The 143427-nt window shown below is 47.8% G+C and overlaps 1 protein-coding gene across 2 annotated transcripts; it reads left to right on the top strand.

Moving 5' to 3' along the window:
• Window positions 1-40230: 40230 nt before the first annotated feature.
• WDR11 (WD repeat domain 11) lies at window positions 40231-92718 on the top strand. Of its 2 annotated transcripts, none has more exons than XM_037059630.1 (29): window positions 40231-40369; window positions 41364-41475; window positions 45436-45589; window positions 46764-46937; window positions 48377-48563; window positions 50703-50868; window positions 51293-51407; window positions 52244-52439; window positions 52610-52710; window positions 54885-55061; window positions 57609-57693; window positions 63393-63499; window positions 64991-65066; window positions 70456-70564; window positions 72470-72594; window positions 73461-73608; window positions 77674-77780; window positions 78125-78239; window positions 78577-78748; window positions 84586-84694; window positions 85580-85642; window positions 86818-86883; window positions 87599-87776; window positions 88952-89047; window positions 89560-89725; window positions 90201-90298; window positions 90732-90877; window positions 91569-91648; window positions 91796-92718. In XM_037059630.1, exons 1-29 carry the CDS (start codon window positions 40284-40286, stop codon window positions 91951-91953), a joined length of 3672 nt encoding a protein of 1223 aa, XP_036915525.1. In that variant the 5' UTR covers window positions 40231-40283; the 3' UTR covers window positions 91954-92718. The 2 variants fall into 2 exon arrangements, with proteins under 2 accessions (XP_036915525.1, XP_036915524.1); XM_037059629.1 differs by having other exon boundaries at window positions 52607-52710.
• Window positions 92719-143427: the final 50709 nt, after the last annotated feature.

The following is a 143427-nucleotide window of genomic DNA, read 5'->3' as shown; positions in this document are numbered from 1 at the left end:
CGTTGCTCACTAGATGTCACTATCAAGAGAGGGCTGTACATAGGCTTATGGCCCCGAAGGCCGTCTCTCGGCCCCAGCATGGCTCCTGGGTGGCCTCGTCTCAGGCCTCTCTCTGCACACCAGGACGCCCAGGACCTGCCGCGTCCCTCTGTCTGGGCGCCAGCTGCCAGGTTATCGGATCTGTGACGCTTGTCAGGCCAGGAGTTCAAAACACGGACTCTCGGGATCGATCGTGTTTTGTGACCCAGAGAGTGGACTTTATCATCTGTGAGGAGGGCACTTCTGTGGCTGAGGATACTTTGCCAGATGGAGTTCAGCCAGACACTCCTGAGGATAAACCAGGGTTGACATGTTACGCTGTAGGCACAGAAATACACATCAGTCCCCTTCCACATACATGCCAGACATCCACACTGGATGGACTTCCACTGGTTTAAGGTCTGTGCGCTTTTATAATGCTTGTTTATTTGTGCACGGCACCAGGATTTCAGGCTGGGTTGGAATGTCGAGTATGAGGGAGGTTGTGCATTGCAATGTCACAAAACACGGAAGAGACAAAAAGAGAAAATGATTTCTGAAGTAAAAAGGGGGGCTTTGTTCTAACACAGGCATAAGAACACAACTCATTCACTCATTCATTTATTCACTTGCATCAGCAAAGGTTCACAGGCTTCTACATTGCATCGGGCTCTGTGTGATACATGAGGATGGATGGATGAGCAAGATGGGGTCCCTGCACTCGGAGTAGGGATGGTTGATCAGAGATTGTGCTTGACCTCCGGTGGGTACCACCTCCTGGTCCTGGACTTGCTTTCAACCCTGGCTGGATGGAATGGGGGCCTACCCCCAGGGCTGGTAGTTATGCATCCCTGGGAGCTGGTGAGGCAGTTGAGACCTTCCTGGGAGTAGACTGTCTCCCCAGCTCCTGAAGTTCTGCAACGCTCCCTCCCAGCTCCTCCTCGCTGACAGATGCTCTGGAAAGTTGCGAGACCAGCCACTCCCAGAAATTCACATTCTCATCCCTATTCTCTCTCTCTTTCTTTCTCCTCTCCCACTAAAGAATGGCTGATATATCCCATAGGTACATAGAATTACAGAAAGAAAATTCAACCTAATATATTCTCGCTCTGTTATGTTTGTACTTATTTACTCTCTGTGCTCATTGCTCGCTATTAGCACTCATTCATTACAGCTTATTCCATGAAGAAGGGGGAGAAACACGAGTTGCTGTTGATAAGGGAAACACGGCTCTTTTACTTAGTTTGAAACAAGATCACGTAATGAGCATTCATCGTGCGCCTGCTCTGAGCTCCCACCCAGTGCCGTGAAGGACGCAGATCGAAGTCGGCCCTGAGCTCTGGTCTTGGCTGGCCCAGCACCCAGCCAGCAGCCCCAGGCTGAGAGATAAGCTAGCCTTCAGTCAGAGCAGGTCCCCAGTGGGCTCTGCACCCACCCTTTCTGTCCAGATCAATGCCCTCCCCATCTCAGCTGCACTTTCTCATCAGTCCAAAAGCAGAGCCCTGTAACACAGCCACGTGGGGTGGCTATTTTGCCTTGGGGTGTGTTTATGACATAGTTGTATCAGTGACTGCGTGAAAATGGAAAGTGATTGCTGTGCATTCCCAAGTATTATGCACAGCACACATTTCCAGTCTTTATTTCTTGTCCATTCCCCGCCCCCTTCTGCTTCATCCTCCTTTGTCAGGAGGACAGTTTTGTTTTTTTCCTTTTCTATACTGTCGAAACTGCTTTGGAAGGATGCTCTTTTATGGAGTGGTGTTTTCTACCAATCTATTAGAATGGAGTTTGTCTCTACAGATATGTTCTCTGCTTCAGGAGTGTCATTATAAAGTAGGTTAATGCTATTCAACGTGATTTATGTTCTGCGCACTACAGGCTACTGGGAGAAAGGCTGGAAACTCATCTTAGGCGTCCCTCTGCTGCTGGAGAGGAGAGGAGGCCGGGCTACTGAGACGGCGAGCTGTTCGGTCTGGGGGGTGCGGGGAGTGGTTTTTATTTTAGGCGGTCTGAGTTCGTAGGATGGCAGAAATTTCCAGCACTTACTGAGGTGTGGCCCTAACTTCTCTGAGCCTCGGTTTTCTTGTCTGTAGACTGGGCATGGCCATTCTTGCTGTAGCCAGGAGACCTTAGCAGAAAATGGGCAGGACACCAAGGTCTGTTTAAACCTGAGTGAGAAAAGCCTAAAAAGAAATTGGACTGAACTGGGCTCAGTCTCCTTTCTCCTGGGTGAATGCTGTCCCACCAGGGTGTCACTTGAGGCTGAATGACTGAGACGGGAGCATGCGTACTGTGGGAACATTGTCTTCGAGTCTCCAGGAGGCCAGAAGATCAGCCTGCACCCCTGCGGGTGGGGCTGAGTTTCCCGCTGTCGGTCATTTTGAAAAGAGGCCGGTCAAGGTTGGTCCAGGAAATGAACACTCAGGAGAGGAGGCTTAGACACAGCTAAAGGAAGGAAGGAAACCCCAGCTTTTCATCTCCATCCACCCAGGACCCACTTTGGCACATCGGGGAGCTTCCAGGTTGTCAGAGGGTTGGGGTTACCATGGAGAGGCAGACTGATGGGAGTTATTCTCTGTGCTGTAACCAGACCCCCTCCCCACCTCGCCATTGCCCACAAGCCTCCCCTGCGTCTCTTGCCTGGTGCAAATGAGGAGTGTAATTGCGGGGAACCACAGGGAAGAGTGTTCTCCAACTACTGTCCCCCTGAGCCTCATTGAGCGCCCCCTTCCTTGTTAATTGTCAGCCACTTTCTTTTCTTTTTTTAACTCATGGTTATCATGTAATCCACTCTTGGAAGGTAGTTTCCATCCCTTTCATTTAAACTGCCTCTCCCACCCACTTGTGAAGTTCAGTCTCATGCTCCCATGAGAACACTACAAGCTGCTGGAGCAGAAGGAGGGAGGACTCATGGATTTCTTACTTGTGCATGACACTCCCCCCTGCCCTAGTGTGGGGGTGGGGTGGGCGTGAGGGGTATTCAGGACACTGGAGGACAGACAACCCCCTAAGTGACTGCCCCCTAAGGAGGCTCACTCCTTCCCTTAGTCATTTCTGCTGATTTTGCTTGTGTCTCTTACCCCTGAATATTTTCATGCACATTTCCTCAGAACTAAGACATCCCCTTACCTGGCCAAAATGCAGTGATCCAACTCAAGATATTTAACAGGGATCCAATGTCATTACCAAACTAGAGTCAATGTTCAGATTTCACCTGTTGTTTCCACACCGTCTTTTCTCCTTCCGTCTACAACTGCCCTTCAGCTTCATGTGCCACTGGCCATTGACATTTTTGAAGAATACAGGCCAACTATTTTGTAGAATGTCCCTCGTGATTAGATTCAGGTGAAGGGTTTTCAGCAGGTTGCCACAGAAGTGCCCCTGGCTGCTCAGCACATACCTGCAGCTACTTGTAAATATTGTCTATATGAAGTTGGCCAAATGCTCTAAGAGTATATCAGCAGTAAGTCTTTCAAAAATATTTCCAGACTTCAGATTGACCCCAACACACATTCTGAGCGTGAACCTTAGATGCCAAGGAGAAGTTACAGCTATAAATGCAGAGTGTAACAATCATCGTGATAATGGTCACTTTGATTTTTGTTGTTTGTCTAAGGCAAGCATTTTCATTCAGTCTGGTCATCCGAGAGATTAGAATGTTTGCACTGGTGACAGGAAAAGAGTGCGGGAACGTAATGTCATTTGAGTGCTAAAGGCTGTTTCATTTCAAGGCGCCTGTCGTCTGGAGTGGAGGAAGTGCTGTGCTCTTCATCCTCTGTCTTTTCATCTCAGTTCCGAGAGTGAGTGTCTCCATGAGCGTCTCCGAGCTGCTACCAGCCGACCCTCCGAGAGGCAGAGGGGTTGTTCAGAGTTAGCAGCAAACCGTTACAATCTCTTTCAGTGAAATGATGTCCCTACTGCAAGATGTGACACCGGCAACCCAGACTGTCTCTGCCATTCTCCGGTTTCTCTTGTTGAAGGAACAGCTGTCAACAAAGGTCTGGGGCAGCTGAGCAACTGACGAATTGTGAGAGACTATACTTCTAATCAATCACTTGCCTCAAGTCATGAAAGCTATTATTTGGTTTATAGTTACCCAGACATAATACCATTTAGGAACCTGCTTTCATCATAGGCATCTAGTAATGTCTATGTTTTTCCTTCTCACGTAGAGTAAAAAAAAGTCTAAAAACGATGCACTTTACACATGGAGATCCAGACAGGCTTAAAGAAAAAGGATAGAAAAAGATCATCAGGCAAAGCATGAGCCTAAGAAAGCAGGTGTGGCTGCATTAATACCAGTCAAAATAAATTTCCAGGGAAAGCCTATAAGCAGAGATAAAAATCATAATAAAGGAGCATTTTATAGTGATAAAAGTATCGATTGATAAACGTGTCAGTTGATCTGGATGGATAACAACACAAAATGTATATGGTCTTCAAAATCAAATCAAAATATATAGAGAACTTCAAAGTTTATGAAGAAAAAAAGTAAGTGTTAAAGAGAGAACTACCTATCTGTTGAAGATTTTGAACACCTTTCTCTCAGTAATTGACAGAAAAGTAGGCCAGAAATAGCATGAGGATGTTGACGATCTGACTAACATTCTCCACAAACTTGACCTTCTTGGCATTTACTGGACAATGGCAGACTACATATCCACTTTTCAAGAACACACGGAGCAGTCACTAAGAGAGACAATATGCTAAGCCACAAAGTATATCAATACATTTCAAAATATTAAAATCTTTAAAAATGTGTTATTGAATCACAGTGAGGTTAACTTGGAACAATAAGGTATCTAGGAAGTCTCCAAATGTTTGGAAACCAAACAACAGACTTATTTTTTTTAATCCTCACCTAAGGATATATTTATCAGTTTTTAGATCGAGAGGAAGGGGGAGGGGAGAGATCGAGAAGAGAGGAACATCAGTGTGAGAGAGAAACATCAATTGGTTGTCTCCCGTACACACCCAGACAGCAGATTGAACTCGAAACCTACGTATGTTCCCTGACTGGGATCAAACCCGCTTTTTTTTGGTGTATAGGACAATGCTCTCACCAACTGAGCTACCAGCCAGGGCAACAACATGGTTCTAAATGATGTATAAGTCAGAGAAGAAATCATAAGTGATAAGAAAACATTTGCACAGAAAACTAGCAATAAAAACAAAGCGTCGACAAGCAAAATTTATTGCTGTAAATCTCAGATTGTTGATTTAAAATCTCCTTGTTGAACACAAGTTTCTACACTACGAGACTAGAAAAATGCGGGTAAGTTAAAGCCAAAATATGTAGAAAAGAGGAAAGAAATCAAGATCAGAGCCCGAATCGAAGAACTAGAAAGTGGATGGATAATGAGTAAGATGAACAAGGCAAAAGCCAATTCTTCAAAGAAATTGGTAACACTGATAATCCCTTAGCAAGACCGACTTTATCAGCTGAGGGTCGATCAGAGAATCCGAGCCAATATGAGTGATATAGAATACGGGGTACAGAAACTTGACCTCATGCAACTGGGGGGTTTGGTGAAACAGTCCACATGAAGCAGTTGCTTCAGTGACAGGACTTCGGTTGGGAGTGACCAGGACAAACAGACCAGGAGGCACAAGAAGGACCGGCCGTAACACAGGGGACTGCTCCGGAACGTGTGTGGGTCTTTCTCCATCGCCAAGCAGCCAGCCTCAGCGTCTCCAAGTTACACGCTGCTGCACTTGCCAAGGAACCGCATAAACACCTGGGCCTGCAGGCCTGGCCCCTGCCCACTCCCGTAAGGGCAGCCCGCAGAGCACGAGCATGCAGCCCTCAACAGCTCGTTCCACGTGCAAGCTGGGCACCGCTTCCCTTCTGCCGTCTAGCTCACGCGTTCATTCCTGTTGGGCCCAACCAACAGAGAAGGAACTTCTGGGACATGGAGTTTTGCTTGGGCAGGAAGATACAGTACATATCCTCAGTCACCGAGAAAACAAAGAGAGAAGACACAAATTACCAGTACCAGGGTTGAAGGAGGGGCTTTCGCTACAGATTTGATTGGCGTTTTTTGAACAGCCCAGGTTTCTTTGTTGCTTACCCTCACATTTCTTGGTTGTGTGTGCTCCCAGGAAAAAGAGTTATGTTAGAAAAGAAAAAAAAAGGCATAGAATTATTCACCCTTCTCAGTTCCGTGCTGAGTGAAATATTTCAAAGTATTAAAGCAAAAAGGTATTCTCTAGATCAATTAAAGCATCAGGATTTACCTTGCAGAAGAATTATTCAGGCAGCAGGACATGGACTTGTTTCCTGGAAGATCATTTCATTGACAAGTTCAAGGACAAGCATGAAGCAAGTGGAAATCATTAGCTGCTACGCCTTAAGATGGGTGAGAAGTGGAGAGAAATTTTCTGAAAGGAAAACTGACAAGCAGAGCTGGGCGTAACTGTAAGACCTATTTGTCGCCCAAAGTGGGCATCTTTGTATGTGTTCCAGCTCCTTGGTTTCCGATCATACTGTTTCTAGGCTTTTCATGGCCAGGACTGTACGACAGGACGTTATTCACTATGCAGCTGTTTGCGGATAGTAATGGTGGGACGGGGCCGTGACTTGGGTTTCTGCTTCCTCTGCCCACACAGGGAGGACAGAGCCCGCAGAGCTTGGCTCTCCCCGAAGCAGAGGAGAGCCCAGAGGGACACTGTTTGCCTACAGCTCAGCGCGTGCTGGAAGGCCGTGAGGAGAAGGGCGAGCAAAGGCTCGATGCAGGTCCTGCTGCCTCTGCCTCTGCGGCAGGTGAGAAAATGCATCTGATCAATCAATTCACACTGGGATAAGGAGGCGCCTGCTCCGAGTCCTTACCTTTCAAAAAAGATACCTGGGTTTGCAAGGAAATTCCATACTGTTCTCCACGGTGGCTGCACCAGCCTGCATTCCCACCAACAGTGCACTAGGGTTCCCTTTTCTCCACAACCTCATCAGCACTTATTGTTTGTTGATTTGCTTGTTGATATTTTTATGATGGCTATTCTGCCCAGTGAGAAGTGGTATCTCATTGGGGTTTTAATTGGCATCTCTCTGATGGCTAGGGATGCTGAAGACAGGGTGGGTGGATCTGGATAGCATTATGGTAAGTGAAGTAAGCTAGGCGGTGAAAGACAAATACCATATAATCTCTCCTATGAGGGGAACCTAATCAATAAAACAAACAAGCAAGCAAAATATAATCAGAGGCATTGAAATAAAGAACAAATTGACAGTAACCAGAAGGGAGGTGGGAGAGGATTGTGGGGAGAAAGGGGAAAAGGTCATCAAGGAACATGAATAAAGGACACATGGACAAAGCCAAAGGGGGGTTGAGGGTGGGAGGTGGGGTTGTCTGTGGCAGTGGGGAAATGGAGACAACTGTAGTTGAACCACAATAACAGAAAAGAGAAAGAAAATACAAGACAATAAAATAAAATAAATAATTTGTGATAATTGCAACAAAAAAAATAGAAAAGATACCTGGAGAAATCAACTACAGTACAAATTTGTAATGGGGAGATTTCAGCCCCCGGGGAGGCTGGGCACCATGGAGAGATTTTTCAGACTAAATCCTTACTGTCTCCCTCCAGATTTGTGGAGTGAGTCTACTGAGTGCCAACTCTCTGGTGAGCAGGCGGGTTAACTCCTATCGTGACTAGAAGCTTGGTAGCATTAGCTTCCTGGTCATCAGTTGTTTTTTTTTTTTTATAATTTCCAACAAAAGCCACGGCTGCTGAGCCCAGATAGACCCGGGATGCTGGTCGCCAGCCCTACACCATCTGCTGGCACACCTCCCGGCCTCGCGCAGGACTTGTGGGAGGGCGTTGTTCAAACGGAGAGCTCTGAAGATGTCTCCCAGGGAAGGAGCTTCCCTGCGGTCACTGCAGCCTTCTTCACCCTGAGAAGAGTTTATCACAGACCAAAGACACCGGAGAGGGTCCCCCGAAGGACAGGCAAGGAGAGACGGGCAAGGGTGCGAACACTACTGAGAACCCAGCAGACAAGACCTGCAATTTTAAAGCCCGGAGGCTTGATTTTTCTATTGAGACTTTATTCAGTGAAATCTACATTTGGGGGGTTTTACTTCATGTCGTTCCACTAACCGGTTTCAGTATCTACTTGTGCCAATTGCTACCACTATATTGTTAAAAAAAAAAAAAGCTATTCTACTAAAAGGATTTTATAATGTAAATATTTCTTATCTCATATTGTCTCTTCATTTCTTCTGAGGAGATGGGCACCAGAAAAGAGGGAGATGCAACTAGTCAATGAAACCCAGCGATGCCCAGGCCGGAAGCGAATCTGAGCGGTGAGCCGGGGAGCATTACAAGCTGGGGTCGCCTGGGGCCCTGTGTTTATTCTCACGCAGCCACTGCTCGGCTCAGCAGGCACCAAGCACCGCCCCTTCTAGACTTTCCACAGTCTAGGCAGGATCTGCCGAGCGTCGGGGGGGGGGGGGGGGGGGCAGCCCCGGCTTCCCAGAGACAGTGGAGCCGTCACTCCCACCCGAAACTCTGTGCTGCTGCCGCTTTTCCCAGACTGTTACAGTCATGACAACCTCGGGTGAACCGTTATTTCCTGAAGTTCTTTCAGTAAGTGCTGGTGACTATTATCACCTCCTCCACAGCATTCTATTCTGAAAATAATGGTCACAGGAAAGCATCAGATGCAAAATAAAGCAAAAACTGTTTTGATTAAATGTGATGAAAAGACTTGAGCGAAGAGCAAAGACTGTGTGTGCTCAGGTGGTTCTGCAGACCGAGCTGGCCGGGAGGTGCCTCCTATTGCCGTGCACTGGGGCGAGTCCACCGTGTGCAAGCAAGGGCTGTTAAAGCAAGAAAGGGATTTGAAATGGCTGTGCCCACTGGTCACCATCTGGATTTCGGGCCTCCAGGCCACTAGGTGGGGCTGTGTTGGGGAGGTTCAGCAGGTGGGCAGACCCCAGAGCTCCAGTTCCCCACCCTGACTTCAAATAGATGGGGCTTCTCTCTCATTTGTGCCAAGGATCTGCACCCCCTGGGGAATTCTGTATGTGGAAAGGACTCCGTAACTTTGAAAGTCATTGAGAACCCCTTGCCCATCCCCACTTCAGCGTGCTGGGGAGCCTGGCTGATGAAGTCTTTTCTTTGGGGACAAAATAATCTGAAATAGCAAACATTGTGATGAATAGCAAAGTAAGACCTGGGTTGTGAACAACACTATTATTTTATGTTGGTTCCTTCTTTTTAAAATCTTCACCTGAGGATGTTTATTGATGAGAGAGAGAGAGGGGGAGAGACAGGCAGACAGACAGACAGACATTGATCTGAGACGAGACACAGCGTTGGGCCATCTCCCATACACACCTCAACCAGGGATTGGACCCACAACCTAGGTATGTGCCTGGAGTGGGGATCTTACCCGCACACTTTGGTGTAAGGGATGATGCTCCAACCACCTGAGCCACCCGGTCAGGGCTACGTGGGTTTCCTTTGTTCTAGTACCTGGTGCAGCTTCTCAGCCCCAGAGGGTTGTGCAGAGGCAAAGGCCCCAACAATAGGGGGAGGGCATTTCCTCCTTGCCTGTGATGCCTCACCTTCTCCCACCCAATACCACGTGCTGTGGAAGCTGAGCCAGCGCCACCCAGCCTGGCGATACTTTCAGACACTCACGTCCACATTTCTACGCAGGGCAGTAAGCTTAGCTCTGAAAAATAGACGCTCCTCTGGTTGGGTAGCACACTGCTGTTATTGCTGCTGTAAACCAGGATTCAGTGGATGGAGCCTCTTAACAATTTTGTTTCTCATTCTTTTTCTCCATTCATGAAACAGTAAAGAATGGTTTAGGGAAAGGTTAGTAAGAATATGCATTGAATGGATATTGAGAAATATTTCCTTTATGAACAGATAAGGCCATTTTGGAGCCGATTCCATAAAGCCGGAATTCCTGGGTGTCCACCAAGATGGGGTGATGCCCAGAATCGAGAGATGAAGCTGCCCAACCCCCCAGAAGACGCCGGGGCCTCCACAGAAATTAAGAACAAGCTGCCATTTACTGAATATTTAGCCAAAGACGGGGCTTCTGTAAATGGCATCTCTAATTCTCAAAAGAATCTTTTAAGTTAAGTATTCTCATTTTACACACAGGAGGCTGAGGCTCAGTGAAGTTAATTTCCAAGCCCCTAAGCTTTCGAATCCAGATCTGCCCAACCTGTTCTTTGTCTGCTTCCCGTACAGCTCTGTTTGCACACCTCCCATAACAGGGAACTCACTGCCTCCCTTCAACACAGCTGTGCGCTGGGCAGCTCAGACAAATAAGAAACACTTGTTAAGCTGTTTTGCCCTTCCTTTTCTATTTATGCCTCTTTACCCGGAGCCTTACCTCCCTATTTTTCTACCATAAATGATTGCTTTATTTCAAAGTATATAAAAGAAAACTAGTAGAACGATCCAAGTTTCAGAGTAATCAAGTTGATGTATACCCAACACGTTTATTATGTAACCAAAGATGCCAGCCCTGGTTTGTCTTCTCACTTCCCAGTTCTCAGACCTGTCAGAAAAAGTCTCTGGAAGTAAACATGTTTTATAGCTGAGATGGTTGCCACTGTGGCTGGTATTGATTTTCAAAAGGCAGCCAGTTAAAAGCATCTTTAATTACCTGGCCCCAGGAGTCACGTTTGAATTAACTAGGGTTTTGGTTTCTCTCCCGGGACACGGTCTCCACTGATTTCTATGGATGATACGAGACTCACTAGACAAATGTGCTTCTAAGTAATTACCAACGGGTCTTTAGTGTAGAGGGTTCGATCAGAAGATCGTGGCCTGCTGTACCGTTGACAGCGGTGGTTTCCAGAAAGGATGGCTGTGTCCCAGGGGACATTTGGCAATGTCTGGAGGCGTTTTTGGACATTTTCGGCTGTCACAATTGGGAAGGTGAGGCGCTCTTGGCATCTGACGGGTAGAGGCCAGGGATGATGTTGAACGGCCGTAGTTCTCCGAAGAGGCCCCTGCATAGAAACGTCTGCCTCGATACGTGCGTAATACTGAGGTTGGAAACCCCCAACCTATAGCAATATCCCCCAAGCCCTGGCTGGTGTAGCTCAGTGGATTGAGAGCGGGCCTGCGAACCACACGATCGCAGTTTGATTCCCAGTCAGGGCACATGCCTGGGCTGCAGGCCAGTTCCCAACAGGGGACTCAAGAGAGGCAACCATACATTGATATTTCTCTCCCTCTCTCCTTTCCTTCCCCTCTAAAGATAAATAAATAAATAATCTAAAGAAAAATGAAAAAATAAAAAAGAATTCACTTGTTTAAAAAAAAAAAACAATACCCCCCAAAATGCAAACAGTAAGAGGAAAAATGGTTATTGCTTTCACAATACAGAAAATAATTTATAGTAATTTCACATTGGTGCCCACCGTCGTATCAAGAATCACTTGAAATGAATGGGTCATAACTTAGTCAAAACCCACAACTTCAACAGAATAGTTAGTGCTCACTGGAAACGTGTCCCGCCCTCCTTTTTCTGTAGAAATTACTGAACAACAACCCACTGTTGCCGTGTGTCTAGGAGGCAGAGAGCTTAATTCTCAGATTTCTCAAAGGCAAGTGGAAGAACAAATTCAGGGGTAACATAGTTTGTGTCTCCTTGGCATTCTCATCACAACAGTGGAAGGAGACTTGACCTCTGACCCTGAAGCCCAGTGGCGCCACCCTCGGCGGGCAAGCTCTGGGCAGGGCATTCAAGCCTCAGGCTCCAGCTTCCATGGCTCCAGCCTTCAAGTGAAAACAATGCTAAAGCATCTGAGCCATTACGGTGAGTATATCAAATACAACGTGCCAGCCCCTGTTAAGTATAAAACGCTATCCTGCTCGAGGGTTTTACCAGGAGATTCACTATTATAAGCGAAAACAGACACCTCAAACAGACCTAAGAAAGTGCCCAATAATATTTAAACCCTTAATAACCAGTCCTAAAATAGTTATGCCCCAGTCAATCCAACCCCAGATTTAGTCATTCTTTTCTAATCAAACACAATTATGTGAATTAAGCGCTCTTAATAATATCCGCAAATTAGATTGCGGTATTGCACCTGGGGCTTTCTCTGTTACGGGCAGAACAGCAACTCTGAGAAGCCGAATCGTCGGGTGAGTTCGGAAATGAGACCAGAGGGAAGGAGAACAGGGATGGAGGGAAGAAAACTGGATGAAACAGTCTCCCATGAACTAGAACCGAGTGGGAGAAAAGAGACACACAGACCAAAATCTGGGGTGGGGTACCCCTCCCTTCGGTTGTGACAGGAGACGACCTTTTCAGCGCCCAAAGGACAGCAAGGTGACCTTACTAAAAACGAACCTCTGTTGAATAATTAAAGATAGGAGGGCAAGTGATTTTTTTAAAGATAGGCACAATATCCCCAAGAATTTCTCTGATAAATAATTAGGTTTATTTTTCTGAGTTACATGGAAGCAAGATTAGCTAGAACTCCACCCCTCTGTAAAACTAAGTTAAAAATTACACTCACACACGCACACACACACGTTCCAGGAGCAAAGGACCTCTCTGAATTTACAGTGTAAGGAGATGCACTTTAAGAACTTAATACAATGCGGGTCCAAGAATGACTTTCCACATTGAATAAAATGAAATTCAAGGGGAAATCACACCACAAATTAATCTTCTTAGAGCATACATCTGATTTACTCCCTTCCTGCATCACAACGAATTCAAAAGCCAGCATAGCCTCCCCGAGAAGCAAAGGTCCACCCTCTCATCCCACTCTGCCTGTCGCCCCCCCACCTCTTGTCCGCTGGCCTGTAGGTGCTCTCCTATGAAACTCAGTCCCTGAACTGTGGCCACGCTCACTCTGGTCCTGTGCTTTCCTCTCTTGATAGATGCTCTCGAGGTTCTTCCATCTAGATGTCCAGGAAGGCCAGCTGCTTCGAGCACCCCTAAAACACCACCCGAGGCCACTGGGTAAACCCAGGCTGGACAACAGTCCCCAGAGCACCTGAGTCCCCTTGCAGAAATGGACTCTCTCACACTGAGCCCAGGCCCTGGGCCACCCACACGCTGCCATCCAGTGTCTTCCACCAAAAGGAAACAGGTACCAGCTTGCTACACGTCTGGCCTCTAAACTCTCTCGGAAATGAAACATTGCAGAGACAGCTAAGTCCCACAGGCGCCTCTTGTTTCTTTCCTCCCCACCCTTCCTTAAAGGGACCCACTGGTCAGAAGTCAGGAAGAAATATCTAGAAATTGGTTTTCCCTCGCTTACCCTCGGCTTTAATTTCTCCCTCTTTCTGGGCTCTTCGTGGATAGTGGCAGTAGACCCTATTGGCAGAGACTTCATAGCAAAATACCCAAATCCACAGAGACAGAAAGTGGGTTAACAGTTTCCAGGGATCGGGGGAAGGCGATAGCACAGAGTGACTGCTAATGGGGACAGAGCTTCTTCTGGGAGGATGACAATGTCCTGGAATTAGTGGCGATGCTTGCACATCTCTATAAATACACCCAAACCCACTGAACTGTATGCTTTAAAGAGCTGAATCTGGCCCTGGCTGGTGTAGCTCAGTGGATTGAGCGCGGGCCTGCGAACCAGAGGATCGAGGTTCGATTCCCAGTCAGGGCACATGCCTGGGTTGCAGGCCGGTTCCCTGCAGGCCAACTCCCAGCAGGGGATGCACAAAAGGCAACCATACATTGATGTTTCTCTCCCTCTCCTTCCCCTCTAAAGATAAATAAATAAATAAATAAAATCTTTAAAAAAAAAAGAGCTGAATCTATGGCATGAAAATTATTTGTTAATAAAAATAGAAGATGGATATAGATGGTAGGTAGGTAGATACAGAGATAGACAGAGAATAGGTAGGTAGGCAGGTAGACAGATGATGATAGATAGATAGATAGATAGATAGATAGACAGACAGACAGACAGATGAAAAGCCTAATGCCCAAGTGGCTTTGTGTGATGCAGCAGAACCAGAGAGTAATGTGATGCCTCCAAGTCGACTGTGTTCCTTCTCCCATGGTGGCTCTTAGCCATCTCTGCTCCTGGCCCTCCTCAGGGTTCCCTCGGTGACTATCTCCTTCATGCAGGAGAGAAAAGTGAACATGTGAGGCAGGGAGGGATGTGTCACTGGAGAACTCAGCGAGGTGGCGGTGTTTCCGCTGGGTTGGCTTCCAACAGCGGGTGGTCACTGATGGGAGAGAAAAGCACGTGGTGGTGGTTTTGAAACCGGAGAATGCAAAGGCAGACATTTGTTAATAATCACTCATCACGTACAGCTGGTACAGGGTGATGTCTCGGAGGACTCACGCCATGGGGTGAAAGTGAAGGACCCACAGAAAATGTCCAATGGGACACCCCTTTAAGTGTCAACAGAAAGATGTGGCCGCAGTCCCCAGACCTCAGAAGCTGAGTTCAGAGGTGACTTCACGTCTGTCTGGTTCTCTAATCCCACCTCCACAGGGCACTACAGACCTCAGTTCTTCCACTCATACAGCAGGTTGCTTGGCTGCCACAGGCCATTTCTGATGTTTTCATTAAAACCAGAGAGACTGTCACTAAGGACTGAGCTGGAATTGCCCACCAGTCGAGCTGGTGGGAGCTCAGAGCTGACTACAGTCGATTTAGAAAAACAAAACCACTGTGGTGCCTCTTACATGCCCGCATGCAGGGTCACATTCATATCCATGACACATCCTTTGATTCAAACAGAACGTGCTTTCGGCTCCTGCCAGCTGAGGTCTGCCGGGCTGATGTCCCAGCCCCTTCCCTCCTCATCCTCCTTGACGCGGCCAACCAGCAGGTCCTGTGGGGAGGTCCATAAACCAAGCACTGGTCACTTTGGAGGATGCCTGCAGTGTTACAGGTATGCTCCAAATCAGAGGGGCAGGGTCGCCTGGGGCAGGGGACAGAGGTGAAAAGGCGACAGAGTCGCCCCAAGAATGGGCCACAAGAGGAAGAAAGCTGCCAAGCACACCGGCCCTCCAGAGTCCTCCATCTCTCTCGCACTCCGGGAGGCCAGCTCAACTCCATGGTTTCCATGTCTGCCCCAGCGGTTTCTGGCTGCACCACAGACCAGGGTGCCCATCAGATGGGTTTATAGCCCGCAGCTCACTGCACTGTCACTCCTGCCATCCACGAACAGAAGGCAAAGTACTTTAGCCGGGGAGAGGGAGAACTCAGCGTCTGTGGCGGGAGAGATGGAAGGCAGTGGAGGAGAAAACTCCATTACAAACGGTCTGAGGAGCCGGGCTCATCCATCTTCCTCTTCTGGCTGCCCATGAGCGACACAGGCTCACGGCTTCCGCCTTCTGTGAAGGCAAAGCAAACACAGGGCACAGATTTCCTTCTTTCCATCACAGAAGTAAGGGGGGGCGGGGATAAAATGCTACATCAAGCTCACAACCTAACTTTCACTGTATCAGTGTGGTTCCCTCCGGGTGGGGGCTGGGGACGGCACAATCTCCCCCGCCCCGCCCCCCCACCCCCCGCCCCAAGGCCTCGGCCCTGGTTGTAGCCCCTGCACCTCTCACGAACATGTTCAATCGCCCCGGCCATCCTTCCATCATCAGCCTACACACGGCCAGACACTTTAGCACTTTGGACTTCTCCGCCGCCCAAATGTCAGCCATTGTCCTCCTAAAACCCACATGCTTTAAGTAGGGGATTTGATTTTGAGGTCAAAAGGGAAGGCAAGAAACACAATCCCAAGATAAGAATGAAGCCGGTGACAGTGTCTGGTTTTACTGCTGGCCGTTTGTGTTTATTTCCCCCGAGAGGGAGCGCTGTGCGGGGACCCCCTTAAGCACGCTGCCCCGTCCACTGGTGAGCCACGGTAGATTGTGAGATGGGTCACAGGCAATTACTCCCACTAATTAAAGTCTGTGAGTAAATCTCTCTTCTATTAAAATAGGATGTATCCAAGGCACACTTATAAGGAAATTCCTTTTCCTCGCTCACATTCTGACACGCTGTCTTGAGTGGAAGAAAAAGAGGGTGAAGACCAGACAGACAGGGCTCCCAGGACCCGCCAACCACCTCGACCCCATCTCTGCCCGGAGCACACCTGGACAGGTGCCCTGCTCAGCATTACAACAGTTAGATACAGTTGTAGTAAAGAAGTTCTGTAGGGTTTCCTGGAAATCTGGTTATACCCACTGGGCTGTATTTAGAATGTGATACCACCTGTCTCCTGTCTTAGGGACGGAAAGAGTCGGGCTCTGATTTCCTAGAGAGGCAGATTCCAGGTCTCCCAACTTGCTTTGCTCCCCAGAGGCACCAGCCTCTCTGTGTCTCAGTTTACACCCCCCAAATGACAGGACACATGGCCTCCCTCACCGGGTGCTCGCCAAAATGAAATGAACTACAGGAGAGCCTCAGCTTGCCCAAGTTCAGATGATGGACCTTCAAAACCAGCCTGAAATCCGGCCACAGAGTAGGTTTTCATCTCCGCTTCACACCAACAGATGGCGCTAGGTGTCACTGACATGGAGGACAGAGGGTCCGGGAACAGCCTTTGGTAACGTAAATTTTGGAGCTCTTGGAGGAAAGTGCCCCTTGCCTGGGGAGAGTTCAAAGCCACGGCCGATATACATGCAGCAGCCTGTCACCTGCACGGCCGCGCTGGCTGCTGGTGTGAGCACGTTTTTGCCAGGGAACTCAGTAGCAGGGTGCTGTTCATCCAAGGTTTGTGCTTGTCGGGGAATAATTGTCTCCTATCCCAGGGTCTTGGTTTGTAGAAAAAAATGTCTGGTCACCCTACTCAGTGGGACACTGGAGAAGCCATTCATCCCGGAGTCAGCATGTGATGGCTGGTGCCAGGACTGCACTTTGCATTCTTGGCTAATGCCATGCTGTGTCCGAAGGGAACAAAACAGCACGATTACTTTATCCTGACTTAGAATCTGAGTGGCAGTTTATGTAGTGCTGGGGATCTCAGGCTCAGCACTGTCCACATCCAGGGCTGGGTAGTTCTTTGTCGGGTAAGATGCTCAGCAGCACCCCTGGCCTCCATGTCCTAGATTCCCACAGCAATCTCCCCCTGCCCCTCTGCCTGATGTATGACAGCCAAAAATATCTCCCGAGATTGTCAAGCGTCTTTGGGAGGTAAAATCGCTTCTGTTTGAGAGCCACCAATGTGGTACTTCTTGCAGAAGGATCTGGTGTACAAATATAGACAGATTCCGCCCCTGGCAATCAGGGTACCTGAAATCACATAGGAAATCAAGGGGTGAGAAACGTACCTTCAGGGTTTGGAAGAACATGGTGTTGGTCATGAATTCAAAATTTAGAGTCAGAAAGATTTGGATTTGCACGTGGCTCTGTCACTTATTTGCATACCCTTGTGCACATTGCTCAACCTTTCTGAGCCTCAGTTTTCTCATCTGTAAAATGGGTAAACATTTATTCCTACCTCCCAAGGCATTTATGCGCATTGAGACAAGACATAGAAAGCATTTTAATGTGGTTGGAGTTGCAACAGGCGCCCGGTAATAGTGTAACAATGATGATGGTGGTTGATGGTGTCGCTGCGAGTTGTTAGACTTTGAGCAGAACCACGTGGTGGCTGAACGGGCTGCTATGTTTCAAAAGTTACTCTGGGCAAGTCAAGTTGCTCCAGAACAGGCCTCTTAAAAAATCAAGGTGCATTGCCTACAAATATTGGGAGCCATCCTACAGTTCTGCTGGAAGCCTGCCTCCCCGGTATCTGATTTGGTACACAGTGGGCACGTGTTGACTGCATCACAGATCCCTGAGACCCATGGTGGCGGCAGTTTTTATGGTACCAGAGTGCCTGGCCTCTGTGGCACCACCCACCTCTCCTAACGTCTAACCTGAGCTCCACCCGGGGGATAGATAGTTGCTGCCTGGCTCAGAAGCCCAGGACTAAAATGTGTCCATATGTTGTCACACGTGATGCTGACCCATGCTCCAACTGACGGTCCCTGGGTGTCCAAGTCTCCTCCAGACTGAAATGCCAAGGGGACATGAGCCATCATGGCCCTGGGCTGTTCCCCAAAACTCGGTCTATAAGGACCAAGCAAGAGCTACACTTTCCTTCCAGAGGAGCTGGAATTAGCCTGTTGGGGCTGTGGGGGGAGGAGCCAGGAGGCGGAGATGTGGAAAGGGAAAAGGGCCAGAGAGGGGAGTAGGGGCGAGGGCAGGGAGAGAAGTCAGTGAGGGGGCTGGGGGCTGGGGGCTGGGGGCTGGGGGCTGGGGAGTGAAGGAGGAGCCAGAGGACAGCCCCTGGGGGTGGGTGACCGCTTTAGGGAAGCTTGATGTCAATTTTCGAGTTACCTTCCTTGTCACCCCCTGACTTTATCAGTCAAGTGGATTCTTAGTAAATGCTGTGCAAATGGAGTTCAAGTGTTAAAAATAAAGTAAAATGGGAACTGCTGTGTTCCAAACAGACACAAGTGGGAAGATCAGTGTGCTGTCAGCAGGAGCCCATCAGTGATTCTCAGTAATCGTGGGAAAGTCTGGGGACTCAGTGATGATCTCATCTAAACCACAAGGGGTGGCAAGGTCCCACCTGCCATCAGAGTCACATGTCACAGCCACCCTGTCACCCTACATCTCTTTACAGTCACTTTCGCATAGACTCTCTAATCCCTTTGTTTACCTTAACAGAGAAGGAGCCCAGGGTGTGAATTATCTTCAGGGGATACCCTCCATGATCCTTCCGAAGTCCAGCCGTCTCCCAGAGCAGAAGGGGGCCAGAGGCCGGGGGGCAGGGGGGGCGGACACACTGAAGCCTGAGTGGGCGGTGATTTGTCTCAGGTCGGTGGGAACTGCAGCAGTGATGTGTGGTTGCATGGAGCTTCTGGGAGAGGGGAGATTGGGGAGAGACTAACGAGTTTGGGGGGAAGAGGGGCAGTGACATTCTTCTGGAAAGAGAAGATCTTTTTTTTCTTAACAATGCACGGGAGTTTTCAGCTTGACTGTGTCTGTGGCCACACTGGAACCTGGCACTACGGCCAGGAGGTGGAGTATGTTGACTAGCCGAGGCCTGAGTCACATACCCACCCACTCCAGTCACTCTGGGGGGGATACAGGCAGAGGGGGCTGGCCACCTCAGGCAAAACGCAGCAGTGAGATTGGGAGGGGAGTGGGTTGTGGGAGTTCCTGAGGAGAAGTAAGAAGCTGGAATGGGTATCAACCAAGCATAAACAACATTGGTTGGGTTAACTAGCTTGAGTAAGTCTCTGTGCCTTGGTTTCATCATCTATAAAATGAGCATGATACTCATACACATTTTCATCTTCTGTGGTTTCAGTTACTTGCAATCACCTATGGTCAGAAAATAGTAAATGGAAAATTCCAGAAAGAAACAGTTCATAACTTTTAAATTGCACGCTGTTCTTTCCGAGTAGCGTGACAGAATCGTGTGCGGTCCAGCTCCATCCTGCCTGGGACGTGAACGGCCCCTGTGACCAGCATCTCTGGGCTGTGCACACTCCCTGCTGTTAGTCACTTAGTAGCGGGTTCACGCTGCCTGCATTCAAACAACCCTTCTGTTACTTAATAACGCCCCGAAGCAGGAATGCTGATGCTGGCAATTCAGATACACCAAAGAGAAGCCGTAAAGTGCTTTCTTTAAGTGGAAAGGTGTCTATATCTAGGAAATGACACAGTATATGTAGGGTTTGGTACTCTCTGCCATTGCAGGCACCCACTGAGGGTCTGGGAACACACCCTTCATAGATGAGGGGCACTACCCCTGCCTTCCCAGGTGGTCCCAAGGATTACATGAGTTACATGATATAAACCACTTAGAACCTAGCGAGCACAGTGCAGTGTGGACTACCATCATCATTATTTGTAACAGCATCTGTTCTTAGATTTCTATAATTAGCTTCTTTGGTTACTCACTTCCTCACCAGAGTGAGTCCTTAACTGGCAGCGATTTTTGAACGCACTCTAGCAGCAGCTGGTCAGCTCTTGCTTTTCTGCCTGCCCTGATGGTAAAGCGATTTGTAAACTTCTACAAAAGGTTAAAGCAGTAATAACAGCAGCCCTAGTAATTGCTAAAAGGTTGCTAGGATGGAGCGATACCCCCTGCCAGGCTTTCTTTTCCGTTTAAATTCCAGGCGTTCTGCTGTTAAAGGCTTCTGGCCACCAGAATCCAGAACCACACGGGAGGGGGTGTTTCTGATCCGGCGTCAAAGGGCCTGGATGATGAGAATGCACCATCTGGCTGGCCCTGCTGTCTCCTGGAGATTCATACTGTCCCTGAGAACAGGGATCGTTGGCGGTTCTCTCAGGTACCAAAGCCCCTTCTCCCCAGTGGGTGCTTGTACCAGAGAAAAAAGGCAGAACTCCAAGTCTATACATGTCACATTGTATTAGTGCTCATTTCTAGAGACAAATGGCTGTTAAATACCCAGAAAGCCTTCTGATACCTAGACAGCCAGCTGAAAACATGTAAATTGAATTTCACATTCATAGCACAAATCCGTCTTTATAATACGGTCCCAAAGAAACCCAAACGATTTTGTGTGGATAGTCTCTGATCTACAATTATGATCGCTTTGGCGGAAGGGGCAATGGAGAGGATGGTTTTATTAGCTTTGTCAGCTTTAGCACAGGTGAGGTTATGACGGGAATTAGCAACCCTGTGGACTATTAAGGAAATAAGTAAATATTGTAATATAATATGGAAGACCTTTCAGTAAGACCCAGCATGAATAATCCACTACTTTTATTATGATGTGCTTATGGCTGAAAGTCAAATCTCTGAAAAAAAATAGCCCTACATATTATGAAGAGAGAAAAACCTGTGTATCAAATTTCCAAAGTCTGGTGTGTACAGGTGCGGCTAACCTCAAGACCCAGGGAGTGTGATGGGCTTAGTTAGAGCCTTCTCAGGCAGATTCTGGGGCCTGGGGCAGAAGTGGCTTCCAGTTCCCTAGGTAACAAAAGAGGAAGCCCCAGTCCTTACCCTCTGCCCAGATCTGCCGTCTCTCCTTTTGGTGCAAGGAGGACAGGAGGCGAGGAACTCCCAATCTGTCGATGCCCTTGTAGATTTGTCAGGAAGCTATGGCAGGGTTGGCAGAGAGGAGCATGTTCCCACCACATCAGGGCAGAGCCGGGTTCTCAGCCCGCTGCCTCCATCACCCCTTAAATACGGGGGAGGGCGTCTCTAACCTGCTGCCAACTAGCAAGCTCCATCCCTCACTTCCTGGGGGACGTTGGGCAAGTTATGTTATTTTAACATAACGACTGAGACTCGGTTGCCTGTTCTGTAAAACTGGGATGCCTGCTCGTAATGTGCGGTGAGGATTAAATGACATGACAGACTTGAGCACTGAGTACAGACCTAGCTCATGAGAATTGCTCCCACCCCTCTCCTTCCTTCTCACTTAGAAGAGATTCTCAATTCCTCTTTGAAGAGGAAAACCTACGAATTCTATTTGTTGTGGGATTTATAAGATGTGAGAAGAACAATTCATTTAAAGAGAACCACACTCAATTTCCCTTACCTCTGGCTTTCTGTGCGACCTTCGATAAGTCTCTCAGCTGGTCTGATTCCTGGTTATCTGGACAAGTTGGTCCCCACAGTGGCTTCCAACTCTGTGGTTTGCTGAGTGATTTTCCCACACAACCGAGGCTATGGGGAGTGGACATTTCAGGGATTGCCTGCCTGAACCCCTTCTTTTTTCCAGAAATATCTCTGATGCAGACACCACGTCTTTATGGATGAAATGAGACATTCACAGGGACAATCGAGTCCGGTGGAGGAAAAGGGACAGCGTGGCTTTTCCCTCAAGGGGAGCAAAAGCCTTGGTCTTCGCCATGACCAGCCTTTATTGGGTTTCTGGGCACATTACAAGATGGTCCTCATTCATTAGGCACAGGTTGCCTTAGGTGGTTCCCTTTTACAGAAAACAAAGGAGCCAATGCCGCTAATCACACCACAGAAGAGGGATATTTGCAAATGAAAAGGCAAAAGTGGTTGAATGGTATACTGTCCTTGGAAGGTTTAGCATGGATTTTAGGAAGTTAATTTGCAGTAATTTTTGCCACAAATCTGGGTGAGGGAGTTTTTAGTAAAAAGCAGACTCAAAGCTGCCTAGGCATTTTGTGTTGGGAACAGGAGAAACAGTCTCAGCCCCAAGGAGCTTGTGTCCCTAGCAAACATCCTGTGAGTTGATTGCCATCTGTTTGGTTTCAAAGTTTTCCTTTTGGTTGGGTCAGACCCCACCCTGTTCCCGCGTGCGTGCTCTGTGAGCCAATAGCTGACCACCACATCTGCTTCTGTGCAACACTTGCTTGCTTGCCTCTATATAAGGACTTAGCTGTAAGCACTGCACGCGACTCTCATTTGCAGCCCCTGCGGGCACTGTGTCTCCGGACACTTTGAGAGTTCGCCCCTGCGCTGGTTAAACTTGGCCAATAAAGTAACATCTTTGAAACCCTGAAAGTCTCCTACATGTTCTCGCGGTTGGTGGATGCAACATTTTGCAGGCCTGATTCCCCATGGGAGAACCTAGCCATGGGCGTGGGTCTGTGCATCTCCGAGTGGGAGCTGGGCCCATGCCACACAAAACCATCTCCTACACGTCTCCCCTACCCACGTTATTACCCAGCCTGGCTACCACTGGCCAGAGGCAACTTTTCCAGGTGCTTGACCTAAACGACTGAGTCAGAGTTTTTCTCCATGAGTTGCTTTGGAATTGGGAGAGGACGGTGAAAAGCTCTCAAAAGCTTCTGGCAGATATCTTGCCAGCCATTGGGTGGAAGACAGACTCTGAGGAGAGAGAGAAAGCCAACACACAGGGAGAAGCAGAGAACAAAGATTCAGGGAGGGTCCGGAGTCTAGTCCGTGCTTCACTTTCTCGTATCAGTTGTTTCCGGTGCCCACCTGCCCCCGTCTCCCCCCTGCCGCTTGGATGTCTCATCCCTTGGATTCCGTGAGCCAACAAATTCTCTTTTTGCCAAAGCTCCTTTGAGTTGTGTTTCTGTCACTTGCAACCAAAAATCTTGACTTGGTGTACGATTTTCATTTGGTCCAAACATCCCTCAGAATGACATGGCTGTCTTTTTTTTATTATTATTGTAAGAACATTTAGCATGCTACCTGTCCTCTGAACAAATTTTAAGTACACAATGCGGTTAACTATAGGCAGAATGTCGTGCAACTGATCTCTAGAACTTATCTTGCATGACTAAAACTTCACGCAAGTCCCCATTTTCCTCAACTCCCAGTCCCTGACAATCAACATTCCACTGTTCGATTCTAGGAGTCTGACTATGTTGGATTCCTCATAAAAGTAGAGTCAGGCAGTGTGTGTCCTTCTGTGACTCTAGTAAAGTTGCAGGATACAAAATTAACTCACAAAAATCAGTTGCGTTTCTATACACTAACAACAAACTGTCTGAAAAGACAATTAGAAAAGAAATTGCATTTATAATTGCACCCAAAGGAAGGAAATCCTGAGGAATAAATTAAACTAAGGATGTGAAAGTTTAGGTACACTGAAAACTATAAAATATTGATTAAAAAATGAAAGAAGACACAAACAGATGGGAAGACATCCCATATTCATGGATTAGAAGAATTAATACAGCTGAAATGGCCATACGACTTAAAGTGATCTACAGAGTCAATGCAATTCCTATTAAAATCTTAATAGCATTTTTTTACAGAAATAGAAAAAAAATCCAAAATTCATATGGAACCATAAAGGATCCTGAATAGCCAAATCAATCCTGAGAAAGAACAAAAATGGATCATCACACTTCCTGATTTCAAAATATGTTGCAAAGCTACGGTAATTATAACAGTACAGCACAGGAATAAAGACCTAGTCAGACAAGTAGAACAGAATAGAGGGGCCCAGAAATAAACCCACCCATCGTATACAGTCAACTGATCTTTGACAGGTTTGCCAAGAATGGGCAATGGGCAGTCTCCTTGACAAGTGCTGTTGGGAAAACTGGACATCCACACGCAAAACAATGACATTGTACTCTTGTCTTATACCCTACATAAACATTAATTCAAAATAGATGACAGATGTAAGGCCCGAAGAGAGATGAAAGGCTCAAAAGTATAAAAATCTTAGAAGAGAAGAAGGGAGAAACCTTCAAAACATTGGTTTTGGCAATTATTTTATGGATATGATACCAAAGCTTAGGTAACAAAAGCTGAAATAGCCAAGCAGAACTATGTCAAACTAAAAATCTTCTGCACAGCAAAAGAAGCAAACAACAGAGTGCAAAAAAACACCTATGGAATGGGAGAAAATATTTGAAAACTGTATATCTAATCAAGGGTTAAGTTCCAAAATATATAAGGATGTCCTATAACCCAATAACAAAAATATTAATAGCCTGATTTCAAAAATGCGCTGAAGACTCAACTAGATATTTCACCAAAGAAGGCATACGGATGGCCAAGCTGTGTATGGAAAGATGGCCAACATTATTAATCATTGCAAATCAAAACCACAACAAGATATCTCACACACAGTGGGATGACTATTGCTGAAAAAAAAAAAGACAGCCAACGTTGCTGGAGGGTGTGCAGAAATTGGAGTCCTCGGAAAGCCTCGTACACTGTTGGTGGGATGGCATGGTTTTGAATATTTTATTGAACATATTATTTTTCTACCCTTGAAATTCAGCTCCGTTGCAACATGCTACTACCTCAGGGGAAAACTAGGAGTTCCTCGATAGTACGTAATCTGGAAATTTCAGGCCCAGTAGACATTTTTTCCACGAGGGTCTGAAAGAGAAGAGCACATTAGAGAGCAAGTCATCACCAGCACAGCAGGGTGGCAAGACGGACTGCCTGGAGTCTCCCGGAACCTGCTGTTTTCTGTTATTGTCCCTGAGGGTTTATCAGAGGGCAGAGTAAGAAGTCAGTGCTGACTTTGGGCTCTGGAGTTCTGTACTGTGGCACGGCCAGGAGGGTGGCTCAGCCCTGAGATGAAAACTGAGTGTTTTGGGAGGCGTGGAAGACTCGACATCTCTCTCTCAAAAAAAAAAAAAAAAAAAAAAAGTACCAAGAGGAATCTTGTTTCCCAGGCAACAGCTTTTAAATTGCTGTCTTCCAGCTGGCTCCTCACAAATTAACCGTGAATATAAATAAATGAAAGTGCTTCTCCAGCTAAGTGTGGCTGTGGCTGTCCTGTTCTGCCCATTGGGACCGCAGTGGAGAAATCAAAACCAGAATTTGTTCTTAAGAAAGTCAATGGCACGACTCAATGCTAAGTGCCCGGACGACGGCGGACTGGTGGTCGTTCTGGTCAAGACGGAGACTGCCACACTGGCTCCGCAGAAACACAACCCACCTACTCGGGAGCCCGGTGCTTTCTGATAGGAGGCAGTGCGTGGCTCCCGCACTGAATGGGGACCTGGACCACAGCCTGCACTGTTCACCGGCTCTTAACAAAGAACAGCTTCAGGTACCGCTTGCAACAATATTTGTCATACTTTTGAAGTGTGATTACATTCAGTGTTGAAGCAAGTCAATTTGCATGCTTTAGGCTGCAGTAATAGAAAACCAACTCAAATTGGATGAAACTAGAAACCCATTGCTCACAAAAGCACAAGTCCAATGGCAGGGGTGGGCTTTGGCTTGGTTGAGGTCATCGGGCTCTTGATATCACGGAGGTCCAGGCTTTTTCTGTGACTCTGCCCTGCTGTTCAGAGTCAACTGCATTCTCAAGCTGGTTTTCCTCCTGGCCGTGGGGTGGCTTCTAGCAGCAATCAGGGCTGTATTCCCCTTCGTTCCCATTCAGCAGGGAAAAGGGAGAGTTACTTCTGGAGGCCTTGCAGAGCAAGGGAAGACATTCCCAGAAATTTTCAGCAAAACGCTTCTCGTGTTTCATTAGCCAGAAGTGTATCTCATGTCAGTTCCTGAACCAGCCCCTCGCGAAGAGGAAAGGACCTCACCTGGACCGATTAAGGTCAGGCCTAGAGCCAAGGGTGGTAAAGACAGAGACAACTTCTGCTGAGGTCTAAGAATCTCAGTAAGAGGAAGATAGCAGAGTCAAGTCTGAGCTATTAGAGGAGACACAGGGAAATCCATGGCTAAGCAGACAAGTATGTAGCTGATGTTAACCAGCTAAAAGTTTGAATAGTCCCCTTTCCTTTCAGGATTGCATTTACAGCACTAATACTCTTTATAATTCAATTCTTCAACGTTCACATCTCTAACTACTATGGATGGCGTATTTGTGTCCCCTCAAAATTCATATGTGAAATCCTAACCCCCAGTTGGTTGGTATTAGAAGGTCAAGCCTTTGGGATATGATTGGGTCCTGACTGGGTCCTGAGGGTGGAGCCCTCACAAATGGGATTAGTGCCCGTATGAGAAGAGACACACGAGAGCTTGCCCACTGTCTGCTTTCAGCCCTGTGAGCACAATCCAGGACTTCTTCTCTGTAGAGATGACCTTGGCACTGCCCTTGCTGACTGCACAATTTGATAGTAGCAGCAATCGAATCTAAAACCCCCATAAGGGTCTAACAGTCTGACATTCGGTTGACTACACCATACTCTTCCCAGCATGGAAGGGCAGAGAGTTTTCCTTCCAGGTTTGGACTTGCACTCCCTGCCTGTCCTGCTTCTGTCCACACCAGCTTGCATGACTGGCCAGATGCATCGGCGTGGCCCCCAGAGCATTGCTTTTGTTCCAGGAGCTTCCTTCTTGGTGAAGTAAGTGTCCCTTGGAGACATGGCTCTTAGGAACCCGTCATCCCATTACAACCCAGGGTTCCACTAGTTTAGAGAGATTGTAACTGAGAATGATAACAGGCTGAAACATAAGACAATTATGATAGCCAGCCATTTTTGACCTACCTAAATGGCAATTTCACATGGTTCGACCCAGCCACTGGTGGGCTTTTGGTAGCCTTTTCTACAAGTGTGCAGTACTGCCCTTTGAGTCATGAGAGGGACTAGAAGTGTGAGGCAGGAGCTGTTTGTTTTATGTGGAAGCAGGAGCACCCAGAGAACAGATCGTAGTAGATGGTCACCACTGTTTACTGTCTAGCATCCAAACACGCTTTGTGTCAGGAATACCAAGCTCACAACCAAGGACAGCCAAGCAGATGTTTCTGCCTGGGACTTTGAACCTCCGAAGAGTTAGACATTCAGAGAATTTTTTCATGGTGGTGGTTGGGGGCCCACGGGTGAGTCCAGAGCAGGGACCAGGATGTCCAGAGGTGGCGGTGGGGCCAGAAGCAAGGAGGGTCAGCTGGGAGCAGTGCAGTGCTGAGCAGGTTCCTGGCATCGTCCTGGCTAAGCTTCACCTCCCTTTCATTCCCGTTCACACATGGCTTCCCATTCTTCCCACTGAGTGTACGTTTCCAAACACTATTAGAGCAAATGCCTTTTCTGGTTAAGTTAACCAGGGTAGGTTCTGTTGTTTGCAACTCCAGGTGTTAGTGGGGACGCTGTCTTTGGCCAAAGGCCTTACAGTGGTTTCTACATAATAGTATTTGTCAGGTTCAGGGCTTTTTTATTTTTATTTGTTTGGACAATAAAAGACTTCACTTGTAAAATAGTCATCAGCAGTGGGCAGGAGGGTAGAGAGGGCACATATATTTCTTTGACTTAGTCCTCCTTTGTTATTTGTGTTTTTAGATTGTTTTTAAATGTACTGTAGTATCAATTTATATTTTTCAGAAAAAAAACCCATTTCATTTAGCTTTTCAAATTTATAATCTACAAATATGTAGGATACTTTAATTTTTTAAAAATATTTTATTGTCATAACTCCATGTTTCTAATATTGTGGGTTTAGAAAATATTTTTTAAGCCCTGGCTGGTGTAGCTCAGTGGATTGAGCACGGGCCTGCGAACCAGAGAATCGCAGTTCGATTCCCAGTCAGGGCACATGCCTGGGTTGCAGGCCAGTTCCCTGCAGGCCAACTCCCAACAGGGGACGCACGAAAGGCAACCATACATTGATGTTTCTCTCCCTCTCTCCTTCCCTTCCCCTGTAAAGATAAATAAATAAAATCTTTAAAAAATATATTTTTTAAAAAAAGATTTACCAGGGGCATAATCCCTATTGTAGTTTTGTAAAGAGCAGTGCTTTGATTCATTAACTGCACTCTTGTTTTCTGCTATTTTTCTTCTGCCTTCATTACATCCCTTTATTCAGTGGGATGAATTTATGTTTCTTTTCTAATGCCCTAAACAAAATGCTTGATTTGGTCCTTTTTCTTTTTTTTGTGTCAATAAAAGCTTTTAAGGGAATTAATCTGGTTCAGTTCAGTGAACACGTGTTCAGGGCCTGCTGGGTGATGAACAGGGTGACAGGCAGGGTGACAGGCAGAAGAGGGCACAAGGTGTGTGAGACATGGTTCCATGTTCCCACAAAGTCTGGAGAAGCAAATGGGCACAGTTAAAGATGCTTTTAAGCAATATAAATGTCGTAGTTATCTTCAGATGAAACTTAATACTGATTTTTTGTCTCATACATTTCTGTATCTGCAATATTTCAATGACATACGCTCAATTTTACCCACAAACACGTTACTTATATAATCAGAACACAGAAAATAAATGTTTTTTTAAAGAAAAAACATGACATAATACAAGTAGTGCTTATTTAGCCTTGAATCTGGAGTTTTTAGAAAGACCTCCCAGAGCGGACACCGGATCTGAGTTTGAATGAAGAGGAAGAGCCAGCCAAAGAAAGAAAGGAAAAAAAAAATCCAGGTAGAGGAAACAGCGTAAACAAAGGCCCGGCAGTGGGAGGAGAGAGGCATTACCCCCACTGACTGACTCATGGCTGTAGCCCCAGAAATCCCCCGGGCAGGTGGGCTCCAGCGGAAGCCCCGGCACTAGCCTAACCGGTGCTCTGTGAACATGTGTGACATTGAATGAGGATGAAGTAAGGGTCGAGGAGAAGGGCAGTCGTCAGGGGAGAGCACCACTGCCTGGAAGACAGACTGAACCAGGTGGCCATTGGCAGCCCCTTTGGTTTTAAAAGCATAAGGGAAATTTTCACTGCACCTGACATGCTCTGTGCTAGAAAAATAGGAACTGTTCAGGGACAGACAATTTCCCTACAGTTTAAAAATTGATGTGTTATTATCACTTTCTTAAATCACTGACATTTGTAGTGCGGTACCTACTATTATCTCCTGTTGTAGATTAATGGGCCCTAGTGCAAATTCTCCAGTACCAGTGAAGCCCTGACACGAACACATTGCCACACGAAGACTGTTCGTATGGACTAAATGAAGCAGAGAAACAATGGACCCCGCAGTCACAGACACCACAAAGGTCTTTGATAGTGGCAGCTCCACCTGCCCCCTCTGCCCTGGCTTTTGCAGCGACACAGCCTCTACTTCCCGAGCCCCAGTGAGTGCCCAGCCAGGACACAGAAGATGCAAAACAGGGGCCTTTTAACATCGCTGCCGTTGTACTGGATGGCACGTTATGGTAGGAACTAAAGTACTTTCTACATATATTGTTTATTTGTGATTTTATATATTTATATACACACATAAGTCATACCCATTGTATATGTGATCAGAAATATGAATTTCCATTGATTGTACTGTTTCGCAATAAACAGCTTTGTTATTCGGCTCACCAAGTTTTATAGAATGCTCCTTTCTACAACTCTGCAAGGATCCAAGTTTCCCTTTTAAAAATATCTGATTCCTTCAGGGAATTAACTTTATAACCATTATGTTCTGACGTGAGGAAGACTAATGACTGTTTTCTTTCTCTACTTTCTATGGCAATCCTTCATGCAAATGAGACAGATGTGAGGAACTTGGCACATAGCAAAGTCAGGTATGACTTTCTTAATTAATTTGGCTGGAAACCCCTGGGCATTTACTTCACCCTTCACAGAGCATCCTTCAGAGGGAGGAGCCAGCTTCCCAGGAATCAACTTATTTGGCAACTACAGACTAGACCTGGCTTGAATAGAGGCGTGAGTCTGCTTGCAGTCCCTGGCCACCCAGAACAGCTTCCCAGGTGTGGGACTAATGAATTGTCATGGACCAGACAAGGGGGAGGCTGGGAAGCCCAGGCTCCTGGCAGGGGCCATGTGAGTACGGATTTTGTGAGACAGCTCTTGCTGCAGCCCAGGCCCCCATGGGAATGGGGGTAGGCCAGTGAGAAAAGGAGAAGGTTCAGAGGAAGGGGGGCACGATGCCTCCCAGGCCTGGCACCTGGCTCAGCTTCAGGTTTGGAATTAGCTGGGGATTTCAGAAAGGGCTCCTTTTCTTCAGCTGCTGTGGCTGACACCTGGCCTAGAGTCAGATGTGATTTGACTAGTACAGGACATCATGATGTTGAATGGTGTTCTGGCAGGCAAGTGATGAAAGATGCTTTCACTGTACGAAAAGGGAATAGAGGGGGCAGTGCTTTTTAGTCCATTAAAAATGTTAAATTTCTGTACTTCCAAAAAATTCACAAAGTAAAGGGGAGATGAAATTAAGAAAATATTTGCAAATGCTTACATCTGGTTACTGAGTGGGGAAGAGGAGAGTAAAAATACTTCTTATAGTATGACTTCAGTTCATAAAAAAAATGAAACAGATACATTTTTAAGAGGAAGACAGTCATTTGGAAGATGGTGGAGGAGTAAATGGAAGCTACACTAACGCCCTCCCAGGACCAAACTGGAATTACAACTAAACTGTAGGGAAGTCATCCTGGATAACCAACTGAGTGGTGCTTAAACTGGCTGCTGATCACAGACTGAGGCTATATTACTGCTTAATTCAACAACTGAGGCAGAAAATGCAAAGAAGCCACCAAACTGGGAGGACAAAGGAACAGACCTCAAATGAAAGAACAAGAGAATTCTCCGGAAGAAGAAATAGATGAATAGATGCAAGCAACTCACCAGATAGAGGGTTTAGAGTAATGACTCTAAGGATACTCAGCAGCATGAGAAAAGACATAGAAACCACAGAAAAGAACAAGTCAGAAATAAAGAATGCGACACCTGAAGTAAATAACACACTGAAAAAACACACAGTAGGTTAGATGAGGCAGAGGTGATTTGAATGAGTGATGTGGAAGACAAGGTAGAAAAAAAAAAAAACAAACACCCTGGCAGGGCAGCAAAAAGAAAACAAGAATTTTAAAAAATAAGGAGAGCTTAAGAAATGTTTTGGACAATGTGAAGTGTAACAACATCTGCCTCATGGGAATACCAGAAGGAGAAAAGAGGGAGCAAGGAACTGAGACTCTATTTGAAGAAATAATGACCCGAAACTTCCCTAATCTGGTGAAGTCAAAAGATACACAACTCCAGGAAGCACAGAGAGTCCCAAACAAGTTGGACCCAAACAGGCACACACTGAGACACATCATAATTAAAATGACAAGACTTGCCCTGGCTGGTGTAGCTCAGTGGATCGAGTGTGGGCTGTGAACCAAAGGGTTGTTGGTTCAGTTCCAGTCAGGGCACATGCCTGGGTTGTGGGCCAGGTCCCCAGTGGGGGAGACGTGAGGGGTAACCACACATTGATGTTTCTCTCCCTCTTTCTCCCTCTCCTCCCCTCTCTCTAAAAATAAATAAATAAAACCTTTTTAAAAGTGACAAGACTTAATGACAAGGAGAGAATATAAAAGCTACAAGAGAAAAGCAGGCAGTTAACCTACAAGGGAGCACCAGTTAGACTGGCATCTGATTACTCAATAGAAACATTTCAGGCTAGAATGTTGTGGCCTGAAATATTCAAGGTGACGAAAAGCAAGGACCTACGACCAAGGCTACTTTACCCAACAAGGCTATCATTTAAAATCACAGGAGAGATAAGAAGCTTCCCAGACACGAAAAACCTAAAGGAGTTTGTTAACGCCAAACCAGTACTGGGACAAGTGTTAAAGGACTTGCTTTAAGCAAAAGCAGAAAAAGAAAGAAAGAAACAACAGAGGAAAATAGTCTTAAGAATAAAAGGTCACTAAATATGTATCTATCAATAATCACCTTAAGTGTGAATGGCTTCAATGCTCCAAACAAGAGACACAGGGCGGCTGAATGGATAAGGAAACAAGACGCATATACGTGCTTCCCCCAAGAGACCCATCTCAGATAAAACGAAACACACAGACTAAAAGTAAAGGGATGGAAAAAGGTATTTCATGCAAATGGAAAGGAAAGAAAGGTTGGGGTAGCAGTATTTATATTTGACAAAATATACTTTAAACCAAGGCTATAGTAAGAGACAAAGAAGGACACTACATAATGATAAAGGCAGTGATCCAAGAAGAAGATATAACGCTAGTAAACATTTGTGCACCCAACATAGGAGCGCCTAAATACGTGAAGCAAATCTTGATGGACATAAAGGGAGAGATCAACAGAAATACAATCATAGTTGGGGATTTTAACACCCATTGACTTCAATGGATAGACCTTCCAGACAGAAAATCAACAAGGAGACAGTGGCCTTAACCGACACACTAGATCAAATGGATTTAACTGATGCCTTCAGAGCATTTGATCCCAAAGCAGCAGAACATACGTACTTTTCAAGGGTGTGTGAAACATTTTATAGGAGAGACCATATGTTAGGACATGAAACAAATCTCAATAAATTTAAGAAGATTGAAATCATATCAAACATCTTCTCTGACCACAATGCTATGAAACTAGAAGTCAGTCACCAGGCAAACACTGGAAAACATGCAAAGACATGGAAGCTAAATAACATGTTATTAAACAATGAATGGGTCAACAAGAAGAAAGAAATAGAAGAAGATACAAGTGAGTGGAAGCACATACCGTGTTCATAGGTAGGAAGAATTAACATCATTAAAGTGTCCATGCTACCCAAAGCAATCTATAGATTCAATGCAATTCCTACCAAGATTCCAATGATGTATTTCACAGAACTAGAACAAATATTTCAAAAATTTATGTGGAACCACAAAAGGCCCTGCATAGCAACAGCAATCTTGAGAGACAAAATTGGAGGAATCATGCTAATATCAAATTATCCCATAATAATCAAAACAGCATGTTACTGGCATAAAAGCAGACACATAGATCAATGTAACAGAATATACAACCCCAAAATAAACCCACACCTTTATAGTCAATTAATATTTGATAGAGGAAGCAAGCACATACAATGGGCTAAAGAGAGTTTATTCAATAAATGGTGTTGGGAAAATTGGACAGATATGTGCAGACAAATGAAACTACACTTTCTTATACCACACACAAGGATAAATTCAAAATGGATCAAAGACTTAAATGTTAGACCCAAAGCCATAGAAATCATAGGAGAAAACATAGGCAGCAAAATCTTGGACATTGCTCGTAGCAATTTTCTAATCAGATATATTTCCCCAGGCAGGGAAACAAAAATAAATAAATACATAAATGGTACTACATCAAACTAAAAAGGGTTTTGTGTATTGTGGAGCATGTAAATCATCAACAAAATAAAAAGACAGCCCACAGAATGGAAGAACATATTCACTGGTACATCTGATAAGGGGTTAATATCCAAAATTTATAAGGAACTTACAAAACTCAGCACCAAAGCACCAAACCACCCACATGAAAAATGGGCGAAGGACTGAATAGACACTTCTCCAAAGAGGACATACAGAGGCCCCGTAGACATATGAAAAGATGCTCAACATCACTAATCATCAGAGAAATGCAAATTAAAACCACAATGAGATATCCTCTCACACCTGCTGGAATGGCTACCATAAATAAATCAACAAATGACAAGTGCTGATGAGGATGTGGAGAAAGGGGAATATGTTTGCACTGTTGGTGGAATGCAGACTGGTGCAGCCACTGTGGAAAGCAGTGTGGAGATACCTCAAAAAGTTAAAAATGGATCTGCCTTGTGACCCAGCGATCCCATTTCAGGGAATATATCCAAAGGAACCCAAAATACTAATTCAAAAGAACATAAGCATCCCTGTGTTCATTGCAGCATCGTTTACAATCACCAAGATATGGAAACAGCCCGGATGTTTATCAGTAGACAAGTGGGTAAAACAACTATGGGGCATTTACACAATGGAATACTACTTGGCCATAAAAAATAAAAAACTTTACCTGTTGTGACCTGGAGAACATTATACTAAGCGAAATGGGCTGGTCAGAGAAAGACAAGTACCATATAATTTCACTCATATGTGGAATCTAAGGAACAAACTGACCTAACAATTAAAATGAGGACAGACTCATACACAGAGAGCAGAATGACAGCTGGGAGGAGGGAAGGGGTGGAGGGATTGAGCAAAAAGGAAAAAGGGCTCAGGGGCCTGGACAACAGGGTGGTGATTGTGGTGGGGAAGCGGTCAGAGGGGGACTCAATGTTAATAGGAAAAACTACAATAAAGGTTATATTTTAAAGAATAAAAGGGAGACAGTCATTTAAAAGAAGCCAATTTTACTCGTCATCATGTAATTACATTTTTTATATTCATGCTTTTCTGAAACCTCTGTATTTTCTGCAATAAGCATTCATTTATTCTGTAATTTAAAAATTAATAAAAAGAGTTATACTCCTGAAAATTATTTTTAACAAATAACTTAATGGAATTAAAATCAACCATAAGCACAAGGATATGTACTATAGCTTTGTCTTTGTTATTTAAAAAATTGAAATTAGCTTAAATATCAGGCAATAGTGGAATAGCTAAGTAACACATATATTCCCTCTACCAAATATTATGAAGTCATTCAAATGATAATTATGAAGATTATATAAATATTATAAATGTGATTATGATAGAATGTTCAAAGACAAGATGAACAAGATGTATGTGTGTTTTGCAGCTATGTAAAATGTATCTTCATTTGGTAAGAACTGGGAGAAATGTGTAACTATAAAAATAATTACATCAGCAAATGAAGAGTATGGATAGATTTTTTAAATTCTTGTATTATTCTTCATATTTATTTTTTTAAGTTTTTTATTTTTTAATCCCCACCCAAAATTTTTCTTGATTTGGGGGAGAGAGAAACATCAATGTGAGGGAGAAACACTGATTGGTTCCCTCACATATGTGCCCTGACTAGGCATTGAACCCAAAACCTAGGTTTGTGCCCTGACCGGGAATCAAACCAGCAACCTTTTAGTGTATAGGACGATGCTCCAACCAACTGAGCCACCAGGCTGAGCTCTTCATATTTCAAAAAAGTCAAATGAGATGGTTCTGAGCATGCACTCAGAGCATAGGTCAAGGGCACTGTGAGCTCCCTGCTGAGTCTTGTGCTGGTGTCTGGGCCTCTGGAGTCAGTCTGCCCACACTCAAGCCTTGTTGTAGGGCAGGTCTGAATTACAAGCCCGTAATCTTGAATTATGCCTTAAAGTATGAGTTAGTCATCTACCCTGGGTAGAAACACAAGTATGGCACTCAGACATTCAAAGTAACAGTGGAGAACTGGCATTTATTTTAATCACCACCACTGGTGGATCCTGTGAAAAACCAGACAGTGGAATCCTTTAACCTGTTAGAGGGTCTCACAGTCTATTTCCACCAAAGTCTAAGCTTGTGAGGAAAGAGAAATCAGTAGAATCATTTCTTCCCTAAGACATCATGATCGCGCACCAGGTATGACCTGGTTAGGTTCATCTAATTTATGAAGTGCTGTCCATGCGTACGACATGATGACACTGTTTATTTGGATGAATAAAATTCTGAGGAAGAAACCAGAGAAGAAGGTCCTCTGGTTTATTCCTTCTTGAGAAAACAGTAATTGGAAAAGTACATGCTGACAGAAGCTGAGTGGCCCCAGGAGTGAGGTATGCTGGCAGGCCAATTATGGGGGCCATCTGGAAAGAGAGAAAGGACCAGAATGGGTGACTGAGCAGTGAGGGGCTGAGCTGACTCCTCATCCTCAACACCCAGGACAACAACTGCATTGGAGAGTCTCACATGCCACATTTTTGTCCCCTAAATTTGTCCGAAGTCACAGAGTTCGGGTGGCAGAGCCAGAGCTGGACTCTTGCCTGCCTGTCCAACGGCAACGCCCTCACCATTTCTAGCAGCACCTCCCTGTCTCTCTGCGCACAGAGGGTGTAAGTGGGGCACGTCCTTCACTCGCCCTGCTCTGGAGAAATCCACTTAATCATGGCTACTTTTCTCAGAGACGTCTTTTAGCCTAATAGACCTCAATGACCGTGTCCTAACATGCAGTGACTGAACCATTCCAATATCATAATTACCTAAGATAAGGAGAGACATAGGAGTAGCCAATAATAACTCCAGCTGATGATTATCTACAAGGAATAAGGTGTGGGTGGAAGGTATTTAAGGACAAATCCACGGAAAGTTAAGTAGATGCAAGTCTAGGTTGTACAGCCAGGATTCCTTCAGTGGTCACCCCCTGCACTGCCAGCTTCACCTGACACATTTCTGGGTGCATTTCCTTTGAAATGTTTTGGCTCCATGAAGCGTGCATCCCGATCCCCACTTCATCCTCTGTGGGACTTCCCCAAGCACTCCTCAGTCTCACGTGAGAGAAGCCTTGTGTTCTGGACAGAGCCCTGGCTTTGGCATGAGAAAAGGCACTGGAGGTTCCTCTCTGTCACTGCCTAGAAGTGTGATCTTGGCTAAGTCACCCACCCTTCTGAGGTTGAATTCCTTCACCTAGAACATGGGTTTGGCGGCGCCCCTCCCCCCACTGACAAAAAGAGGGTTGGTTTGGACTTCAAATGCTTCCGTTTACATCATCGAGGATTGACTAATTTAAAATACTGAGGTTATAAGGAAGCTAATCTAACAAGTGAGGCAAATACCTTGGTACATATCGATACTGGAGGGGTGGGAGGCTGACCAATCAACATCAGGACAAGGTTTTGGGTGAAGACGCAGCCTGAGAAGCAAGGCTCAGGGACCCAAGCCTGGGAGCAGCAGGAGACCACACCATCCTGAAAGGTGCACACACAGCAGCCCCTGTCCTTGGAACACTGGCTGTGCAGCCCCAGAGGTGACCCCACACAGCTTCTGCTGAAATAAGCAGGATGCGACCGGGAGGGTGGCGGAGCCTGCCCATAGCTCCTGGGGGAGCACAGGTTGGGGCCTGCCTGGTTGGTAGTCAAACAGTCCATGCTTTGGGCTGTGTGAGAACAGCCCAACTTAAAAAAATTTTTTTCTTGCTCATTGCATAGTTAAAACAGATATGTAAGCATATAGATTGTGATACAGTTATTTTACACTAACAAAATAGCAAGTCTCAGGAATAAAATAATAACATCACTTCTATTCAGATGATAGGCTTTTACTGTCACATCAAACCAAGCAGGCAAGTTCAGTCTCATCACAGTTAGTTCATCGTCTGTTCACACTGGAAGATTCCTGTCTAGTAAAGGCACATCCCTCTGGCCACATAAGTCCTCTCATGTTTCCTATTTTCTGTCAGAATCACAACAAAGGTGGGTCAATGCACGGTCTCTCCACCTGGTTGGAGAGACTTTGTTTCACAGTAGAGAAGGGGAACGCTACAGCCGCTTCCTGGCTGGCTGCAGGAAAACTGGTTATTTCTGGCACTATTGGTAGCTCTAAGTTGCAGTAAAATGCAGATAATTTCTCTAGGTCAAGCATTTTAGTTTTGGAGAAATAAATTCCATGGTTATTCTTTTAAAATTATAGTTGACATGGGACGCTATGTCAGCTTCAGGTGTGCAACATAGTGACTCAACATTGATATTATGATGTGAGCCCCACTGTAATTCCAGTAACATCTGTCACCATACAAAGGGATTATGATACTGTCGACTATTTCCTTAGGCTGTCCATCACATCCCTGTAAAGTGAAGGGGAATAAGAGGTATAAACCTCCAGTTACTTAAAAAAAGAAAAGTCGGCCTGACTTTTTAGAAAGAGCTGAGTTAACCTCTCCAGGACAAGCTCAGCACGGTGGGCCCAGAACTGTGACTCCCCAACCCTGCCTGCCTGGTGCCCCTCGTTGTGGCCCCTAACTTAAGCCTTTGTCTTAAAGCTGGTGCTTCAGTTCTAGTGTCCTGGTGAAGGATGCAGCAAATTCAACTCCACTGTTACCCAAATCCACACCACTTCTTCTCTTGTAGGCCATGCCTTAAAGAGGGAAGATCCTTCTTCCTGTTCCAGATGGGACAGCTTAGAGAGGCCAGTGCTGTGTGTGAAAACAGGAGGTCTAGATTTATGCCTCAGCTCTGCTGATGAATAAAAAGGCGTTGTAACGCAGGAGCTCCAAACCAGGAAGCTGCGTAAGTGTTCATGATACTCCAAAAAAACTGGTCCACCTGGTGGACTAGGTGATGTGGACATGCTATCTATTATTCACATTGCAAAGAGAGTGCACCCATGGGGGCAAGGTGGGTTGGTGTGAGAGAGAGAGAGAGAGAGCAGCTGCATCTCCGTCAGTCTGAGGACCTTATAAGGGGGCCCCAGCAAAGGGGGCAAGTATCCTATATGTGACTCTAAACTACGTTACTTCAGCATGTATGCGCAGCAAGAAGCAGTCACAGGAGAAGAAGCTGCTCCCAAAAAGGAGATAAGAAGAGAGTTAAATCCATTTCCAAAACAATACATGTTCCTTCCACATGGCCAGTGGCCATGTGCATTGACCCCACAGGTGTTTAGGAATCTGAGTGCTGTGTTATGCTCTGCCTATATATTGTCTAATGTAATGCATTTAATCGTCCAGACTGCTGTCCCAACCCCTGCTAGTCATCCATCTTTGCCTTGAGTATTAAACATCCACGTCCTCAAGGTAGCTTGCAGATTTACACTAATTAATCCTTCTTCCTCCAAGGGGGTTAGATTCTGCCCTTCTGCTTCCGTGAGCTTCTGTGCTGACTCTTCATTGTCACCTTATGCCTGAGTGACCTCATTCTTATGGCCATTTAAAACTCCTACGCCATCAATCATTTATTGAGGACCAGAAGGGGTGCTAGATGTTGGGAAGAAAGGAAGATTGGCTTTTTTTTTTCCTGACATGAGTTCTAAGCCTCCTACAGTATTTATTCTCCTATATCACAGCTGCCTAAAAATGTGTTAGTTTCCCCTGCTAGACAGGCATTTCTTCAAATAGCATAATAGCTGAACATAACAGATGCTAATGTAGGGTATAAATAGCAAAATAGCACGGAACAGCACAAGGGAATGATTTCCCAGAAGTTACTACATCACACTTCCACTTACATCTCATTGGTCAGCATTTAGTCTCATGGCCTGATCTAATTGCTAGAGAAACTGGGATATTTTTTTATTTAATGATGTGACAATGTACCCAGATACAAATTGTGGTTATGAATGAAGAAGGGGAGGATGAATTTTGGGAGCCAATTAACAATCGTTGTCAAAAGAGACATCCAAGATTTTTAATAAGCGAGTGATACATTTAGACCTGTGGATATGCGCATCTCTAGTGGCCCAGAAAGCAACAGTTGGGAGGGATATGGTGCAGGGAAGGTGGCACTGTGGGGGGTGGGGGGAGGAACAGTGTGAGGTTGCCAGAGAGCAAGTAAGGGCCAAAACATGCCCTTTGCCTTTAACAATTAAGTGGATATTGCAGGCGATCTTTGAGAAAGCTGTTTCATAAGAGTGATAAGGTGGACACAAAGACCTGGGGTGACACTTTTGTTGATCAAGGAACTAAATGTATTAGAAGTGAAACACACTTGCAGAAATCATTGTTAGAAGGCACGGGGAGGGAGGGATTGAGTCTTACTAAGCAGAGCCTCAGAGCAGAAACTGCAAAAGAAAACGATCCCAATAGGCAAACGGGCCCTTGGCCTTGGGAATAACACTATTTTTTTTCCCAAGTGTTTTCAAAACCGGGTATGGAGTGTACTCATACTGGAAAATCTTTATAGTCGAGCCATTAATCTCATTCGTTTTCTCCATTTCATCCAAGTAATCCCGATTATTTATTTACTCTATGAAGCGAATGAGGGCAGAGATTGGTGTCTTCATCGCGACACCCCCAAGCCTTCAAGGGTGTCTGGCGTTGGTAGTTGCCCTAAGTTAATTGACTAAAGGGAGAAGGGCTAATAAAGACTTTTCAGCACTTATTTTCAGGATTTCCAGCAAGGTACACAGGCCTGCGCAGTCTCAGTCTGAAAGAAGCAGACGTGACTGGAGGGGAGCACGGGCCTGTATACACCACGGCGCAGCCACCGGCGCGGCGGAACCCTGAAGAGGGCGGTACCGTGAGTGGCGAAACAGGGTTAGGGAAATCCACGAGCGGTGGAACCTTGGATGCAGCGGAACCAAACAGCGGTGCGCACGGAGCCACCCGGACTGCGTTTGGAAAGGAAGTGCAGTGGCCGCCTCTTCCGGGTTGCCCGTCGGCTTAAAGGGTCGGGTTTAGCCGCAGCGATGTTGCCATTCCCGGTGAATTTCAAGGTGTCGGCCCGCACCCTCACCGGGGCCCTCAACGCCCACAACAAGGCGGCGGTGGACTGGTGAGGGCGCCGGGCTGTGAGGCCGCCAGGCTCGGCCAGGAGTGTGTGAGGGGAAGGGGGAACAAGAGGTTTCACCCCCTGATTAGTGTGGCCTCGTCAAGACTGGGTGCCGCCCTCACATTATAGAGATGTTCTTTTAAATACCGGGTTTTTGTTTCTGCTATAAAAGTAGTAAATACCTCGTGTGGGAACGTGCCGTGTGCCAGTATATTGCCCTCTTTCTCGCATCTTTGTTTCTCTTTGCTGTTTTCCCCACACCTTCCTCAAACATCCTATTTCGTTCTCTGCCTCTCCAGGCTTCTCTCCCTCCGCCGGCAGGGCCCGTGACCGCTCTGTCTCCCCCTTACGCCTTTCTCTTCACCCTTACCTTTGTCCCTTACCTTGACTCCTTCGACAGTGTGCCATCCTGGGCTAGGCACCTGGTCTCTCACCTTCATTTCACTTTTATCTCTTTACTGTAAACTAATACTGCAGCTTTGGAAACCAATAATTAGATTGATGGAGAGCAGACATCTATAGCTGTGGCTGCTGGGGATTTTGGCCAGCGGACTGGTGCCTCCTGGCCAGTGTTTGACTTGCTACCTGGTTGGAAGGACCAGGGCTGATGGTAGACGTTCTGCAACACGATTCCAGGCACTTAGTGGATGCTCAGGAGTCGAAGTTGAGCGATTCAAGGAGTAGGCCCTCAAAGACAAGGAGAGGACAGGAGATGTTCTATACTTTCTCATGGCTCTATGTGCGCATTTCTTACAACCTTTTTTGACCCAAATGAAAAATGAATTTCAACAAGCATTTTTTAAGCTTACCTACACCCTTTATGAAATGAAATAATTAAAATGCTGATCTTTGGGCATAAGAATAATTTTACTAAGCTTAAGAATAACTTTACGAATGGTAGTACATATTAGGTAGATTTGTCATTTATTTAGGATGCCCCTTGGCAAGAGGCCTCTTGCTTTGTTTTACTTAAATTTTAACATTGCTGTTTTGTTAGGGGCTGGCAAGGTTTAATTGCTTATGGATGTCATTCGCTCGTGGTAGTGATTGATTCCAGTACTGCCCAAACGCTTCAAGTTTTAGAAAAGCATAAAGCTGATGTTGTCAAGGTAAGTCAGATTCCACTTTGGCTCGATGATATATTGTCTGTTCTAAAGTAGCACTAGAACCTCATTAAGTTGTGTATAAATGTTGGGTAGCTTATAAATATAACAGTGTCTCTTTGGGGTTGACCTAGTATTTCCATGCACACAACTTAACATAGATCAGGGATGAGTTATTAAGTGTTAGTTCTTAGGTTATTTTAAAGCTGAAAGAGGGAACACCAATTCGATACTATTTGCTGGACCATTCATTCATTGTTAGTTTTGAGCACTTAGCATGTTCTGAGGAGAAAGAGTTGAAAGCCATCAAGCAATTCATTGTCTAGTGAGGAAGAATGGAAACACAAATACAGTGTGATAAGTGAGACGTACATAATGTGCTGTGGGAAGACAAAGGGGCTACCTATTGCCTCGTTGTAGGGATCTGGGGAGGATCACAGAAGTTTTTGTTTTAGGAACCGGTAGATTGTAGGTAGCTAAATGAAAGATTGGGGGGCAGGCAGCGCAGGAACAGGGAAGAATGCACACAAAGGTAAGCAGTGCGCATCAGGTGGTTAAAAGACAGGATACACCTGCAGGGCTGATAAAGGAGGAGGCAGCCAGAGACATTCACCTGCCCTGAAAGTTTTATAAAATTAGGAAAAAGTGGGTTTTTAACTAGGAGATGGATATGATCATATTTGCATTTTAGAAAAACTAGCAGCAGTGGAGGATCTGTTGGAGAAAGGCAGTTCTAGGCAGTGAGAACCTGCAACAGATGTTTGCGGTAGTTTTGGCAGGAAATTCTAAGGGCCCAAAATAAAGGTGAGGCATGAAGGAGTCTTATTTAGGAGCTGCTTAAAGAGGTAAACTTGGTAGCTTTATAGTAATCACTTTTAAGGGGAAGTCAGAGAATAGAATGATTCTGAAGTTTCTGAGTTAACAGTGATAAGCTGAATGTGTGTAAAGTCAGTGAATTTAAGTTTTTAACACAACGTATGAGCTGTTTCAGGCAACTGAATTATAGTGATCTGAAATTTTAGGAGAGTGGAAACAGAGCTTTGGGGTCTTTATTTATTTTTGATGACAGCTTTTACATATTCCTATCATAAAATTAACTCATTTAAAGGGTAGAATTCCATGGTATTTAGCATAGTAACACTCCACAAAGAAACCTGTGCCCATTAACAGTCATCGCCTGTCCCCCACCATCCAGCCTTTCCCTGTCCCCTTCATCCTTAGGCAACCACCAATCTACTTTCTGTCCTACAGACTCACCTATTCTGCACACTTCACATAGATAAAGTCATGCAGTATGCCCAGCCCCTCCACCTGGCATAACGTTCTCAGGGTTCAGCCATGTCATGTGTCAGTACTTTGTTACTTCGTATTGTTGAACAATGTTCCACTTTGTGGGTAAACCATGTTTCTGTGTTGATGGACTTTTTAGGCATTATGAATAGTGCTGTTTTGAACATTTCTGTACTTTTTTGTGTGTGAACCTGTGCTTTCATTTTTCTTGGGTGCAGAATTGCTCACTCATGTGGTAACTATGTCTGACTTTTGAGGAACTGCTAGACTGTTTCCAGAGAGGCCTCACCAGTTTACATTCCTGTTCTCTGGGTACGGAGATTCCAGTTTGTCCGTACCTTCACCAGCACTTGCCATGATCTGCCCGGTTGGTTCTAGCCATTCCAGTGGCTATGGAGTGGTTCTCACTGTGCTCTGGTTTGCGTGTTCCTGGAGGCTAATGATGTGGAGTATCTTTTCATGTGCTTATTGGCCATTTGTATATCTTCTTTGAGAAATGTCTTGTCAGTCCTTTGCCTACTTCTGAATTGCATTGTCTTTTTTATTATTGAGTTGTGAGGGTTCTTATGTATTCTAGATACAAGTTTCTTATCAGATATGTGGTTAATAAATATTTTCTTTCATTCTGTGAGTTGTCTTTCACTTTTTTGAAGATGTCCTATGAAACACAAAAGCTTTTAATTTTGATATACTTCATGGTATCTATTTTTTGCTATATTCAAGAAACCATTGCTTTTTGCAATGTTAGGAAGATTTATACCTTTGTTTTCTTCTAAGAATTTTATAGTTTTAGTGTCTACATTTCGGTTCCTGATCCATCTTGAGGATGCACACACACACACACACACACACACACATAAGGAACTATTGCTTTTTGTATATTGACCTGTATCCTGTAATCTTGCTAAACTGATTAGATCTAGTAGTCTGGGGAGAAATTTTTATGTATACAGTCATGTGATCATCAGGTAACAGTTCATTTTTTTCATTGATAATCTGTGTCTTCTATTTTTTTTCTTGCCATAGTGCATTGTCTAGGACCTCTACTGCAGTGACTAGGTGTGATGAAAGGATATTCGTGTCCTAGTCCGGAGCCTAGGAGGAAAACATTCAGTCTTTTCCTATTAAGTCTGATGGTAGGCTTAGGTTTTTTGGGTTTTGTTTTTGTTTTTGTTTTTGTTTTGAAAAATATCATATATTCTCTCTCTGGCTCCCTTCCTCCCTCCTCTATGTCTTTTTGGCATTTCTGGAGTTTTTATTTGTGTAGATCCAAGGTTCAGTCTGGTATTACATTCCCTTTCCTTGAAAAATATCCTTAAAGTTCTTGAGGTATATATCTAATATTGATTGATTCTCTAAGCTTTTATGTGCCTGAAAATGTATTTCACTAGTTGTTTTCTGTGTGGTACTTTAAAAAGTTGTTTTCTGTGTGGTACTCTGCTGTCTTCAAGTTTTCATAATTTGTGATGAGGGATTTTTTTCTATGTTTCTCTGTATGTAGTGTATCTGTACTCATCTGCTGCCTTTCGGATTTTCTCCTGATTTTTGGTTTTCAGCAGTTTGGTTATGATGTGTCTAGATGATTGTTTAAAAAATATATACACGGCTTTGAGTTTAGCACTATTCAAGCACTATATGATTATATACATATGTAAATATGTATATACAAAGGTGTAACATTGAAGAAGGCAGTGATTTCTTAAATACAGGAAAAAAAGAAAAAGAAAGAATAGATAAATTACATCAAAATGTAAAACTTCTGTGCTTCATAGGACACCAGAAAAGTGAGATATTGGGCACTGAAATGTGCACAAGGCCTGCATGATCCTGCCCTGTGGAGCTTATGATCCATGGGTTGGCGATGGGTCAACACAAAGTAAATAAAATCATTACAGATTGTTGTGTGGTAAATGCTTTGAACAAACAAGCAGGATGCTGAGCAGGGGAGAATGGAGGTTGTGGCCAGGGAAGGCCTTGGTTCAGGGTGTCCTGTTCTTGACAGTGTTTTATTCCTGACTCTGTATTTGACGCTTAGGATTAACCTCATTTGCACTGAAATTTTTACATTTTTTATTTTGAAGATTCTGTTCTTATGATGTTGCTGAAGGTATAAAGTGTACTTTTTTAAGAGAAAAATAACATTGTTTCCAATTTTATGAAAGAGGGACAGCCAGAGTTTTTTGTTTGATTTTGTTTTTTCCTGCTTTTCTCTCTGCAAGGTTTTTACAGCTCTTAGTTATCTCCTTTTAATTTAGAGAATAGAATACAGAAAACACTCCACTTAGCAATTTGGGACTTTAGATGTTCTGTCGTAATTACATTTCATTACTGTAACATTGGAATGATCAAGTGTTACAGCGATGATCATTACCATTTCATGATATGGTGCTCTGGGGGTTTACCAGAATTTACCAGAATATTAAGGCTGTGCATCATTTTTCATATTTTAAAAGCAGGAACATGGTGATATTTTAAGTATTTTCATTGCAACTTTAAAATCATAAATAATAAAAATGTCAAACTTTCAAGATGGAAACCATTTTCCTGGTTTTTAAAAAATATTTGTGTAATGTAAATATAGAATGTAGTATGGGTTCGGGTTGATGTTTTATGAAAATTATGTTCAATTTCATTCAGTACAAGTATTAACCTGATTTGATTTCTTCTTGTTATTAGGTTAAGTGGGCCAGAGAAAATTACCACCATAACCTTGGCTCACCATATTCCTTGCGCCTAGCTTCTGCTGATGTCAATGGCAAAATCATTGTTTGGGATGTAGCAGCAGGAGTCGCTCAGTGTGAGATCCAGGAACATGCCAAGCCTATTCAGGGTGAGGACTGTCTGTGCTTTGCTGTTTATATGAATACACTTACTCTCAGAGTAGGTTTTTTTCCTCTATTCACTTAATTTCATTGCTTCCCAGTTAACTCTTGATTCTGTTTAGCCTGTTCTACTGATCTGAATCTAGTTTTGTTTTCGTTTTTTAAATCCTTATTAATATACTTCTGGACATATTTCCTCATTTCTCAGCTGACTTAAGTTTTGGTAAAATGCATTAATTTCAACATCAGCCTTGGTAAAGTTTGATGAGAAAAATTAAGCTGTTATAAACAATCTTGTAAATTAAGCTAAAATATAAGTAAACTTGGCCAAACTGCTATTTTGTATTGGCTCTCAGTGCTTACTTTCCATTAATTGAGATGATCAAAATTTTATTCTCATTTTTATATTGATCATTTGTTTACATGTTTATTGACCTAAAACCAATGCAATATTTTTGGACGCAAGGCTTTGACTGAGTGTCTATTTTGAGTCAGCGAAGATTTAAAATGACTGTTTAAAGAATACTTACTGAGTGTTTACTATGCACTAGGCACTGAACTAGATCTTTATCCTGTTTATTGTTGTGAAATAAAATGAAATTACAAAGTCCCATTAGGTAATTCCACAAAAACACTGGGACCGTCTTTGACATAAAATTTTAAGTATTGATTACTGCAAATAGCCTTGTGTTTTCTTTTCTTTTTTTTAAAAATTTATCTTAAGAGAGGGGGGAGGGAAGGAGAGAGGAAGAGAAATATCCATGTGTGGTTGCCTCTCAAGTGCCCCCTGCTAAGGACCTGGCTCACAACCCAGGCATGTGCCCTGACTGGGAATCGAACCCGTGACTCTTTGGTTTGCAGGCCCACACTCAATCCACTGAGCCGCACCAGCCAGTGTGCCTTGTATTTCCTTTGAAGTAATATTTTAGATTTCTTGCAAATTTCGACCTTGAGATTCTCATGTCCACAGAGCTCATTTTTATATAAAATTAACTTCCTCTGCAATCGTGACACATATGCAACTTTGAGGGGAGAGGAACAGACTTTAAGGATCATGTGAAAAAAAAAGAAAGAGAGAGAGGAAAAGAAAACCCCCCCAAACAACTAAAGACCAAGGACGTGTTATCCAAGCCCCTCTGGCATGGATGGTCTCTGAATTCTGTTGGTCCCTGCTCTTGACAGACGTCCAGTGGTTGTGGAGTCAGGATGCTTCCCGGGACCTGCTGCTCGCCATCCACCCGCCAAATTACATCGTGCTCTGGAACGCAGACACGGGCACCAAGCTGTGGAAGAAGAGCTACGCAGACAACATCCTGTCATTCTCTTTCGACCCTTTTGATCCTTCACATCTAACTTGTGAGTAATGGTTTCTGGTGGGACATGAGTTGAGGTATTTATAATATAGTTAACGCTGTATACATAAGTTACACATACATCATGTATCTATAATGTTAAAACAACTGAGCAGAGTGGAGAGGCACATCTTGAAGCTCCTAATTCAGCTCCTGCAGCTCGTAATACAGATAATAAATCATAGCCCATAGTGTTGGCAAGTATTCTGATACTTAGAAATTTGAATCAGCAAGGTGGACCTTCCCTGTGTTGAATTGGTGAGTAGAATTGGATTAGCTAGGGAGAGAGAGTTGCTGTGCTGTTCTAACTCAAAGTTAATTAAATTTGGCTTTCTGGAACTCTCAGACAACCTAAGTTAAGGGTTTCATTTAATCTGGCCAAATTCAGTTTTTTCTTTTTAAAAGAAAATGTTCTAATTCATGCCATTTGCTTTGAGTGCCACGACCGGATGCGTGTGAGGGGCAGAGGAAGCCCAAGGGAACTTTTTCCTTGCAGAGGCTGTTTCTGCCAGTGTGCTTTTTTGATGCTTTACTGAGCTATTCATCTGAAAATTAGCTTTGTTTTTAGGCAGATGTTTTTATGACTACATTGTGTAGAAAATATTTGTATTCAGTCATCCAACAGATGCTTCTTGAACTATTACTGTATGTCAGGCGTGTTTGGGGACCGAGACTCGATCAGTGAAATAGGACAAGGATCCCTCCCTCATCCCGTGTGCATTCCCGCGACAGGGAGGCAGGCCCTGCTCAGAGCACGATGAATGATAAGTTGTAGAATAGGAAGGTGTCGTGAGTGGTATTAGGAAGGTAAAACAGTAAAGAAACAGGAGAACGGCGCATGGGAGAGCGGGCAGGTGGCTGTGTTAGCAGGCCGCTGCAGGCTCTCCAGTGTATTGTAGATGGGGAAAAGCCTGGGCGTCCTAGGGTTCGAGCTGATGCTCAGGAAGAAAAAGGGAATACGTGTCGACTGAGCAGCTCTCGATAATCTTAAAAAATTCGTATCATCAAATCAAATATTTGAACTTAGCTAAGTGTGATATGCAGAGCTTATATACATATGGGATTTCTTCTGTGAATTTCATATTCGGTAAAGTATTTAGATTTTGAAGTTATGGGATATGATGAAGGAAGGTTTTTTCATGACAGTCCATGCACTGAATTATTTGGAAGAGCAAACATTTGTTCTTTCTGCCAGTGACCTTCTGGTGTCTTTTTAATGTTAAACATTAATTTAGAATGCTGAGCTTGAAGGCCTCTGATGAATCACAGTGGACCACCTGTTTCACTTCAGTTTGGAGAACGTTCCCATTCTGTTATTACTGCACAACACTGCCAGTTTTATATTATCATTAAAGTTATCATTACCTTGCTGTCAAAATTGTACCTGAAAAAACTGCTAAACTCGATTGAACTTTCATTAGCGGTCTGCTTCTCTCCGTGTAGTACTCACCAGCGAGGGCATTGTGTTCATCTCAGACTTCTCCCCATCCAAGCCTCCCTCGGGCCCGGGGAAGAAAGTCTACATATCCAGCCCACACTCGAGCCCAGCTCACAACAAGCTGGCCGCAGCCACGGGGGCGAAGAAGGCCCTTAATAAAGTCCGAGTCTTGATCACTCAGGAGAAGCCTAGGTAAGTACAAGTGTAAAGGTAGCAACATTCAACTGTGTATCATCTGTTCTTGGGAAAAAAATCAGTTTTGAACCTGTGTTGACATTGCTTTTCTTCTTCTCACGCTTTCTCATTTCTACTTTCAAATTTCTGGGAGGAAAACTACCCCTTCTGTTGCCTCCTGCAGTGGGACACGCAGCATTGAGTGTGGCTTCTTCGTGTCCACTGGTTGTGCCAAGCTGCTCCCACTGACTTTTTACAGATTAAAACTTTAGATTTTGGATTTTTACTTTTGAAAATATGAGATGAACATTCTAATATTGCGGCTACTGAATATATTCAGAATTTGATGATAACATCTAGATTTTCGTTTTAAGTATGTATATTTTCCTGACTTGGGTGCTGTATAGTCCCTTTAGCTGTAAAATATGGGTATTTTTCTTATGCATGTAGAGATGTTTCTCCTACTGGTAAGGGCAAGGGCTGCAGGGATTCAGAAATTCTGTGCTCTGGCTCAGATTTTACTCTCCCAGTCTCTAAAGTGGTGTGTGGAGGGATCTCAGAGGGCTGCTGTAGCGTACGTACTTACCGCGGTTGCTGGTGCTCAGTCAGCGTTCATTTTGTGATGCTGTTGTTCACATCAGAAGTTGCAACTTAAAATTTTATTAAAGGAATTTTATGCATTAGAAATAGATGTCTGTCTTTATTCCTAGAGACATGATTATTCTTAAATTTTTATGGCTTTGGCAGATTTTTGGCATTTATTTTGCAAGAGCCATTGCTTTTAATATGCTAAGTTTATTTTATCTAGACTTTGTGAGTAATTACCTGAAAAATATATGGTAAAATATAAATTGTCCTACAAATACATTTTGAATTTATATATTAGTATCGTTGTTATGTATTAACCATAGGCTAGTTAAGTTCACTAATTTACTCCCCACCCTGTGCCAAAATAATTTTAAGATTTCTCCTTAAATATCTTTTTTCCTTTCTTTTTTTGTTTATTTTTAAATTTTTTAAAAATGTAATCTTTATTGTATTTTTTTTGCATTACCATGCTCCTTAAATATCTTAAGAGGACTATCTATTTATTTTTCATTGATTCTCTCATAAAAAATCATTTTGTGGTCTGGAGAGTTGTATACGTTGTGATTTACATATGTTACATTTTCTCTCATGTGAATTGTGTGTTCACCTTGAGTTTGGGGGCAGTGAGTTGCTAATCCCTCCGAATAGAACTGCGCCGGGAGTGTTCACAGGCATCGTTACAGTCATCATGCCACAGTCCTGTTTTGTGAACGAGGAAACTGCCGCACGTTGTTTCAAATATCACCCAGCTCACCCAGGCAGGAGATGGCAGGGGCAGGCTTTCAGTGCCGTCCTCATCCCTCTCTCTTGTCCTCTGATGTGACTGTACTTTAAATTTCAAAACCTTTTCATAATATTATTATGTAAAAAATAGAACACAGTTGTATGTCCATTCCTATTGAAATACATTATACAGAGGTTGTGACTAAGTATTTGTAATAATCACAAATTACTGAAATGATTTTTGAGATTCTAATAGTCTTTTTCAGTCCTCATAGTTTTATATATTTTACTTACACAGAAGAAGATACTATGCTAAGTAGTAAAATACCCTGCTTTGTTTGAAAGGTGGTGTCAGAGCTCGAAGGGGAAGGAAAGCAGCAGGGGAAGTGCCTTCTGCAGGGCCGCATGGCCGGCCCTGTGGTTCCCGTCCCGGGCCCCACGCACCCTGAACGCTTTGTTTTAACCCAGAGTCCAGATGTCAGCAATCTGTTTAGCATTTCTAGTTGCAAAATAAAGGTGATATTACTATCTTACAAATGTCTAGCTTATCGTAGACTTGTCATTTTATCTTATCCATAGTCTTACTATTCTACTTTAAAGTTTTCAAAAATTTAGAAACACCATCTCATTCAACCTATACGATATTGTCATAATTTAGGTTTTGGCATGTAGTGGGGGTCTAAGTTTTAAACAGTAGCCCCTGTAGGTCATTTCATAAACAGTTGTACATTCTCACTGGCTGTTTTTATGTGGGAAGTATAAAACTCAAGTCTTAGCTTTTTCTGATACGAATAAAATCTCTGACTCATTTCTCAATACCTAAAGTAAATGTTTGCTTTTTTTCAGTGCTGAATTCATAACTCTCAATGATTGCCTTCAGTTGGCATACCTGCCTTCCAAAAGGAATCACATGTTGTTACTCTATCCTCGAGAGATTTTAATCCTTGACCTTGAGGTGAATCAGACGGTGGGTGTGATTGCAATAGAACGAACAGGAGTTCCATTCCTGCAGGTATGGCCAATTTATAAATTCCATCCCAGCAGTTAATTGTGAGTGTTATAGGGAGGAAGCTATAATCATGCAGAAGTCCTTAGTTCGACTTTCTCTTTTCTATTTATTTAAAAATTAGCAATGTTATATATATATATAATTTTTTACACTCTTGTTTGGTTTGATTTACCCTAGAAACTTTTCTGTCTAATCTGGAGATATATATTGAACTATTTAAGTTATATGGATAAAGACAACTTTTTTATTATAAATGGATTTTTTAAGTGTTTATTTAGTTTTAAAACTTGGGTATTATGTGATATATTTCTGTTTTGTCCTTTTTGCCTATATTCTCTATATTCTCTAAATATGAGCTTATGAGTTTCACAGTATATACTCTTTAATCTATTGTGTTTTTAACAATAAATGAATCATTTATTTGAAGGTAATACCCTGCTTTCAACGTGATGGGTTATTTTGCCTACATGAAAATGGTTGTATAACTTTACGTGTTCGAAGATCTTATAATAGTGTTTTCACCACTTCAAATGAGGAATTAGGTGAGTTTATATCTCACAATAATGTTAATTATATTTTCTTCAGGATTATTTTATAAAGCAAACACCAGCCAAATCATAGAGTCAGTGATAATCCGGGCTCTGAGAAAGTAGAATATGGTCATAATATGGGGCATTAAAAAAAACCCACAAACCCTAGAGTAATCTCTCGGTGTTTTGATAGTGCCCCTCTCATATACAACAAAGAAAGTAATACGTTGTAATTCCCTCCTGATTGTTTCCAGGGGCTGAGTAGCGGTGCCTTTTGTGAGTTTTTCGTTAGTGCAGCCCTGCCTCGGGTGTGTGTTCATCATTGTGCCTCCTTGCCTCCCCTCTGCATTAGGCGTTTCCACTGTCGAGTGACCTCGGCGAATAAGCCTCCAGGTCGTTCTGTTGCCAGTGTCAGTCTTACCCTGGAGAATAAAAACCACGTTTTGTGAAATAAAATGTGTTGGTAGAGTTGAAAGAGGCTTTCACATCTTTGGTAAAGCACATTTATTTCCAGGCTTACTGTAGTCCGACCACCGTGAACTGTGCTCTTCGTGACTTAATCCTGCATCGTTGCTTAAAGCATTTATTTTAGAAATGGTAAAAAAACAGGCTATCTTGATTATATTCAATAGTTGTTATTTTGGGAATTAAACTTGGCGTAGACAATCACCGAGGTAATTATATTTTGAAGAAATTGGTAATAATTGTAGAAAGGAAAGCCATTCTTGACAAACTTTCCACTGCCGAGGGAACCATCACCTTTTCAGGTGAGGTTTTATTTGAAGGGAAAGCAGTGCTGGCGTTGCCGCGGTCGCGCTGACGCTGAGAGAGAACAATGCTGTGTTCAGACCCAGACCCCGTGCAGGAGCTCACCTACGATCTGCGGAGCCAGTGCGATGCCATCAGGGTGACAAAGACTGTCCGTCCCTTCAGCATGGTGTGCTGTCCTGTCAATGAGAACGCAGCCGCTCTCATAGTGAGTGACGGGAGGGTCATGATCTGGGAACTGAAGTCTGCCGTTTGTCATCGCAGCCCACGGAGCAGGTACGCCAGTCAGTGGGGTCGTCTCTGCGTGAGAACTGAGGCCTCCTTAGGTGACCCTGCTGGAGCTGTTTCCCCTGCGGGTGAGGGGACAGCGAGCCACGATCTGCAAGGGGTCGTTCATCAGTCACTCGTGTGATGCCCCTTTTACGTATGTCGTGTCTTCGCAGCAGCGCCGGGGTGTCACCACTCTACTCACCCGTGTCCTTCTGCGGGGTCCCTGGAGGAGGGCTGCAGAGGAGACTCCCGGACCTGTCCCTGGATAACATGATCGGTACGTGTTCCTTCTTTTCTCTGACTTTCATGGTAGGTCTTCTCATTGAAGGACAAGGTCTGTAGAGTCGCCGATTTGCAGTCGTTATAGAGTCCGAGTTAACACTTGAGAAGACTCAAGTGTGGAGAGCACGGAGCCTTGTGCACTCTAGGTACGCAGTACGGCCTTACTGAAGGGGTGGTACAGTGACTGAGCAGCGTTAGGAAGAATCGTTTTAACTTCGTGACATGCGTTGTCTTGTTTACATGTTGGCGATTCTTTCTTTCAACAGATACTGATTTGCAGATAAAATATTGCTTCCAACTCACTTAATTATTATAGGGCCAGTGTATATTAAAGAAAGAAGATTTGCAATTTCTGATATTATACAACTAGAAATTGTAAATATGCCAAGCAATTTTTATATCAAATTCTTTTAATTGTGGCTATGGTTCATAAAGAATTGTTCTGAATCATTATTTGTTCTTCCATAATGTAATTTAAAAATTGATATTTTTTAGTAAGTTGTTTTGTTGAAATGGTTGATAGATGATATATAAGAAAGATATTAATCTTTTTAATCAGAGGTGACATTTATTGAGTGCTTATTACCATATTAAGTGCTGAGCTAAATGCTCTGTATATTACCTCAAACAATCTTGCAAGATACATAATATTATTTCTACTTTGTCTTTGTGGGAACTGAGACCCAGAGAGATTTAAAAAAATACTTGCTCAAAACCGCACAACCAGTAAATGGAAGAGCCATTTACTTGGCTCTAAATGTGAACCCATTCACCCAAGCCTGGAGCCTGCCCTTGGCCATGGCCTCCAGTCCTGGCTACTCCCCTGGGAGCTTAGGCAAGACCTGACCTTGCCAGGCCTTGGTTTTCGCATGATCCCTGTAAGTTGTAAAATCTTTTTGCTCAATGACAGTAACTTTTGTATTTAAAATTCTTTCTCTTTGCCTTCCAGACATAAGTCCATATAAGGAGTTAGACACATACTTGTTCTGCAAAATACACCTTATCAGTAACACAATTTTCTGAGTTAATTGACCTTGTCAGCACATGATAACAATATTAAATTGAAAAGAATTACAAACACACACAAGCACAGAACTAATCAGTAATATGAAATGTTGAAATTTTATGCTTTTTAGGTATCTAAGTAAAATAAATTACATTTTTAAAAGGATTTTAAAAATTATTTTTAGTGAGAGGGGAAGGGAGGGAGAAAGGGAGAAATGAGGGAGAAAATAGTTCCCCAAATTTTTCCAATTGGTGCTTTTAGGCATTAATTCTCGTCGCTGGGGTCCTAGCCTGCACAGTCTATCTCACCCCTCGCTCCTTCGCCTGGTTTATCTGAGTTTGAATGTGTGACTGCGGTCAGCCAGCCGCCTTGCACCCCCACTGGGTCCGCCCATTGCCACCCCATGCCTGGGATCTGCCAGCCGCTGCCTGTGCGCCTGGTTCAGTCCTGTCGCTTTTTCCTGCCCAACCCCGCTCCACCAGCCACTGACTGACTCCACCCCTCTTACCTATCTGGCTGAATGGGTTCGTTGTTGTAGGACTTCCATACAGTTCAATTTTCTGTGTTTTGGTTGCGTTTTGTTACTAAAACTTTGTTGTCTTTAAACTTGGTGTGCAAGGAGGCAGTGTTTCCACCTACACCTCTGTCTTGGCCGGAAGTCGCATTGATGTTTCTCTCCTTCTCTTTCCCCTTCCCTTCCCCTCAATGAATGAAAGAAAGAAAGAATGAATGAATGAATGAAAGAAAGAAAGAAAGAAAGAAAGAAAGAAAGAAAGAAAGAAAGAAAGAAACTCTTTAGAAAGTGCTGCAACATCCTACTCCATGGAAATTGCCCACTAACCCAAGTCCTCTTGGTTTGCCTTTAGTGCCCTAATACCAGGAACTTTGGCTGAAACAGTGTGGCTCAGAAGACAAAGGTTAGCGATTCTGGAGGGCAATATTCTGGAGTAATGTAACTTTTGAGATGTCAGACAAGCATGTAAGTCCCACAGCCAAGTACAGAGCCGTTGTGTAGCTGCGGCCCCACCGTGCTCTGTTACACCTGCTTGACCTGAATCTGCTTTTCCAGGCCTGAAAAGGATTCCTACTGAAAAGTTTTTTTTAGATTTTGAAGATCAGCATACATTATAATGAATATACTGATATTTTTTATTACCAATCAGGGCAGAGCGCCATTGCCGGAGAAGAGCACCCCCAGGACTCCCTCCTACAGGAAGTGCACCTCAAGTTCCTGCTCACGGGGCTGCTGTCGGGACTGCCCGCGCCACCGTTCGCTGTGCGCATGTGCCCGCCGCTGACCACCAAGAACATCAAGATGTACCAGCCACTGCTCGCTGTTGGTGAGTGTCCGCCTGGCGTCAAACGGTTCTTCGTGCATGCCCTACATTTTGTCAGACTTGTAGCTTTGCTAGTTGCTTGAAAGTTCTTTTTATCTTCAAGAAGAGAGAGGAAGAGGCTGTGTTAAATCACGTAATACCCACCTTAAAATATTCTTCCTTTCTTCCTTTGAGTCCACCCATCTTCTTGTGTATTTATTTTTAATCACAATGATAATTTGCCCACCGAGGCGGGACAGTGGAGACCCTGACGCCGCGGGTCCTTTTCTGAAACGTCGGGGACAGTCCCCGTGTGGTGCTGAATCCGGGCTCCTCGCCTTTCCTTGGACCGCCGGGCTCTGTCTGTGCCTGTTCTCCTGCACTGGGTGTTTGTTAGCTGACAGCACAGGTGTAGTTAATGGTTTAGGAACAGCGGTGTTCGTTTGCTAAAGTTGTATGTTAAAAATTGTTTAAGGTGTCTAGGGTCTCTGTCAGCCGAAAGTTGCCTCTTAGGTTGAAATTATATATTTTTATGTTGTAGATAGAAAAGTAAATCTGGGTTTTAACTTGATGTCACATTAATTTTATAATAATATGAGTAACCTAATTTTCTTTGTAGAAAAATTTAATTTGCTATTAAATATAGAGGTTAAAATGTATTTCTCAGAAATTTCAAAAACAGTATATTGCTTGAAATTGTCAACATTTTAAAAAAGATGCTGTTTGTTGGCTTCTGGCTTCCTCCCAGGGTCTGTGAACATGTGACTTGTGATACCGTTTTTCTGAAATGAGAACCCAGCCACACTTAGTTTGTCGCTGGTGTGTCTGAGTTATATGGCAGTGTGCCAGCTCAGTGGCGCCCCTGTGAGCACACGGCTCATTTGAACATTGTTATACAGCAGTATTCTTTCCCCCATTATTTCATTACTGTCTTCTGCAGGTGATTTGAGTTTTAACATTCAATAGTCCAAGTGTACATATAGACTAAATAGTAATCATTATATGTCCAGATTTATATAAATCAAATACATGTTTAATTTTTGCTGTAGAATCAACTGACTTATATTAAACCTCTTAAGGGGATTTTAATTAGGATTTGTCAATGTACAATATCTACAAGGTCAGTGTATTTAATTCGTCTGTTAGGACTCTGTTAATTTCTTGGAGAAAATTATTTCTTGGGCTAGCTAGGTAATAAGAACTAAGTCAGGGTCTGAGATTTCTATTGTAGAATAAGCTGTATTGTACTGGTATGTAATGAATATCAAGTCACTTATTGTATTTAGTGTAATAACAAAGTACAACCAAGTAATGTAAAATATACATCTGCGGAGTCACTAGGGAAGAGGAGCAGAGTCCGTCTGGGGAACTGCTTCTCCTCGGGGTCCCCCAAGAGCGTTAGGGCACAAGCTCAGTGTCAGTGGAGACTGCAGAATGTGGAGATTATTTGGTTCTTGTGAAGATCGGTTAGCCGGAGAGTTTTAGTAATTCTTTGGGTACTTTCTCAGTGCTAGAAAGTATTGTTGTGGCATAGATGACAAGTGGAGACAGGTATAATACTGTGTTTTCTCTAGAACAGTTTTACCAAGTGTCTCTGAAGCTTAATTCAACAAGTAAGCTAAAATTGAAATTTGCCTACTATTTTTACTTCTGTTATTATCATTTTATTTCATTGTTATTTCTACATTTACTGCTTTGTATGAATTCATTAATCACTTTAAGTCACGTGCAGTGAGAAAGTGATTGTTTGATGTGTTATACTGGTCACTTTTCTTGCTTAAGTTACAAAACAGTTTAAGGTTTGAAACATTACTTTCTCAAGTATGGCCATGTCCCTTCTAATTAAATTTTAGACACTCTACCTGAGATCATAAGTGTTAGGCAAAATAATAACTATAAGCCATAATTACAGTAATAAGTGAAATAGTAATAATCATGTACTTTGTGCCAGTACTGTACTAAGGGTCTGTGTTCTCATTTCATCTCCAACAGATAGGTTTTCTGTTACACCGATGTTTAAAGGATAGGAACCACAGATTTAACATGGTCAAGTTTGAGTTTAAGGGCAGAACCAGAGCTTGGACTTAAGCTTCTTTTACTGCAAAATCCAGTTAGTAGTCATCATACTTTACTGTCTCTTTGTGATTTATTTAATATAAAAGACAAAACCAAACCACAGTCTTTGTAAAGAAAATAAAGAAAAACGGACAATCTGGTCAATGTGTTCTGCTAGGAGTCCTTTTTGAAGACTAGTTACAATCAACATTCCAATTTCGAAAAGCGTAAACTCCCCTGTGTGAAAAGCCTAGGAAAGGGTTTCTTAAAACTGTGTGTGTTGAGTTGGGTTTTGAAATTTTTCTGTGAAAATCTGTCCTTTGACTTACATACGATTTCAGAGCACATGAGATCAGGCCCATTCTTGGTAAAAGGAGAATTTGGTCTTTTTTATCACATAGCTTTGGTCCCTTTTATAAGAGACAAATGTTGTAAAATGATTAAAATCTCAAGAAAAGGCTTGCGTGGGGAAGATCCGGAGTACGCCCTCACACGCACTCCTGCGCCGTTTTGCAGGTACGGGTAGCGGCTCCGTCCTGGTGTACCACCTCGCCAGCGGGCTGCTGCACAAGGAGTTAAGCGTCCACTCGTGTGAAGTCAGGTGAGTGTGTCCCTGGGTCACCGACACCACAAACCCACGAAGCTGGGAAGGCGTTGGCGCAGACTCGCCTCCACTGAAGGCTCTGCAGTGGTGACTGTCCGCCTGGAGACGGGGTAACGAATGCTCCAGGCCAGCTGACGGCTCTGCTGACCCAGGACGGGTACGGACGTCCACCTTTTGTAAAGGGCGTCAGGCGGCGGAGAATTTCTTCCTCACTTTTATTGCTGCGTCTTAACTGGTTTCTCCTAAGATTCAGGCTGTTTTTTTCCTGGAAATCCTTGTGTTTCCTTGTTCAGGTTTATTTGGTTTGTTTTTCGTTTCTGTAAAGATCCCTCAGTAGGACTGCTTATCAGAATTGAATACAATCATTTTAATAATTAACCCCATTCATTTCTTTGTTTAAGCACCATCAGAAAAGGGCCAAAACTGCCTAGCGTTCGTTTTCTCGTTTTCAGATGTGATCTGTTCTGAATATGCAGACACACGTGAGGGAGGGCTAGAGCGACAGGAATGCCTCTTCCTCCCCACTGCCAAGTGCGCTCCTGTCTTCCCCAGGGCCTTAGGTTGCTGTCTGTATGGCTCTTTCCTTTTACGCCCGAGCGAGGTTGGACTGTGAAGTTACACTTGTGTAATGTAAAGTTGTTAAATGGCCACTAGTCTTTGATGGTAGGCCGTTCTCTCCTCTGCATTATGTTAAGATAGGTCCCACGTGTATGTTAGAATTCTTAGCGAACCCTTAAAGAACACCTTACCCTTGAGCAAATGCGTTGTCTGAACAGGCAAGGGTTAACCCTTTAAGGATCACGGCTTCTGGTTGGGGTGGGAGTCTCTGAGGGGTTACCCGGCCTTGTGCTTTGTGGTGCGTCTGTGCCTGCAGCCCGGGTCACTGCCCATCCCCTCCCAGGGCTGTGCCCCTGCCGTGTCTCCCAGCCATGCAGACGTGGAGGGGCTTTTTCCAAAGCAGTGGGCTTCCGAGGCGGTGGCGGCAGCAGTGGCGTAGCTCAAGTTCTTCTTCCCTGGCCGCAGCCCTGCTGCCGCTGCTGGTACCATCTCCCTCCCCTTCTTCCCCACTGGCATTTCTCCGCCTGCTGTCTCCCCTGGTGAGTCGGTCCTTGTTCTCAGGGTCGAGCTAAGTATTTACACCTTGCGTGCATCACCGCATTGACTCCACTGCAGTTCTGTGGAGGCGCCGCGATTGCCAGTTTAGAGAAGAAGAAGTTGAGTGGTGTAGACTAATCGGAAAGTCGAGGCCTTTTAGGCTTCAGAATCGAGTTTTTATACTTAGGGCAGATGCACATAGATCAGTAGGAAGCATTTTGACAGTAAGACGGAAATTTGACTGAACTAGATTCGTGTTAGGAAGTCATACTACATGCTTCTGGAAAATCAAGCACATTTAAATTTTTTCTGAATGCTGAAATTTTTAATAAAGACTTAGCAGCTAGTTTATCAGTCAGTTACTCATTTCTTTGTTTTCTCAAATTGGGGTGCCATTGGTTATTGGGATCATGTAGGTTGAAAGTGTACATTTCTGTGATACGTGATCTGAACATTGTGTGGTGCTCCCACCACCCAGAGTGAAATCTTACATTTCTTAAAGTAATGTTTCTCACCCTGGCTCAGTTAGGCCACAATGTCGCTGAACATGGGACTCACACACGCTGTGATGGTGTTTGTTATTGAGTAGCACTGGGTCTCTCTGTACATTGTTACCCAGGAAACCAGATAATTCTGAGGGGTCACTCCTGAGACAGGCTGGTGTGAGTGATCAGACAAATGCGCTCCCTTTTTTGTATGAATTTTCCCTCTTAATTGCCATTTTGAAGATAATTTACCTTTTATATTCAGAGGTGGTACCTAAGAAGATGCTAAAATCCTGCTGTCTTTGTCAATTAATGCAGTTATGGTATTATAATTAAAAGTCATTGTGAAAAATTCACAGCTGTGTTATCAAAACTGCCGAGCTTGTTAGCAGCAAACCCAGTATATTCCAGATATTCACATGCATATTAAAGGCCAACTTTCGGGAAGTTGTTTTTCTGCCTGTACTAAATGTGTTGTTTAAAATCACTTGATGTTAAACAGTTGAATCTTATGCGCGCACATGGTCAGGGACTGCCTGGTGCAAACAGCTGCATCTGCTACGGCTTTTTAAAACCATGATGTTGTCACCAGTTGTGCTTTACAAGTACGTACTGAGCGGCTTCCGTATGCCTGCATACAGACACCTTTAAGTCTTACAATCTGTTGCAAGACACCTAGAAGTAGATGGAGTGATCCATGTAGGTTTCCTTAGATTATTAGTTGGTGTCTGTGTCCAGTAGACTAGATGTAATAATATAACCCAATACTATTTCCAGTATTGAAAATTATTAGAACAGTAGTTTATATGGTCTGAGAACATTGATTGGCTCAGTATTGCTTTGAGTAAATAGAGTGATCTGTGGAAAGGAGATGATCTCTATTTTGTCTGTCCATAAATTTGCAGAAGTTAGTTTTATGCAACCCTAGAACTTCAAGGCCTTTCAGGAAGTGCGTGCCCCCAGCCACCCAGTGCTGAGAAGTAGGTTCTATATCGTCCCCAGGGGAGGCCACCAGGCCCAGCTCGGGAACCTGCAGGAGTCACAACCCCAGATACCCACAGATAAGGTGGCAGTTGTTCAATAGTTAGAAGCCTACCAAACAATCTAGATTGAGTCAGAAAATGAGCCGCTGTTCTGAGTTTTTTGTAGAGCTCAGTGCATAGTTTAAACCTAAACAGTAGCTTTCTAATTCTTAGAGCACTGGGTGCTTAGCTGTGTTTGACAAGATTTTTCCTTCTTTCTTTTGAGAAATAATCCCCTCCCTATCGAATCTGCTTTGAAGTCCAGCTCGATCTTTATTTTCTTTGCTTAATCAGGAGGCATCAGACAGATGCACAAGCTGCTGCCGGGACCTGCTCGGGACGACATGCTCTCAGAGCTGGGGTGCAGAGAAGCAGCCACCCCGCGTTCTCTAGTCTGGACCCGGGGCCACCTTACAAACAAGGGGAAAGGCGCTTCGGGAGTGCGTGTGGCACTAATAACCATAGGAGGGAATGCCAGGCTTTTCTCAAACATCGTTTCTCTAACCTGGCAGAACCCACTAGTGCCTGCCCCGTGCCTGAGGAGACACGACACGGCACCCCCTTCTCAGGGAGCACGGTCTGTATGGGCCCGTGGTCCCAGCCCATCGCACCATCCCCTTCACTGTTCAGGCTCTCGGGCAAAACCCGTTCGCCCTTTGGAGCCAGCTTGAATGCTTTTCTGGGAAGCCTCACCTGGCCCCTGAGATAAGATTCCCTGGGGGCTTTCTCATGAAGTCTTATCTCAGAAGTTCCTGTTGAACTCCGCACCCTGCTCTTTTGTAATAGGCGGAGTAGAATGCACTTGCGCCGTCTCTCCCGCTGGATCCTGAGCTGCAGGGGGACCGCAGTCACATTGTCTCACCTTCAGCTGGGTTCCCAGTGCCTCGCCCAGCCACTGGCATTCCTGGGGGCTTCACGGGTGTATTTCTAAAGCCGAGGGATCGGGAAGGGAGGACGGAGGTTGTCAGTGTCAAGGCGCAGTGGCATCACGGCCACGCGGGAGCAGTGAGCAGTTCGCACGCCAGCACCAAGACTGGGAGGGTGTGTCTTCAGGTTTCTGGGGGGTTAAGGTTTCTTTTTTATTTTTTAAAATATTCTACTTACTTATTTTTAGAGAGAGCGGGAGGGGTGGGTAAGAGAAGGAGAGAAACAGTGCAATTGTATTGTTTTCTTGAAATTGCTTTCCTCTCCTATGCACCTGAACCTACAGCCCAAGCATGCCCCTGACTGGGAATTGAACCAGCAACCTTCTGCTTTGTGGGATGACGCCCAACCAACTGGGCCACACCGGTCAGGGCTGTGGTCATAGGGTTTCTTAGCGTCTGACTGAAAGTGTCGGGTTTATAGAAAGAGCAGAGTAAATCTAACATGATTCTTCTGTCCTTTTGTTTACTCTGAGTAGAAAACTTCATGAGTTCCATGTTAGGGGAAGGAGAACTAGAGACCCTGGGACTTTTCCAGTGAATAATTAACCAAATTGTGTTGTGTTCACTGTAGGTGTGGTTTGAGTGTAGCAAATGGGGAGGTCTGATGAGGAAACAGGGCTTGAGTTAGGGTTTGACAGCGAACGATTATGGTAACGATGAAAAGTGCCGCTGTGTGCAGTGCCTGCTCTGTGACAGGCCGTCCGCATTCACTCAGTGTCATCCTTGCACAGTAGACGAGGAACGGCAAAAAGAGACCCTCGGGAGCTGGGCCTCGCCCTCCAGTAGTAACTGAAGGGGGCAGAGAGAGGTTGTTGCAGGCTTGCGGATTCTCAAGGGCACTCAGTTTTAAGCAGCCTTATCTGAATGTTTCGACAGTTTTACATGTACAGAATTATACCCCTTGATAACCACAGCAGTTCCCTGCTATTGCAAATAGTATTTTCAGTTTGCTTGGGGTTGCCTCTGCCACTTTGAGGAAAGACAGGTAGGTGGGTACGCAAGGGTCAGTGGGGAAAGTTACTGTGGGTAACATAGCAGACAGGGTCCGGTTGACTGGGAGGGAAGTCTGGTCAGGTGGGAAGAGACAGATGGCCCTGTGGCCTTGAAGGTCACTTACAGGAGTTTGGATGTGATGCAGGAAGCCACTGTACCTTCTTGGCAAACGAGAGACATGTTCAGAACAGTACTTGAAGCTAAATCGAGCAGTTGCATTCAAATTGGAGTAGAAGTGGATGAACTCGATCAGGGGTTGGAAAACATTTTCTGTAAAGGACCAGAGAGTAAATATTTCACACTCTGCAGGCCATAACATTTCTGTCCCGGCTATTCAGCTCTGCTGTTGTATCATAAAAGCAGCCATAGGCACGTAAAAGTATCAGTCCTGTCAGTGCTGATGAGCAGCCACACGCAGAACGGAGGCTTAGATTTCCCTCCCCGCCAGCCTGTTACCGTGTACGCAGTGCAGGGTGGTAGTGCAGTGCTTCTTACTTCCTCTCATGACTCTGATGGCCGCTTGGCCTTTGTGCCTTCCCTCTCCCGTTCTCCACAAGCCGTGGTGGTGACCACGCTCCAGTACGTCAGTGGGAAACCCGTGGACTTGCCTCCTGCCGCTCCCCTGCAGGGGCTCCCGGGGCATTGGGGTGGTAGGTCACTGTCTTGTCACTGGTCTTTTCCTTTGAGACTTTTCTCTCATCGTGATACCCTTTGAACTCTGAACCACTTCCAACCTCACGGCCCAGTTTGTATTGTTTTCATCAGGAATTTCTGCTTCCTAACTAGGAATTCTGATAAAATTTGATGAAATTCCTAAGTGTACTCAACTTTAAGAAGTCTGCTTTAGACTATTTCTAGACCACTGAGTTGTAAGCAGTGGAGTTTTCAGAAACTACTCTGATGCAACCCTCCCCTTTGCCAGATTTTAAGTTATTTAATGCTGCTGGGAATACTGATAACTAAACTATCTTGTCATTGTTTGGAGGTAAAGTTGGAGCTAAACTAGAAATAATTTCATAGACACTGGAAATCTATGGCAATGTAGTCTCAGATAAAGGTCATGTTAGTATTACTTCTTAAGTAACTTGTGTATTTAGGTCTTAGGGAAAACTGAGCTTTCAAATACATTTTCCAGACTAAAAAGGTACTAATCTTGGCTTAATTTTTCACAATAGAGGCATTGAATGGACAAGCTTGACTGGCTTTCTTTCTTTCGCCACCTCAACACCAAACAACGTGGGCTTGGTGAGGAATGAACTTCAGCTGGTCGACCTCCCGACAGGTGCGTGTGTTCGGATGATGAAAAACTCAGACTGTCACATTGATCGAAGACGCTGTCATTTGTACACATGTTCTAAAGTACTTCTTTCCCTGTTCTAGTATTCTGTATCTTCATGTGTTGATATGTTTATATCCGGTTGTGCATTAGTTGTTCCAGAAAAGGCTCGGCCTCGTTTGGATGCAAGTTCTGCTGCCCCGAGTGTGCGGTAAATGCAGCAGCACGGGCCTGAACAGCCAGATTCATGAATAAACATGGTAGCAGTTCTTTCGGGAGCATTGGTGTGGACAGCCTAAGCACAGTTTTAAAGTAAATCTTCGTAGTTCAACTTTATGAGATTCTGTTTCAAGGTATTGACTTTATAGGGAACCCTTAAGAAACTTATAGGTAAGGGTTATTTTTAAGTGCTCAAATTCAAAACTTTGATAGTCCCTGGGTGACTAAATACGGAAAGTTAACTTGGGAGTTTAAAGATTTTACAATAGGAAACTCCCAGTAAAGTAACTTGTTCAGAATTGCTAAAAATGTGTAACCCAAAGAATTTTGAAATGAAAAACTTGAAAAGAGAATAAGGTGAAGAGTTCAAATTATGTTATAGCACATGCATTGACTTCAAATAAAATTTTTTTTTACAAAATTATGGTTTCTTTAAATTGGGGTAGCAATATGAACATATGTAGGTGGTTTTAACCAATAAGATGTATGTATGTGAAATAAATCAAATATATTGTTGCTTCTTTATATTCTCAATATGTATCTACAAGGCATAATTAAGAACAACTGACATGCTTATCGAAGTACGTTACTAAGCCTCTAGGAATTGGCTCCACCTTTACAGACCAGTGGTTCCCTAGTTTCACTGGACATGACCTCTGGCCCAGATTCCCGATGGCCAGCGAACTGGCCTCTCTGGTTGCATAGTAGCCCAGGGGTGAAATGGTGTTCTCTAGTCATTTACAAAAAGAACCAAACAAAAGAACCCTGTTTATTTTTTCTTACCAGCTGAAGCTCGGGACTTTTAGATAAATCTGTCTTTAACAGTCCATTTTGGAGGAATAGATGTCTAAGTAATCGTTACTGACTTTTTAAAGTGTGATGGAAATTCATAGATTGCAGACGTTAGTAGCTGTGCCTTGTAAGGAGGGCGGCAGACGAGCGTCCAACCCCTCCAAGGCGGGAGGGGACGTGGAGTGTTAGTAACAGCAGTAGGCTCCATGTCATGACAAGTAACCATACATAACAGGTAGATATTTGAATACAAGTAATATATTATTGTTCTTTAACTTGTAATACTTTGGAGAATACTTTCTGAATTTTGGTTATTAGAAACAGAAGCAAACAAGAACGAATGGGAAAGGAGAGAGTTGGCCCTGATCAAATCATGTTTCTTATGTGGTCTGTTTCTTATGTGGTCTGCTTATGTGGTCAAGCTCTTGTTTCTTATGTGGTCTGTGTGCTGTTTTTTCACGTTTTCTTTAATGTTTGCAATTAAAGGGAGGAGCATTGCTTTCCGAGGTGAACGAGGCAATGATGAATCACCCATCGAAATGATTAAAGTATCTCATTTGAAGTAAGTGTCAACCTAAAAAAAATCTGTGGTGTTATCACAGTGGCATCTCAAGATTTCTTTTTTCATCTTTAAGAAAGTGAGAATATGCTAAAATCCATATAGAACTTCTCAATGTTAGCAAACAGCGATATGCAGCCATATCAGAGGAAATAATTTGCCCTGACTGGTGTGGCTCAGTTGATTGAGCGTTGTCCTGAAAAGTGAGTGGTCTCTGGTTTGATTCCTGGTCAGGGCACATGCCTGGGTTGTGGGCCAGGTCCCCCAGTTGGGGGCGTGCGAGAGGCAGCCGGTGATGTTTCTCTCCCTCTCTTTCTCCCTCCCCACCCCTCTCTCTAAAAATAAATAAATAAAGTAGTTTTTTTTTTTTAAGAGAACTTAATTGTAAAATTAAGTTACTATCTCTTTTAATTCTCCACTTCTACAAAGATGAGGCCACTTCTGTATGGATCTTGTCTCATTAGATTGGTAAAACCAGTAACCCTGTTTTGTTCTATAGCTTATTGACATAAATCCTATCACCCACTAAAAAAAATGCTATTTATTAAATGATGAAATTCTCAGATACTTCCACCTAGGATGGGTTTATAAAGTGAAAGAATTTGTTTTATTTATGTATAATTAATGCTGATTTTAAGTGCAGAAGGTTTCTGAGGTTTTATTCCTCAGAAACAAGTGAATATGCATGGAAGACAGGATTATTAAAAATAAAGACTAAATGAAAACCAATCAAAAGACTAAAGAACGAAGTAGTAAGCTCTCTAAAATAGTTTTCAAAATTACTTTATCTGGGATCTTTGCATTTCCATATAAAATACAGTTTCTCAGTTTAGCCAGGAAAGCTTCTTATGAGGTTGTGTTGATCTGAAGGTCACTGTCGGGAAGGGCTGATGTCTTAAAGTTTTGTGATTTGTGAAAATGGCGTATCTACCTGCTTAGGCCTGCTTTAATTTCTTTCAAAAATCCTTGGTAGTTTTCAGTATATAGGTTTTATAAAATCATTTGTTAATGTTTTCTTCTATGATGCTATTATAAACAGTATTTTTCCTTTTTAATTTCAATTTTCAATTATTCATTACGTGTATACCGAAATAATTAATCTATTGATAATAATTACTTGTGACCACACTAAACTTAATTTTAGTGGCATTTTTATTGATTCTTTAGAATTTTCTATTTAGAAAATGTACCAGTTGTGTTGCTTGCCAGTAGAGACACATCTGTGTCTTTTTGGGGGGCACCTAGAGGCCTTTTCCCCCACTCCCCCACACTGACTGGGCCCTCCAGTGCAGGCCTGGGGGGCACCTGGAGGCCTTTTCCCCTGCTCCCCCACACTGACTGGGCCCTCCAATGCAGGTCTGGGGGGCACCTGGAGGCCTTTTCCCCCGCTCCCCACACTGACTGGGCCCGCCAGTGCAGGGTCAGACAGAGGCGATGGGGGCGGCTGTCTTTGCTCCGTTCCTGGATCTGATGGAGAAAGCATTGTCTTTTAACATTAAATGTAATGTTGACCATAGTGTTTTTTGTAGATGCCCTTTATTAAATGAAGGAAATTTTCAATTTTTAGTTTACTGAAATTTTGTGTCCTTGAGTAGGCATTGAATTATGGCAGATTCTTTTTTTGTCATTGTTGTGTTTATTTATTTATTTACTTTTATTGTTGTTCAAGTACAGTTGTCTCCATTTCCCCCCACCACTCTCTCCACCCCACCCACACCTACCTCCCACCCTTAATCCTATCCTCCTTTTGCTTTGTCCATGTGTCCTTTATACATATTTCTTGATGACCCTTCCCCTTTTTCCTCCCTTTCTCCCCCTCCCTCCTCCCCTCAGGTTACTGTCAGTTTGTTCTTTATTTCAATGTCTTTGGTTCTATTTTGCTCACTTGTTTGATTTATTGATTAGGTTCCACTTATAGGTGAGATCATGTTGTATTTGTCTTTTACTGCCCGGCTTGTTTCACTTAGCATAATGCTCTCCAGTTCCATCCATGCTGTCATGAAGGGTAGGAGCTCCTCCTTTCTTTCTGCTGCGTAGTATTCCATTATGTAAATGTACCATAGTTTTTTGATCCACTAATTTACTGATGGGCACTTAAGTTGCTTCCAGCACTTGGCTATTGTAAATTGTGCTGCTCTGAACTTTTGGGTGCATAAGTCCTTTTGATGTTTCAGGGTTCTTAGGGTATAATCACAGCAGTGGAATTGCCGGGGCAAAAGGCAAGTTTTAGTTTTTAGTTTTCTGAGAAAATTTCATACTATTTTCCACAGTGGCTGCACCAGTCTGCATTCACACCAACAGTGCACTAGGGTTCTCTTTTCTCTACAACCTCGCTAGCACTTTTGTTTGTTAGTTTGTTTATGATGGCCATTCTGACCGGTGAATTTTGGCAGATTCTTTTATGCATTTGTGGTCATCACCATACGGTGTTTTTGTTTTATTCTTTAAGTCAGGTGATACAGTGAATTCATTGATTGATTTTTTTTCAAATGATAAACCACCTGTTCCTGGGATAAACTCCACTTGGACATGATATATTACTGGATTTGATTTGCTAATACTTTATTAAAGATTTTTGCATCTGTGTTCCTGAAGGATATTGGTCTAGCTTTGTGTAATATTCTTGTCTGGTTTTAGAATGAGGGATTATTGACCTTGTAAATGCATTGTGAAGTATTTGCTCATCTTCCTTTTCCTGCACGAGATCGTGTAAAATTGACAATCACTTCTTTCTTAATTATGAAATTCACCAGGGAACCCATCTGGGCATAGAATTTTCTTTGTGAAAAAGTTTTTAAGTATAAATTCAGCTTCTTTCATGGACATAGAGCTCTTTGGGTTAGATATACCCTGAAGAGCTCTATTATTTATGAAATAAATTGAATATAATTTAAGTATATAATTTTTTTTCGGTTAGCTTAGTAGTTGGTGTTTTTCAAGTAATCTGTTCACTTCATTGAATTTGTTGAATTTATAGATATAAACTTGTTCATAATATTCTCTTATTCTTTTAATGTCTGTAATCTGAGTGATACCATTTTCACTCTTGTTATCAATAATTGTGTTGATCAGTTTTATTGACCTTTTCAGAGAAACCTGTTTGGTTTCATTTTTCTTTGATTTTCTATTTTCTGTTTCATTGACTGCAGTGATTGTCTTTTTTTTTTCCTTTTGCTTTCTTTGGATTTAATACATTCTTATTTTTTTTAAGGTAGAACCTTAGATGGTTGAATTAAGGTCTTTCTTTAAAGAAAGATTTGATATAAGAATTTAATGCTGTAGTAATCACTATTTTTCCTGTACCCTACATTTTTTTTGATATGGTGCATTTTAATTTACTATATAATACTTTTAAATTTCCACAGAATCTTTATAGGTACATTGTTTAATTTTCCAATATTAGGAGCTTTTCCAGATATTTTTCTCTTACATTCTGTTTTCCGTGAGCATCCAAGAGTATATTTTATATTATTTCAATCCTTTTAAATTCATGTTGTTACGTGGCCCAAAATGTGTGGTATATCTTAATGAATGTCCCATGTGCACTCAAAAAGGTTGCATATTCTTCTATTGTTGAGTAGAATATTCTGCAAATGTTGGTTTGCTGTGGTTTATGGTTCTCCTTACTGATTCTGTGTCTGCTTTTCTATTTCTTACGAAAAGGTAAATGAGTATTGACATTTTGAACTTTGTGGATTTATTTCTTTTTTGAAGATCTCAAGTTCTTTGGGTATTTTAAAGCTCTGCTGTTAGGTGCATGATATTTAGTCTTGTTACATCCTTCTGATTAATTTATTTATTGACCATTGTGAAATGATCATTACCTCTGTTTTTGGTAAAATTCTTTGCTCAGCAGTCAGTCTGATTTGTCTGTTAAGTATAGCCACTCCAGCTTTCTGTAGATTAGTGTTTACATGGTGTATCTTTTCTAGCCTTTTACTTGTAACTTACCTGTATGTTTATATTTCAAGTTAATTTCTTCTAGGCAGCATATAATTGGGGCTTATTTTTCTACTTGCTCTGACAATCTCTGTTTCTAATTGCAGTATTTAAATTATTTATATTAATGTAGTTATTATATTATAGTGTGGCTTATGTTTAAATCGACCATCTTGCTCATTTTAAATGAAATAATGTAGTTTTCATTTATTAGGCTTAATTTCTAATATGCAAAATATGAGTTGTTATAATCCACATAAAATTCTTTGCAGGAGGTCCACAATGATTTTTTCAAATGCAAAGGAGCCATGAGACTAAAAAATTTGAGAATTGCTCATACTGTTTGGACTTTGGTCTCTTCTCTTCCAGTCAGTCTTGCCTGCTAAATTGATAAATCTAAAACAGCTGATCACATCATTCCCCTGCTGTAAAACCTTTAGAGGCCCACTGTTCTACAGAATTAATTTCTGCACACCCTAGCCTGGCATCTTAGGGCGTCTTAGATCTTTTGTGAAGTGATCCGAAATTCTCATTTTATCTTCATTCTCATGCTGGTTGCTCTCACTTGGCGTTTCAGATGGTGTGTTAGCCCCCCCGCCGCCAAACACGCTGTGTCATTTTCCTGTCTTTCACCATTTGTCATATTTGTAACTCTGCCTAGAATGCCACTTCCTGTTTTCAAAAGAAATCTATAATGAATCTTTATAGCATGTACCAGATTCTGTCTTACATTGGTTATTTACACACAAGCTTTTATATGCCTTTATATCAGTTATAATAAAAATGTAACATTGCATTCGAGTAATCCATCATGACTTACAAAATTCCTTCATGTGTGCTGTCCCTTTTATTTTATCCTTACAGCATCCAGTGAGGTGGGTAAGATAGGTTTTAACACCATTTTAAAGATAAATAGCATAAAATTCAAAAAGGTCACGTGGTTTGTCTGAGGCCACGTAATTATCAAGTGGCAGACTTGGTCCTGAGCAGGAGAATCAGGGCCTTTGGATACAATGAATACCAGGGTCTCCCTCCTCTCTCCCACATTCTCAGTATCAGCGTGATGGACAGTTCATGGAATTTTTAACTTAACTTTTTACCCTACCCTGCCTGCGACCCGTCAAGGTGGGTGGTGGCAGTCGTCATGTCCCGAATGAGAAAGTAACTTCAGGAGGAGGGAACTGTAATCTGTGGCTCTGGGAGGCAAACTCACGCCTTTTCTGATGCTTCTGAGCTGGGCGTCTTGCCTGAGTGGGGCTGGGCGGCCCTCGAAAGTGTCATCTTGGAGCTTTGCCTTCTGGTGACTGTGGATCACGAGGGCTATGTGATAGTTTGAATTGTCTTCGTTTACAATGCGTCACCTGAGGTGCTTGACTTACTGAACTTTTTACTCGTACTACTATGGTGGAAATTTTGCACAAAGGGGCTTATTTAGTGATTTTGTTTATTTTAGGCAGTATTTGGCGGTTGTATTCAAAGATAAACCCCTGGAGTTGTGGGATGTTAGGACTTGTACCATTCTCAGAGAAATGTCCAAAAACTTCCCTGGAGTAACTGCTTTGGTAAGTTATAATTTACAAAGTAAACAGTTTGGTTGTGTGTGTGTGTGTATGTATATATATATATGTATATGTATATGTATATGTATAGTGAATATGTTTCTTTACCTTGAACTGGAATCGTTACTGCCATGTATCTCCTTGTTGGAAACGTGCGTTCAGGGAAGACAATCTAAGCAGACGGAGCTGACCCTCCCTCCTGGATGCGTTGAGCTGACACTGCAGGAGCGCAGCTCTGAGTCGGGTTTCATTTAGATGCTTTGAGGGGTGTGGCAAGCATACTCTACAATGTTTATCTGAGACTAGAGGTCACACCAGCTAAGTGAACCTTGAAAAAAGAGTAAAGTGGGAGATGGGGGTTGGGCCCTTCTGCCCGAGGTAGTGCAGTTGACAAAACCAGAGAAGTAAAAGCAGTGTCGTTTTGGCCCAAGAACACGAAGTGAACCAGTGTCATAAAGAGCTCATTAGCAGACCCCTGAATATTTGGGTAGTTAATATACAGTAAAGGAGCACATATATTGAGAGGGAGGAGGACTGTTGTGTGAGATAGTATTGGGAAAACTCTTGTCTTAGAGAGAAAAGTACTGGATCTCTACATAATGTATTCTGAGGTGGGCTCCACAGGATTAAAGACCTAAATGTAAAAAAGTAAAAGCTATAAACTTATGTAATCAAATGTAGAAGACTATTTGTATTGTAGGGGCAGGAAAGGACATCAGAAAATCAATCCAAAAGGCCAAAAAAATTAATGTGTTTAATTAGGTCACAATTGGTGCTTTCTTTTCAATGATGGACACCAGTGTCAGTGTTGAATGTGCAAGAGAAGTTGGAGATAGAAATTTTCCCGTCCCTGAGACGGACAGGGGACTGACTGTGCCTCAAGGGGACTGGCGTTGTGGCAGCCCCCGCACGTGAATAGTGGAAAGACAGGAACCCAGTGGAAAGATGGGCCACGTGTGTCATCAGTTAGTGATGCCAGAGAGACCTGACGGCCAACCAGCAGATGGAGATATGCCAGCTCATCGGTCGTAGAGGCGTGTGATGTGAAGTCAGCACGATACGTCTTGTAGACTCGCACGAGTTGGAGGGCCAGTCAGATGGCGTCAGACGCGGGGGTCGAGTGGGCGGTGGGACCCTCGTGCACCGCTGGCAGGCGTTGGCCCAGGGAGGCCGTCCGACCGCTGCTGGTCAGGAGGGGGCTTCCGTCGGGGTGCTGGCTGCGGTGTCCTTTGTCGTGAGGGGAGTTTGGAGGCGATCTGGGTATGCTTTTCTGAGAGGGCAGACTGGAAATTGGTGGGCGCGTGTGTGGAGTGCGACACCGCGTGTAGAAACAGCGGAGGTGGGACTTAGACACGCTGTACTGAGCGAAAAGAGTCCGAAACAGATGCAGCAGACCACACAGTACCGTTGTGGAAGTTACCGGTACGTGCATGTAGAATAGCCGCATGGTAGGAGCGTGCACATCTGAGAGGGTGTTACATTAAGTGCACTGAAGTCGGTGGGCGCAGGAAGGGATCAGCAGAGGAAATGAGAGGTTGGAGGTGGACCTGTGGGCGACAATGGCAGTGACTGCAGAACGTGATCATCTCCCCTGTGCCCTGGGGAGCGAGGGGAGGGAATAGAAGATGCCGTCATTGAATGTATTATTTTCATTTTGTAAAAAAACGTAAAGTACCAGAATGTTAGACTTTTGGGAAATTTGCCATTGAAGTCTTCTACCTTAAGCTCTAACTAAAATGTATTCATTCAGCCTTTCTATAAACAGATAAATTCTCAGAACAAATGGTAAATTCATGCGTAATAATAGTAAGTGAAGCTGAGCAATGGCGAGTATGCCCAAATGTTCTAGAAGGATTCTAGACTGAAGGAGACTGAGCGCTTCCAGGTGTGTCTGTCTTTGCTTCACAGGAGTGGTCACCATCGCACAACCTGAAGAGCCTGCGAAAGAAACAGCTGGCCACCCGCGAGGCCATGGCCCGCCAGACTGTGGTCTCGGACACGGAGCTGAGCATCGCGGAGTCATCTGTGATCAGGTGCAGCGTGCCCTGTCCTGCGGCCTCATGTGCGATGCCCATGTGGCTGGGAGCTTGATGGGTGTCATCCGAAGGCATCTCTAGAAGCAGGCTGCACTCTGGTTTTGAACACACTTTGGTATTTTCGTGCACACCCGGATCACTGAAGAACTCATTTAACTGTCATGTTGCTTGGTGCAGCCAACACTTACACCAGGGATCTCCGGCCGGTGGGCCACAGGAGTTTCCAAAACGTGTGATTCCTGACTGTACTCAGGGGCATGGACCTCTTTTCCCTTAGACAGTCAGACAAAGAAGTGAAAACAGCCAACACAACGGTAGCCATATGGTATGAATGAATCAAAACTATACCTATTTCTTTTGACACATCAGGAAACAATGTAATGTATTTTTTGATGTGCTACAGAATTTTAGTAATTAGTTTCTGTGTGCCATGAGATGAAAAAAGTTGAAAACCACTGACATACAGTAACAGCCATTAGTGAAATGATGTCTCTGTTCCATAAACTTGAGCTTCTCAAATTCAAAGAGACGTAACACCAAACGTACAGAGAGAGCATATTGTCACTTACGTACACCAAAGAAAATATGTTGAGGATTCTAAATTTATGTATTGTTCCCACCCTACCAATTTACAAGGAAAAGCCGCCCGAGAGAATGACAGTGAAGGCAGGGCCTTCCTTCTGGGCAGGGCGGGCGTGCTCTCGTGGTGGTGGTTTGGGGGTGACTGCTGTTTTCCTCGTATTCGCTTCAGCCTTTTTTCTATGGTTTTGGACCTCTTGTGAATGCATCTGTATTTTGGGTGAGTGAATTATGTGTGTGATTCTAGGGAGATGAAATATTTTTGTCTTATTTCTGTCCCGAAGCTTGTTGCAGGAAGCGGAAAGTAAGTCGGAACTCAGTCAGAACATCTCCGCGCGAGAGCACTTCGTGTTCACCGACGGCGATGGCCAGGTTTACCACTTCACGGTGGAGGGGAGCTCGGTGCGGGACAGCGCTCGGATCCCGCCCGACGTGAGTCCTGCCCTGGGTCACATTGCTGTTAGCCGTTCCTGTCACAGATTGTGTTGGTTCCGTTTCCAGTGAAGCCATGCTGACGTTGGAAAGCTATTTCAGAAAAATCTAATGTAAATAAACCTTAGTATTTAACAAGGTAGTATCGTTGATTAAACATGTTCCATACCGCTACAGCATTGTAACTACTTTGATTAAATGCTTAGCATGTGCTACTCATTTTTATCCCCATAATAATCCATGAGGAATGTTGTGCATTTTTCCCAAGAGAAAGCTGAGGCCCCCCAGCGTAGTGACATGGCAGCTTTAAACTTGGATGTCTGTGTGTCCAGACCTCTCCTCTCTCCGTTTCAGGCGTCGCCCCGAAGGATTTGGGTTACGGTCTGGAATCATTTATGGGTGATGGCGATCAGGTTGTAGGTGTGATAGTGTCATTAGCACTCACGGGTTTGTGTTCGTCCTCCTCCTGTCCTTGCGGAACCCTCTGCCTGAGGACTGGTGGCGAATAATTTGTGCCAGCATGTACCTCACAGACTGTTTTTAACGGATGGGTTAAGGAAATGTGTTTGTGAACTAATGTTGCCATAATGGTTAATTGGAGGCATGAGATGGTTTCTTAAGATATATGTATATATTTTACATTGTCATCAAAAATGGCATGTTTCGGCCATGTCCCGGCCCCCATGTTTTACAGGAGGCCGGGGGTATCATAGGTTGAGTCAGGACGTTGGCCGGGCCGGGAGGGTCCACTGCTAAGGTGCTCGCGTACATGGGCAGTGCACTTTAATGCTGGCCTCAGGCCCTCCTCTCGGGGACCTTTCTGCAGGACTGTCCCAGTGTCCCCACGATCCGGCAGCTGGCTTCATCCAGGGTGCACGGGGCAAGACAGAGTGAGGCAAAGCAAGCTGCAGGCTGCACTGTGTTTTAGGACTCAGTTTTAAAAGTCACACTCCGCCATTTGCGCAGCGTGCTGCTGGTTGGCAGGCCACCTGTTCACTGTGGGTGGTGACTACCAGGGGACCCGGTGAAGGCAGCACACGGGGCCTCTCGGAGGCGGTCTCTGCACCTTCCTGATTAACGGGTGCAGGAGAGTAGAAGGTGTGCACACAGCCTTCACTCCCGAAAATGGGAGCTAGCCCACGAAAGTGCTCCTCAGACTGCAGTTTCATTTACACTGCTGTGTGGAGCAAGTCCTGCCCGAGACGTAGTCTGTTTTGAGGCATCTCTAGTGTGGCCAGAATTTTCACTGGTTCGAAAGGTTGAAAATTAATAACGCAAGTGTGAAAGATTAATATTAGTTATGACCATTAATCTCGGAAAGGAACCTGACTTGCAAGCACGTGGAAAGGAAAGCTTTGCTGAAGAGTGCGGATGGGCGGCCGCGTGGGGGAGCCGGCCTTTGGAAAGTCAGTTGCCTTCTCACTCGCAAAGCTGCGCCTTTGGAACCCAGCGGGCCCACCGGGCTCCTCCAGTGCCACTCGAAGCAGCTCAGTCCCTTTTCTCGTCACTTCACACCGGAGATTGGAGTGGAGACACAGTCCAGTGACTTGTGAGATGCCAGTTCCCCCTCCTTCAGCTCCCCCAAAGTTTAACATTTTGGACATTGACACAGGTTTTCCTTTTTATGAGGGTGTCTTGCAGGACGGTAATTGTGCTGTAGAGCCTTTAAAGTTCTCCCCCTCTGTGTGGGGGTCTGAAGGCAGGACCGGTGGGTGTGTCCCGCCTGCCTGGTCCTTTTATTCTGCAGCCGTGCCCCCTTCCACAGGGAGCGACGGGCCTAATGAGGAATAAGGGTGCAGCCTCCAGTGAAATCATTTTAGAGTATTTTAGAGTAGATTAGTTTGAGAGGAAAGGGGACTTGAGCATCTACTGAATAATATAATAGGCATTGGTTTTGGATCGTTATTTTTCTTTTCTGTTGTTAAAATATTTTCTAGGAATTATAGAATCTAGGCAGTGGTTTTGTTTACTTATTTTAATTTATTATTTATGTTACCCTCCTCTCAAATGTATTGAACATTTGTTTGGAGTTGACACTTTCCCTCTGGATTCTGGCTTCATAATTGTATAGTCAGTCATACCATAGCTAATCAGTATAAAAGACTGGTAGAAAGAAGAGGAAGGCGGGCGTATTTTACATTATGTTTGCCTGGAGAGTCTCCAGTGGACGGCCTGTATCCGGAAAACTGGAAAGTGGGCAAGCGTGACCGTCTGCTCCGCTGCCGGCTTTGGTCCTGATGTGTCGGACGCCCTCGCTTACCTGAAAGCAGCACATCCGTGGCAGCTCGTAATGTTCTGTTGTGTTTTAATCGGACATTGACTTGTGGTGCCTTGGACCCACAAAGCCTTTGCCTTTTTTTTTAAGGTTCTATTTATTTATTTTTAGAGAGGGGGGAAGGGAGGGAGGAAGAACCGGCGACCCTTTGGTTAGCAGCCCACGCTCCATCCACTGAGCTACACCAGCCACGGCACCTTTGTCATTCTAAGCTGATAGTACTGATTTCTGGGTAAATTTAAACTTTAATATTATGATTTTTTTAGAAATGTGAAAGTAAGATTATAAAATGTGGCCCCAGCTGGTGTGGCTCAGTGGATTGAGTGCTGGCCCGCTAACCAGTCATCAGTTTGATTCCCAGTCAGGACACATGCCTGGGTGGTGGGCCAGTTCCCAGTAGGGGGCGCACGAGAGGCAAGCCCACATGGATGTTTCTCTCCCTCTCTTTCTCTCTTCCCTTCTCTAAAAATAAATAAATAAAATCTTAAAAAAATAAAATGCAAGTTTTCAAGACTAATATATTTAAAGGCAAATTCTTAAACCTGTTAGTATGGTCAGGAGAACAGAAATAAGATCTTGGAGTAAAGCATCATAATATACAGACATCTATTTATTTAACATTCTTTTCATTATTGAATTTGTTGAAATACTCAGTTTTAATCTAGTGTTTCTTTTGCTCCGTGACTGCAATTAGGGTTCCTGCAGTATTTGGTGTGTGTGCCCGTGTGTTAACAGTCTCTCGGGCAGCCCCAGAGCTTTCCTGCTCCTTCCTGAGGCTGCCATGAGAACGAAATATGTGGGTTTTTATATCAGTCTATAAATGTAAAAGTAAGATTTTTTAATAAGTAGAGAGGTAATTGGGCAATAATACTACTTAATAGCGAAGGTGTATTGACTCTTTACAGTGTGGTAGGCATTGTTTTAAGGCCTTTACCTGTATAACTTTATAATGCTAATGGGAACCCCTCAAGTTTCACGAGCTTACCCTGCTTTATTGATGATAAAATCCAAGACCCAGAAAGATGAAGTGAACATGCCCCAAATCACACAACAAATTAAGTGACAAAGTTCGGATCCGAGCCCAGGCAGCTGACCCCACGGCCCAGGCTCCTCAGCAACTGTCGCGCAGCCTCTGCGTGTCGTTGCAGCCGCAGCCCCTTTCCGCCCACCTCGGAGTTCACACCGCAGTGTTGCGGCCTTAGCTTTGCGTTTCTGAACATAACCTCTTCGCAGGGCTTTCTGTGCGTTCAGATTGCGCGGGTGTCTGCGCAGAGGCACACTGTCTCTGCCCTGCCGTTGTCCCAGAAGGAGGTTCTCGCTGAACCTCATTTCAGGAGGAGGTGCTGCACAGTCGTCGTAAACCCCCTCAGAGTTTCCTTGGAATAGATTTACTTATCCTTTCACAGGGAGAGACGAGTTGGCGACAGGAGTTCTTTGGTAAGGTTTTCTTTCTTTCTCTCTCTCTCTCTGTTTATGTCTCTTACTCTTCTTTAGGGTGTTTCTTTCTGAAAAGACATCCATTCTGTGTAAATCTTGTTCAGAGAACTTAATGTCTGTCAAGCTGGAATCTCCTGTTTCTTCATAGTTGAAACTGATGTGCTGGGTAGCTGTTTTAGTGTCCAGAGTCCGTTAGTGCTTGATTGCATTCATAATAAAGCAAAACCATTTAAAGTTAAGTTTTATTAAAGAATCTTTATTATTTTATCACAGTTATTAGGTGAAAGTATCGCCCTGTTACGACAGGTTGCAAGTAGAGAAGTTTATGTGTATTTGTTGCTGTTCTTTTCTAGGGAAGCATGGGCAGTATTACCTGCATTGCTTGGAAAGGTGATATGTTAGTTCTCGGAGATGCAGATGGAAACCTAAACTTTTGGGATTTGAAAGGCAGAGTATCCAGGTATGAGTTCAGAAAGCAGTCTTGTTATTTGGTTTTTTAAAAAGTAACCTCCTAAAATGGGTCTCTTGTCAGTGAACTTGGGACGAAGGGCCTGGGCCTCAATCCGAGCTCTGGGTCACGCACATCTGCATGTGCCCCACACAGAAATGCCGGGAGGTGATCCCAGATGCTGGTAAAGGGCAGACCTGTGTCGGACGGGGCTCCGGTCCCAGAGGGCGAAGCGGTTCCCCCTTCACCCGAGCGTTTCAAAAATGGGAACAGAGAGAGACATGGGGCGTAGTTTCTGGTGATGAGAGCTTGCTCTGCTCATACTGCTGCTCCGGTGTCTGTTTGTCTGTCCTCAGAGGGATTCCTACACACCGCAGCTGGGTGAGGAAGATTCGTTTTGCTCCCGGTAAAGGAAACCAAAAACTAATAGCGATGTACAACGATGGAGCTGAAGTGTGGGACACGAAGGAGGTAGGCCCAGCCCCCCGGGGCTCATTGCCAGTGGGCTGCTCCCTGCTGCTGTGCACGGGGAAGCCTTGTGGTGGGTCTGTCAGACTGACAGCGACTTTGTCCTTCGGAAAATTTTTACAGGATTTCTGTTCCAAGGGTGACGGCTCAACACATGTTTTTAAATGTTATGTCTATCTTTGGGGCCTTTAAGTGCAGTGTGCTTTTGAGTGTGGATAGACTCCAGCTTTGAACTTGTCTTGGGCCTTTGCCGTGGACACCGTCCCTCTCTAACTGTAACCTGGAAAGATGCACATCTTCCTTTTCTTTCTGAATCTGACAGCCATGTTCACTCTTGAAGGTGCAGATGGTGAGCAGTTTAAGAAGTGGGAGAAATGTGACCTTTCGAATACTGGACGTGGACTGGTGCACGTCCGATAAAGTGATCTTGGCCTCAGACGACGGCTGCATCCGAGTCCTCGAGATGTCCATGAAGTCCGCGTGCTTCAGAATGGACGAGCAGGAGCTGACGGGTACGGGAATCTAATGGCAGGCGCTTCGGAATCTGTCTTTGTTTTGCACAAGGTGCTCTCCTCCTGGGAGAGAGCAGCTTCTGTCCCTTCAGTCCTTGCTTTCCAAGACCCAGATTTAAGGAATGAAAGCCTGGGTGTTTTTACTGCTGAGATGCTGGGCTCTTGTAATTGCAGATGTCAGTCACTCCCAGCTCCGTTTTGGCAAGTGCCCTTTCTCTGACCCGTTTCTGAGTGCCTTTTCCAAAGATCAAAGAAGTTTACATTCATAAAGACAGCTTACTCAGAATTTAGAACTCATCAGGGGACACGAATCGGGGGGTAAAATGCCACTGGCTTTTTAGTAATGGGCCTTATATCGTCTACAACCGTATGTTGTTGGAGAGTCGCTTTGGGAAGTGTTCTGGGTGTTGGCTGTTTTGGTGCCTGTCTCATGGCTTGTTAAATGGCCAGTCAGAACAAAATTAGTTGACTGTTCTATCTTAGCCTTTATTATATATTTAAGGTTGTTTTTTTTACCAGAATGTCAAGTGTTTTAGTGAAAATAACCTCATAGGTGACTTTAAGAAAAGAATGAGAAGATTGAATAGACCATCACTCGGTTCAAAGGCAGCTCTTGTCTGATGGACTTCAGTGTCTGTCCTTGCAGGAGACTTCTGGATAGAGGCACGTTCTGATCCTCATTGGAGGGAAGCAGGAGGCACGCTCCAGCAAGTACTCTCTAAGCACGCCTTTGGTGTCCCCTCCAGGCTGTCTGATCTGTAAAAAATTCGTACGAGGCTTGTTTGGTCATGGACTGAGTTTCAGCACAGAAGTTCAGCCCTGGGCATTGTCTGCACCTTTGCAGAGTCTGTCTTTGGCACATCCAGAGACAGTAAGGTTTTGAAAACCTGTGTTGTGTTCCTTAGTGTTGTGTTCTTGCCTGAGGCACTTCCCGGTTGCGGCTCGATGTTGGCCGGGCCGCCTCGGATCCGGTGTGCTTTTGTTCCCGGGACTGCGCCCCTCTGCCCCTGTATCTGGGCCCCGCTCTTCTTACCACGCAGCCGCGAGGCCACCCGGCGCAGCCAGAAGTTGAGCATTGCATTCCCTGCGTGTCCGTGAGACACTTGCCAGCTCCGCAGAGACCCCAGGACGCCCCCCGCCCCGGGGAAGGGGGGGCTCGGCCATTAATTTTCAACCTAACGTTATAAGGAAATTGAGGTAACTTCCAGGATGAGTTGTCTGTTAACTTAGTTACTAGTTCTAGGTAAAGAAGTGTGAGAATATGATCTTTGACCTTTAACATTTGACTCTAAAAATCTCCAAAGCCCAGGTAGCTCATTCTTAAATTAACTGACTACAAAATTAGAGCCCGTCATTAACCCCTATTCAGTAACAGTTTCATAATACCACACTGGGACATCTATCTAGCCTGCAGCCAGATTTTAAATTGCATTTTTCTTTTAAAGTTTTCCTAATATTAAAATAATAATAATTTTTAATTAATCACTACTGGGACAGCCTTAGCCAGAAAGGGGAAAAAATTAAGTAGTAATGGGTAAAGGTTAATAAAATTGTGCATACAATGTACAAATTGAACTCAGAACTCAGAACAGCACTCGATAAATGTTGAAGAATAAAAACTGGTGATGGTGTAAATGTGGAATAGGAAATATGCTTATTTCATCTTGGAAAAATGTGTCTAATAGAATGTATTTCTGTTGAGGGGAATTAGAACTGTAATTTGGACGTACTCGTGTCAGGGATAAAAGTAAAACCACTTTAGGTCAGAGGCACCGAGGTATCATATCTAACATATTTCTTCAGCTCTCCGTGATAACAAGTGGAGAATATCACAAATGACCGATGGTTCGAATCTCCTTTTTTAGAACAGCTTAGGTAGTCCCGTTCCTGCGCCCCCTCTTCATCTACGTGTATCGGACGCCCCTCACCCCAAGTCCAGGGGGCAGTCAGACGTGGAGGATTGCGGTCCCCATTTTCGAGTTGGGGAGTCCTTCTTGCCTGCTGCCTTATTATCAGGGGCATAAATGGCATAAAAACTCTTAATGTTCTTTTTAGCAGCATCTGAAAGGAGCCCAGGAGCATGAGACTTCTGTAGTAACATTCTAGTCTGGTGACTTTCCACACGCTTCCCATAATGTCCACAAGGTGTCAGCGACTTTTCCGTCTGACTTCCTCCCCGCTGTCGCCCTGCTGGGAGCGCACTGTTCCCACGTGAGCACGTGCCGAAAGAAGCCTTCTAAAACCAAGTTTCTGCCCAAACCTTTCCTCCTCACCTGCCCCAGTGTTTCACGTCCTCTCTAGCTGTTTTCACTTGGGGCATTTGGGGATTCGCGGCGTGGAGTGTGGGGGGGTCCGGGGGTGCTCAGGAGCTTGAGGTGTGTACAGCAGTCTGGGTGGTGAGCAGTGTCCTGCCCAGAGTGTCGGTGATGTCACCCGTCTGCCTGTCTCCCCTCTTCCTCCCGGCTGAGTCCCAGTGAACACAATCACCAAAGCAGGGTCCTGTCACTCCTGGACTGCCTGCACACCTGGACGTTTGCTGCCCCCAAGTGGTGGCCTAGTTTTTCTGCTGCTTTCTTCTCGGCTCTTCTGTGCCTGTTTTCCCGCGCTGCCATCCGACAGCCCTGTCGTCGGTCCTATAGCTGCGGCACAGACCAGGCACACGAGTCTAAGGGAAGTGCCCAGGCGCGCACTGCCTCCTTGTTCTCATCCCTCGTTTCCCGAAGGGAGCGAGCTCGTGCAGGTTTGTTTCGTGTCTGATCTCTGCCCTTGAGGACACGGGGTTAGATTCGCTTCATCGTGGGAGGTGATTGAGTTTACTTTCAGTTTGTTCATGCGCACGGGCTGCTGTAAACACTGTTTTGCTCTGGACAGATAACACATTGGTCTTTAAAAACTGGACGTTTCCTTCTGTTCACCCAGACTTCATAAGTGTTGTCGTGCTCACACTCTGCAGTGCTGCTCTCATCTAAGAAGAGCCTCGTGTCGTCTCGTTTGTCCGTTGATTGAGAAACTTCCATGTAGTTTCCACGCAGGGTTGGAGACACTCCTTGAACCATTCCTGGTTTAATTTGTGGTGTTAATTTTTTGTTCCCTGATATTTACTATTTCCAAACATTTTGTGACTTGAAGCCAGCAGCTACTACTCTTTGAAGCCAAAGGGGCTGACTGGAACATTCGAGAATTACAAGATCGCCATCCTCAAGGGTGGGTGGGAGGTGCACTGAGCGAACTGTCCCTCATCCCTTCCAGTGCAGGTTCTAATGGTTCCCTAGACAGGGAGATAAGGCTCATTTTTCCTGGTACCCTCCTTCCCTTATAACTAGGCATAAAAGAAACGGTAAATTAGAGAAAACGGAACAGTTTTTTTAAACTTTCATAGCCAAAGAAACTATAAGCAAAGCAAAATACTGATGGTAGCCTGGTGAGAGTATCTGCAGGTCATTAACAGGTTGTGCACAGTGGGGGACAGCAGATAAGCAAACGGCCCCAACGCTCCACGTTATTCGTGAGAAAGATGTGATTTCAAACTGCACTGAGAAGCCTTTTCTCACCTGTCTGATTAGCAAAACTCAGTAGCTTAGGGAGGCAGCTATGCTCACCACTATACCACCAACGCCCGACAAAACTCAGTAGCTTAGGAACATCACCTGTGAGGAAAGCAGCAGCCCCGACGCTGCTGCCCGCGGAGGGCAGGGGCTGCCCCCGCAGACCCGGGCAGTCCGAGTGCCGCAAAGTGGCGGCATTGATGTTGGTGCCGAGCGAAAGTCGTCACTACATGGTACTGTTCCTAAAACAGTGGGAAGTGGGCGAGCTGGCAGAGCTCGTGTTTATGAAAGAATGCCAGCTGCTGGACATAGACAGAATGATAGAAAATCACCAGTTTGCACCTCCTCTCAATGATGTGGGCAGGAATCATTGCTGGGTGTCAGTCGCTGGGTAGAAAGATTTTTGGAACAGGAAATTGAGTCACACAGCATCTCCCCATCATCTTGCTAATTCTGAAGAGAAAAAGTACCAGGACTAGAGGGAGCTCTGGGGAATCCCCCTTAACTAGGTAGGTGACCGGATGTAGTGTTACCTGAAGGGGACCAGCCAACACGCTCCTGGTGGGGTGCGGCGGGAGGCACTCGCCATCCCCTGCATGGTGCTCCTGCCCGAGACGTTGAACTTGAGTCTGATGCTCAGCGTACCCAAATCGGAATGCATATCCTAGGACAGCTGGCTCTTGGAAAATGAAGGCATCATATGAGGTCAGAAGCAGAGTGGGAGACCGTCCTAGAGCAGAGCAGACTGGCGAGACTGCGGGAGCCCGTGTGGGCGGAGCCTGGCCTGGCCCTCAGCTCTTGGGAAAGAGTAAGGCTACCAGTGTTCTCGCGGGCGACAGAGGACTTTTGAATGCGGACTGCACTTTAAGTGATTTTATTGGATCAGTATTAAAACTCTGGGTTGTGAAAAAACTAATATTAGAAATATTCTTGACCACTTTCCAACTTTGAAATTGAAAAGTTCACATAAAATATTTTATCTATGACTTAATTTATACTTAACTATATAGAATGGGGTGTTCAAAAGCAGGTCTGTCCAATGGAAATATAATGTGGGCCACAAATGTAAGTTTCAATTTTCTAGTACCACATTAAAAAGGTAAAAAGAAACAGATGAAGTTGATTTTAATAAAAATTTTATTTAAGCCGGTATATTCAAAATTTTACCATTTTAATATAAAATCAGTATTAAAAATTACTAAGGTGATATTTTACTTTTTGTAGTCTTCAAAATCCACCATGTATTTTCATTTAGAGGATATCTCAATTCAGGGGACAAATTTTCAGCAGAAATATTTGAGTTTATCAAGATTTTGTAAAACTTACAACTGAAAAAGTAGTCACATACCAGGTTCTTCCAAACATTCTTAAACGTCATCCAAATATTAGTTTTTAATTTAAATTAATTAAGATTAAATAAGATAAGAATTCATTTCTTTCATTGTACGAGCCGTATCTCCTGGGCCCAGTGGCCACACAGGACTAGAGGCCCTTGTGTTGGGCAGCGCAGTGTCTCCTCTGTGTGGTCACTTACCTTCAGCAACAGTGTTGCAGACTTGTGTGATTTCATGTAAATTACCTGCCCCAGGGGTCCCTGGGAGGAAGCCACCGGGGGATGCGGGAACAGCGGGGTTGAGGCTGAGTCTGTGGAAGCCGGTGGAGCCCAGAGAACTGTGTCTGAGACCCCGAGTCTAGCAGAGTGCGGCCGTGGGGAGTCAGCCCAGTGGTCTGGTGTTGGAGCCTTTGGTCTCCCGCTGCTGTGCCCCGGAAGGTGTTGGAAATCTGTGAGCCCACTGCTGCTGCATGTGGGGAGCTCTAGGAAGATAGCGCTTTGTTCAAGGGTGGTCCTTCTAGGTGATACCTAAGACTACACTCGATCGGAGTCGGCCTGACCCCTTTTGAGACGCTGATCAGGCCGTGTTAGTTTAATTGTCTCAGAGAAGCAAAGATGCCGAATGGTGGAAGATGGTCCTGGTACGTACGGTTGTCATTACAGGGAACTTTAACATGGTCAGCTGTACTGGTCATCTGTTGGAGTGTTGCAGCGAGTCTCTTATTCGAGCAGGATTGTTGCTATTTTCCACACAGGACACCTGGATCCTTAAAAGGGGGAGAACAATGTATTAGTCCTTTTGAATGAAGAGAATCTCACCCTGTTTGTGTCTTAGTAGTGATCACATCGGCCACACACTCTGACTTGCCACCAGATTTCTACTTAGTTCTTTGCTGACTTGTCTGGAAACTGTCTGCAGCAGAAGCTCCAGAGCAGATAAAAATTTCGCTTTCGCCTAGAGCCGGTGTGGTGCCCGTACCTCCTCATCCCAAGGGCCTCCCTCGCCTTGAAAGCTTTCTTGCTACACCAGCCATGGCATGGGCAGTATTCCCTGGATGTTTCTCATGTGTAAGTTGTCCCACTTTGGTTTGCCTTCTTTATTCCCTTGGGGGTGGAAGACCCCCGCGGCCATCAGCAGGGCCTGCACTCTAGGACCTAAAGGGGTTAGAACGGTAGAACCAAGCTGAGGCGGAGTCTAGGCGCACTGAGAGAAGGCCAATCCGCCCCGTTCCCAGCCCTCAGGCCCTCGTGGGGTGTGAGCTGGGCAGCTGGGGGCACGTGGGCTGCTCTGGGCCTGCCACGTGGTCCTCTTGCAGCCTGAGCGTGGCACAATGCTGAGCGTGACGAGGGCCAGTGGAGGCCAGGAAGAGTTTGGGGGCAGGCTTCCATCTTTTAAAAAGCACCAAGAATGGGCCTGCTTCAGAGGTATTTTATGTTTCATAAACCTCAGAGCCTGCCTCGTTGCAGAAGTGAATTCACAGAAACTGTCACTAGCAGTTACTAAGGAAACCCACAGGTGGCTCTGAACCCGTGCCACGTGGAGTGCACAGGGGGGCATAAGGCAGAGGATGAAAGATAACGCAGGCTGAGTCTGTGCTCCGCGGAGCCACCCCTGCGGGGGAGTGAAGGTGCATTTGGCAGAGCAGAGCCCTTCAGTCATCTACGTTCCTCATTAATGTGACCAACCTGATGGCTCTGGGAGCCCGCTGGTAAATTTTCCGGTTTCTTAAAAGTCCGAGACTTTCTTTACTCACTTCCTGTTATGACCGATTAAGAAAGAAGCAGGTGTTGGTGGTGGTTGGCGGGCTCCCAAGATCTGCTGTTTGGGTCTGCAACCGGGTTTTCAACCAAGGACTATGAAGAGGTGACAATTAATGTGGCTTTTTTTCTGCTGAAAAAGTAAGTGGTTGTAAGCGAAAAGTAATGAACTTATTCAAAATCTTTCCTGTACAGTGATTATCCAGAAAACGAAGAAATAAAGAATCTCCTGCAGGAGCAGTTGAATTCATTGTCTAAGTAAGCACTCCAATTGTGTTTTATTAGAAGATAATAGGAGAAAGGAAAATACAATAATTTGGGCTGTTTAAGATGAAAATAAGTTGTGTTTTAGAAAACATCCGTGGCCCAAGGAGAGACCGTTGTAATCACAGAGGCTTGTGTCCCTGGAGACTCTGTGTGGGAGACGTGGCTACTTCACACGTGCCCCACTGACACAGCCTCTGTCTTCAGCAAGTGCCCGAGTGGCCCATCACTCTGGCCTCCCGCCTGGGCTGGAGCAGCGCTGGGGGCGAGCACCCTCCCAGCTCAGCCTGGCCCACCACGGATCCCCCGCGCGCCTGCGTGAGGACACACACAGGCGGTTCCTCGTGCCAGCCCCCTTCCTCCAAAGTGGGCGCTCCACACAGGGTCTGCACAGTCCTGGTGAGGAGATCAATATGCCCCTGAGCCAGGAGCACTTAGAAATATATGTTAGGAAAGGCATTGCAAAGGGGTTCTGAGTAAAACATGACACCGTTTTGTTTTACATGTGATCTGTTACACATGATTATACTTCATATGTTATCCCTAATAGAATGCTTTGTTGTCAGATTCAGAATTACTTGTTTTCTTCATATAAAGGTTAACAGTTGTGTTTCAGTGAAAAAGAGCAGATTTAAAGAATATCTCTCCTTCCCCTCCCCCAATTTATGAATATTCACTATTTGACGATTTTAGAAATATCGGTGTACAAAAGCACAAGCCTTTCTTCCTTAAAATATTTTATTTCAGGGGTAACTTCAAGAGTAAATTCTGAAAGCAGCTTCTTTAGGGTGTGTACTGTTCCTGCTGATGAGCAAAGTCATTTCATTAGCAGTGACATTCTCGTTCCTGTGGTTAGTTAGTATTTTCCAGATTTACTATCAGCTGTTCATATTTTCCAAAGTCTGAATTGGAGTGTGGCGAGAACGTTGGCAGCTGCCGGAGCCTTGCAGCCCCGGGGTGGCCAACAGGCACCGCTTCTCCAAAGGGCAGCACATACCGCACTCTGAGAGCTGCTGTAGGGTCAGGGGCGGGGCAGAGGCACTTCTCCCCCGAGTTCTAAACACACCCTGCGAGTGGAGTTGTCTGTCTCTAGAGCACATTGACCCATCGCCCTGCGTTACTGTTTACTGACAATGTCCTTCTTGCCTTGTCTGCGTTCCTGTCTGCAGTGACGTAAAGAGCCTCTTGCTGGATCCAGAATTCACTCTCCTGCAAAGATGCCTGCTTGTTTCCAGGTAACACTTGCAGAAGCATTCTGTGTAAGAGACAGAATTTCCAGTTAGCGCATTTCTCTTATTACAGATGATTAGTTAAGGTCACAGTCTTTTAGATTTTAGAAAATATTTTAGTTCATCCTTTAATATGACAATTTTGAAAGTAATAACAGAAATAGAAAAAATTATAATTAATTGAGACCTATGCCTTCTCAGTTGAAAAGATTTCTTCCTACAGACAGCTTTTTAAAAGGTGTTTCAGAGTATCAGCTATAAAGGCATGTCCTTAAATGTATCAGTAAGTTGTATTTAGAATCAATAACCTGTACTTTCACGGCACATACGGCTGTCACTTCTAAAAGACACATTTCCTCCACTCCCAGAGAATAAATTGTGAGCTGTCCCCACCCCTCGAGTAGCTGGTCACCCAGTGCTTCTTCCTTCGTGTGGGGCGGTGGTTCAGAATGGAGGTGTGCTGTTGGCCCAGGCCGCCAACCTGTGGCATTGCCCTCGCCACAGAATGGAGGGGGGTCTGAGCCGCAGGGGCCCCCCGCAGCCTGGCGCCTAGGCTGTCGGAGCCCCAGTAACTGGGCTGGAGAAGGGGCCACGTTACCGTTTTCCTGGCCGGCACCAGCCCGGCCACACCTGTGGTTCAGCGGCAGCGCCCCAGCGTTTCAGGCCCTCTGAGACGCGCCGTGTGAGCCAGTGCTCCGTGGCAGCTCCGGTCTCCCCTCAGGCTGTACGGCGACGAGTCGGAGCTGCACTTCTGGACCGTCGCCGCGCACTACCTGCACAGCTTGTGCCCCGGGCGGGTGGCCAGCGTGCCGGCCGGGAAGGAGGCCGCTCCTCGGGACCCAGTGCACGACCCGCTCGACATATGCTACGACATCCTCTGCGAGAACGCCTATTTTCAGGTACTGTGCCTCACACACGAAAGCCTCTGCATCCTGACTGCGCTCGTGTTTGTGTGTTCAGCTTGGGCAGCTTTGGAACCAAGTCAAGGTCCACATAACGGGGATGAACCCCTTCGCATACTTGCATGAGAGAGACCTGACCCGGGACCTGAGGAGTTTGTAAACATTTACTGAGTTTTTTTAATGCACATTGAAATTTTATGATTAGCAGTCTTTTTATTTTTTCGTTACCTAAAAATTTTTAACTTAGGTTTATTTTCATTCTCTTATTATTTTCTATAAATAACATATTTTTTTCACTTGGTTTGTATTTCCTATTTTATATATAAAAAGGTAGCTTCAAAACTTTTTAATCTGTAGTATGAGGGGGGACCCCCAAAATTTACTTAGGAGTTGTGTATGTACTCGTACACGTTTGAACTTCAGTCGCTTCCAAAGTGCTGTGCACCTGGTGCAGGGCACCTACAAGGACGTTTCCCACCGCTCAAGGCAGTGTTTGCACTCAGCGACTCTGATGCTTTCAGTGGGTCTGCCGTTTTTGTTTCACCTCTTCCACATCAGCAAAATGTTTCTCTTTGAGGACTTTTTTCACCTGGGGAAACGAAACAAAACAAAAAAAGTTGCTTGGGGCAAGATCAAGTGAATGGGGAGGGTGGGGCATAAGTCATGGTTTTGTTCAGAAACTGCTAACCACTCAGAACAGTGTGGGCAGGTGCACATGTAAACCGCCCATCGTGAAATGCGCAAGTGCACTGAGTCTTCAAAAAAAAAATTCACTGAAGCCAAATGCAGCCTCTCAACAATGCCAGCTGGTACCCTGATCTATGTGGGTTCCCTCGCCTAGCGGGGGAACCTTGTAGCACGGGGGCCTACCCTCTACAAGATAATTCCATTGTTTTTGGTGGGTGGCCCCCTCATAAATTCTGTATATATAGGGGTTTTCATCCAGCTCCAGGCGAGTTCCAGCTTCTGTAAGGGGGCAAACCTGTATGCAAATGATAACACACTTTAGCCTTTTTTCATTTCAAATTCTTACTGAACTGTTGGATTACTGTAAAGTTGGTTGATAACCTTACAAGTCAAAGGAATGTTTATTAAAATGACAGTAAGTATAGTAAAATTTAAATAGTTCAGAAGTCTTATAACCCAGGCCTAATTTTTTTTTCCTACTCTAGAAATTTCAGCTAGAAAGGGTTAATCTGCAGGAAGTGAAACGGACAACTTATGACCACACGCGGAAATGTACAGACCAGCTACTTCTCCTGGGTCAAGTATGTCAACTTTTGTAACTTACGGAGTTGCTAGTTGGTTAGTAGTTCAGAGCATCACATCTCTCTCTCTCTCTCACACACACACACACACAGGCACGCGTGCAACATAATGTTTCTCTAAAAGTCTAAGTATGAATTTTGGTTTTCTCTCAAAATAAAACTGGCAGAACCTCCAGGAAAGCAAAAATACATGGCATGGTTAACCAGCTTGTAGTTCTGGCCTCCGGGATGCTGAGTGAGGCCCAGTCTGGTTCTGTGCCTGCGTCTCTGAACCAATGGGTGCAGTGCCGTAACAGGCGGTCTTTGGGGCACCTGCGTGACCCCGACTGGGGCTGGAGGTCTGTGCCAAGGGCGGCGAAGCCCTTCCCTTCGGTTTTTGTGTGTGTCAGCAGAGCATTTGTGAGTGGTTTCTGAAAACGGAAGTCTCCCTTCAGCTGTAACTTGCAGGGCTCCAAACAGTGAAATTAAAAGGCTACGTTGGGGGAAAATAGTGAGGACTTCTTCTTTATCAGACGGACAGAGCCGTGCAGCTGCTGCTGGAAACAAGCGCAGATAACCAGCATTATTACTGTGACTCACTGAAGGCCTGTTTGGTCACCACAGTCACCTCGTCGGGCCCCTCCCAGAGCACCATTAAGCTGGTGGCCACCAACATGATCGCCAACGGCAAGCTGGCGGGTGAGTGTGTCGGCACTCCAGGCGGCAGGACCGCTCCCAGCAGCGGGTTTGGCAGTTCGGGGTGTTGCTTTCCTTTTTGTGTGTGCTGGAGAGAGCCAGGCAGGTTATCGCTAGCTCTTTACGAGGTAACTATATACTCTCATTCTCTAAACCAGAACGTGTTTTTAAGAGTGAAAGGGGCACTATTAATAAATGCCAAGAAATAGGCATACATTGGACAAACCTGGGCAAACTGAAATGATGAAAGGGAGTGAGATACGCTTTACCTGTTTGTTTTCGGGACTGTCGTGTGCTTCCTACGTGGTTGCTTGAGTGGCAGCCATTGCCGAGCTCTGCCCTGATGTTTTATGGTAACCTGTAAGTCGGGAGCGCGTCCAGCGGTAAGAGCAGCACGCAACTCGATGGGGTCAGTGTGCTGTCAGCAGCTCGTCCGCACGCTGCCGTGTCTCGGGACCGCTGCTGTCTTGTCTCGCAGAGGGTGTGCAGCTGCTGTGCCTCATAGACAAAGCTGCGGACGCCTGCCGCTACCTGCAGACGTACGGCGAGTGGAGCCGCGCGGCGTGGCTGGCCAAGGTAGGTGATCCCGGCTGGGGCCCCGGCATTCGGGGTGGGAGTCTCAACCCTGAGCTTTTCACTCAGGAGTCGGCACTGGGGCCTGCAGAGCTGCTTTGCAAATAGCCCCTCCTAACGCTCATCCTCCTGTTCCTCACGAGCATCAGTCACACTGCTTCTGTTTGACAGCTGCAACTCACATTGGTAGGGATTTTGCTGCCTCCTCTCTCTGCTGGGGTGTGAGCCCAGACCACAGCCCAGGGGTGCCACTTGGCCCCCGCATCCCTCAGGCCTGGGTCCTCATCACTTCTGGCCCTGGTCGGCAGCAGCACCCGGGCAGTGTGCTCACAGAGCAAAGCCTGGCGTTTGCCTCCCAGGAGCAGGTCCCACATGGATGAGTTTTCATGTGTGCACAGTGCCGCTGCCTGCGTCTTTAACACGGCGTCTTTCTCAGGTCCGCTTGAACTCCGAAGAGTGCGCCGACGTCCTGAAGCGGTGGGTTGACCACCTCTGCTCCCCCCAGGTCAACCGGAAGTCGAAGGCCCTGTTGGTCCTCCTCTCCCTGGGCTGCTTCTTCAGCGTGGCCGAGATGCTGCACAGGTCCAGCTGCGGCCGCGACTGACACCTCACACTCGCAAGCTTAGAGCACAGGGCGAAGCGTGTGTTCTAGGTTGACTAAAAACTAGCAGGAGAGGAACAATCTGTGTTCATTTCTCTGTTTGCTTGAGGGGCTGGGAGATTCCTGCCTACGCACAGGTGGGACGGAGCAGGTGCCGGTTTGAAGAACACGGTGGGGGCCTTCAGAGAGGCGGGACAGCTCGGCTGAGAGGGCAGCCGTGCCGCAGGCCGGGAGCAGTAGGAAGGGGGCGGGGGGGCGAGCAGTGGGGTCTTCCCTGGAAATCTCGAAGAGTGATGCCCACAACCTATTATGGGACATGGGATTTATTTAAAAGTAAGGAAGGTAAATAGATTGAGGCAAGTGTGGCAAAGATGACTTCTTAAACGCAGACACTGGGTAGGTGCCTGCTTGTCCTACCTCGGAAGATTTCTGTGTATTTTAGCTGCTCCACGTTTTTTAGGTATTAATAAGAGAGAGCTCAGGTTTGGGGACCTGTGTGTGCTCCCCTGCGTCCCTGCATAGGCCAGGACGTAGAGGTGCTGGCGTAACTCACATAGCACTTGGGTTTCCAGGGAAAATGTGTATCAGTCTGCGTAGAAATACACTCGTGGACGTTCTACGGCCAAATGCGCCACAGCACGACGCCTAACTGTTCTCTTCTCTGCCGAGCAGCATGCGGTACTTCGACCGAGCGGCCTTGTTCGTGGAAGCCTGTCTCCAGTGCGGTGCGATTGAAGTCGGCGCGGACACAGATATCCTTTGTCCGGAGGCTGTCCCGGGGGGAAGCAGGTGACTGGGGGGGTTCCACAGGGGCGTGGGCCCTTTCCTCTCGCCCGTGGGAGCCTGGGTGGCTTGGAGTCAGGCCCTGGCCACCCCTCTGCTCCTTAACTGTGCTTCACAGAGACTCACCTCCGCCATATATGCCGATTACGCCCGAAGCCTGAAGACCCTCGGTTTCAAACAGGGAGCAGTTCTTTTTGCTTCAAAGGCTGGAGCAGCCGGCAGAGACCTGTTGAGTGAGCTGCAGTCCCCCAAACGGGAATGGGCTGAAGAGTGACCGGCACATGTGTGCCAAGAAATCCAACCTCTGGCCAGGCAAGGCGGCCGGTGGGCTGCCATGGTCACAGTCGAAGCCCAGGCGGATGGGGAAGGGGGCCAATCCTGGGGCCTTGACCGTACTTCAAAGGCTCCTGTGTGGACACACCTTCACGGCAGGAGCTTGTTCTGTGTCCTGTGTTCATCTCAGAGGAAGACGAACACCCCAGATTTCCAAAGTGTAGAACATTTTATACTTTTGGAGAGAGAGTTTTAGAGTCTTTGGAAATACTTTAAATCGTTTTTAAACTGAAAATTCAAGGAACTGAATTGCTTTTCTCACTGAAGAAATTTAAAGGTGTTTGAAAATCTATAGTAAAAAAGTTTGTGAGACCTGTTCTCTAGTATGTGCCATGCCTGTGTTTGTTTATAGTCATTTCAGATACAGGCAGAAATACCACGGCAGTAAAGGTGACGGACCAAAGCATCCTTGTTTCCTGACCTGGGGGACACACCGCTGCTCACCCCGAGTTCGGGCACTGGCCACGTTTTGTAATTTCGGGCTCACGGGGAAATATTAAGCTTCATGTTTTGTTGTATGTGGGGTCTTTGATCTTTTGAATTTTAATTCCTTCTGTGATGTATTACACTAACCTCCTTTTTGAAATATTTGTGCTTTAATTTTTTGTCTTTGTGTTCTTAATGCGATGTGACTGTTATAAATTATTGCTGAGAATTTAGACGTCTGTAACTTACAGAAATAAAATAAAAAGGAAATTCCAGCTGGGCCTCCTGTTCTCTGTCTTATTGTGTGCGGGCTGGGTACTGTGGAGCCGGGGGTCCTCACTGCCACCGCCTGTCCCCCAAAGGCCAGGCTGCTCCCCGAACCGGAGACCAGGCCTGGAAGTGCAGAGGGTGCGCACAGGACAGGGCCGGGCCCTGCACCCCTAGCAGGTCCGTCTGTGCGTCCCGAGGGCAGGGTTCAGCTGTGGCTCTCACAGGTGAGATGGGGAAGTGGCATTCTGTTCCCCCCACCCAGGTGTCCAGGGTGGCACACATCCGCCCGGCAAGAGGTGGGGTTTTCGGGGAGACTCCTCACCTGTACCTGCCTCCTCAGTGTGTAGCCGAGTCCATGCACGGGAGGGGTCTGTCCCAGGAGTGCCGTTCCCAGGCCGGCGCTGTGGCTGCTCCACGGAGAAGAAATCCAGGATCCTTCGTGGTGCTGTGCCGGCTGGGTTTACGTGCCTGTTCTCCGCCTACGCGGGTTGCAGCACAACTTCTCAAGGTCGTGGGCAAACACAGCTCTCCTTACGTTACTTAAACGCTGGTCCAGATACAGTTCATTTATTCACCAACCAAAGGAAACAGGAATGTGGGTCTTAGTGAGCAGAGAGGAAAACGAAATTGTGTATCCCACTGTAGGGTATTTAAAAAGTTAAATATACTTCGGATTTGAGGCCAAGTGATGCAGGCAGCCATGCACTGGCTGGCTGTGGGGCAGGGAGCGGCCCGCTGGGCGGAGAGGCGAGGGCCTGGGTCTTCGTCACAGTCCAGCTGGTGGAACGCAGTGGTCACTCCTCCCCACTGGGTAGAGGCCAGTCCGTGTCAGTTCCAAGGGCAAGTCCCACTCGCTGTGTGTCGCTTCCGGCTTTCCGGAGCTGGGCACTCGTCGCAGGGCGTCCGGTTCTTTCCCAGGAGACTTCGGCAGCATCCGCAGAGGCCCTGAGGCCCTCACGGGGACCAGTCAGTTTTCTACAGAACGGAGTCTCACTGCAGACAAATGCTCTTGCGCTTACTGCCGGGACGCCGCGTCCTGCACGAGGACAGGGCTGTGGTTCCGGGAACCGTGGGCACCGGGGTCGCCCGAGAGCTGCGCATGCAACTGGGCACAAACCCGTAACAGTGCTGCAGGCAGGACCTCGGGGAGGCCAAGACCAGAATCTCCCAGAAGCCAGCGGGGCTGCCGGTCTGGGAGGAGCCTCCCAGAAGCCCCCTTGCAATTGGTCAGGCTCACTCAAAACAGCACGTCCTGAAAGAACTTCCTGATTAAAATGCAAATTCCCTTTCAATTGACCCCACTTGTGCAGGGCTTCTTCCAGAAGGAGAGAAGCAGCTGGGTGGTGGAATGGGCCTTTACTGGCATGGCTGGGCTCTAAGGAGACAGGTCAGCCCAGTGGGAGCTCGGGGGAGCCGTCCTTCTGCCTTGCCTTACAGGGTCCCTCCCTCAGGTGCTCAGCCAGCCATGCAGGACCTACACAAAACTACCCCACTCACCTACCCCAGTTTCTCCAGTGTTTGTCTTTCACGCACAGGCCCTCGTCCCCGTGGCAGCGGGCCTAGGAAGCCACACACGTGCATCCGTGTACCAGCCAGGCTGACCCTGTTTTGTTCCTGGCTGTCCCAAGGTCAAAGGCACCGGTAGACGATAGAAAACCTTACATCCAAGAGCTGTTTTCATCCTCAGAACATTTCTAAGCACATCTCAATTTTAATCCGCATGTCTCCTAACACTCTGCTACAACAAGCCCCTCTCCGCGTTATAATCTGACATCTGCCAGCCCTGTGAAGCCGTACGCCCCAGGCAGCGCGGGAGAGGAGAGACGGCTATGTCCTGAGCCAGAGGGGGGCCCCGCGGTTGCTGAAACAAATGCATGAAGGTCCCACTCAGGGGTCTCAGGGCCTGATGATGCCAGCCGCGAATGGTCCCACGGTGGGGGGGGGGGGACCAGGGAGCAGAACAGCAACCAGGAGAGACGAGTGGACACGTCTGCGATGGGATCTGATGGAAACGCTCTGGGAGGAAATGGGCAAACCGTGCAGTTTCACGGCACGTTGTAGAAGCGACGAGGCCCAGAAACAAGACCTCAGGCCGATGTGGGAGAACGNGCATGTCTCCTAACACTCTGCTACAACAAGCCCCTCTCCGCGTTGTAATCTGACATCTGCCAGCCCTGTGAAGCCTTACGCCCCAGGCAGCGCGGGAGAGGAGAGACGGCTATGTCCTGAGCCAGGGTCCCACGGCGAACGGTCCCACGGGGGGGGGGGGGGCCAGGGAGCAGAACAGCAACCAGGAGAGATGAGTGGACACGTCTGCGATGGGATCTGATGGAAACGCTCTGGGAGGAAATGGGCAAACTGTGCAGTTTCATGGCACGTTGTAGAAGCGACGAGGCCCAGAAACAAGACCTCAGGCCGATGTGGGAGAACGCCGCCAGCGGCCCACAGAAGAACTGCCTGGCGACCTTTAGTTCTCCGCCCCTTCCCTGGGTTTCCTGGGAGGCCTGTCAGCGGGGAGTCGAATGGAGCCACAGGCCTTTGCTTGTCTTAAACTACTCATCCCGGCCAAAAGTAGCCAAGGAAAATACACCTTGGCCCTTAAAGAGCCAGCAACCGGGCCTGGAGGACAGTATCCGTTCATTCAAGGTCGTGAGGAATCTGAGCCACGCCTGTGCTTCTGGAAGGGCCATTGTGCGTTCTGGGGGTCTGCTGGAGCCAAGTGCGGCTGAGCCATCAGCCAAGCCCTGGGCTTCCCTCCCCACCGCTGCGAACCCCATGCCTCAGACGTGGGACTGAGGGCGAGTGGGGCTTGCGACAGCGTGTCACGGCTCCGGCTGCCTGACCTTGGCAGGTTGTCACCTGAGTCTCACTTACAAAATGATGTGAGCACATTGTCACCTCCTGTGGTGGTTGAGAGAAAAAGGTGACCGATGTCAGATGCAAGGGCTTGTCACTCTAGAGGACTCCACGATCCCGAGTAGTTATTCGGGGACGTGCTGGTCTGTCGACTTGGCTGCTCATTGGACAATGGGTAAGAGTGTTGGCTTTCACTCCAGGCAGCCTGGGTCACAGGCAGGAGCTGGGATTAGAGCAGGGAGGGAGGGAGAGAAGGATGTAATTTTCTAAAAAAACTAAAATTGGACCTGCCTTTTGACCCAGCAATTCCACTGCTAGGATTATATCCTAAGAACCCTGAAACACCAATCCAAAAGAACCTACATCCCAATGTTCATAGCAGCACAATTTACAATGGCCAAGTGTTGGAAGCAACCTGGGTGCCTATCAGTAAATGAATGGGTCAAAAAACTATGGTACATTTACATGATGGAATTCTATGCAGCGGAAAGAAAGAAGGAACTCCTACCCTTTGCAACAGCATGGATAGAACTGGAAAGCATTATGCTGAGCGAAATAAATCAGGCGGTGAAAGACAAATACCACATGCTCTCACCTTTAACAGGAACCTAATCAACAAAGCAAACAAACAAGCAAAATATAACCAAAGACACTGAAATTGAGAACAGGCTGACAGTGACCAGAGGGGAGAGAGGAGGGAATTTCAGGGGAAAAGGGGAAGAGTTTACAGGAACAAGTATAAAGGACACATGGACAAAAACTAACAGGGGTGGAAATGGGAGGGAGGTGGGGAGCACTGGGGTGGGGGGTGGGCTGGGATGGGAGTAAAAGACAGAAAACTACTTGAACAACAATTAAAATAAATTTTTTTCAATTAAAAAAAAAGGTCAACTCCTGACATCTCTCTGAAGTCACCCAGTCTGTCCTTGTAGAAAACTGGTTTTTGCACAAGAATGTGATCGGGAGGCGGGTGGCTTACCTTCTGGTCCTTGAGGCGTCTCTAGAAATGGGCCCAGTCTGCTTCCGGCATTCCACCCAGGAAGTCTGCCTCCCAGGCAGCGTCTGCCCACCGGAGACAAAACCACCTTCCTGCAGCCCAGCCCTGGCCACCTCCACCTCTCTCCCCTTGGGGACCTTACTCCAGGGACTCCATGCCTGTGGGAGGCATGAGGGACACTGGACATGAAGACAGCAGACTGTGTGCGTTGGTGAGGAGGCCACAGCAGTGGAGACTGAGTGACCAGGGAGCAGCCTGCAGAAACAGGGACGGGCAGTCAGAGGGGGGCAGTCAGCAGTCGGTGGCCGATAAAGAAGAGACCTTCTAGCAGAATGAGCAGAGTGACTGACAAGGGGGACTGACCACATTTGGTCTGAGTTTGGGGAGGCTGGGGACTCCGGGGAGGTAGGCAGGTTCTGTGTGATGCCTTCAGGCCCCGAGACTGGTCCTCAGGACCAGGGGGGTGAGAACACATGAGAAATTCCCTTCATTTCTGATGACCAGATGCATCTGCCCTCCCGGCCACAGGCCCGGTCAGGGAAGCTGTGAACCGATTTATCTGCCAAACTGGAACAGGGTCCACCCTTTGGAGTGGGGGGGCTCTCCTTCCATGTGAAAACCCTTGACAAGTGCTGCTGCTTATTTTCTGTCCTTATTTTCCTCTTCAACAAAAGCAGCTGCCTCGGGGGAACTGAAACGGGCCCGTGGGCTGGAAACCCAAGTACTGGCCCACAGTGTCTGCTCCGTCCCTTGGTCAAGGACTTCCGAACGTGGCGCCTTCTTTTCCGGCTACCTCCGAGGTGGCTCTGTCTCCAGTTCTGAGGCCAGCAGACGAGGGCGCGGTGGCCCGGGCCTCACGTTGACCCGACCTCTGTGGCCACCAGCTGCACGAATCCTGGCCTCCAGGCTGCTTCCCTTCAGGGTTGGGTCTGCGGGGAAGGCCAGGTGGAGTAAATTCAATGGATTAACCTCCAACACCCTCGTGGGCCCCAGCATTAGGCACAAAGAGGAGCAGGAATGAAAACCAGGCGGGGCCTAGGGTTTCCCTGGCCAGGGGACGCTGCCCGCATTTTGGGAGGGGTTGCGGGGGCCTGCGGACAGTGAGGGGGCTCTGGAGAGGCTGCTCCCTTGGTTTGCCTTGGCCTCTGGGCCACCCCTCCCCTCCTCTTCTCCCTCTTTTTCCTCTCAGTCGAAGCAACTTGGCAACTGGCCTCCCAGGTGTGAAACAGGCCCGTGGAGCCTCTCGGCCCTCAAGGCCTGTAGAACACGAGGAGGAGAAACAAGATGCAGCTAACACAGAACAGCCTGAGCTTGCTGCTCGGTGCCCAGGAGGGGCCAGCAGAGGCTGACCCGTGAGTGAGAAAACACCAGCTCCCATGCAAAGACACAGCAAGGGAGCTGCTTGCTCTCGCCTTCGGAGAACGTGCCCGGGAATCGGGGGGAAAAGCTCCCTTTGGGAGCCTGGGCTCGGCCCAAAGCAGTGCCGCGTTCTCCCTCCGATCATCAGACTGGCGTCAGGTCAGCAGCAGTGTGTGGGCCTGAAACTATGAGCGGTTGAGGCAACCTGCTTTTCATACTCAAGTGGGAGTGGGCTGTGAGTTTGGAGGTGAGAGGCCAGGGGCTGGTTGCCAAGTACCCGGATGCTCATCGAGTCTCAGGGCTGCATGGGCCCTTGAGCTCCTGGACTTTCAGACAGGTCACGGTTGAACCCAGCTCGACCCGGGAAAGAAAAAGCCCCACAGCCACCCTCCCACAGCCTGTCAGGGACACACACGTCCCCTGTGCCTAGGACGAGGGCACTGGATCCTGCTGGCATTGCTGACTGTCCTGTAGGGGTTGAATGGCATCCCCTTCAAATGAATGTCCCATCTGAAAGCACAGATAGAACCCTACTTGGAAATGAGCTCTTTGCAGTATCATTAGTAACGACCTTGAGATGAAGCCATCGATCCAGTGACTGGTGTCTTTGTAAACAAAAGACAGGACACGAACACACAGAGAACAGGTGGCCATGTAGACAGAGATTGGTATGACACAGGGACAAGCCAGGGACACCAAAGATCCACAGAAGCCACCAGAAGTTAGGAAGAGAAGAGGAAGGCTTCTTCCCTCAAGCCCTCAGGGAAGGGATGGCCCTGCCAACCCTCTGAGTTTGGACATCTGGCCTCCAGAACTGAGCATAAATTTCTACTGTTCCAAGCCACCAAGTTTGTGGTAAGTTGTTAATGGCCGCCTGAAGAGACTAATACACCTCTAGGGACCAAAAATGAAGACCCAGGTTTCCTCAGGGCCTTCAGGGGGCAGGGTGACCCCCCACTCTCTGCCCAGAACAAGAAACCCAACCCGACCTTCCCATTGGCTCCTGGCTGAGGGTGGCCGGGGGTTGGGGGTGGGAGCACCCTTGCTCACATGTTTCACTCAGTCCACTCTCTCCAGGAAGGATCCACTTTTCTAGAAGAGAGGAATGGCTTTCAGTGGCACCTTTGGACCCAGAAATTTCCATTTCAATCAGATTTGCATTCCTGGCTCTGGGCTGCCAGTCTCCATCACCCTGTTTCAGTGCCCGAACGCTTTGCTGGGTCTCCTTCTGCCGCCCTCTGCTGATGGCAGAGAACTGTGGGCGCCGGTGCTTCCTACACCCACGGCCCAGGAAAGTCCTGCTTGGCCGTCAAAGCCCCCCAGCCCCCCATGGTGGGCTGAGGATCACGCCAGAGCCAGGGATTCTGGGCGGCTTTAGCTTTTCAAGCTTCTGAAGCCAGGAATCCCTTTTCCAAGTCCATCCTACTGATCTGTGTTCCTTGGAACTGCTGTGTGCGGTGAAACAGCAATACATGTTTGTAAATGCGTTGTAGTCAGACACATGTTGGAACTACCAAAACACATGGAGTTAAATGCAGACCTTCTCAGGGCCTTTACTAAGCCAGCTAGATACAAGGTGTGCTTCTCCAAGCGAGGGGGTATTTGGGATTCCCACACCTATTTACTCACAGGTCCCCCGCGTTCAGCCTGCTCCCAGGGGACTGCGCCGTTTGACCTTCAGCGTTGAAGACATTTCTCCTCCCAGGGGTCGCCCGTAGCACGGACCTTAGCAAATAAAAAACAAAAACAACGTTGTCCTATTCCTGCATTTTTTTCATGTCTTGCTTTAATTTTAAAGCTGCACCGTGTGATAAGAGAGTCCGTTCTTCTCCCAGGCTTCCGTTTCCGGTGAGATAGCAAAGGATCCCGCCTGGAGCGTGCAAGGTGCCTAGGAGGACCTGGGGGGCTGGTGAGCCTGTGAGTCCGAGCCCCGCCAGGCGGGCCTGAGAAGCTGCCTTCCCAGCCAGTCCCTGGTAGCACCCATGCTGCCGGCCCAGGCACCCTCCTTGTAGGGTCCATGAGCCACAAGACTTGCTGCGTGGCCCAGATGAAAGCACTGCCCGTTCTGAGCCTCAGGTTCCCTGCGAGTAAAGAGAACCCCTTAGAAGGCGGTTCTGTGCGTGGTGCGTGGCGCCAGGCCTTGTGATGGCGTGTCCCAGCCTGCGCCCGACAGCAGGGGGCAGCAGAGACTGGGAAACGCAGTCTCCTCGGGCAGCTCAGCCGTGGCGCCGCGGTTCTCGGATTTTCAGTCTTGATTAAACAAGCAGCTTTCCCGCAACTGTGCTCCAAAGCCATTGGCCCAGGGAGCAAGAAATTTCCGAACCCACTGGTGCTCTCTTCTGCGACTAGGAGGAGAGGACTGACGCCTGATGCTGAAGTTGATTCGTTAGAGTCACATACTCCGGAGAGGCCTTGACACACAGGGAAACTGAGGCCTGCAGAGGGGAGCCGTGGCCCAGGGTCACAGGTCGGCAGCGGCAGGCTCAGCCCTTTCCCCAACCCCGTTGTAAGCTTTCCTTTCTTCCCAGGAGAGAATCAGGCCGGGCCTTGCAGGCTAGCTTTCTTCCAGGGGTCTCTGGCGGCGGGGTGGTGCCCCCAGGGGTCAGAGGTAAGGGAGGGACATGAGGGCTTCCCAGACGGTCTCCACGAGTTTAGAGCCCCCTCCATGTGCACCTGAAAGAGGGAGTTCCCTCCAGATATTTGACCCCAGGGTCCCCAAACTCCTCTTCAGAGCCAGCGGGTAATTCCCTGTCTGGGCCTCTCCAGCCTGTCTTCAGACGGAGAACCCTGCCCCTTCTCCAGGCGTGATGCCTTGCCATGGGGGGCCCACACTCCCCCACAGTGGTGGTCCCCACACTTCCACGCACCTTTGAGTCACCCGATGTGGGGAGAGGCAAAAGAGAGTTTCCAAAGCCCCACCCCGTCCCCAAGCACCGCCCCCGGGACCCCATTCATCAGGTCTGGGGGGTCAGGTCCGGGTGAAGACAAGAAACAGGGTATGACCAACATTGGAAATTGCCCCCAGTGTCTGTGCCAGGACACCCCCTCCCCCAAGGAGGAAGACTGATACTCCTGGCGACCCTCCAGCTGCCCCCTCGTTCCCTAACGTCCCACAGGCCCAGAGCAAGAGCAAAAGTGGACGTTCCATACTGTGTCTTTCGCTAAAGTGTTATTCATCAAAATAACAAGCTGCTCAATAAAACATGGGTTACTTTTCTAACTTTAGTTAATACACCTTCCCCCTCATCTGGAAGGCCAGGTCTGAATTTAGAAACCTTGGAAATTGCTGTCAGAGTACAGGCAGGGCAGAGAGAGATCGGCCGGGGCCCACTGCTTTGGCGGTGCACCCCCAATTTTACGGGGGTCGTGTGCACATGTGTGAGTGCACATGAGTATGTACCCTCAGCCCCACATGTCCAAGAACCATATGAGAATGAACTGGAGCCCATAGCTCCAGCCTGCCGTCACCCACAGGAGAGAGGCCGCCCAGACCTGCATGGCTCAGGGCCCCTGGTTCTCGAGATGGACCAGACACAGGACCCGGGAGGCACGTCCGGCCCCAGGGGGCACTCCTTCCTACAGATGGGGCCTGGCCCCAGGGCAGAGCGGGTCTCACCCTCCTGTGGAGCCTCCTCCAGGATGGCCTCACGGGCAGCTAAACTGACTCCTCTGCCCTTGGAAGACCTGGTGCTCCGTGCTGACCACTGTGCTCTTTCTCGTCACGTGGCCTCTCCCCTGGGCTCCCTGGGTCCCCTGCCGGGGCCCATGTGCCCTCACCAGGCCCAGGTTCACCTGCTATGGAAGCAGACACTAAAACATAGCAGATTTGGGCAGAATTCTCAGTTCCTTCCAAGAGAACACAGATGCAGGGCCAGGAGGCTGTTGGGGGCCCACGGGGCAGCAGGGGGTCTCCAAGAGGGGCCACAGTGGGCAGGACCATGGGACGCCATCCACCCCAGCCTGCGCCCCACTATAGGAGGTTTTCAGAGGCCCCTTGGAAGGAAGCCCGATCTGCCTGCCACTTCCAAGGGGACAGTGGGCGCAGGGGACTTGGCCACTGAAGGCTTTCTCGAACCTTGGGGCAGCCTGACAGAATGGAGAAGGCAGCCATCCAGGGCCGAGCAGGCTGCCTGGAGGTGGGGCTGTAGGAGGGCCCACCACTCAGTGCGAAGGTGCAGGTGGCTGCCGGGGCAGGCCCAGAGCCTCTGGGGCCAGTGGGCCAGCTGCAGCACCCTCTTCGGGGGGAGAAGGGTGTGTGAGAGGAAAGGCTGTCAAAATGCAGCTTTCTGGGCCCCATGCCACCCCTTCTGAGTCATCGGAGCCGGGAATCTACCTTTTAATAACAAGTCCCTTCCAAAGAATTTAGTTCACACTGAAGTATAAAAAGCACCTCTTGGAAACATTTTTCCATCTATCCAGTCAACAGATACTTGCAGACCATCCCCTCCCTTGGCACTTTCTGATTCCTGTCTCCTGTGGCAAGAAAAAAAAAAACCCTTCTCTCTCCAGGCAGATTCCCACTTTTCTCTGTTCTCCTTGAAATCTTACCTCCTCAGAACACCTTTTCCAAAACAGCTGCCACCTCCAGGCCCTCTCCACCACATCCCTCACTTAGCTCTTCTTGGCCTTTACCACAGGCACACAGTACCTCATTTGTGTATGTATTTTACTTATTGCTGTGTCTCCTGCTCTAGAATATAAGCTCCCCACCCAAGGCAAGGGCCTGCTGTATGGAAATCGCTCCGTTATCCTCCGTGTTGCTGGCACATAGTAGGCTCCACGTATATTTGTTGACTAATGCGTGAGGCTACTCCTCATAATAGGACAACGGGGCAGGTGTCTGCTGGAGAAAGAAGACATTTGAAACGAGGGAAAGCATGGGCGGGAAGACCCAGCATGGCTGCCTGCCAGCCTCTCTCAAGGGACCCTCCCCTAAGAAAGGCAGAGAGGAAGAGAGACCGAGAGCGCTCACCAGCGGGCCTCCTCCCTGGTGAGGGAGGATTCAGGGCTCAACGCGCCTCCTGAGGCCGGGTCTGCACAAGCAGGAGGAAGCGGCCGCTCGGCTCCCAGGCCGCGCCAGCCCGAGGCCTGGCGGTTTGCAGGAAGTCTCCCCCAGAACCTGCCTGTGTGTACTTGCCCGTCTGGCACGCCACAGACTGCGTTTCGGCTGCCTTGTTAGGAGATTAAGCTTTCTTTTAAAAAAACAAAAAAAAAAGTCTTTAGCACAGTTTTGACTAGAGCTGACCCCTGAGGAAGTGGCAGCAATAACTGATGGGCACTATATTTGTCTAATTAATCTTCTTGTCAACAGAGTTGTTCTTTGCCGGTGCCAGCTCTGACGTCACCCCACAAGCTTGCCACACTGGTTTGCACCCAACTACAAAGGCCACCTCTGACCCAGCCCTGAGCTCCCAGCCGCACCCCCAAACACCGCCGGTGGGGCTGTGGCTGGGCTGGGAACCGGTGGTGGGAACGGAGGTGCCCCGTGCCTGCTAGCTTCGGGCGGGGCCTTGGGGGCCCACAGCTTGAATGGAAGGTGGGTAGGGACTTGGAAGGAATCTCGTTCCCAAACAGGACTCGGAGATGCTGAGCGTTTTCTGCTGCTTGAGCTCTGGGAGGTTCCGTTCCACAGGGCAGGCTGCTGCTGCTGTCACAGCTGGTTGGCCCCAAGTGACAATAAGTTCCTCCAGGACCCAAGCAGGCACATAACTGAGTCTGACGGGGCTTAGGAACTGGGGGAGGGGGCGCTCGGACTGTGGTCCTGGGCAGGAGACTGGAATTTTCAGACTGCTGGTCTGTGAGCTAAGTTCTGCCCCCTGGCGGCCATGTCTTACCTCTGCGTGTGGCTTCTTAATGTCGAGTGTCATGTCCCAGACGGTCCCGTTGAACTCAGGACTTTCCTCTGGTTTTATTGTCAGTACACATCACCCTGTTGATTTTTTTAAAATATTTTTTTAATAGAGAGACAGGAAGGGAGAGAGACAAACACACCAACCCTTCATTTCGCCCATGCATGCATTCATTGGTTCATTCTCATACGGTTCTTCTATTTGCCCTAACCAGGGATTGAACCCCCAACCAGGTGTATCAGGATGATGCTCCAATCCACTGAGCTACCCATCCAGGGCCATCCTGTGCATTTTTTTTTTTGGCAAAACCTTCAGTGCCACCCACACTATCCTGTTTATTATTTATTTTCTGCTCACGACCAGCTTCTTAACCAACAGATCTGTGGACAAAATCTAGGCGCCCCGTGATCTGGATGGGGAAGCGTGTGTAACATTATCTGCACCAACTTCTAACAGCAATGAAAAGTTTCCGTTGTATCTAGGGAGGTAACACATCGCAGTGCCTGCGACTTTGTCGCCAACAGAAGCCGCAGCCCTCTCTGTGTCACGAGGCAGTGGGTGCAGTTACTCTGTGCTCATCACTGAGAGGATGCAGTTAGTGATGTGCTGGTCCGCAGCTCTGTTACACCATGTAGTAACAAAGAACACGACATTCCGCAGTTAAAAAATATCTTGACTGTAAGTGGTTGCTTTACAGTACCTATGCATCGTACTTCATGTGTTTTCAAACACTGTGAGCAAGGGGCCCAGGAGCCTCCCCCGACTGTCTCTTACCCACCCCGGTATGTTATCAGCACCTGCCTCGGGTCCCGGCACGCAGCAGGCGCTCATTACAGGTTTGCTGACTGACTGAAAGAACGAGCCCTAAACTGAGTGAATGGTGGCATGAGCCTCAATATGACCTACGCTGTACTCCTGAAACGAATGTAACTGTTGCATGTCAACTATAATTGAAAAACTTATTTTTAAATTCCAGAAAATAACATGACCTTGCCCGGGTTACGGAACCCATGCATCCCCAAAGACGTAGAAGGTTCTGGGACCCTTTGCCAGATGCATGCCTTTCTCCAGGACCATCCCGCGGGCCCACCAGGAGAGGCTGGGGGCCCTGCTGCCTCCTTTGAGAGTTCAGGGATGACCAAGGAATCCCCGCCAAGCAGGGCCCCACCGGGCCACTCCCTTTTCCGCGCTGCTAACTGATACACGCACCCTAAGCTAGAGACTATAGATGTTCCCCGAAGTCCTCTCACACCCCGCCTTTTGCCAACTCACTCTAGCAGTGGAGAAGGTCGGAGCCTTTGGCTGCACTTCCCTATCAGGGCGCGTGATGGCGCTGTGTCCCTGACTGTGGAGGCTCTGCGCGTTTCACGCTGCCCAGGCTGAGGTTAATCAGCGGCGGGTCAGTTACCCACCAGTTGGCCATCAGTTACTCAACTCCACGGGCCTGGAAATCATCTCCCGCTGGAGAGGGGAGAGAGGCCCTGTTCTTGCAGCCTGGGGGGTGAAACCCCAGGAGCCTGTCTTTGAGAGCCTCTAACTCGAGGAGGCCATAGGCTAGAGGCCAAGTGCCCGGTCCTGAGAACCAGATGGACTTGAATTCTAATTCCATCACTGCCTTTCTGCCACCATATTTCTCTTTTGCAAAATAAGGATAGGAATGGTCCCGCCAGTTAGTTGGGTTGAACGCAATGATGCTGGAAAAGGCTCACTTAGCACAGTGCCCTGCGCGACGGTGCCCTGTGGGACTGAGCACCGTCATCCCCGACTGTGGCCAGACCTGCCTGTCATTGGCGTCAGCAAAGGAGAGACAGTGTCTGCCCTGTGTAGTTGCGAACTGAATGAAAAGCACACACAGCTCGGACCAGTCTTGGCACACTGGAAAAGCCAAGGACAGTTAGTGGGCCCTCATATTGTTCTTGCACGCAGTACAGGCACGTAGGCGGAGACCAAGGCAGCCTGCTGCCGCTACACTGACAGTCAGCCCAGGGCCTAGGGGTTCATGCCAGGAGAAGGGGCCCTCACTACCCCTGGGTCTCCGGTTTCCTGGAGAGAGCTTAGGCAGTGGGGATTACTACTTTTAGAAGGTTTCCTCTTGGAAAACTGGTTTCTGGTCAGAAGAAAGTAGCTTAGGAGATCCCAGAGGCTGCCCTAAAACCCAGGGAGGTGTTTTGACACAGTCTTGCTTGCCCTCGAGGCTGTCCTAGGCCCAGGGTCCTTCCCTCTACCCTCCCCCTCCCCCCCGCTGCAGTGCCAGGGTGCAGGGCCCCTCTCGGCCTGTCGTCCCTGTGTGTGGTCACTGGGGCATGCAGGCTCGAGCTGGCCCACTCTGAGTCAGCCAGGGCCCAGGGTGTCCACAATGAAGAGACACAGGTCAAGAATGTGAATCCCCGTGGTTCCCAGCCCAGGAAGGTTTCATGTGGTAACTCCGGACAATTGGAGGCTGAGGGAGCCTGAAAAAGCCAGTGTCACCGTTAAAAGTGTTATCAGTTTAATGAACTGCTTACGAAGTGTTAAATGCAGGCGAGTGCAAACGCATCTGGGCTTGCGTTTTATTTGTAGACTTCAAACTGGGCGCTGGGTGTTTTGAAAAATGCCAATTAACGGTGTAAAATCATAATTTCTTTTTTTTAAACTCAGAATTTCTAATGGGGAGGAGGGGTTTTTGTACTGCCTCCTTAAATGATCTCAAAACATATCCAAAACACCCAGGCATCCACACAAAAACAACACAACCACAAAGACTCAAAAGATCTTGTGAAATAAATGGAGGCAGCAGTAACTGACTTCTGTTCTGCACTGTTGCACGATTCGGCTTCTGCTGGAGGAAAGAACGAAGAGCTGAGCATCAGAGGGATTATCAACACTGATTTCCCAGAAGCTGCTCTAGGAAACTTGTCGTTTCTGCCCATTTCTGGCCAGAAAACAGACGGTTCACGGGAAGACCGAGTACGCCTTCACGAGAAAATTTTTCTGGCTGCCCTTTGAAGCAATGAAGTTGGATTTGGAGCGAATGGAAACATTGTGAAAGTGCTTATTTTCTTCCAACGTTTGTATTTTTCTTCCTTATTTCCTGTTAAATCAGCACCACTCATTAGCAACCGTATTTTTGCATTACACACTCAGCAGAATTTTTGCTCTGTGACTGTATCCCAATTAAACGTTCAAGTTTCCAGGGAAAGTGCAACGAACGTTTGAATCAGTCAGAGCTTAAACAAATGAGAGAACGAGGGAAAAACACAACTTCCGTCTTCTGTATGACCACTGCTTTTTATCTGCTTTGCACTTTGGGAGCGCTTTTCTCCCTGGGATCCTGAAAGGGCTGTTCTCGAAGCAAGAAGTCTCCGGAAATGCCGAGATGTCTGGACCTAGCTAGAGCTGTTGAAAAGTCCCGCCCCAACCCTGGTTTCGGGGAAAACTCGGGCAGGGTGAGGCTTTCCTTGACAATCTGGATGGGCTGTCTGCAGCCAGTCACCCTGTGTCAGAGCTGGGGAGGTGTCCAGTCTGGAAGCCTCACTTTGCAGAGGCGTAGCAGCAGCGCACCTGAGATGATGCGGTGATAAAGTTTAGATGGAGCTCAGACTTTGTGCTGTGTGTTCTCTGATGAGCAGTCTCTTGCCTCGTGTAGGGGTCTCCCTGCCAGGGTGCAACGCAGCTCAATGCCAGTCATTGCTTTCTAGCCGAGAGCAAATGACACCTTAGTAAGAAGAGGGCGACCACAAAGCCATTTCCCTCTTACCCAGAAGAGGGAAACTGGGTAAGGCCCAAGCCCTGTCTCCATTCTGCCCTGTTTGCTCCTCCATTTCAGACCAAAGGCGGGATGAGCACGGCAAAATCCAAAGAGCATCTTCCAGGGAACGGCTGCACATTGAACTCTGACCCCAAGGCAGCAGGATGGCTGCTCAGATCAACGAGTTATATCCTGGTGAGATGTGCAGTAGCTCCTTCTAAGGGAATTTTGACCCAGCCCCGAATATTTGGAGAAAAGAAAAAGGTGTATTAAAAATATTATATCATTCAGGAAAGACATACAAAATTTCGGTAGTCAAATGAAACCATGGACAGGTGGATCGCCCCGCCAGGATGCCCGAGATGCACGCCCTAATCCAGTTACTGTAGATGACGCATCAGCAGGCCGTAAAGGTCCGAGAGGAGAGGCAGATTAGTCAGTAAATGACGTGAGCACCAACCAAGTGGAAAAAATGAAAGGTAATCCCTAACCCTCTCCATATACCAAAATAAATTCCACATGCATTTAACAGTCACATGCAAAAAAACCATAAAAATAGGAGACATAAATGAATTTCAGATCTCAAGAGGAGGGCTTTGTAGATATAAATGCTTAGAAACAGGTTAACAAATTAAAGATCACTGGGACTGACCATGAAAAACTAGATATCAGGGGGAGGATACACGGGGGAGGTGTGTGTGGGAAAGACCACAGCACCAACCTTAGCTCAACGGGAAAGGTTAATGCAAAACCGCGAGGAGGTGCTCATCCGACAACGCTAATGGGCAAAGACGAGTAAGTGAGAAAAGTACAAATGTTCACGTTCGTGAATTAGAAATGCAAACCAAGCCAACGGTGAGCATCCACGTTGCCCGTGAGGCGCTGTGGATTGCGCAGGTGCTGCGGGCGTGCCCACCGACAGAAACCTTCTGGGGACTGGCCAGGTTCGCGGGAGCCTGGGGCGGCCACGTCCTCTCACTGGGTTTTCCAGTTTCTACAAATGCTCCCCAGTCGGATAAAACCACAGAGACTTACTGAAAAGGTTTTCCACGTTCAGAGTTGCTCCAACATTTTGGGAGCTAGCCTGTCTGCACGTACGTCCAGGAATTACAGTTGCTATCGTCCACATGGTAGACTGGTACACAGACATTGTTATTACCATTATATTAAGATTTAAGGAGATGAGGAAATGACCATGATGTAATGCTAAGTGGAAACCTGTACATACTGTGTACGTATTTTTAAAAGACTGAAAAAAATACCCAGAAGTTTTCAGTAGGAACAGTAGGCATTGAGTATCATTTTTCCTTCTTTCATGTACTTTTCCATATAAAATAGACATTAATTTATGATGGGAAACAAGTGGTTAAAGTAACATGGCCGTTTTTGTTGGGCCCGTCACAGACAGCCCACTGGTCACACCGGTGGGCAGAGGTTTCCCAGGCACTGGGTGGAGCTGGGGGAGGCCTGTTTTCCCACGGAATCATCACCGGGTTCTCACGCATGAGTCTGGCACACCCAGGGCCTCAGATGGCAGTCTGCTCTGCACTCGTCAAACCGCTCAGGGCAGGGCTGCCCACAGTTAGGGACCCAAGGTCTTCCAGACCCCAAAGGGCTCGGGTCTCACTCGCCCACAGCCTTCTGCATCTCTGCTCCTACGCGGTGCGGGGCTTGTGCCGCCATTTTCTGTATCCGGGGATGGTACTGTGAGACCAGGAGGCTCTCCAATTGGCCCTCCGGGGCCACAGCACATTTTCTAGACGGTCGCTGGATGTGGCTACTCTCCCTCTGTTGAGCATCCATTCGATAAAAGAGGTCACACAGAGGGCACTGTGAGCCAACTCCAGTAAATGAAGTGGATGACTCGGAAAAAGAACAGCGGCCCCAGAAAAAGAGACGTTACAACGGTGATGGAGCCCGCTGTCACACGGGACCTCACCCAGCGCCCGAAGACATTTCCAAAGAAAGGATGCCAGCGCCCTCCCAGCCGCATCTCAGGAATAGATGCCCAGAGCCTTCGAAGGGGCTCCTTTGAAGGGCGAGGTCTTCTGGGCCCAGCATCACACGCGTGGTGTGTGTTCTCATAAGCCTGCCCCGCTGCCTCGTAGCACACGGCACTCTTCTGTGCAGCTGTCAAACTGTCACAGGCAGAAGACGAAGACAGAGTCCGTCTCTGAGTGATCAGTCTGTCATCCAGAGCAAACACAAGGCAGCCCCTGGTTCAACTAGGTCCTTAGGTGCTGGCTGGAGTCAGCCAGCCATGAAAAGAGAACTTGACCCTTTCTCTTCAAAACCTCTTCAGGAAATCCAAATGTGCTTAGATGGGAGGACTCAGATACACATTGTAAGAATGTTCTTTTGTGTGTGTGAGCTCATCTCCGTCCACAGCCCCTAATCTGTGCATCCCCCTCCTTGTACCCCTGGAGGTGATCATGGGGGTGGATGAGTAGGTGCGAACCACAGGTACCGCTCCAGTACCTGTGAGGCTTCTTCTGGGCCTGTAAAGCAGGCGGACCCGGATGGACCAGTCGCGTATTTCTCCGGAAGCCACCACGTCTCACCTTTCAGTCCCCAGGCCCCGCCTGACAGAGCTCCTCAACCTGCCACTGATATCGAGCCCCTAACCCACTCTGGGCCTGGGGCAGAGGTGCCCACGGAGCCCTCTCGCGTTTGCACTCCCCCACCAGGTGAAGCTTGCTCCCCACCGGTCCCTCCAGACTGAGGAAGGGACTCAGCATAGTCTCTAGCAGGAGTCACAACTGTGGCCACTTGGATGCTCCCAGGGGATGGCAGTCGCTTCCTGCTCGCTGTGGGTCCTGGGGCCAGCCTTCCTATTTCCCCGCCCCTTTGCTGATAGGTGGGGTCACATAACTGGTTCTGGCCAATGGAGGTGAGAGGAATGCCATATTTCTTCCAGGGTGAAGCATGAAACAGTGGGGGTGAGGAGTACAAGTGACCCTGGGGAGCCCTAACTCCCTCCCAAATCCCTCAGCCCCTGGTCACCCCATATTGGATATGAATAAGCCTCTGTTCTGTTAAGGCACTAAAGTTTTAGGCTTCATTAGTTATTATAGCCCAGTCCAGCCTTACCTGACTGATGCGATGGTCTGCAACAAAAGACCAGGCGTGTTCCTACACAAGGGGGCAGGTGGCCGAGTGTGTCCGTCTGAGCAGGACACACGCGGGGGACCCGGGTGTGAGGAGTTATTCCACCATTGGGAGGACGCGCTGCCTAAGGTTCGGTTTGGGGAGAATTAGAGTGGGACTGGCAGTGGCCAACAACGGATGTCTCCTTTGGACACAATGGAAGCAGGATAAATATGTGCTATCTGACGCGAGTATTATGGGATGTATCTGCGATTGGCACGTAGAGCAACTGATGAGTGAGGCGGACACCTGGCGTTCCGCCCTGAGATGGAGATGTGACCATCTGTGTGTGCATGTGTGTTTATATACCTGTAAGGCCACCGGAGTTGAGAATATAACAAATAGGGGCATTCCAGCCCCATTTTGTAGTTGGCCACCCGGTGGCTCTACAAACAGGAAAGCCAACAGGAAATGGTGACTGATTTTTATAAATAGTAAATGATGAAAGCTGGAAAGTCAATCCTGAAAGGAAGAAGGCCAGTCATTTATCGAAATACTCGGTCGCAAAGCACAGCTATTGAGAGGGCAAGACTCGGATCCGACGCCTGGGCTGGAATCCTGGTTTCCCACTTCAGGTGTATGGCCCCGGGCCGGTCACCCAACCTCCAGGCGCCTCGGCTTCCTCATTTGGAAAAGATGTCACATTGTTGTCACAGGAGTAGAAGTAATAACACTTCAAGGCCTGTATCAGGGTTCTGTTTAGCTGTTTGTAACTGAAAACAGTGGCTTAAAACAAAAGAAAGTTATTTCCTTCCGATGACCAGCACTAGGTGATGCCCAAAGTCAGGGGCCAGGCCCCTTCTGTGGACTTGTCGGTCTGTTGTGCTCAACAAGCCACTTCCACCCCACAGCCCCACCAGTGACGGTGGTCACTGGTGCCGCAGCGTCCGACCCTCGCCACAGCTGGAAGGAAGGGCGGGCAGAGAAACGAGTGGCAAAAGGCTCAATCTGCTCAGCTTACTGACCGAGTCCCAGCCCCGGGGCCAGATGCAACGCTTTCTGTGAATCCACAAACAAGGATCCACGGTGACAAGGATAGACTCACACCCGTGTCTTGTTAGTACCTGAAACGCTCTCAGCAGGAAGGCTGGTACGCTCCTTCTGGAGGGCGGGTGGGCTGGGTGTCCCTGAAGACCAGCCCAGAGAGTCCAACGTCTGAGAATTACCCGGAGCAAATCGTCAGGCAAGTGAGCGAATATTTATGTGCAAGGACACTCATTGCAGAGTTGCCCACCAGGCAATAGAATATGATGCAGCTGTGAAAAACAATGAACGATACATGCTGGTTAGTACAGGTTCATGAAATGTCATAAAGCAAAACTATAGCTACAAAATAGTTTGTAGCTATTGTACCATGGTCCTGTGCTACATATATCCGTAAGGTACCACGTCTGGGATTTGGATTATAGATGAATTTAATTGTATTCTTGGTACTTCTCTGTGTTTCCTAAATTTCTTTATGGCGAGAGCTACCTTTATAACCAGAAATGTATACTTTTTATAATGACCATGTCGGGGGAGGAGGCATTCTTATTTCATGCCCAGCACTGAGCTAAATTCTTTAACTTTTTAGAAAAAAAATCCTCACCTGAGAATATGTTTACTGATTTTTAGAGAGGAAGGGAGGAGAGAAACACTGATGTGATAGAGAAACATCGATCAGTTGCCTCCCGGATGCGCCGTCTGGGGTTTGAACCCGTGGCCTTTTGGTGCACAGGGTGACAGTCCAATCAACCGAGCCTCCGGCCAGGGCTAAGTTCCTTAACTCTTAACCCTTTATTAAGATTCTACGAGGCCATAGATGTTTATATTTTATAATCTGTAATAAAAATAGAGTCTCGGGATCCCCTTGCTTCACGCTGCAGGTTGGGACGCCCCGGCGGGCCGGCTCCCCCGACGCGCCTCGCTGCCACTCGGGGAACGGGCGTGGTGGCTGGAGCCTCCGGCCAGCACGTTCCTGCCGCTCGGAAAAGTGCTGAGGCCTGGATCTTCCCAGCCAGGGCAGAATTCCTGGGGCTTGGCCACGGGGACAGGGTGAACAGATTCAGGCAGGAATTTTGCCTGTCTCCTTCTTTGTTTTTCAAAGAAAGAACCACCGCCTAACCTGCGTGGAGACCGGTTTTATCTGGTTCTCTTCGGACACAGAGCACAGATGAGCTGCTGCTCCGAGTTCCGTATGTGGGGCGTCTGGGCACCGGCTTCCGGGGAGAGCCCGTCCCGGGCCCAGACCAGACTCCATTGTCAGTGGGGCCCGTTCCTGCCCAGGGATGAGCTTAACAGACGCACGCTCGTCCACATGAGGGTTTCTCCTCGGGATTCATCCGCGGGGGCGGGGCTAAATCCCCAGCCTGGGCCTTTCTACAGGCAACACATCAAGAAACGAGCAAAGGCGGTTACAGGAACCCAAGCTGGGCTCCAGCCCTCTGTGCGCACCCTTGCCCATTACCAGCCTGTGCAGTGCGAGGCTTGACAAGTCCTCAGCTTCTAGCTTTTTCCTTCTGCTCCACATCTTACACACGGTAGAGGCTGCTGGATCTGAGGCCAGAGAACTTGGATGCAACCCCCCTCTGTGCATTTTGCCTGTGTGACCTTAACTCTGGCTGGTCCTCAGTTTACCCATTTGAAAAATTAAGTTTAAGCACTAGTCATATTCTGGTTTGTTGGCTGTTTGTGAGACCAGACCTGGGGCGAGACCTGTGTCTCCAGCCGGGACTGGCTCACCCTCAGCCTCCATCCCACGGAGGGCAGCGTCTGCTACGGCAAACTCAGAGTGTGGGTTTCTTCGATGCCAAAACACTAGGATTAAAGGGCTACTGGATTTTCAGCATCAGTGAGCTTAACTGGGCTGCTTCTGCAGGCAGGGGCAAGGGGTACTTTCCAAAGTCATACCACACAGTGGTCCCCTGACCTACATAAAGCAAGTCAGGACCCCCTGGGGCGGGCCAATTGGAGCTCCTCTGGTCACGTGGCAGAAGGAGGCTGAATTAGGCACAGTTTATGGGGTTTTTTTTTTCAGGGAGCTGGAGTCTCCAGGACCCGTGTAAATGTCAGTTTCATGGAAATCCATTCTAAAAGTCCCGGTCCACTCCATCATCTGCTCCCCCTTTTCCTCCCAGCTCCTCCCAGAGTGCCTGAGGCGCTGCTGAGATCAGAGAGCATAATTACAAATGAACTGGGGCTCTGGGGGTGGGGGGAAGGGGTGGCTTACAGCTTAATTAGCTCCCGTCCCTGCACTGTCTCTGCTTCTGGGCCTCACACTTGGTGCAGGGGTCCCAGGTGCCAAAGAATTCAGAGCAGGAGCCTCCTGGCTTGTTAACACGCTCTCCTCGGTCCCTCCTGACACATCCAGGCTGCAATTAGGCCCAGCCAAGGAGAGGGAGAGGCCTGTGTGCATCCGGAGCTGGCAGGGGACCTGCCTGTCTGAGCCAGCCCGGAGGTGAGGCACACCATGGAATGTGGAGTGGTGGCGGCTGCAGGAGCGTGCACCTGCCTGGCCCAGCCCAGGTCAGGACGCTTCAGGCTGCAGGTGTGTTTCCGGGGGCGTCTGGCAGGGCCCTCATGGAAGACACCTGGGGTTAGAGAGGCTCCTGCACTGGGTGGGGGTGGGGGGCGGGGAGACAGAGATCAGGGCCTAGACTGTCTCTGGTGGGAGCCACAGTGCTGGGGAACAGAGCTCCCCTCTTAGCACAAGCCAGGACCCCAGACAGGGCTCGGGGCTCGAAAGGTGTTGCGTAGAAGCAAGTGTGCAGGCAGTCCTACCTGGAGGGCCCCTCTCAAAGGACAGTGCAAACCTCTGAGCTGATTTCTTGGTCTGCATGACTTCTTGGTAGCTTAAGGGCTGGCCTGTCTCTGAGTTCCCACCCTGCCCTCCAGGGAACTCACGCCCCTCTCCCCTGGAGAGGCTGGAGCTGGGAGGAAGACTGCAGGTGGGAGGCAGGCAGGGGCAGCCAGGAGCTGAGCGTGGGGGGCTGTCCAAGAAAGTTGAGGAACGCAATGTCTTCCCACTGCCAGTCTCCCCACCCCCCTGCAACCCCAGCCAGAAAGTCTCGAGGCACTGGGCCTCCTGCGGACCCAGACCCCCTCGCTCAAAGATGGGTTGGAAAAACAAAACTGAAATGAATAGGTGTTCAATTATACATCTATAAAGCATAATATCACACCTAAAAGTCAACCTTCACTCTACTTTAATATTTATTTAAAAATGTGTTCCAATGTTAGCCAGGGATGAATTTTAATCTGTTCGATAGAAAAGGAAATATATTCCCCATAAGTGAGTGCCTGGGGTACCACAGGCCCCATGGCCTTTGAGGGATGGCTGGACAGGGGCCTGACCCCAGCCTCTGGGGAAGCTTTGTCAAGGAGCCCCTTCATGCTCACACCTGACCCCGGCAGGTTTCCCTGCACCTGCCAGGTTCCTGGGGAGAACTGCGCTGCAGACCTGGGGCTCTTTCCTTTCAAAAAGCAGGTGGAGGAGGGAGAGCCAGCTTTCCATCAGCCACCCCTGATCTCCGAGCAGCAGTTCTCTGCCCTGTTTGCTCTCCCGGAGACACTCTTTGCTCCGTCTCCAGTTCCGAACCAGGCTGCACTTGGGTTCTGCTGGGAGGGAAAGGTGGCCCTGGGCACAGGGGCAGCCAGAGTGACTAGACACTCTCTGTATTTATATTTCAAACAAGCACTGACTAGACTCCGACCACGGGCCTGGCAGGTGCTTTTTTTTTAATTTTTAAAAATTTAATTCTTATTCAAGTACAGTTTTCTGTTTTATATTCCCTGCCCTGCCCCGCCCAGTGCTCCCCACCTCCCTCCCATTTCCGCCCCCCACCTTAATTATTGTCCATGTGTCCTTTATACTTATTCATGTGATTCTCTCCCCTCTCCTCTCTGGACCCTGTCAGCCTGCTCCGTATTTGAGTGTCATTGGTCATGTTTTGCTTGTTTGTTTTGTTGTTTAGATTCCTGTTAAAGGTGAGATCATATGGTATTTGTCTTTCACCGCCTGGCTTATTTCGCTCAACATAATGTTCTCTAGTTCCATCCATGATGTTGCAAAAAGTAGGAGCTCCTTCTTCCTTTCTGCAGCATAGAATTCCATTGTGTAAATGTACCATAGCTTTTTGATCCAGTTATTTACTGATGGGCATCTAGGTTGCCTCCAACTCTTGGCTATCGTGAATTGTGCTGCTATGAACATCGGGGTGCATAGGTTCTTTTGGATTGGTGTTTCAGGGTTCTTAGGATATACTCCTAATAGTGGAATTGCTGGGTCAAAAGGCATGTTCATTTTTAGTTTTCTTAGAAAGTTCCATACTGTTTTCCATAGTGGTTGTACCAGTCTGCAATCCCACCAACAGTGAACTAGGGGCTTTTTTTGAGGAGCTCAGAAGCCTGCAGGGAGACAGTCACAGCAGTGGGGGGGGGGAGGCTGGAGTAGGGAATGCAAGAAGTGCAGCGAGGTTTGGGGAATGTGACAGTCATTCTCGCTAAAGGTCAGGAACCACACAAAGGGGACGACTGCCAGCTGTGACTCCAATGAGGACAGGGTGTCCCTGGGTCAGGCAGTGAGGGCCTGCGGATGACAGGTCAGGGACTGGAATGGGGGCAGGCGGCTCCAGTTGGGGAGGAGGGACCCAGCATGTAGCCCAGAGAAAGTGGGAAGGTCCCACCGAGTCTACATGACTCCAGAGGCAGTGCAGCGAGGGAATGTTTTTTGGTTTCTGGGTGGCAGAGGGGAGGCTGGAAGACAGGGAAGAACAAAGGGAACGCCATCCACTGAACGCTCTGAGACTTGTCAGTTACAGCCACCAGTGGGTCAGTCACACCCTGGGCTGTCTGCATACCCCATGGCTCCTGTGTAGCTTTGCTGCCCATAAACCAGAGATGTTTCCACTGAAGCCCGGGCTGGGTTTGGACCGAGAACCAGAGCCAGCCGCAATCCTCCAGGCCTTGCTCCCCAAGGCGTGGTCCAGGCACTGGCAGCATCAGCATCCCCTGGAGCGTGTTAGAAATGCAGGATCTCAGGCTCCGCCCCAGACCCACTGGGTCAGATTTCCTAGCTCACCAGAGCCATGCCCTTCCGGAGGGTTCCTGGACCCTTAGTGGCCCGCTACCTGGGGCACTGTGACCTCGAGGATGGACCCTTCCACCTTCAGGCTCAGGCCATGGAATTCGGGGCGGGGGCAAAACCAGGAATTCTCTCCAGGTGCTAAACAAGGCTTCGGCTTCGGGTTTCACTACTCTGGGCGGGAGGCCAGCTAGAAGGGGCTCAGTCGCTCTCAGGCACACGGCGGCGTCAGGAATCAAAACAACCCAGGAATGAAGGTGAGCTCATGCCGACGCCAGGCAGCCATAATTCATGCCACGGCACGTTCCATGTGTTGCACTGCGGCGGCGGCTGCACAGGTGGAGTCACGCGCCCGTACCTGTCAGCACTTACATTATCCACGATTATCTGGATTTTCTTTCCGTTTGGCCCCAGAGGAGGGGCTGCCACACAAAGCGTAGCAGAACCAAGTCGCTGGCCCCGCACTGGGATAGAACTGTATCCAGAGACGCAAGGAATAACCCACGTAATGTGCTGTGTGTGTGCGAGTGCGCGTGCGCGTGCGCGGGGGGGTGGGGCGGCTGCTATCCAACCACCTCGTTAAAGGGGAACTCTCATCCTGGAGAAGTGCTCTGCTCTTCCGCAGGTCACCAGTGTGAGAAAAGCTCCTCGTCACATGCAGGGCCTTGAGCCTTTGAAAATAATAAAAAGGAAAAGTTTTGAATTAAAATTTATGGTTGAGCCGGCCTGTCTGGGAGAAGCGGACTTAGTGGGCACCGCTGACGCCAGCTAGGCTGCAGGGGCTGGGAGAAATTGGACACCAGCGTCCCTGTAAGTGGGGCGGCGTCAGCGACTCTTCCAGTGGCCAGCACGCCAGTCCCTGCTCTAGCTGCACGCTGGACCCCCTGGGGAGCGCTGAAAATGCAGATGCCTAGGCCACGTTGCCCACCCAGCCGCTCTGGATCTCCGAAGGAGGGGCCCACTCACTGAATTATTTGCGAAGCTTTCCAGGTGATTTTAATGTGACTCCAGGGCCCAGAACCCCCTAGAGACTCCAGGGCTTAAGGATAGAGGAGGGGCTCCTCTTGCGGTCCCTCTGTCTTCCCCTATGCTGGGAGGGGCAGGAGATCCGACTCAGTGGGTGCCTGAGGGGGCATCGAGCATCTAGAACTTGGGGAGTTTTATCCATCTGTGGAGGGCTCAAAATAGATAGGGAGTCAGGGACGTGGCATCAGTCCGGCGGCCAGCCCCAGCCCACCCTGGCCCTGAGCAACTAGCTGAACACTTCCATCTGCATCTAGACAGCTGTGGCAAAGAACCTGTGCACTGCGGTCCTACTTTAACCTGCTGATGATGTAACTAATGATCACAAATGGCATGTCTTGAAACAACACCCAGTTTTTATTGTACACTTTCGTGGCTGAGAAGTCGAACTCGGTCTTATGGGCTAAAATCAGCTGTCACAGGTCTGCATGAGCTCTGAAGGACAGAGGGACAATGTTTCCCCGACTTCACTGGCTTCTGGAGGCTGCCCACAACCCCTGGCTACCCATACAGGTGACACCACGTGCCTTTCCTCGGTGGCATTCATCAGAATTCCACTGTTGTTTCCATATCTCTGTAATTAATCTCGGTCTTTCTCTGTCAGCTGTAAACTCCACAAGGACCGAGAATATGTTTATTTTAGCTCCCCAGGGCCTTGCAGAATAAATGGCAGTCAGGGGATATTTAATAAAAATCTGTTAAATGAAAGGATGTTTTCCAGCACTGTAAGGCCTGCAGACTATAACTACGTCTATGCCTTCTAGAAGCTGAAGTGGATTGCATCAATGTTCTCGTCTACTGCCTTCCCTGTAAGAGGACTACACATCCCCATGCATTGACTTGTGACCCCCAGGGGACATTTGCAGGCTTGGCCGTGTGACATGCTTTGGCCAATGTACCACGAATGGATGTGACAGAAGCCATATCTGAGAAGCTTCAAAAACAGTTGGTAGCATGGCTCTGCCTCTTCCTCTTTTTGCTTTGCCGAGAGAACACAACTCCCCGACTGTAGGCTTCTCCTTCGGGGCATGTCCCAGGACTGGAAGATGTGTGGGGCAGAGCCACAGTGGCTACCTTATAGCAATCCACATGAACAAGAATGAAGCTCTTGTTGCTGTCAGCCAATAAGATTTGGGGATCCTTTTTGTTATTGTGACATAATGAACTCTGACCGATACGGAAGTCTTCCTGACATCTCAGGTCACCTCCAGCTCTCTTCTTCTCAAATGGAGACCATGTTCTGTCACTACAAGTTCTGTGACCTTGAGAAAGTCAGATAATGTCTTTGGGCTTCAAATGTCCACACCAATACATAAAGCTTTCTGATCAGTCATTCTGAACAACTAGCCTATCACTGGACACTTGACCTCTGTCCTTAATAAGCTATCTTTGCACAAGGTCACATGGTACCAGGGAAGTCACCCATATTTTGTGTCCAAGAGCTATGTGTTCTTAGTTGATATTTCTAAATCTCACTCATTTGTAAAAGTGTTCTTCTCTGTAAAAGGAAAATGTGTCACACAGCCCCAGGGTATGCCCTGCAGCTCACAGTAGGCACTCAGTAAATCCAGGTGCCCCCCCTGCCGCCCACCGTCTTGATCAGACTGAGCCCTGTGAGGTGTGTGCCTCTTTGCACACTACATGCCCCGAAGCTGGGTGCTTCTGCAGGGAATGAATACTAAAATTTCCAATAAAACCCCATGTAGGTGTACGCAGATGTTCGTACCTTGATTCACAACAGTCCGGAAGTGGGAGCAGCCAGGTGCCTGGTGATGACCAGGTGATGACCAGGTGAACAGCATGTGGTGTGTCCATGCAGACCAATGTTGTTCAGACACAGGAAGGAACAAAATACTGATCGATGGTGTAATATGGGTGAACCTTGAGAACATTATGCCAGATGAAAACTCAGTCACAAACAGCCACGTATTGCATGCCTCTGTTTATGTTAAATGCCCCAAGTAGGCGAGTCCACAGAGACAGAAAGTCAATTATTGGTTGTCTAATCTTCTGGGAGGATGGAGGGGATGGAGGGGTTGGGTGGTGTTGGCTAATGGGTATGGGGTTTTTTGGGCGAGTGATGAAAATTTTTTCAAGTTAGACAGCGGCCATGGTTGAACAACTTTGTAAACATACCAAAGGACACTGTAGACTTTCAAATGTGAGTTGCACGGTATGTGAATTATATCTCAATATTTAAAAAAGAAGAACTTGCGGAGGGATGGGAACGGATGGGTAGCCAGGGGTTGATGGCTCTGGAGAGGACATTGCCACGTCCATCCCCGTCCTCAGCCCTGTCTGTGTTATTTTGCTTGGGTCTCCTAAATCTCTCTTCTTTTCTGCGGATGCCACCTGCCCATACAAAGGGAACATACTGCTTAGCTCACATGAAATGGTTGAGATTTTTCAAATACCACTTTATTAAAACTTTTGAAAGGAGAGGAATGGGGGATGAAAATGTAAATGCTCAAAATATGATGGAATTAAAGGTGGCGGTGTTCCGGAGTTCAGATTCCTCCCTCTAAAAAAGCCACGAGTACAGGCCAAGTCATGGGTCTCGGGTGCTTCCCAGCCCTGGGGTGCCCTTTGGAAGCTCTGGACAGCCTCCTGTATCCCTCCTTCCCCTCTGCCTTGGGCCTGCGCCCCAGCTGATGGCACTCTGGCGAGAATAACGGGCAGTTAGTTAGTTGGGCCTCTCAGTGCAGAAAGCCACTCCCTTCCCCTCCAGATCCAGAGATCGATGCCCTGGTGGGTGGAGAGAGCATGCAGAGACCCTCCGCCCTTCCTTCCACACACCTCTGACCCCAGAGGAGAGGGCTGTTGCCCTCCAGTGCCCCATAAGCACATGCCCATGGGCCCACCGCCCAGGGCCCAGAAATGGTAGCTTCCCATTGCTTTGCAAGAGACTGTAGGTTTCTTGACCCTTTAGATTTCGAGATGACCCATCTGACTGTTAGTGTATCCTAGCAAAACGAAGACGCGTAAGTCATTAACTCTTCCCTGCTCTTGCCCATGTGTTTTTAGATTTTAAGATCAAATAATAGCTTGCCCGGCCACACCTACAGTTGTGTTTTGGATTGGTCCGAGCCCCATTGGCCATCACGACAGGCCAACTGGAGCCGATTCACCGGAAGACACCCACACATAGAGGAGAGCGGGCCCCTCCAGGGGCAGTTACCCTGATAGGCATGTGGGTTTATGTCCTTTGCCAGTCTCCACTCACCTCCGAGGGGGTGCTGGCGTCATCTAGAGAGAGTTTGGAACATGGGAACATGACTTGTCTCTCTGTGCAGAGCTTTAGAAGCTTATTTACAAAGCCCTCCAGTCCCTGAGTTGAAAGGCTCCCCGAAAGACCCAAGACATGCTCAGAACGCCCCCAGTCAATATTTATAGCCCGGGCTTCAGTTCAGGTGGCTTCGTGAGACTGTTTGAGCTCCACTTAATGTCTCTGCCCATTGATCATCCGCGGGAGCCCTTTGACCCGCTGGCCCCTCTCTCTATTATATTGTGCAACTGGGAATACACTTGACTTTCAAAGGCTCAGCCTGGGCCATTCACAGAAAAATGTCTACCTCATTTTTAAGCCCTATCTTGTTCCCTTGCAGTCTGAATAAACATTATTCAATACCCAAAGTTACTTAAGCATTAATCATTTCCACCTGAAGGAGGAGGCAAAGGGAACAAAGATGTTACGGCACAAGAAGGTTGAAATTTAACCTCCACCGCTGGGTGCTTTCCAAGCTTCTTCAGATTAGTCCTTCAAAGAAGCCCCAGAGAACTGACATTACCTCTAGTTCACTGGCATTCTCTTTCTCCACTCGAACATGAAGCAAGTCATCCCGGAAGCCCCAAGTAGGTGGTAAACTCAGCTAGTATGTCTGAGTATTTGCTCTCTCTCTCCTCTGGAGTAATTTCCCCAAACCTTTGATATACTGTTCTCGCTTCGCCCCCCTTTGGACAGGTGTCTGACCTAGCCCTTCACCGTCTCTCCCTGCAATACATCTCCCAGTTCATGTGCCTCCTGTCTCTCTCCTCCTCCCTTCCTTCCTCTCTATCCAACCTCAGAAAACCAAATCCCTCTGTATAGAAAAATTGGCCTCTGCAATTTCCACTCTCTCTAATGTCACTGAGAGATGCCCACTTTGGGCTCTGGGATGCAGAAGTCCTGCTATGCAGAGCAGGGGCAGTGGTTTTCCAGGTGTGGCCTCAGACCACCCGCATTGGACTCACCTGGTCTTGCTGAGCATGGAGCCTCCCCGAACCTCGCCCCGTCTACTGAATTGGACTACGCACTCTGGGGAGTGCGCCAGAAAATCTGCCTGTTTAACGAGCTCACCAGCGAGCCATCTTCCAAGTGAAGTTGGGGATCCACTATTACTGAGGGAGCAGCATGGCTTTAGACTCAGAAAACCCCTGGCTGCACCCTTGCTTTGCTCCTTACTTGTAGCCGCTTTATTGAGATATAAGTATATACCACGCCATTTGCCCCTGTACTTTGTACACACAATTTCAGTAGTTTCTAGTAAACTCACAGAATTGTGCATTCATTACTACAGTCAACAGAAGAACAGCTTTGTTGCCTCAAAAGAGAAGCCCTGTATCAATCAGCAGTCACTCCCAGTCACCCTTAACCCCTCAGCCCTAAGCAACCCCTAATCTGCTTTCTGTCTCTGGATGTGCCCCTTCTGGATACTTCGTAACAATGGAAATATACAATAGGTAGCTGTTAAAACTACAAAACTCTTAGAACATAACATATGGTCTTGGATTTATCAAGAAATTCCTCGATATGACCCAAAACAGCACAGTCAACAAAACAATAGATAAATGGAATTCCATCAAAATTACAAACTTCTGTCTATCAAAGAACACCAATGAGACAGCAAAAGACAACCTTCAGAGTGCAAGAAAATGTTTGCAAATCATATACCTGGTAAGAGTCTAATATCCAGAGTATACACAAACCACTTCACAGTTCAATAATAAGGAGACAAACAACCGCTGAATGAACGGGCAGAGGCCTCAACTAGGCGTTTGTCCAAAGAAGATATACAAATGGCCAACAAGCACAAGCACAGTCATTGGGGAAAAGCAAATCAAAACTCAGGGAGATACCACTTCACACCCACTAGGATGGTCAGAGTCAAAAGCAGAGGAAAAGAGTAAGTATCAGTGTGGATGTGGAGACATTGGGACCCTCGTACATCGCTCATGGGAACCAAAATAGTATAACCGTTTCACTAAATAAAACACCTTGGCAATTCCTTGGTAAGTTAAATAAAGAATTAGCATGTGACCCAGCAATTCTACTCCTAAGTATGGAACTCAAAGAATTGAACACAAGTGTTCAGATACAAACTTGCACACGAATGCTCATAAGTAGCATAATTCACAATTTCCAGCCAAAAGGTGGAAACAACTCAAATGTGCATCAACAGATACCTGGATAAACCAAATATGGTATATCCGTGCAGTGGACTATTACTTGGCGATGAAAAGGAATGAAATCCTGACACATGCTGCAACATGGATGAACCTTGAAAAATTATGTCAAGTGAAAGAAACCAGACAGAAATGGCCATGTATCATATGATTGCACTTACATGAAATGTCCAGAAAGCAGAAGCTGGGGGCAGATGAGAATGGGGTGTGACTGCTTAATGGGGACAGGGTTTCCTTTTGGGGTGATGAAAACATTCTAGAACTAGGTAGTCGGGACAGTTGCACAACCCTGAAGGCCAATGTACTGAAGGCCAATGAATGGCACAGTTTAAAATGGTTTAAATGGTAAGCATTGTGGTATGTGCACAGAAATTCCTTTTAAAATTACTGGAAGGGTAATTTGAAGGCTGCCAAGACAGAGCCCCAGACTCCGCCGTCCTCCAGGGAGCCGCCACTTCTGCAGCTGGCCCGTGAACCTCAGCTGATCCCTCCCGTGGTGGGGGCACCTGCTGTCCACGTCTGGGAGGCTTCTTCCTGCAAGAGCACTTCTTCCTCAAATGCAAATACACCCTCTGCAGAGGGAGCTCAGCGCATCTCAGACGCCCCTGTGGACCGCAGCCTGGCATGGAGACCAGAGCAGGTAGTTTGAAGCAGAGTTTCCAGAAGTTTCTCGAGCAACATCGGGGACAGACCTGAGGCCACCCCAGAGAAATTCTGACACCACCCCTGGGGAGCTGACGGCAGGCTGTTTTGTATTCTCTTTCGGGGCTCGGGGCAAGTTAGCTGGTGGCCTAACATTATCCTAGACACCCTGCCCAGGGGAAGGACTGTTGGGCCAGATATGTGGCCCCTGGCCCAGGATCCAGCTTAATGAAAACCTTTGTCTTGTCTTCTAAGCTATGCTAGTGTATTCCCAGGTGGGCTGGCTCCCTGGACTCTCTCCACCACTCAAGCACGCCAGGCCCTTTGTTGTCTGGGTGGAGGTCCTGGCTGCAGCCTGACATGGCTCCCCAGGTGACACCTTCTCAGTCACCCTGCCTTCCCGATTCACACATTCAGAATATCCAGAAATTCTCTCTCCTCGCAGGCTCAAGTTCAGGCCAGTCCCCCTCAGTTTATAACCTCCCGTCCTTCACTCCGTCCTGGTCACCATTTTTCTCACCACTGTCATTTCTAACCTTAGTCAGTTGCATTTCTATTTCTTTGCTCTTGGGCTCTGAGGACCAGCCCCTCTGTTCGTCATGCACGATCCTCCCAACCAGCTCCCGTGTGTGAGCAGCGAGCGCCTGCTCTTAGATGTTCTCACAGCAGATAATTCGTGTCTACTGCAAAAGAGCCAATGAGAAGAGGCTATGGAGGGATTGGTTGTTTATTGTCCAGGACCGTTTATCACGATGTGACACAAAGTTCAAGGTTCTTGCCAGCAGGGCTATTTCCCAATGTGCTGGGGGCCGGGGGCGGGGTACATTTCACATGCCCAGGGAGGCCTCCAATTTATGGAGCTTTAAGATCAAAACAAGGTCAAAAGGAAAATTGGCTGACCCACTGTGAGTACAAAGTGATTTCAGCTAAAATAGGTAGGGAACATGAAGATCACAGAGAATGGAATTTCAGATTTAGTGTCTGGTGTTTCATCTCCTAAAAATGGGCGCCCTCCCAGGGTCTGGTCTTGGCTTTCTCTCTGTGTTGTCTGTTTCGGAACTCACTGTGCAGATGGTTCTGCGCTGAATTTTTACCTGACTGCTACAAATGCAGTAGCATTTGGAGTCATAAGCACACTACCTGGAGTCATAAGCACTCTACCTGGAGTCATAAGCACTCTACCTGGAGTCATAAGCACACTTCAAATGCAGTACATGTCTCATTTCATTCATTCACCCGCTCACTCACTCACTCATTCATTCATTCACTGTGTTTCTCCTATCACCAGCATCTCCAAACTTCTCTGCATCCTGACTTCCCCACCCCTTCCAGTTCCCACTCCCAGGGGACCACAGCCTCCCAACTGCCTGCCAACCCCAAGAGATCTCTGCTTCTTGGTTCTCCCTGTTCCAGTCCACCCTAGACCAGAGTCTAACTTCTCTGAAGCCCAGGTCCCAGCTATCAGTCCCTGCTACAAGCCTTCAATTCGTCATCATGAAAATTCCATTTCATTCATGCTATACCTGCCATTTCTTGACAATCTGTTATGTGTGGGGCATCATGTTGGGGATTGGGATTATGACAGTGACCATGACAGTGACCGAGACCCCTGAGCTCAGGATCTACCAGGGGAGACACCATGATTTTGTTACAGGGTGAGAATTGCTCTAACAGGCAGGGAGGAAGAGGGTAGTCTGGGGCCACCAATAAGGACACAGGCCCCAGCCTTGGTGGGTCAGGGAAGGCCCCAGGTGCTCCCAGAGCCACATCTAGATTCCCCAGCAAGGGCAAGAGGCTGTCCTAACCTGGCTTGGATTCCCTTTCTGGGGCTCGAGAGCCCCCCCATGTCCCATGACGCACCCACAAAGGGCTCCCGAGTCTTCCGAAGAGGCCAGCACCATCCTGCTTCTATACTTTTTTTTTGTTCATTCTTCTTTCTCCCTGGATTGTCCTTGCCCCTCACCTTTACATGTCAAATTAATACTGACTCTTCAAGAGCCATAGAAACATCACCTCCTCCCTGAAGCCTTCCCTGTTTCTGATTCACCGCCCTCATCTGTTTCTACGGGCTGTGATGGAGTGGCTGGAGAGGCCTGTAGACGTCTTGGCAATATTGAACTTGGAGGCAGTCACCACACTTCGTTCATCTTTGAGAGCCCCAGAGAGCCTGCCTACCATAATGCCCTGCACTGAGGGGGGTGAGGGGAGGGAAAGAAGGGGCCAACAGGGCTTCTTGTCTCAGCCACACGGAGACACAATCGGGCCCCGCATGGCAGCGCTGGATGGCTGTGTGCTGTGCTCCCTTGTACTGGAACCCTCGGTCACTCCTCTGCTCCAGCACGAGTCCCGGAGGAAGTCAAGGGCAAGTCACATTCATCCGCGTGTCCCTGGGGCCTCAGCACGCACCTGGAGGTCCGCAGTAAACCCTCCCTGACCGTGATGGAGAGCAAGTAATTCAAACTCTTTTACTCCGCGATACACAATTTCCGATGTGCCCACGCTGAAACTGGAGGAAGGCTCTTGCAAATACACGTATCCCCATCCTCCGCCCTCACACACTTGGGGAAGGAGCGCTCGCTTCTCCTCCGGGCTCATCTCTCTCTCTCTGCTTCTCAACTCGCTGGCCAACCTTCCCCTCCTAACCTGCTTCTATTTGAACTGGCCGTCAGCCCAGTCCACGCGACCTTCCTTTCCGCCCCTCCCCGTGCTCTTGGGCCCCTCACCTCAGCTTGTCTTTGGAGAAACTTGAAAAGGCTGGTCTCCTGCACCCCCTTTAATCATCTCTGGTCATCTGGGTCACCGTTTGTATTTCGTCTTGCGAAGACGCTCTGCCCTGACTTCCTCGGCCTTCGTTCGGGGAGGGGAACGAGCCGGCTCAAGGGTTCTTGATGGTGCTACATTTTATTATGTGTGATGGCCACGGGTGACATGCTGTCGGCCCAGCTGGGGGCTGGGAACGGGAGAAGGACACGAAGGACCATAAAGTCACAGCGCAAAATATTTTTCAGGGAGACATCAAAGCCTTTTTCCATGGTGTCTTGCCTTGACCCCATTTCACACTGGCAACACACGAACGCAAACTGAAATAAAAATACCAGGCTGGCTCCACTTTGCCAGTTGGGCTGCTGGGCTAAGTGACCAATTTTATTAAAAGTCACCAAACGCAAACATTCCACGATTTATTTTCCTTGCTTATAATTTTTCTGCCTTTCCACTGGTGGGCTGTTTATTCCTAATAATTTGGTTGGAAAAAAACATTCGCTCATACCAGTGGAGGTCTTACATGCCAAGCTGCAAACCAGAGCGCATTTTATTGCGGAATAAAACCCCTGGAAAACAGGCTCCAGGGGGGGCTGCTGACGGCAAGTTTACAAGCACAGCACAATCGACGCCATTATAATTAGTTCCCCCCCAAAGTCTTATTTTTTAGGGCACGGACCTGAATCTTTCTCTTTGCACACGAATATCTCAGGACTAGAGCAAAAACATTATGGAGGGTGAGTCATAGAGCAATTCTGGGCTTTAAAGACTAACGCAGATCCCATAAATCTAACCCACATTCTTTTACTGGGAATGACTGACTTTTATGAAAACCGAGGACTGTAAATCAGAAACCTAAATAGCTTGCTTCGCAGCGGGTAAACACAGATTTATGTAGTGACTGAGCCCTAACTTAACCCTTTCATGGAGCCCCAGGGGGCCACGGGGGTTGGGGAGGGGCAGTATGTGTGTACTGGGGCCGCTTACATCAGCTCTGCTGTTTCTTCGTGAAAGCTGTGGTGTGGAGAGGAGACCTGCCACACGTCTATCTCTAGCAGATGGGGGTGGGTGACGCGAGGACCGTGTCTTTCTGCGGCCAGGCATGCTTGCTCCTAAGCCATCTCAGCTGGGTGCACACGGAGCAGCCAGGGGTTGGCTCCTGGTGACTCTGAAGATCAGGCCCCAATATGATGGGCAGGCACAGGAGCTAACCTAGAAGGGGTTTCTGTGTGGGTGCCTATAGGTGAGCCTGTCTAATCCCCCCAGGCCTGACCTCATCTGAAGCACCAAATGCCCCTGGACCTCAGCCTTCTCATCTGCAAAATGATGCACCCACCTGGGTGCATAGAACAAGGTGCTTAGAACAAGGCTGGCTCATGATAAGCACTCAGTGTTGGTGCTCTTGTTACCAGAACCACTGGCCACAGGACCAGTCTTCTCAAATGGTCACGTGCCCTCCATTCACCTGGGAATCTAACTGAAGCTCAGAGTCCGATCCAGTGCACCTGAGAGTCCACATTTCCATCAGGTGATGCTGATGCTGCTGGTCCCTAAACACCACGACCCCCACCCCAGCCTCCCACACCTTTGAGTAATTTAGGTACAGAATTCAGAATTGACCCACCATGCCTACATCTTTCTCATTCAGAGCTCAGTCCAGCGCTTGGCCGGGAGGCAGACAGATCAAGGGTTCTTCTCAGGGCTGGTAGTTACAGCCACCAAGGAGGTCCTGAGCAAAGACGTGGAAACCCAAATCCTCTCCCGGCCCGAGTACGCAGCGCCATCCCAAGGGTCACAGTGGCCTGGGTTCCCGGGTCTCAACCCTCCCCGGCACCTCCCCAGTTCTCACCCCCACCCCTTCACCCCACTGCTTATCCCCGAGGGCAGCCCCCACCACTGGCCACTCAGATCCCACCTCCACCCTGGGCCTCGCCCTCCTTCTGTGTTCCAACACCACCTTTAAAGGCAAATGGGACCCGCGGATCCAGGAAGAGAAAGGACAGGGGCATCTATCATTTTTATGTGGCATCTCAAAGGAGGCGGCTCCCATGCAGCCCGGAGGCAAAGGCCGGCTGTGACCGGTTAATGGAGAACCCTCGATTTAGTCATTAACGTTTAATACTAAAGCTGTCTGAGGAGGCCCCCAGAGTTGGGGTGGAGGGTGCCTGGGGGGCTCTGACTCCTTTGGGGCTGGTGGGTCCCACATGGGTCCGACAGTGTCAGGGCTCACTTGGGCCTCGGCCGCCTTGGCCTTGGGGCCCTCGGCCCACCCTTGCAGGTGAGGCTGTTTGCTGAAGCTGAGAGTGGGCAGATGAGTCCTTTCTGCTCCAAGCCTCAGAGAATCGAGGGAGGGTGGGGGCATCTAGGGGGCCCAGACTGGGGAGCTGGGTTCCTCCCACAGGCTCACCCTGCCCCAGGAATGTGGAGGCATTATTAGTGCACTTTCTAGGCCAGACCTGAGATCCAGGTGAGTAAGCAGGCCAAAGCCGCACAGCTGGCTGGCTGGGTCAGTCCCACACAGGCCGAGGCCCCCAAGGCCGCAGTTCCAGGAGCCATTCTTCTCCCAGAATGAGGGTTCAGCCCTGACATATGCTGGTCATCCCCACCCCCACTCATCCACCTGCCTCCCCGGGCGCACACCATCAGCGTCCCCCCAGCCCTCCACCCTTATCTCATTTTAATCATTTACCTGGAGCTGGGAACCAGTGGCCTCCTCCAGTGTTTTCCCAAGGGCTCGGACCAAGCCTTGAAGTCACACCTCGAAAAACTCATTTCCTTTCCAACGCTCCTCCAAGCCTTCTGATGAGGAGGCGCAGGCCTGTGACCCCCCCTCCGAGACACTGTCACACCCTCTTTCTAACAGCAGGGAGCAGCCCTGAGCCCTGAGCCCACCCTGGTTTCTCTCTATAATTTAAGAAGCACCACGGTGTGTTGAGTTTCTATTTACTTTTAACTTTTTTTTCAATATTGAAGTTTAATACCATGCGCGGTGTTAAACTGGGTAAATTATCACAAACTGAACCACCTGTGGAATCAACACTCCGATCAAGAAACGGAATTTGTTCATTCTGAATTCAGAAAACAGAACTGTCTGGGCTTCCAGAAGCCCCCATCTCCTGTTCCTTTCCAGTCCCCATTCCCCGGCTCCCCAAAGCGGGGGCCCTCTCCTGACTTCTAAGAGCATAGGTCAGATTTGCCCGTTTTCACAGCAGCCACAGCCACGGAACCACCGGCGCCAGCCTCTCTGGCTCGGCATTGTTTGCGAGGTTCCCCCACTGTCCCTGCCTGTGGTGTGGACTGTTCATTGTCATTGCTGACCAGCATTCCTCGTATTTATTTTTATGATGACCCTCATGGATAATACATGGATACTGGGTTCTCCGTTTACCTCTGTAGATACTTTTGAGAATCAGCAAAGAATACAATAATAGACTTAATTTACAAACTAAATGACAGCTGGGTGGAGCGTGGATGTGGCAGAAATAGGGAAGATGGTGCGCGAGTTTTTGAGAGGCGGGTATTTCAGATCCACCCACTCAGGGTGATGCAGTTTCTGACCCTGCACCCATGCCCAGGGTGGGCCTGCTGGAGTTTCACAGACCCAGCCAAAGGCACTTGGTGCTCAGCCGCCTTGCAGGCCAGGCCCCAGGGTGGCACGTCCCACTCAGGGCTCTTTAGAAAGCCACAGGAGCCCACGCAGCACACGTGTTTGCTCAGGGACCTTTGCTGTTGCCCCTCCCTGCACATGGGGCTGAATCTGCCCAGAGGCCCCAGGCCACGCTGCTGACCCTCCCACCCCCCTGGGGGAGAATTCCCCAGGAGGAGGTAAGATCTGTGGGGTCAGAGCCTTGCAGGGGGCCTCAGGCCTCTGAGCCGGATTGAGGGAAACAGAGCTGGTTTCAACCTGGTGCCCCGCAGGCTCTATCCTTACCTGCAGCTCCTGCAGATCCCCGTGGAGGGGGAGGAGCGCCTGGAAACAGGACTGCCCGGATCCCCAGGGGCCTGGAAGCAGAGGCTGCCTGGGAAACCTGAGCCCCGGGCAGGGCTCAGGTAGGTGTGGATTGCCAGCCTTCCCTCCCTGGGGAGGAAAAGTCATTCATGAACCCTAAGCAGGAGGTGGTACTGACTTGTTTACCTTCAGATAGTGCTTTCATTAATCTTGGAGATGGGATCACCCCGCAGTAGATGGCTCACACTTCGGAGGCTGGGAAGAGCGGCCTGTGTTCTCTCCTGACAAACCCGACCTGGGGTCCTGCTCCCCTGTCCCTTCTGCCAGGTGACCTGTTGCGAATCCCTTAACCCCTCTCAACCTTAATTTCCTGGTCTGTAATGGGAGGTAGTCATGTCCTGCTCTCGGGGAGGTGGTGAGAATTACATGGGCCATGGCCAGCCAAGCACCTCGAACTGAAGCCCAGTAAGTGGTACCGGTTTCCCTTGGGAAGAAAAGAGGAAAGGGTGGGGGGAATGTCCGACTTTGAAGCTTGATTTCTTTTTTATTGCAATATAATTGATCTACATTATATTAATTTCAGGTGTGCAACACAATGATTCTATCTCAGTGTATATTGAGAAATGAGCACCACAGTTAACATCTCTCACCATACAGAGTCACAGAATTTTCTGGCCTCAGGCCCTCCCTCGGGGGAGCTCTGGTTGGAGGGCACCCCAGCAGCACCCCCCACCCCCTATTTCCCTTTTCCAGGTCTCTCCCAGGGTCCCGGGGGGCTGCCATTTCTGGAGTGGTAACGGGAGGCGGTCTGACCAGACCGGCTGGGTGTGCAGTCAGGATTGACAAGCAGCCAAATCTAAGGACGGCCATTGAACCCCTATTTTGCTCCTATATGTTTACAATGAGGCCGTTGTACTCAGTGCCCTGCCTTACGAGGGCACAGAAGATCGGGAATGCACAGGGAAAGCCTCGGCAAGCCAATGGGTGCTAGACGGAGGAAAGGGGGCTGGTGCCCCTGACGCTCCAGTAGGTCACGACTGGCCTTGCAGGGGCTGGTTTTTTGTTTTTTTTGTTTTTTTTTTTTTTACTTCAGCCTCATTTTTGCTGACTTACACAATTTTACACACAGCTCAGTGCACTCTTTTTTGGCATATACTTCCAGGTATGCAGCTGAGCAGCCATTGCCACAAGCAAGACACGGACCAAGTGAGCCAAAACATTTCCTCAGGCTCCTTTGTCTCCAGCCGCTCTCCCAGCCCCAGCCTGTGGCAACCACGCGGCTGCATCTTTTCCTGCAGTTTTGCCTCCCCTTCCCTGTTACCCAATGGGTTCAGACAGAGGGATCCTGCTATACAACTGGAGTAGACGTGGATGTTGCATAAATGGAATCAGCTGGTAAACGCAGCCTTTGAGACTGGCTTTTTACACTTAGCAGTGTGCACCTGACATCTGTCCCAGTCGTCAGGTCACTGACAGCCCATCGCTTTTCACCGTCCAGAAGTGGTTTAGTGTATGGACGTACCAAAGGACTTTCACCAGAGAAGGATATTTGGGTTATTTCCAGTTTGGGGTGATGACAAATGAAGCTGCTTTAATTTATGTCCTGGGTTTTGTGTGACAAAAAGTTTCATTTAATCTTGGTAAACACCTAGGAACAGAATTAGTGGGTCACACAGGAAGATTGAACTTCATAAGAAACTGCCCCCCCTACCGGTGACACATGAGAATTCCAATTGCTCTGCAGCCTTGCCAACACTTGGCATTGTCCATAAGTTTTCTTCTTAGCTACTTCATAGGTGTGTATGGTCCTGTAGTGTATGGTTAGGGTGGTGGATTGGATTGCTAGGGCAGCCATAACAAAGGGGCTGAAACAACGGAGATTTGTTTTCTCACAGTTCTGGAGAATTTCTCACAATTCTCAAGAAGTTCAAGACAGAGGTGTCAAGAGCTTTGGTTTCTCCCGAGGCCTTGCTCCTTGCCTTGTAGACAGCCACCGTCACGTGTTTTCCTCTGCTTTAAACATTCCTGGTTACTCTCCACGTGCCCAAATCTCCTCTTCTTCTAAGGACACCAGCCACTGGATTGGGGCCCACCTTAAATGTCTGATTTTAAGGTAGTCACCTCTTTTAAGACCTTATCTCAAAATATGGTCAAACATTCAACTCCTGAGGGTTAGCGTTTTAACACAGAAATTGGACAGGGATGTCATTCAGCCCATTACAGGCAGTGTAGGTACATCGCAGCCCAAGCACACAGTGTGAAAACACAGTGAGCAAGTGGCCTTGGTATGGGGAGGGTAGAGGTAATTCCTCAAGTCTGTATGGCTCAGGGTGGGATCCATCGCCTTGGGGCACGATGCTGGATGCATCCTTCCATTGGAAATGTGAGAAAGGCATAGGCTAGAGAATTAGACTCCTATCCACTCAGCCTCAGGTAGGTTGCCTCTCACCTAAGCCACATTTTCATCATCTGTCCCAGATGGAAATTGGAACTGTCACACAGCCTGATGGTAAGGAGTTAAGGGGACAATTCACGTGTAGGAGTTTCACAAGCTGAGATGTGTGAGAACCACAACTTCCTTCATTATTTTTTTCCTGATTCATTTTTGCTTGTCTTTAGCTGAGCTGTAGGGAGACTTGTGGTATTTCCCCTACCTCCTGGGGTTGTGTTAAGGTCCAAGTGCTTAATAAGTGTCAGCAGTTGGATTTAAAGATTCTTGGTAAAATTGGCTACTGGAGACTCGAGCCCCTGGATTAGTGTATGGACGTACCACAGGATGCTTGTAGATTTGTACAGGATTAGAAAGCTGTCATGTGCAGAGTTTCCAGAATGGTCCCCTTTTCTCTAGGCTTCAGCTCAAGTCCCCTCCTCCACATCTACCCCTCTAGCTCCTTCCAGACCTCTCGGTCCCTGCCCACATTTCCTGTGTCCCAGATTGGCAGCTGGCTATAACCCCCACCCTGACCTCTTGCCCCACAGTGATCAACCTTCAGATTGGTGGAATGCAGAATGTTTGGCAAGCTCTGGGGACAGCCACAAGGGAACTATCTACCTGCACCCAGGACCATCCCCCTGCAGAGAGGAGGCCCTGCCTCCATCCTGCATGGTGGCCACCTTCCAGTCCCGGAGGACTCAGTGTCAGCTGCAGAATTCACCAGCGCGTGAAGAGTTTATAACTAAGGAGGCTGTTTCCTTAGAAGGCGACCAGAATTTCTGTCTGTCCTCCAAGCAAGCCAAATCAGGGAGTGTTTTATTTCTCAAAGCTGCAGGAGCAAGAAATGGGAGTCAGAGCCAAGAGCTTGGCCCTGACTACTCTCTAGGACCACGTGGCCACCCACTCCACACAAATGGCCCTCACCTTGCACCCCGAGCCTGCCAGGGCTACATTCCTGGCCCCTGCAGTCAGCTCAGCCCGAGGTGGCAAAGTAAACACGCACTGTGCTCATAGAAAAGAGCTGCCTGGGACACGTGGGCCCAGACTTTATTAGAAGAAATGTGGTTGAAGCTGTGACACCTTCCCCAAAGTTCCTGTAACCACAGCCTTCATGGCTGCATGGTCCTCTCCAAGGCCACCTGTCCCCTTGCTCCTGAAGGGACCCTCTGCTCCAAGAAACCAGGCATTGTCACTGCCCACCAGCCTGGCCTTCCTCCTCCCTGGCTCTGCTTACCCCTTCCCTCCATGCAATTCAACACACCTCCCCAGGCTGGGCAATGGGGCCCTGGGCTGGGTAAGACTCAGGGACAGCATTCCTCACAACCCAGCGGGGTGGGGAGGCAGAGCCTTCCACAGCTCCAGTGTAAGGGCCAAGGCGGCAGAGGCACAGGCCCTGGGAGAGAGCTGCACCCAATGCAGGTTGGGGGAGAGGCAATCAGGAGAGGCTTCCTGGTGGAGAGTTCCGAGCAGAATGGGAGGTTGGCCAAGCAGAAGAAGTTGAGGACATGTGGGTGGAGGGGATGGGATGGGTGAAGGCCATGGTCTTTTCCATTGAGGAGACCATTGTTCCTTGGATCTTCTTACCTTCCTGCCCAACCCAAATCACGCTTACTACCCACTGCTCCACAGAGCAATTCACTGTTCTGTGTGTGTGTGTGTGTGTGTGTGTGTGTGTATGTGTGTGTAGAGAGACAGAGAAGTAGGTCTGTAGGTCCCTTCTACCCTGTGAATCCCCTCCTGCCCCCAGGCCTCTCTGTGAAAGCCCACATGGCTGACCTGTGGCAGAGCCCTCAAGACATTGTACCCCCAACCAGCTGTGCTTCTTTGGCGATAAATACACCCCTCGGGTCAGTGGGGGGGCTGTTCTCAGGCGACTGTGTGACATGATGGATATATACAAAGCATTTAGCAAGTGCCTGGCACCAGGAGAGTGCTCAACAGACGGTAGTGATTATTATTCTTGGTGGTGTTCTGGAGCTCCGACAGGGCTGTGCCAAGGTGTTGGCTGGCACTCTGGAGGTCCCAGGGCACAGCGAGGAAAGCTCCCATTTGAGGACCAGGTCCTGGGCATGTCCTGCTCAGCTGTGCCACCTCACAATGGTGCCCAGGAAGGCCTGGGTCTTCTGTGAAGTGGCTGCCCAGCCCCGAGGCTCTGGAAGCTCTCCCAGGACAGGGCTGTGTCTCACGGCTGCGTCTCACGGCTACCCGCCCCACACTGACCCATCGGCGCCCTGCTCTGGAGGCACAGACACTTGGCCCATAGAGTCTGTGGCCTGCAGGCTCTGGGAGCCACCTCCTCCCTGGCCAGGCGCCTCCCTGCCTCCTCCACACTGCAGCCTTCACACCTGCTGAGCCCCTCCTGCCAGGCAGGGGTGTCCCCCTCCTCCCCACAGGGCATTCTGGGACGCCTCCCACTTTGCAGCTGAGCATCTCCGCAAATCCCGTCCAGCTGAGGGGCTGCCACACCCTCCAGGAGAGGCTGCAGCAGGTGGCACCTGGGGGGCAGTGTGGCGTGGGGGCTGGGCACACGTGCCAGGGTCTATATTCCAGCATCACCCTTCCAAGTCCCGAGACCTTGGGCGAGTCACTCAGCCCCTCAGAGCCTCCATTTTCCACGTTGTAAAATTGGGAAGATAATCGCACTTGCTTCCCAACCCACCCCCCACCCCCCGGCTGTGATTGGGAGAACCGTGTGGTTTGCCCTCAGCCCCGTGGGTGGCCTGTGTCAGGGAGAAGTGAACCCTTTCTTAGAAGGACCACGTGGTCAGACCCAAGTCTCCACTCCAGCGCCAGGGACAGAGTACTCAAGGTGGCCCACCTCCCGAATCGGGAGGCACAGCTGTCCTTATAGCTTGGCCTGGGGCCCCCGGAAGGTGGGAGCCGTGAAACAAGTCTGAAGAGAATGAGAGCCAGGCTTCAGGAGGAAGGAGGGGTGCCAATGTAGGGTGCAGGAGAGGAAGGGGGTGCCCACTCCAGGGTCAGCCCCTGAGAGGAGGAGTGTGCACTTGGCATGGTGCACTTGGCCTGGCTGGGGTCCCCCTTGGGTCGGGGGGATTCCTGCGGGTCAGCAGCAGGACAGAGCAGAGGGGAGCTGGTTCCCCTTCGTGGGCTGGGCCGTGCCCTGTCCCCAGAGGGCAGGAAAGGGGCTGGAATGGCACTCAGAGGAAGCAGCTGGTCGAAGGAACAGTGTGTGCCTTAAGCCACCGCAGTTCTAAAAAGAACGAGAGATGCAGATTTGTGTTGCTGAGCTTCACCCTGAGCCTCTGGGGTTGCAACTGGCTTCCAAATTGTGGGGCTTCGCCCAGGCCTGTCTGAAATCCCAAAGCAGAAGCGTGAGAGGCGAGGAACACTTGCCAAATGCCTTCTTGCTTTTCTTTTTGGGGGGGGGGGGGCAGTAGTTGTGTTTGCGGCCAGCGGGGCCTGTCATCGAGCTACTGTAACGACGCAGCAGCAGGTCCTTGCAAAGCTGATGTTCAGTGTGAGTTCCTCCCAGCACCTCCCAGGAGGCCTGTCAGGGTGGGGGCATGTCTGTGCCCCCCAGGCCACTTCCTGCTGCTGCTGGCGTCACAGCAGACCAGCCCCCAGGTCCCAAGAGTGATGTCCAGGGAAAGGAGCCAAAGGGGTAGGGAGGACGGACATGGGGACAGTCAGGGGCATGCGTTGCCCACGGAGCCACTGAATCCACTCAGAGGAGAACCCCCGATCTCCAGGCCTCTCTGTTCTGGACTCCCCCGGGAGCAGCGGCCCCTCCTTGGAGCCTGGAACCAGGACCACTGCTTAGCCTGCCAGTGCTCCTGGCCTCTGCACTTCCCAGCCGCTTTTATGGCTCTAAGTGACTGAAGCCTTGCCTTGGTCCAAGCAAAAGGCCCGGGAGCTGGGTCTTAAACAAGTCCCCCTTGTCCCTGGCTGGCCTCTGTCACTTCCACCTCTGCAAGTGCACACTAGGCTTGCCTGCTGGCCCCCAGCTCCGGGTCGGAGGCCGCCAGCACCTGGCCCCTTCCCGCTCTCCCTCCCGTCCCCTGGAAAATGCGAGCCTTCTGGGTCAGTCCCTGTGTAATATAGGCAGACAAAAAAAGCATCGCTGTGGGTGGCTTCGGGAGAGTGCGGCTGCCAGGGCTGCCTGAGTTGACCCGGATCACACACTTCTGCTGGGCGAGGACGGGCCTCAGCCCGGGTTGCTGCTCTAGGACGTCGGGCGGGGAGCGAGGGACCCTCTGGAGCACCTACTTCGCGCCTGTCTGTGTACCCGGCGTTAACACGTCTATCACTTCGACTCCTGAGGGGTGGACTCCATTGCCCCCTGTGCAGGTGAGCAAACGAGCACACAACTTTCTTGGCTCCACCCCCGAGCAGGGCCGGAGCCAGGGTTTGAATGCGAGTTTGCCTTGTGCTTCTCTTTGCCAAGCAGTTGGGCTGCCCCATGGTCCGTTTTCCACCCATGGCAGCAACTATTACTGTCATTCATGTCCTCCAGGTACATGATCTAATAAGGGGACAGAATCTGTGGAAGTGGGACTGTGGAGCATTTCGCTGGTGCCCTTTCTGGCCCTCCCACGTGACTCCCGGGATGAGCTGCTACCTCCCTGTGGGGCGGATTGCCACCCTCAGGACACTGCTCTCTGGCATCTCCTGTCTTACCCCCACCCATTCGCACCTTCACTTCACATCTCTGCTCCCACCCCTCGGGGCTTCTTGCTAAGCACATGGGCGTTTCTGGACCCTCTTTTGGTTCTGGTTGCTCCACAAGCTGAGCCTTGATCTTTGGCACCGGCTGATGCTGCCAAGGGGCTTCTCAGAAATGGGCAGGATTGAGTGCAGGTGTTCTTGCCTCCGGAGCATGTTTGCAAGGCTGTCTGCTGAGCCCGCAGAGGCTCCGATTCTATAAAACTACATCAGAGCCCAGGAATTTGGATCTTAACAGGCTCCCCAGGTGACGGGTGCTGGTGGTCTGGGCACTGCACTCAGGGAGCTCTGAATGACACCAAGGCAAACTTTCCAAACACTTTCAAGAGGGAGGGGAGAACAAGCTTTGTAAAGGAGGTGGAAGAAACCACTTCGAGGCGTGGTAGAGGTGGGCAGGGGTGCCGGGAACTATCACACATGGAGCTCCAACTAGGGGTCAGTGGTTTGAGGTCCAAAAGATAAAGCTGAGCTGCCCTTTTCACTAGGAGGGAAACTGAGGCTCTGGGAGGTTAAGAAACACACCCAAGGCTTCACAGGTTGTCGGGAAAGGCCCTGCATTGGAAGCCGTGTCTGGCTGACTCTGCAAGACTTCTTTGCAACTCTGGTGCTGCCAGTGGCTGAGCAGGTATAGGGCCATTACGAAGTGCCGGGCACGTGTACAAGGTCACGCTGAAGTCACAGGTGTGTGGAATTTATGAGGGCATACCTGTTCAATGAGTGAAGCATGAATGAGTGAACGAAAGAATCAATGAATAAACAAAAGTGCTTTGAGTCCAGGGGATCCAGCCCAAGAGGTTCCCTCAGTGACCTCATGCTGAAACTCACCTCCCATGGTTTCTTTCATCTGAAAGGTGACCCGGCGAAGTCTGCCCAATTGATAAGGCCTTGGGATACACCTGTACCTTTTATCTGCAACCCAAACCTGAACAGGAAGCTGGAGCAGAGATAAGGCCCAGGAAGGCAATGCTGGGAATTAGCTGTTTGATTTGGTGTCTCCAATACCTGGTGAGCTCCTCCTAAGTGCCAAGCTCCAGGCTGGTCCCTGAGGACAAAGCAGGAAACCAGACAGTCTGGCCCTTGGTGGGCTTGTAGTCCCCTGGGAATCTAGAGGCTGGGGCTGTGACTGCAGCTGGGATGAGCGATGTGGAAAGGGCTTCGCAGTGAACCTCCCCAGACAGAGGCCATTAAGCTGGGACACGGAGTCGGGAAGGGAAGGATGCAAACCCTTCCTGCCGTACCCAGCCCAGGGCAAGGCAAGGCTTGTCCTCTCTGGTTTTCCTGTTCCTGGTCTCAGTGCCGCTCCACAAGCCACTGCCCACCGCCGGAGCTCACCTCTCTGCACCTGCTCCCACCTCCTCCTCAGCTTTGCCTCTGGGAGCAGTGGCCCAGGCCCTGCCTCTCCCTGGGCCTCCTGCCTGCCTGCCCCTCACTGTGTCGGGCAGTGTGTGAAAGCCTCCCGTACTGGCCTGCTAGCTGGTTCTAAGTTTTCAAGGATTTTTGTGAGTTGACTAAGAAAATTCGTACTGAAGATTAAGTTATATATACAGTTTAATATAGTATGGTCCGAGGTAATGAGTACTCCAGACTCATTACTTCCCAGCTATTGCACATGTCATTCGTAGTCATGCTCTTGAAGATATTTACATGTCCTATCTAAGGTGTGGTAGAAACACCCCTTAGTGTCTCCGGCTAGCCTGCTGCTCAGTGACACCACCTTGGTGGCTGGCAATGGCCGTGGTGGGAGCATTTGTACCACAGGAATTGGTGTGAGTTACTGCTTTGGTTTTCCTGGTCCTGATTTAAGAAAGTGATGGAGAAATGTTAATAATATAGTTAAACATAAAAAAAATGTGTTGTGTGTAGCAATTTCATTGTAGATACTACCAAAGGGTCAAGGAAATATTCTTATAGTATTACAAAACTATTATCTGATTTAGCAAAGAGGTCGCTCACATCATCGATAAATGAGTGAAGTTCCAACATCCATCTTCCTTGTTCCACTTTTGTCTTAGAAACACACCTGCCCACACGTGTTTGTTGGAAGCACACTCTGATCCATGAGGTGAGCGACACTGCTGATTTGCACTGTAGTCAAGCGTTTGTTCAGAGTCTGACATTCTGACACTGTTGAGTTCAGATTATGACCACTGTGGATTTTGCGAGAAATAGGAAGTCGCACTGAAGTTAACGGTGCATGGAACTTACAATTAAGAAGGTTTGAACATCTCATTATTTGTCAGCTGTGGGCCGTAATCCTCGATCGACAATACAGTGCTGGGCACGTGTACCTTTCTTGGAGGGCTGGGTTGACCTTAGCCCCCGTGTCCTCCGCCACAGCCTGCAGTGTTGGGGAGCTCCAGCCATCGATGATTTCACTCGAGGAGCGACTCCCCTGCCAGGCAGTTCTCGGTCCCTTTCCAGTCTTTCCTTTCGAGGAGTCACAAAACGAGCTTTCACTTTGAAGCAAGCTGTCCCTTTCCCCCTCTCAAAACATTTACAAAGAAAAAACAGGAAGCCTAACTAACACCCTCAGGAGAAGTACATTCCGTGAGGCCTCTGGGGAAGGGCTGCCATACATGCCCAAGCCTGATGCACCCCGGACATGGGCTTTGCATGGCCACCCTTTGACCTGGACTGAGGGACTCTGGCCCAGAAGTGTGCAGTGATGATACTGTGCCCTAGACCGGTGCCTGGGCCTCCATGTCCGCCACCTCATTACAGACTTTGGTCTGGAAGGGCCAGGGGGGCCATTCTTCTGCAGTGTTTGCATCAAGGCCCAGATCACTTCTTTTAGGGGTTTCTAGAACCTTCTAGAAAGAACTGAGAGGATTCAGTATGTCCAGGCTCAGTTATGTGACTGTGGGGCTGAATCTGCACTCTCCCCACTGCCGTTGTTATCATGGACGTCACAGGCGTTTCTCATTGTGATGTCAGATTATATAACTCGGTCTACATGCAGGGGTGTCAAACTCATTTTCACCAGGGGCCACATCAGCCTCGAAGTTGCCTTCAAAGGGCCAGATGTAACTTTAGGACTGTATAAGTGTCACTATTCCTTAACAGTTAAGTGAGAGCTTGGTGCTGCCGCTGGGTAGAAACAAGGTGCCGGGCTGGATTCGGCCTGCGTGCCTTGTGTTTGCCTCCTGTGGTACAGAAGTCCTTAGAAGCTGCTCTAGGTCTTACGTGGTATCTGGAGTCCACAGTGTCTGAGGTGAGGCTTTTAGTTCTTCATTCGGTAACTCGGGGCAGCAGGGGACAGATCCGAGCTATGGTAACGCCCGCGCCCCTCACTGCGCCGAGCCATTTCACGCATCCCCCGGGATCCTCACCGAACCTCGTGAGATGCATCCTCCTGTCACCCCAGTAAGTGGATGAGGACAGTGGGGCTCGGACAGGTCACACAACTTGCCTGGCTGCCACAGCCAACACGTGGAGGCTCAGGAGACAAACCTGCTGGCTCTCCCTGTCCTGCTGACCGACTATCCACCTGGCCTGTCTTCCATACCCCGCATCGTGGCCCAGAGTGTACACGTGCAGGTGGGGCCCACTGCCGGAAGGGAGTCACCCTACCCAGTGATGAAAAACATGACGGAAACACGAACAAATGAAAACAAATCAACCACCTCCTTAGTTTTGTCTGTAGAACAGGTTATTAAGACTGAATGAGAAAGAAGAAGACTGAATGAGAAAACTGGTGAGAAGTGCCCAACCCACAGAGCTTGGTAGGGTCCACTCTGACTAGTAACACCCACGAGGACACATGTAAACCACGCAGAGGACAGCCCGGCACACACAGCATGTTCAGTAGCATCGCCATCGTCACTCGCATTTTCTGTTCTGTATCAGGGCTACAGCGAGCCTCCTGCTTCGGGACGTCCGTCTACAGGGCAATTCTACCATCTGTCCTGCTTTGCCCAAGACACAGTGGGCGCCAACCAGGCTGTTGTGGATGTGTTTAGGGTCCTACCTACAATCTCTCGTGTTATTATTTCTGGGGGAGAAAAGTGCTCTGAGTTCCAAGTGGCTGACTTACTCATTGTTTGGAACCAGCCACCCACAGTGGCCAATTGGATGGGCTACTCCTGGTTTTCAAACACTATTTTTTTAGCTGCAGAAACCTTGGTTCAAATAACATTCTCAAGAACCAAAACGGGTTTTACCATGAGCACTTGCAGGGGAAATGGAGGGGGTGGAGGTGGCCTAGAACCCATCCCCAGAACCAAGCACAGCATAACCACCATCCCCCCCCCCCCCCTCACCGGCCTGCACAGTTGTCAGCAGGAACTTCTGAAGACCTGCTGGGTCATCTGATGACTGGGAACGACTCTGCACCCATCCCATGGGGCTGTTTAGGATGCATGGGGTGCCTCTGGTTGAAGGCTTCTGTCTTATTTTAAATACGCCATTTAAGCAGCAGTGATCAGTCGCGGTGATGGCAGGTTAATGGGGTTCTCTGCTTGCCCGGAAATATTGCCAATATTACTTCCCATGGATCAAACAAGGCAGATCAAAGTCAAGATTTTCAAAATTCTCTTGTAGCAGGAAATTCCTCCGGGCAAAACTTTGAGGTTTTCACAGCCCTGAAGACCAGCCTTCACTTTCCTCTGGCAGCAGAGATCCTTTCATTTGTGCCAAGCAGGGATCTAGTTCTTCTCAGCAACTATTTTACACATTGTGTGTCATTTCCTCTCTCCTTTGCATTCTCGCAGTAATTATCCTCCTGTAGGAAGATGTCTGTGCAGCACACAGGAGGCACGTTTAGGCAGATCCGCACCGCCGACCGACCCAGCCAGCAGCTCGCTGCTTCTGTGGCCCATCTGAGTCCCGGGACCCACGTGGGCAGCCAGTGCGGTCAAAGAACCATGGTTTTGTGGCCAAAAGAGTAATTAAAAGGGAATTCCAAACCACAGCTGGGCTTCTTAAAACTGTCAAGGGGATCCAAACTCAGAGCCTACAGCAACAATCTCTTCTGCGGGCGTGTCTCCCACCCGTCCCCTGTGTCTCTGTCCAACAAGGTCTCTGGGCAGGTCTCTCTGCCCTGGTCTTCCCTTCCTTTCTCCACACCAGCCCCACACTGGGAAAGCATGTATGGCATTACCTCGGGTGGGAGAAAAGAGGTGGTGGGGATGGAAAATCCGAATATTCCCTCTTTATCTTAGTAACTTGGGGTCTGGGGTTTGCTGTACTCCCAATTCTATTCTTGTTATTGTCTGACTTTGTGCAAAGTGTAAACAGATTATTCAACCTGATGCACCACGTGGTGCCTGAGCCAACAGGCCCACTGGAACAATGTTTAGTGCTGTGTCCACGTGGCAAAGAAAATCTGACCCATGTCACTAACAGTTACGGCGGCCCCTCTTTCTCGTAGGCTAAACGAGAGACTCTGGGCTCACTTCTATTTGCACGTGGTTAATCTACTGTAATTAAGGTTAAGGAAAGTAGAGGAAGTTATTACTCAAAAAAATCCAATGAGGGGGAGGTGCTAGCTGCTAAAATTGTGAGCCCCCCCCTTTGCTCTGGTGACGGGAAATCAGTGAAATAGTGGGACATTCACAATGATTGGAATAAGAAACACCTGAACTTGTTAGACCCCCTAGAAATCAGACAGGTTTTCAGAAAACAACCCAACTGAAAAGCACCCCCCTGAGGGCGAGTTCCCAGACCACACTGTTATTTGTGACAGTCATGTTCTTACTCACTTTGCAGTGAGACTTTACACGTGGTAGCATTGGAGATACGAAAGCATCGCAGGAATGGTCCCGCCTTCAAGAAGCACCTACACCGGGCGGA

Source organism: Sturnira hondurensis, unplaced genomic scaffold (genome assembly GCF_014824575.4).
Source record: "Sturnira hondurensis isolate 20B ecotype Veracruz unplaced genomic scaffold, ASM1482457v3 Scaffold0011253, whole genome shotgun sequence".
Lineage (NCBI taxonomy): Eukaryota > Metazoa > Chordata > Mammalia > Chiroptera > Phyllostomidae > Sturnira > Sturnira hondurensis.
Note: the sequence above shows the minus strand (reverse complement) of the source record. Positions and strands in the feature narration are given on the sequence as shown.

Coding starts and splice junctions, on each gene's coding strand:
- WDR11 (XM_037059629.1), top strand. CDS start 40,284: ATGTTGCCATTCCCGGTGAATTTCAAGGTGTCGGCCCGCACCCTCACC. Junction 45,590..46,763: donor ACATGCCAAGCCTATTCAGG/GTGAGGACTGTC, acceptor TGCTCTTGACAG/ACGTCCAGTGGTTGTGGAGT. Junction 51,408..52,243: donor CACTTCAAATGAGGAATTAG/GTGAGTTTATAT, acceptor TGCTGTGTTCAG/ACCCAGACCCCGTGCAGGAG.